The following is a 121,896-nucleotide window of genomic DNA, read 5'->3' as shown; positions in this document are numbered from 1 at the left end:
ATTCACCTAAATACACCCAAGGCTTCCTGTCCCTGAGTTTTTGCTTTTCCAATTTCCTCTACTTGGAGTGACCCTTAATTCAGTGCAGATACAGTTGTTTCCATATGGTCTTCTGATATACCTGCAATCAGAAATCACTCCCCTATACCTTCAGGCCCCTTGGTTTATACCTTTCCAATGGTATGCACTACTCTTTCCCCGTATCGTAGTTATTTCTGTAATAGTTAAACTGGCCTGTGAGCTTTTTGATAACAAACTCCTTTGAGTCTTATTAATTTTTGTGTTCCCTATATGCCTGATACTACCTTGTAAAGACTAAGCACTGAAGAGGTATATTTGGAATTAAATTGTAAGTATTCAGTCTGTTGAATGACTGAAATGATTTATTTACCTTCTCTTTCTTCCCATATACCCATCACATATCATTTGAGTTTCCTGGAAATTGAAACTGAGAATGTCAGTGGTGTCTAGGGTGGAAGTTAGAATTATAGTGAGGATTATTATCATTAGACAGATCCAAACATAGGAGAGTTGACCTGAAAAATGAATTTAATTTAACCACTACCAACAATTGTCTGTGTCTTCATTTCTTCTTGAATCCTGGAAACCACACACAACTTAAAGTTAGCTTGCCCCTTGTTTTAGATAGGGTAGGTCAGCTACAGGAACAACAATTATTTAATGTCTTAAATAATACAGAGTATTTCTCTCTCACAAAATATCCCAGGATGTGACTCTCCTCAAGTAATCATCCAAAGACCCAAGCTGGCGGCAGCTCTTCCATCCACTAACAGAAATTCTAATAGGACAGCCTTCCTTAAAATCAAGAGCTAAGGAAGAGGGATCATGAAATGATGCAGAAACATAATGAGGAAGAGAATAAAAGCATTGAAATGGTCACACTGGACATTCTCAATCGTCTACGGATAGGAGACAGAAGACAAGATGAGTCTCTAAGGAAGCAGTGAACCCACAATTGAAGATGAGACACTTTCCAAGGAAGGCAGGGGCCTGGAGTATCCTAGGCTAAGGCCAAACTGAGACTGGGATTCTGCAGCGGATTGGCATGTCCCAGCCAGGACAGTCAGTGTCAACTCTCAGAGCAGAGAGGCCAGAGCAGTAAAGAGGAAGAAGAAGTCAGAAACTGTGTGAGCAGTGACAGTGAGAAATGGAGAGGTAAGGTAAGGAGTGGGGAACTGGAGTGTGTGAGGATGGAGGTGACAGCGTTAAATGACCAGAGTCCAAGCAGACAGGTCATTTGCTGGGAGTGAAAGGGCAGGGGTAGAGCTAAGTCGAGAGAACAGAGCTCAGGTGGCAGCTTGAAGGGGCACATGGTTCCCTCACGATGAACTTCAGGATAATTCATGCATTTTTCGGAGCCTTTTTCTGGATCTCCTCCAACTTAATCACACAAAGAAGAGCTATTTCAAATGGAAGAACACCTCATTTCCACCGTATCATATTAACACCACAGAGACATTCTGATGTCAGAAAATAACTCTTTTTCTTCTTCACCCCAAGTCTTCATTTTATGTATTTGTGAGTGGCATAAATTCCAATAAGAAATGATTTTATGAAAAGGCAATTCTAAAATTATACTACAACCTGTTGTTCAGTGGAGAGCAGTTAACATAGTTTGCTCTCTTAAGAGTGCTTCAGAGAATAGGATGCTGCTTTATGCTGCAATTGAAATAGGCTAAACAACCATCGAGTTATGTGATATTTACATCCTTTTTTTTTTTTTTTTTTTTTTTAAGAAAAGCTCGTTCCCAATACAGGGCCTGTGAGCTGTTTCCTCTACCTGCAGCTCTGTCCCTGCAACAAGGAACAAAATGGACAAGAAGGAGCAAGGAGGGCCACAGAAACATCTCTCAATACACATTCTTTTTACAAAGTGACCTCAATATTCTTCCCATTAAGAGGTGGAATCTAGCCCTGGCCAGTTCGGCTCAGTGGTTGGCACATCGGCTCATGGACCAAAGGGTCCTGGATTGGATTTCCGGTCAAGGGCACGTCCCTGGGTTGCAGGTTTGATCCCCGGCCCTGGTTAGGGTCATGTAGGAGGCAACCAGTGTGTCTCTCTCACATCAGTGTTTCTCTCTTTCTTTCTCTCTCTCTCTCTCTCCCTTCCACTCTATCTAAAAAGCAATGGAAAAATATCCTCAGGTGAGGATTAAAAAAAAAGGAGGTGGAATCTATGTGTGCTCTACCTCTCTGGACCACACCAGCACCTTTCCCTTCGCCCTCTTCTTCCCCCCAGGTCTCCTCCTCCTCCTCCTCCTCCTCCTCCTCCTCCTCCTCCTCTTCCTTTTTAAATCCTCACCGGAGGATACTTTTCCATTTATCTTCAGATAGAGTAGGAAGGGGGAGAGAGAGAGATAGAGAAACATCGATGTGAGAGAGACACATTTATTGGTTGCCTCCTGCATGACCCCAACCAGGGCTGGGGACAGAACTGCAACCAAGGTGAGTGCCCTTGACCGGAATCGAACCCATGACTCTTTGGTCCATAGGCCGACACTCTAACTGCTGAGCCAAACCGGCTAGGGCAAAAGTGACTTTTTAAGTCACTTCATAAATATGCCTTATACTTCCACCTTGTTCTTTTGGGATGCTTGAATTTGCAACCCAGCCACCATGCTGTGAGAAAGCCTGGGTTACTACCTGAAAAGATAGCCTGTAGGTGTTTGGCCAACAGACCCAGCTGAGTTCTTAGACAATAGCCAGCATCAACAACCAAATGTGTGAAAAAGCCCTTTATGATTCCAGCCCCTCATTATTGAGTCATAGCCTTTGAGTCTTCCCAGCAGAGGTCACAGACATTGTGGAGCTGAGAAAAGCAATTTCCTTTAGGCCTTTTCTGACTCCTGACCCACAGAATCCATAAGCATAATGAAATGCTGATGGTTTTATGCCTCTAAGTTTGGAGTAGTTTAATAAAAAGTAGCAGTGTCTGGAACTGGGTTGTATACAGTTTTTTGCCATTATAAATAAACATTTACAGGCATGCATTTCTTTGGGGAAATTATAAGGGTCACAGGTTCTGAATATTAACTCTGGCAGCTAATGCCAAACTTTTTCAAAAGTGGGTGTACCAATTAAACTTTCTCCAGCAGTACAGACTTCTTATTGTTCCTCACCAAGATTTTTTTCCAGCCATTTAGGTGGATATGTAATAGCATCTCATTATTGTCTTAATATGTATTTCCTTGATTTCCCATAACGTTGAGCATTTAAAAATATGTGTACCCAGACCCTGGCCAATGTCCCATGCACTGGAAGGTCGCAGGTTCAATTTCCACTCAGGACACATACCTAGATTTCGGGGTTTTGGTTCAATCCTAGGTCGTGGAGCACCTACAAGAGGCAACTGATTGCCTCCAGATGGATGTAACTCTCTCATCGATGTTTCTCTCTCTCTCCCCCTTCCTCCCTCTCGAAAATCAATAAAAAATAAAATAAATTGTGTATCCGGCACTTGGCCATAAAGATATTCTTCTATATTATCTCCTAGAAGCTTTATTATTTTGCCTTTCCATTAATAGCGACAATTCCAGGAGGTACTGTGATGTCATTTTGTTTGTCTTTCCTCAAATCATACTTTGGGATTATAGTCATTTACATGTCATCCTAATCCAAATGGGGTGGGAGAGTGAGAGAGGATCTAATGTTGGAATAGCCTCCTGCTCCCAAGGCTTAGAAGTTCTTAATTGTAAAACAAGTGATAAAATAAAAAATTCGAAGGCCTTGGAAGAGTAAAACTCTTCTTCAAGCAGCCTAATCCAGGTAAATCATTTGGGACCCAACTTCTATAGCAGAAGTTACCCACTCACTCTGTTCCCCTCACCTTAGGCCGCTCCTCTTTTCTCATCGTGAAAGCCAAACAAGCATGAACTTTCCCACAACCATCCGGTCTCAGTGGCCAAGACAAGATTACAGTTAAAATGCACTAACATCCTTGTGTTTGACCCTAAATCTGAGAATCCAGAGTTCACAAGAGACATTTCTCTTAATCACCTTACCAGTTGGAAGGGAAAATGGTGCCTGGGAGCACTTGATGTCTTTCCCAAATCTGCATCTCCTTTGCTCCTGTTAACCAGGAGCTGGCTCCCCTGCCAATTATACTGCTCAGGCTCTACGAGAGAGATGCAATGAAGGGAGCCTGGGACGCCAATATTTATTTATTTATTTATTTTTATTTTTTTATCCTCACCCGAGGACATTTTTCCATTTTTTTGTTCAGATAGAGCGGGAGGGAGAGAGAGAAACATTGATGTGAAGGGCTGCCACCCACACGACCCCAACTAGGGCTGGGGACAAACTGCAACCGAGGCACCTGCCCTTAGGGGGAACCGAACCCAGGTCTCTCTGTACTGCCGGCGGATGCTCCAACCGCTGAGCCAAACCGGCCAGAGGGGGACACCGATATTTAAATACCAGGTCTGCGCCCCTACCCAACGCAGAGCACTGAGCAGACTGCAGGGGGAGCCCGCGTGCAGACCCCGCGGGCCGCCTTGCTCTGCCAAGCTCCCCGGGGTGGCTGAAGTCAAGCAACTCTAACCAGCTTTCTTTCCAAACATCGTTTGGGAGGAAACAATTGAATTGTACATTAAATTACGAGACATATAAAGAAAACTAAGAGAAAGAACTCAAAGTACCAGGAGACAGAAGAGAAACTGGTGGAGCAAGTGGAGCAAGTGGAGGCTACAGTGAATGGTCTAAATGCGTGGGAGAAGAGGATTGGGGAGAAAATAGAGGTATGCCCTAAACATTAGTGTTGTGCTGCCTTCCAGAAACCAAGGAGAAATGTGGAACGGTCCAGTGAAAGCTAAAATCATTGATTTCAGGTAGTGGAGTCTTTAGAGAGGAAGAGCAGTTTGATGTAGAACCAAGAAGTGAATCTGAGGACCAAAGAGGAATTAAGGGAGCTGAGGATTGGCGATGAAGGGGATGCCAGCTGGGCTGATAAGAAAACTGGGACAATGGACCCCTCAAAGTCCAGTTATTGTGTTTTGTGATGCCAAGCCAGAAACAGTGATGCAATTTCATTTATAACTACCTATTATTATATAGCTTGCTCTCTGGATAGTGTGGTGACTTCAGTTGGGCTGAGCAGGTGCTGCTTTGGGAGTTCTTGTGGGTACAGTAAAGATAAATAGCTCTGGATTCCTGAGACAGAGGTAAGTGAGTTCCTTATCCCTAGGAAGGGGCTTTTCTTCTCTTTGCCTTTGAGTCTTACGGAGCAGTGGAAAGTTACTAAAACTGGAGCACTTAGCTTTCCTATGTAAGACCTACTACAGACTTATTTTCAGTGATGGCTAGATTAATTTAATACAGTCCCCTCTCATTCTAACCTAGGCCAGGCCAAGACCCTACAATCTTTAGAAATCATACAAGCAAAGACCTTCGATCATCAGTGATTTATACTTCTCGTTCCCTTACCTTTAAAAATTGCATTTTGGGTGTATTTCAAAGGCAGCACAAAGATAGCCATTCAGCTGTCTCTTGGGTAAGGTAACTCTAGGTCTGAGAAGGAATTTCATGTAATAGGCTTAGTGAACCTGGAGACCAAGAGGGTCAACTGAAGGAGCAGAGAGACAGGAAAGACAGGAATGAAGAGTTAGGGCAGCAAGAGTGGGGCTGAAAATCTCCGTGACTAAAACTATTGAACTCTGTCAATAAATAATAACGTTACCTATTGGCACATAACAGTAGTAATAATAATATTAATAGCAATAATAATGTAATACTTATTTAGAATGTCCTTTATATATATTAACGTATATAATACAACAATCCTATCAGGTGGGTACTGTTATAGTCTCATTTTATTCATTGGGAAAATCGAAGCACAGCAAGTTTTAAAAGGTTAGCCTTAAAAAAAAAAAGTAAGCCAATTGCTCAGTGGTTGGAGCATTAACCTGCAGACTGAAGGGTTGCTGGTTCAATTCCCAGTCAAGGGCATGTACCTGGGTTGCAGGTTCAATCCCTGGCCTGATTGGTGTCATGTGAGAGGCAACAAATCGATGTATCTCTCTCACATCAGTGTTTCTCTCTCTCCCTCCCTCTCTTCCACTCTGTCTAAAAATCAATTAAAAAAATATCCTCGGGTGACGATTAATAACAACAATAAAAAGTAAGCCGTAAGAGGGCTGGGTTTGTCTTTATATTCACTGCTATTATCCCAATGTCTGGCACATAGTAGGTGTTCAGTAATGATGTGTTAAATTAATATTCAAATGACCCAGGATCATGTAGATGGCATAGCAGGGCTAGGATAAGAATTGAGGTTGAATGGCTCTAAAGGTTTCACTGTTAATTACTGAGTCATACTGTCATTGATGCTGTTACAGAAGATGAGCTTCTTGTGTCTCTACGCCTGAGTTACATCTGCTTGGTAAACCATGCCCTCACTCTCAAAGCTGGCTAGCTAATTCACTTTATGAGACCAACATTACCCTAATACCAAAAGAGATAAAGACATTACAAAAGAGAAAAACTGAACCAATGTGTCTCACAAACATAGATTAAAAAATCCTCAATAAAATATTAGCAAATTCAATCCACAATGTATTAAAAAAAATATACACCATGACCAAGTGGGTTTATTCCAGGTATGCAAAGTTGGCTCAACATTTAAAAACCAGTCAATGTAATTCACCATATCAACAAGCTAAAGAAGAAAAAAATCATATCAATGTCAATTGATGCAGAGAAAGCATTCAACAAAATCCAATCTCCATTCGTGATAAAAACAATAACAAAAACAACCTCTCAGCAAACTAGGAATAGAGGGGAACTTCCTTAATTTGATAAAGAACATCTACAAAATATACAGCTTAGTTTCCATGATTGCAACAAATAAAGGAATTGAAAATGGGGAAGGCTATACATATGTGGGGGTAGGAGCTATATGGAAAATCTCTGTATCTTCCTCTCAACTTTGCCATGAACCTAAAACTGCTCTATAAAAATAAAGTCTATTGGGTATGGTGATGTCTTTTTAGATACAGCACTTAATACATTATTCATAAAAGAAATTATTGATAAGCTAGACTTCATTACAGTTAAAAAGTTCTGGTCTTCAAAAAACAGCATCAAGAGAATTATAAAACAAGTCACAGATTGAAAGAAAATATCTGCAAAAGACTCATCTGATAAAGGACTGTTATCCAAAATATACAAAGAACTCTTAAAACTCAACAATAAGAAAAAAAACAACCCAATTTTAAAATGGATCAAAAACCTTAATAGAGCCCTGGCCAGTTTGGCTCAGTGGTAGAGCATTGGCCCGTGGACCAGTGAGTGGTGGGTTCGATTCCAGACAAGGGCACGCACCTTGGTTGTGATTCATCCCCGGCCCTGGTCGGGGTCATGCAGGAAGCAACCAGTCGATGTGTGCCTCTCACCTGGATGTTTCTCTCTCTCCTTTTCTCTCCTCTCTCTTTCCCACTCTATCTGAAGATAAATAGAAAAATATCCTCGGGTGAAGATTAAAAAAAAAAAACTTAATAGACCCCTCACCAAAGAAGATATACAAATGGCAAACAAGCATATGACATTATGCTCTACATATATGTCATCAGGGAAATGCAAATTAAAACAACAATGAACCACCACTGTACACTTAGAATTGCTGAAATCTAAAACACTAATGACAACACCAAATGCTGGCTAGGATGTGGAGCGATAGGAACGCTCGTACATTTATTTTGGGGATGCAAAATGGTATGACCACTTGAAAACAGTTTGACAGTTTCTTACAGTTAAACATACTCTAACTCTATGATCCAGCAATCCTGTTTCTTTCTTTCTTTCTTTTTTTTAAGTGGTTGGTTTTTTTAAAAAATATTTTTTCTTTATTGATTTTAGAGAGAGAGGAAGAGAGAAGGAGATAGAAACATCAATGAGAGAGAACATCGATTGGCCCCCTCTTGAGAGACCCACACTGGGGATCGGGCCCACAACCTGGGCATGTGCCCAGACCAGGAATCAAACCGGTGACCTTTTGGTGCATGAGTCAATGCTCAACCACGGAGCCACATTGGCTGGGCAATCCTGTTTCTTGTTACTTACCCAAAGAAGTTGAAAACTTATATCCACAAATAAACCTACACATGGATATTTATAGCAGCTTTAGAAAATAGCCAAAACTTGGAAGCAACCAAGATGTCCTTCAGTAAGTGAAAGGATAAACTGTGGGTCATCTGAACAATGGAATATTATTCAGCACTAAAAAGAAATGAGTTATCAAGCCATGAAAAGATTTGGAGGGAAATTAAATGTGTATTACTAAGTGAAAGAAGCCAGTCTGAAAGGCTATATACTGTATGATTTTATTATATTACATTCTGGAAAAGGCAAAATTATAGTGGGGGTAAAAAGATCAGTGGTTGCTAGGGGTCCGAGGGGAGGGAGAAAGGTTGAATAGGTGAAGCACTGGGGATTTCTTAAGGTGGTGAATCTCTTCTGTATAATACTGTATTTGTGGATACATAACATTGTACATTTATCAAAATCTATAGAACTTTACAGATTCACACAAAGTGAATTTTAATGTATGCAAATTTTAAAAATTATGTAGAGGTCAGGGGATCCTAAGATAAAATGCAGAATGTGACAAAACAATCTAACTCTATTAAAAATATATGAAAAAAAACTTCAATGAAGGGCATGGGAGAAAAGGTGCTGATTTAAGTAACTTTGGAAATGAGTGGAGTCTGTAAGACTAAAGGTAAAATAAATTGTTCACAAGTATTGTACAGAAATTACAGATAAGCAAGGGGGAAAACTAGAATGATCTGTGTAGTAATGAATTAGAACTGAAGACATCAGAATAAACTCATGTTTCCTTTAATACAGATAAAAATGATTACATATAGAACTATTTATAAAAATGTCTATGTGGGGGGGAGGGAAGGAGGGTGTCAATGGGGGAAAAATGAAAAACATCTGTAACAAATAAAAAATTTTTTTTAAATGTATACATGGGTTAGTACACATATATTTCTTTGTTCTGTCAGCTGAGAGAACCTAGAAGCACTGACACCCCTGTGACAAGCACACCTAGTGCCCAGATTTTTGTTTCTCATACCATTCTCCAATAAATGGTACCAGGGCTCCTTGTAGAAATGGCTAATTCTATGAAATATTAGCCATAGGGGCGGGAAATATACAGGTTAAGCCTGGAACATGTTGTAGGGCTGGAAAGTAAAGAAGTGCACACACACACACACACACACACACACACATCAAAAACAAACCCCACAATAATGGGGGTAAGCCAAAGGGACACAGGAGTCAACCGAAAGAGATCCCAATGGCCAAAGCTGGAACAATGTGAGCATAAAAAGGAATAAAGTAATATATTGGATTATAATCCAAATAATAAAATAAGTATCCATAAATCCATATTGATACAGATTATTGAGCAAGTAAATGGAAGAGAAGAGAGAAATCTGGGCAGAAGAAATCCAGGTGATTTCTGTAGATACTCTGCCCTTGAGCAGGTGAAGCATAGCACCCACTCCTTAAGTGTGAGTTGTGCATCAGGACTTCTTTCAGAAAAGTAGTGTATAGAAAGGAGTGTAACTTCAGTGGAGAGACCCAACAAGCACTACTTCAGAGGTGTTCAAGGTCACCACCAACAGATAAGTCATGTTGACAGTGTGCACACTTAATATGTTCTGATGAAATGGCACTTCACACCTTACCTGTATCCTTTTTTGGAGGGCGGGGTCTTCTTCCCTAAAACCTGTAAGCCCCATCTAATCATGAGACAATCCCAAATAAGGGGTGGTCTACAAAATACCTGACTCCTCAAAATGTTTAGTTATCAAAAGCAAGGAAAGTCTGAGAAACTGTCGCAGCCAAGAGGAGCCTAGGAAGACATGGTGACTGAATGTAACGTGGGGCCCTGAGTGGGATCCTGGACCAGAAAGAGGACATTAGGGGGAAACTGAGGAAATCTGAAAGGTGTGTACTTTAGTTAATGGTAACTTATCAGTATTGGTTTATTGACTACAACAAATGTACAGAACTAATGTAGTATGTTAATAATAAGAGAACCTGGGTGTAGGGTGTATAGGAACTCTCCACGCTACCTTTGAAATTTCTGTGAATCTCAGACTGTTCTAAAAAAAATAAAGGTTATTAAAATAAAGCATATTTTAAAAATAGACTGCTATCTGTTCCTCAGATCTTCCACCCCATGCAAATTGGGGTTGGGGGTGGGGAAACTTTGGGGAGCACAGAGCTGGCAGACCCCAGGGAAAAGACTGAAGTTCAGGTTTCCCTTACTGGTTGGGTATGAAAACACCAGCAAGGATGCATCACCTTCCTTACACTGGCAGGGCTGGTGCGCATGCGGACCCAAGGAGGCTCTCCCACAGATGGCATACAGAGAGCATCATCTCTCTGCGTGGTCACCTGTGATCTGAGGCACGCAGTGCTGGTCCTGGGGGCTCTAGGCTGGGCTCTTTCCAACCTGTCCTTCACATCACCATGGGCTTCTTCCTCTGGTCTCCTCGGCCCTTGGCTCTAACTGCTGAACTTCGCAGCTCTGTTGGGGGTTGTCCGTGGGAGTGCAGACTCACCACCCAACCTGCAAAGAGAAACATGAAGCAGGGTTGAACTCAGAAGTTAGGGGATCATGGGGAAAAAGAGAAGAAAGGGGGCCCTTTTCTGTGCTCCCAGTTCAAACTCTTCACTCCTTCCCTGGCACTTTCTGAGGGAGGGAGCTGGGTAGCTAGCGTTCTTGAAGATGAACAGAAAAGTGCAGTGGTTTGTAGGTGTTAAAGTGGGGTCTGGGTTGGGAGAGTGGGGTTACTGCGTAAAACTTTGGGGGTGAGAGGTTTGCAACTTCAGCGCCAAGTTTAGAAATATCCGGGGACATTGGAGATTCCCCATGTTTTTGTAGCAAGGGAACTACTATGACCTTAAAATGAGGGACACGTGCTGCGGGAGAGTGGTTTTGGAGACCCGGTGTGGTGCGCTCTGGAAAGGAGAGGGCTGGCATAAAATGGGGGCTCTCTGGAGAGAGGGAGGATGGGAGCCAGGGCGCACAGCCTGCTAAGAGGCACCACAGGGAGGGATAGAAAGGGCCTGAGACGCGTGTCACCTTCCCCAGTGAGTATCAAAAGTCCGAGGAAAGGTGTCAGACAAAGCCGCCGGGTGCCTGCGCCGGCTGCGCCCTGCCCTCTCCAGCTTTACGCATGGGCTTGTCTTGTCTTCCGGCCCCGTAAGGAGGGCCGGGGAACTCCAGCCGCCTCTCCTGGGCACAAATCTTTTCCCACAGCCACGGGACTGTATACTCGAGGCTCCCAAGGGCAGAAGAAGCCAGCAGTCAGGGCTCTACATCAGGGTGAAGGACAGGCTGGAATGGCCATGGCTGCCCCAGAGAGGGGCGCACAGCCTGGCTGGCGGGTGGCAAGACCTCTGAGTTAATGTATAATTGTGCGCAGATGGCGGGGGCTGGCAGCAGCCTGGGGCCTAGGCCCAGCTAATGAGGGACAATTAGCCCCAAACCTGGTGGGGGCAGTTGAAAGAATCAGGCAGTGAAGGCAGATATTTGCTCCTCAAACAGTCTGGCGCACGGGGCAGAGGGCTGAGTGGCTGAGCCTTTGGGCTGGCTAGGCCCCCCTGCCAGGGCCCTTCCTCTCTTTTCCCTCCCCCCATCACCTCTAGGTGGAAGGCCTCTGTTTGTTCAGACCCAAGAGTGTGTTGTAAAGGAGGGGGGAGAGGGTAGTTTATGGGGGAAATCGCTGCCACCACCATCTGCCAGGGCTTGTCCCTTCTCTTCGTGACACCCCTCTCTCCACCCTCATGCAGCTGTCTGTGGGACTAGCAGGTCAGGACAGGGAGCTTTGCACCTCCAGATGCAGGGGCAGATAGAGGGGGAGAGAGAAGGTAGGAAAGGAGGACTAAGGGCAGGCTACCATGTGTTTCCTTGGGACCCCTCTCACCAGCATGGCTGAGTGGAGTGACCAGCAGTCCCAGATGCCCAGGGATTGAATGGGCCCCACAGGCAGTAGGGCATGTGCTGTCCTGCCCATGGTGCTGAAACCACCACGACACTCTCCTCCATGCCCCTGGACCAGGCTGAGGAGGCTGGAGGAGGAGGGTTGTACATGTAGGGTAAGCTAGCAAATCCACTTCTGTGATACCTTTGGCCTTGCTTTGAGTTGCATGAGCTCTTTATATATTTTGGATATTATACTAACCCCTCATCATAGGCGTTGTTTGCCAATATCTTCTCCCATTCAGTTGGTTGCCTTTTTGTTTTGTGGCGGTTGGCCTTGCTTTGATCCCAGCCCTAGGATCAAGCCCATTGTATCACACCCACCCCTCACTTCTCCCCAGACCAAAGCATTTACCAGAGAAATCCATCCTCCCCGCTCTGGGTCTAATCTCATTGCCTCACACCCTGCCTCCTTTCAACCTGACTTCCGGGAGGGATTCACAGAATCCAAGGTATGGCCTGGACCCAAATGGCTTTCCATGTTGGCTCCTTCACAAGTGATCTGCCCAAGCTTTGTTGTGGTGGCAACACAGCTTCCATACACTGGGGCTACGTTGCACTCCTAGCCTCTCACTCCACAAGAACCACCAGCTGCTGCTGCCTCCATCCCAACAATGGTCCAGACAACCTGTGCTGTTCTCTTTGGGAATGGGAAGGTCATTAATGACTTCTAGTCTAAAAGCACCAAATCCCTAGTGGAATGGAGCCTGGTTACATCTAGAAATGGAAGAATGAAAACGAGGCTGCACACCTGCTTATAATCACCCCATCTGCACCCTAACTACCCTCATACTCCCCAATACTACCACTGCTGCCAGTGTTCTGATGCCCAGAATCCCCCTATTTCCAGGATCCCCCTCTTTCCAGGCAAGACCTTACCCATGGTGTCACCTCAGCCAAGGAGCCAATTGGAGAATTGGTGAGGACACTCTGGGGAGAGAACAGGTGCTTTGTGGCACGCACTCTTCTCCATGCACCCTATTCTCTCAAAGATTCAGGAGTCAACTCGGCCAGGGTTAAGTACCCATTTATATTGTATACTAATAACACAAGGACCCAGGAGTTGACCCAAAACCCCAGGCGTGTGCATTCTAGCTGGGAAGATGTGTGTGTGGTTCTGGAAGTAACATTCAAAGCCTTGGGGCACAGTTTGAAATTCCTCATCTTCCATATTCCTCTTTCTCTTCAGGAGTACTGACCCCTGAGTGGGTGCACTCAGAGTCTGGGGGCCTCCATGAGAGTGGCTGCTTCAGGTGGCAAGAGGACACAAAGTGGGCTCTGAGGACTTCCCACAAGGGGTCACTGGCTGTGGTTTGCCCTGCCTCAGGGCTGGTGTCAGTCAGCCCCATGCACACCTCCCTCCTCCTCTCTCCTCTGCTCAGGGCCCGTGACATCACTGGCTGCTCCCAGAAGGCTGCCCTCTGCTCCTGAGCACGGACTCTCTGTATGTCTGGACCCTTGGCAGGACTGACACAGAGTGGAGGCTGTTACCAGGACCAGACCACCACCACCCCTGGAGCCTGCAGGGGTCTCAGGAGCCTGCCCAGGAGACTGACGCCCTCCCACTGAAGCTCCTACCTCGTTGCCTCCACACAGGTAGCTCACCTGCAGGCATTGTCTGCTCTGCCTTTCATGCTGTCTCCATGTCTTTGTGTGGCCAAGTCAACTTCTCTCTTCCTGTGTCTTTACAGCATCCACCCTCCTGCCCTTTCAACCTCCTACCCTGCTTTCCCATCTTGTGAGCAACGGTTTTTTTTTTTTATCAGATGAATTAATATGAATGTTAGGATGTGTGGGGTGGCTACTGAAAATGGAGTTTCTGGGAGTTGGGGCATGATGATTTTAGGTTTGGAGATTATTTAGGTTTGGATATTGAACCCGAGTCCCCACAGCTCCTCTGAGCCCTTGTCACTTAGGGGGGACACAGTCCTATGAAGGATTCAGGGTTTGGCTGGTATTCTGAGCTCCTACCCCCCATCCCCATCCGGGCAGAGCCCTTCACATTCCCAGCTTAGCTCTCCTCTCTCCATTGCTTTGGTAGCAATTATACAAACACGAAGCAGGGATGCGGCAGAGAAAGGAGCTGGAAATTTCAGCGTCTGGTGAGGAACTGGCTTCTAAACATCTCTGGGTGGCTCCTGACTTGTGGGAACCTCAAGTTTTCTTTTTGGAAAAAATTTTGCCTTCCTTTCTGACTTTCTGAAAATATGACAGTTTGAAGGGGAATGTGTCTCTGCCCAGAGAAGAGTGAGCAAAAGCCAATTTAGCTCCTGGATTTTAAAAGTAGCTCTGATTCCATGCTCTGTGAGTTCACTGTTTCACCTGTGCTGGTCTCCTCTCTCAGCTGCACTGTAATCTCTTGGGGGGCAAAAACCTTGCCCCTTTTCTTTTTGCTCCCTTCATCCTGAACAACCAGCAACATGCTCACAATGAACACCTCATTCAGTAAATAATGGCAGACTAGTTAACTGAACGAGGATGGCATGGTTATTACAGGAATGTTCTAAGCCTAAACTATTCTCTGCAGTGACCTCCAGCCCTGCCAGGGTTCCAGGCATAAAACGAGGTGGCATCAACTCCTGTGACTTGCTGATGAAAGCAAGAGAGACATGGTGGCCCATGACCTGTGTTTCTTGCTTGCGCTCACAATGGCTCCTATGTTGGTCAACAAACAGTTCTCTCCTGCTTCTCCCTCCCTCCCTTCTACACGCCTTCGGTAAATGTTAGTTGAATGAATGAGTGTCTGATCTCGGAGGGTTGGTCTCTGAGAGTGAAGCTTCACTGTGAGATCTAGAACTCTGCAGAGTCAACAGGAACCAACAATCCCAGCAAGTTAGAAACTGCCAAGAGATGTGTCTTCCAGAACAAGCCAGAGCTTCAGGCTTATTTACCTCTATTTCCAATGTGTAAGCCCAGAACCTCAATGCCTGGGGGTGGAGCTGAGCCCCATGTTTCCCCAGATCTTCCTGGAGAGAATAAAAAGCAGAGCAGGAGCAAGACCCTTCCCTAAAGTGCTCTGAAGGAAACTTTCTGGCTGGTGGTTTAGGAAATCTCACCTCAGAAGCTGCCTGAAAGTGAAGACAGAACTTTGTATGTGGTCTCCAGCCTCAGATGGTTGGCAACTAGGCTCTTTAGTCACTGATGCCCTCTTCTGGCTGGGCAGAACATTCAGGTTTTTTTGTTTTTTTAAAAAAAAAGTTTTTATTGATTTTCAGATAGAGGGGAAGGGAGAGGGAGGGAGAGAAACATCGGCTGCCTCACACATGCCCCACCCCCCCAGGGGACCGAGCCCACAACCAAGGCATGTGCCCTGAGCAGGTATCGAACTGGTGACCTCTAGGTGCATGGGACGACGTTCAATCTACTGAGCCACACTTGCCAGGCCCCTGTTTGTTTTTTGACCCTATTGAGTCTGAGCTCAGGAGGCAGGAGCCCTGGCCCAAGTGCATCACCCAGGGATGAGAAGGCTGTTGAGGGTCAGAGACAACCATTGTCTATTTGGAAAAAGAAAAGTCTGAATATTCGGAGGCATCATCCCTTTCCACCTCCCTGACCTCTTGTAACGGACACGTGAGGAATGAGAACTCTCCCACCCTCCTAGACCCTTATCAGGGCATCCAGAAAGATTCCGTTCTCTGCTGGCCCTGTGAGGCTTTACTTCATCACGGGAAGGTTTAAGTAGAGAAAATTTAAATGTTCTTAGCTAACCTACTGGCAAATTTTAGAAACCTGACCCTCTATCACAATATACTATAGCCCAAGACCAGTCTAAGCAAGAGACTTCACCCAAATCACCTTTGCTTATTGCAGGCCCAGCCCCAAGACGGAGAAGGCGATCCCAGGAGGAACTCCCCTCTCCGGTCTTCCCAGTGCCTGCCTTCTGGGAGGAGGCCAGCCTGGAGCATGCCACAGGAGGGTAAATGCCTGGGAGAAGTGGGAAGAACAGGGTGGCATAAGAAGGGAGGGAATATCTCAGGGCTCTGCTTTCATCCACATGGTTTCATCCGCCCTTGACCAGTGTTCTGGGGAAGCTTTGTCCAGTCACTCCCTCCCAGTCGACCTTGTTGCCCTTAGATCATAAGGCTCAGTGCATATGGTCACAAAGCAAAGCCTCACCCATGAGCTAGCTCCCAAAGAAAGTGGCATGTTAGGCCCTGACTGGTTTGCCTCAGCGGTTAGAGTGTCGTCCTGCGGTCCAGGGAGACCCGGGTTCGGTTCCTGCTAAGGGCACGTACCTCGGTTGCAGTTTGTCCCTGGCCCCGGTTGGGGTCGGGGTCGGGGTCGTGTGGGTGGCAACCACTTGATGTGTCTCTCTCACGTCTATGGTTTTTTCTCTCTCCCTCCCTCCTACTCTATCTGAAGATAAATGCAAAAAATGTCCTCAGGTGAGGATAAAAATAAAATAAAATAAAAATAAAAAAAGGAAGTGGCATGTTAGGGGGACCTGAGGAGCAGAAGGGGAGCAGTCCCCTGCAGGGGAGGACTTCCTGGTAGGAAGCCAGGCTGAAGGGTCCTTCATGCCACATGTGGGCTGGTGTGTGGATGCCTCCTTCTCATGCCCAGGGATCAGCAGTGTGAATCAGCTCGGGGGGCTCTTTGTGAATGGTCGGCCTCTGCCCCTGGACACTCGACAGCAGATTGTGCAGCTGGCGGTCAGTGGGATGCGGCCCTGCGACATCTCACGGAGCCTTAAGGTAGTGTGCTGGGACTTTCGCCCAGGTACGAGGACAGGAAGCAGAGGGAAGGGGCCCCTCTTAAGGCAAATCTGGGGCTGTTACAGACTCTGCGGGCCTTTGGGACTTGGGTTACTTCCTAGAAGATCCTCTTGGGGCCCAGGATGGGGAATTTCAGGCTCTCAAAGATGAGGCTGGATTCTCAGCTCTGTGGCCTGGTCCAGTATCTCACTTTGCCTTGCAGCCTCCTCTGTCCCAGGTATACTCCCCCCTGCCCATTACGCCTTACCTGTTTCTGCTTCTTACCTGACCCAGGTATCTAATGGCTGTGTGAGCAAGATCCTAGGGCGTTACTACCGCACAGGTGTCTTGGAGCCCAAGGGAATTGGTGGAAGCAAGCCACGGCTGGCCACACCCCCTGTGGTGGCTCGAATTGCCCAGCTGAAGGGTGAGTGCCCAGCCCTTTTTGCCTGGGAGATCCAACGCCAGCTCTGTGCTGAAGGGCTTTGCACCCAGGACAAGACTCCCAGTGTAAGTGGCTTCCTCTCCCCGCACGGGGGCTGGCAAACAGGTTGTCTGGGGAGCAGATCTCTTCTTGTTCAGTAACGGGGCCATCCCAGGCTGGCAGGCAGGGATCCTGGGCTCTCGCCAAAGACAGGTGAGAAGGAGAAAGCATGGGGAAAGAGAAAAGCCTGCCTTTGGGAATTGTGTGGGCCGGGACAGAGGAGAGAAAGGATGCTGAGAACTATCCTTAGGATTCAGCCCTGGGACTGTGTTCCACCTTCCCACTCAACACCCTGACACCCCCAGGTCTCCTCTATCAACCGAGTCCTGCGGGCACTACAGGAGGGCCAGAGACTGCCATGGGCACAGCTCAGATCACCAGGTGGGTCTTTGGTTGCCCCTAGGGATGATAGAGCCAAACCTAAGCATTTTACAGTTATTTATAGTCTTATTCTCTCCTGGCAGAAGAATATTGAGGCTCAGAGAAGGGAAATGACTTCCCCAAGGTCACCAGCTAGTCGCTGGCAGGTCCTAGAACAGAACCCAGGTCCTCTAAGTCCTAGGTTCACAGGTTCTTCTGATGAAGAGGCAGGACTGGGCCTTCTAATCCTCCCTCTGCCTCATGCACAGCTTCTCAGAGCACCTTTTATGACCTGTGAAATCATGCAAATCTGGACCAACAATGTTGCTGTTTCCTTTCAAACCCTAAGCATGCACCTACCATGGCATTGAGCATGCCTCCTACCAAGTGCCTCTTCAGTGACCTCCAAGGGACTGTGAGTGCCTGACCAGGGCAGCTCTGCTCTTATACCCATACTGTCCCCTGTCCATAGCCCCAGGGCCTCAGGGACCCCATCTGACCAGAGGAATTACCATCACAAACCATCACAAGCCATCATCCCCCTTCTCAGCTGTTTTGGTTCCAGTTCCTCACACTCTCCATAGTGGCTCTGAGGCTCCTCGTGGTCCCCATCCAGGGACTGGCCACCGGAATCGGACTATCTTCTCCCCAGGCCAAGCTGAAGCGCTGGAGAAAGGTGCCGGTTTGGGGTAGACAGTGGGTCAGAGGCTGCTTGGTGTGACATGTGAAGACAGTGGCCCTGAAGCCTGTGGGCAAAGGTTGAGAGGTGGAGGGTGTGGTGGTCTTATTTTGGGGGCAAGGGTAGTTTAGAATTATAGCAGGTGGGGTGTGGGGCCTGAGGGGGAGGCCTATGCCTTGCTCCTCTCCCCATGCTCTTGCCATGAGCCTGGATCCCCGCAGAGTTCCAGCGTGGGCAGTATCCTGATTCAGTGGCCCGTGGGAAGCTGGCTGCTTCCACCTCTTTGCCTGAGGACACGGTGAGGGTGAGTGAGCTCTGCCACATTGTGTGCACAAACCACAAGGACAGTCTGTGCCGGAAAGACTTCGGGTTCTGGTGAGGTGGGACGGGGGCAAGAAGGTGGAAACAAATTTGTTTGGAGCAGAAATTAGAGACAAGCCCCTTCCTTTTTTCTTCTGCTGATTGCTCTCCTCCCCTTTCACTCCAAGCCTTTGAGCTGAGAAAGAAGGCAGAGAGCAAAGGCCAGAGCAGGAAGGGAAGATGTCAGGTCTCAGGAAGGGTCTGTGCTCCGAGTCCAGGCCAGGAATCAGTGGTGAGAGCAGGTAGAGGAGAAGCACAGTCAGCTACTTTGTTTCTGCCCTTCCTCAGGTCTGGTTTTCCAACCGAAGAGCCAAGTGGCGCCGACAAGAGAAGCTCAAGTGTGAGATGCAGCTTCCAGGTAATTTCTCTGAGTATTTTTCCATCCATCCAACCATCCATCCAACCATCCATCCTTCCATCCATCCATCCATCCATCCATCCATCCATCCATCCATGTATCCATCCAGTCATGTATCTATTTACCTTTCCATCCATCCATCCATCCATCCATCCATCCATCCATCCATCCATCCATCCATCCTGTCACATATCTATTCACCTTTCCATCCATCCATCCATCCATCCATCCATCCATCCATCCATCCATCCATCCATCCATCCATCCTGTCACATATCTATTCACCTTTCCATCCATCCATCCATCCATCCATCCATCCATCCATCCATCCATCCATCTATCCATCCAGTCATGTATCTATTTACCTTTCCATCCATCCATCCATCCATCCATCCATCCATCCATCCATCCATCCATCCATGAATCCATCCATCCATGCATCCATCCATGCATCCATCCTTCCATGCATCCATCTACCCACCCATCTAACATTTACTTGGCCTTCTCATGTGTCAGGTCCTTGTTAGATGCTGGACACACACAGTCCCTGCTCTTCAGGGCTGTACTGTCCTCAGTTTGCCATCCCTGGAATTCAATCTTTCTTCCCTGACCTCCAGGTTCTGCCATTTCAGAGTCGTAGCATCCATCTTCTCTCACCCCTGCCAGAAGTTGTTGCCTTTCCTAGAGCCTTCCTGCCTCTGCCACTACCCCTGTCCCTGAACCCTGGTTTCTCCCTCTGAGTGGATCCACTCTCACCTTGTAGGTGCTTCTCGGGGTCTGAGTGTACCAAGTGCTTCCCCAGCGATTGTCTCTGCACAGGTATCCAAGAAAGAGGGGAGTTTATGAACTTGGAAGACTAAAGGGCTCACAGCTTCTCCCATTCCCAGTGAAGGCTGAGCTACATTTCATGACTCTCCTGGGTCCCCACAGTGCACATTTCCAGAAAGTGCCATCCTCATAGTCTACTGTGTGCATGGCACCCTCTGGAGTTGTGTAGTGTATAGTCTGGGGGGCGGGCAGCCTGCGGGTCCCAGTCCTGCTAAACAGAAGGCATCGCTGGCAGCCGAGGATGTTCTCTTGCTTTTTTCTAGCAGTCCCCTGGCAGTGTAACCACAATGGCCCTGCCTGTCCCAGAATCCTTGGGTCCCTCCTACTATCAGCTGTGCCGGGGAACAGCATCAGACAGGTGTCTGGGTGACACCCCACCCCAAGCCTGTCTCAAGCCCTGCTGTGGTAAGACTACAGGCCAGGCCTCACTCCTTCAGGGTGTGGGGAGGGCTAGTTGACTCCACAGGAGGCCATGGTTCTCTGGTTAGGGTCATCAAAAGAAACTCAAATCAGCTTTCCTCCTTCCTTGCATGGCCCACAAAGCAGGGGAGTAGTATCCCCTGAGTGTATAGTACCACTGACAACCATAGCAAGAAAAGGGGGTGGGATTGGGATTTGAGTGTTTCTCTCCAGGGTACAGAGCCAATGTCTGTGTGTCTCCTCATCAGTGACTTTGAAGGGTGGGTGGCAGCAACAAGCCCAAGCTCACCCTCTCTTTGTCCTTGCAGGCTACCTGCCCCCTACAGCTGAGCCCCCTGGCTTCAGTACTGTCCTGCCACCCTTGCCTTTCCTTCCACTGTCCCTGCCGTCGTTCTTGGTGCCCCTCGGGCCTGGCTCTGGTTTGGCTCTCCACTACTGCGAGGCCTGCGACGAGGGAGGAGGGCCGGAGCGGGAAGGAGATGGGGTGCAGAGGGTCTGATGCCAGCCCGTCCAAGCACACCATTGCTCCTTCCTCCTGCCTGCGTCTCCTCCTCACCTGGGGACCTTGCCTGGTCCTGCCCTACTGCCCTTCTTCTGTGTCACCTGATTTGAGGGGCTGGAGAAATCTTGCCCACCCACTTCTCACAGTGGCCTTCAAAGGCCTGCCCTTGGCTGTAATAAAACAGTTTTTAAATGAACAGTAGTTCCTGTTGTCCTTCATGGTTTTCCCATGAGCACTCATACTCCCACCCTTAGATTTAACAACTATAAATAGTTTGCCCTACATCTATCTATCTATCTATCTATCTATCTATCTATCTATCTATCTATCATCATCTATTTGATCTATGAATGTATATATGGATGTATGTATCATCTATCTAGCTAATATATTTATGTGTTTATGTAACTATGTATGTGTATATATATGTATCTAGCTAGCTATCTACCTATATATATATGTAAGTATGTATTTATCTATCTATCTTGGTATTTGAGTGCACACACACACACACACACACAGACACACACACACACTCACAGATAGTATGTCATGGCACACACCTGTAAGTCCTCCAGCATGTATCTTCAAAAAATAAACTTTTCTTATATAGCCACACCATTACCACATCTGAAAAAATTTTGAAAAAATTCCTTAATCTAAAGAAAAGACATGAATTATTTAATTGCATGTGTGTGTGTGTGTGTGTGTGTGTGTGTGTGTTGCATAGCAGCAAACAACAGACATGCCATTTTCACATTCTGCTTGTCCCTTTATACATGCTCCTAAAGCATGTTTTTTTGCTGCTTCTTGGCAGTAAATTCCATATCTATTCAATTTTGTTCCCTGCAGAGAAATCTCTGGGCCCCGCCTGGGAAGCCTTGGGATGTAGGGAAAAAGAAGAATATAGAGGAAATTGTGTGAAGAAAGGGGTGTTTGGGATGGGGAATGGGCTCATCCCTCCAAATTCTTTCCCTTTTGAAGAGCAGGGATGGAATGATGATACAAAAGGGTGGGGGGAGTGGGAACATATTTGTTTACTCCAGGGACTTGTCCAGAAGTTGTCCTTCAAGAGGTCCCTTTATCATCAAACACTCTAGAATTATGCTGTTCAATGAATAGCCACCAACCACATGTGGCTATTAAAATTAAATGAATAATTCATTTCCTGTCTCACACTAGTTATATATCAAATGCCCAATAGTCACATGTGGCCCAAGGCTACTGTATTGGACAGTAGACATTTCCATCAGCTCAGGAAGTTCTATGGGGCAGCACAGCTCTAGAATAAAATTCTGAGGGTAACAGAGCATCCCTGTCCCTGCTCTGCCTTCAGTACCCTCAAGCTGGAGGCCTGCTGGACAGACTGCCCAGGGAAATGGGTGAGGGTTTGTGGGGTGACAATCTGCATAGCACCATTTGAGAATAAGCCATTCACTTCAGTGACAGGACTGACGTCAGCAATGGAAGAAGTTGTCAGCTGAGACCCCATGACTGAGCACATTCAAGTGGAGAATGGATGGCCATTTGTGGGGAATAGGGCATAGAAGAGAAAGTGTGTGCATGTATCCTCACACCCACACACATGCCCACTCACACGAGTGTGGATATGTATTTGTGGAATGCTGAGAGATTCTGCAGTCAATAACCTCCAAGGTCCTCTCTGAAGATGTGTTCTACTCCATATCAATGACCTGCTCTTAATGTTCTCTAGGAAAGGAGGTTCCTTGGCCTCTAGTGTTCTCAAGCGTCACTGATAGGATAAAATTTAAATTCTTTTGTATCTCTTGAGGGGAAACATACTTACAAAACTCTGAGGTCATTTTCCTCTATCCAAACACAACATCTCTCATGTTCCAGTTTCCGCTGTTCCTCTAAGTGGACTGAAAAACCAGGCACTTGTGGTATGGGGCAGTTTTCTCAAAGTGGGGATCAGGCATCACTGCTGGTATCTGAGAACATTTTAGGAGGTGTGTGGATGCTGCTTTAAATGATATTGAGTCAGAAATGAGAAAATGATTTCCTTTTCAACTCCATTTCAATTCTGATTGCATCAAAGAGAAAGTCTTCATTTTGATCCTAGTTTTAGTGCCTCAGTAACAGTTGTTAATCTTTTTTTTTTTTTTTTTTTTTTTTTTTTAACAGAGGGAAAGGGAACCTTCGTCTCTGTGTCTTGGGCAGGGAAGGGAAAATCTAACTGGATTGATAGCACCTCTTTTTTTCATGGTATTTATTTTTATGGTCACTTTTTATTTCTGGCAAGTGATTCTGGTCTTTCGTTTTATGATTGTGATTAAAATATTCCTTTCTAAATAAAAGTACTATGAGTCTATGTCAATAAAAATATTAATAGAGGAGATGGCAAATAGATAAACATCACAGCTATGAAGACAGTGCAAGAATGACAGTCACTTTGGAAGCTCTGTTTTGATGGAAAGAGTAGTGGACATTAGAGTCCACTCTAAGTGAAGAACTGAGCCAGAGGTCCCAGTCATGGAACCTTGGGACAATCACTCCAGCTCCTTGTAAAAGGTGGGCAGTGATGGGGAAAATATCTGTTGTGCCCAACTCAATGGACCAAAGGTAATGACAAGATGAGATGACTGGTAAACTTCAGGGGTAATGGGGATGGTGGTGAGGGGGTGGGCTATATAGGCATAAGGTATTATCATTACCCTGTGCCCATAAGATTAATAAGGCTTCATTCTTTCTAAACCAAAGAACATTTAGTCACATCTGGATTTTGAGCCCTTCAGGGCAAGGCTGACTCCTCACGGCATCACTGGGCAGAATCTGGTGGTTCTGGTGGGGATGTGGAGGATCAATGAAAGACCCACTGATCTTCTAGTTACCATTTGGTTTCCCCTCTTCTGGCTAGAACTTGGAGTGGTCCGGGGCTTCAGTCTCAACCTCCCCACCTCCTCCAGACTCCTACTCTATACTGAATAAGATGCACACCAGGGTCTTGAGGGTGGCCTTTTGTGATGTATTATTGCTTGAAACAGATGTTTTGTTAAACTGGGTAGGAAAAGTTGCGTAACAGATATTCTTCTCATGGATCTTGACTCTGGGGTTTCTGTTTTGTTTAGTGTAGTATTTTCTCCGGGAGGAACTGGATTTCGGTAAGTGGCATCCCATTGACCTGGGGAGGGAAGAGGACATGGAAACCTTTAGTCAGTCATTTGCTGATCTCTGGTTTTTAGGAAAAAACCTGTAAGATCCTGTGGAAAGAGAGAGAGAATAAAGTGATTTGTCCTGTTCTCTGAGGGATCATGTAGACATGTAAAGTTAATTTATATAAGGCAGTAGAAAAATTATTTCTTTAAGTAAAATTAATGGTGCAGAAATATTGTCAGAGTTCTTAGGGTGACTGCAGTCAATAGGTACAATTTACTAAGTGAAAGCGTACTAGATGCCAGGCTGTTTACTAAGCATTTTACAATCATCATCTCACGTAACACAACAATCGTATGAGATAAATACTATATTCCCATTTCACCATGAGAAACAGATGCAAAGAGGTTTGTTTGCCCAAGGCCAAACAGGTTTAATGGATAAAAATCTAATTACAATCCAGTTCTGAGTCCAGAAGTTAGCTCTTAACCGCTACAGTATGTCTACTAGAATGTCAGGCCTGGAAGGAGCCTGAGAAATTTAGTTCCATCCAAGCAACTTTATTTTTTATTTTTATTTTTTTAGATAGAGTGGGAGGGAGAGAGAGAAGAAGGAGAGAGAGAGAGAGAGAGAGAGAGAGAAACATCGACATGAAAGGAACACATTGAGTGGCTGCCTCCTGCCGACCCAACCAGGGCCGGGGACAAACTGCAACCGAGGTACATGCCCCTAGCGGGAACCGAACCCAGGTCTCTCTGGACCGCAGGCTGATGCTCTAACCGCTGAGCTAAACTGGCCAGGGCAATCCAAGCAACTTTAGAAAACAAGCCCGGTGGAATTTCATTTTATTTTTCCCAATTTGGCCATAGTAAAAGGTTTGTGTAGAAAACTGGTAGAAAATGGAGGAAACAAGTGAACACATATTGGGGGGATCTACGTCTTCACATCACCCTATGAAGTAGATATTATTCCCATTTTACAGACAAGGAAACCAAGGCCTAGAAATGTTAAAGCAATTTTCTCCAAAGACCAAGTCTTACTAACTCTTGGTTCCAGGTCTATATGACATCAAAACCAAAGCTCTTTCTACAGCGTCTTCATCACTTTCCAAGCCAGGCAAGAGAGGTGGATTGTGAAGGCATAGGTCTAAGAGCAGTGAGCTGTGAACAGGGAATGATGGCATGGAGGCAACATTTTAGAAAGGGGAACTTGGTGTGAAGAACAGATTAGGTGGGGATGGATCTGGCGGCAGTGAGTGCTTCTTGGGAAGACCTTGTAGTGCAGGCTTTTGGTAAAAAGCCTGAAACCACAGGTAGTAATAACAATTAAGAAGGAGCAAGCAAGCCCTGGCTGGTGTGGCTCAGTTAGTTAGAGTGTCATCCCGAATGCTGAAAGGTTGTGGGTTTGATTCCCAGTCAGGGCGCATGCCTAGATTGTGGGTTCGATCCTTGGTCAGGGCATGTACAGAAGGCAACCAATCAATGTTCTCTCTCACATCAATGTTTCTCTCTTTATCACCCTCCTTCCCTCTTTCTCTCTTCCCCCCTCTCTCAAATAAATAAGTATATCCTCGGGTGAGGATTTAAAAAAAGAAGAAGGAGCAAGCATTAGAGAGGCCTTGAGGCCTTGTTAAGGAAGTAGCTAAGAATTTTCAGGGGGGTTGGTGAAGGAGCAAAAGGGAAGAAAGAGATGGTGCTGAGGTCTTGAGCCTGAGCCTTCTGGGAGGATGGCAATGACCTAGATGGCCATGGGGTGGGCAGAAATAATTGTCTTAATAATTGTCTTTGGCCCAGCCAGTGTGGCTCACTGATTGAGCATCGACCCATGCACCAAGAAGTTGCCAGTTCGATTCCCGGTCAGGGCACATGCCCAGGTTGTGGGCCCGATCCCCAGTGATGGGCATGCAGGAGGCAGCCAATCGATATTCTCTCTCATCCATGTTTCTATCTCTCTCTCTCCCTCTCCCTTCCTCTTTGTCTAAAATCAATAAAGAAAAAAAAAATGTCTTTGGAGGGGAGGATGAGGAGGCTGATTTTGAAGGGATGGCAGGGTGAGGTCAAGTCAACTCTCAATCAGGAATCTAGAAAGAGATGAGGTTAGAGTTCAGGAAAAGGGTCAAGGCTGAAGATAAATATCTGGGAGCCATCAGCACCCCAAAGATCCCAAAAGAAAGTGCATAGGGCAGACAGCATATCTTCAGTCACTCTTTTTGAAAAATGAGCAAAACTCTGCATCTTCATAAAGACAGACAGATACACGAGTACACCTCATCTTGTCCCCTGCAAGCCTGCTTGCAAGTACTAGTATGTGGCATAATAGTGAGAACTTAGATCTGATTTCTTTGCCTCTCTCCAGCACGTCTAGCTATTAGAAGCCCTGAGAGGAAAGGCACAGATTTGGAATCTATGTTGAGTTGATCAAGTTGTGGGACAGAAGTCAGCCCATGGTCTTACCCTCATATGCCATCCCCTTTCCCTTCTCCTCTTGTCCTTCAGCTCCTGCTCCCTCACACCAAGTTCTTATCCACTGTGCCTTACCTAAAATTCCCAAATACATTCTTTGGTAATGTCCTCGCTGTCTGCCAACAGGGTGCCACTTCGATCGGATCGCATGTAGAAGCCATTGGGTGCCAGCACTGTGAGTAAGTTGCTCCCCTGAAGCTCGATACAGAAGTTGAGGGCAAACTTTCCCCAAGGGCGAAAGGTGCCAAAGGATGTTATTGACCAGAAGGATCCACACTGTGCTGGGGAGGGAAGAGCTCAGATTGTTGGGCCATTCGGGAGGGGAGCCCTCCAAAGCCTCTGCGGGGCTCCCAGGACAGATGCCACCCTCCCTGATTGTCCTACCCTGCCTGCGTTGGCAGGTCCTTCTGGAAATGCAGGAGGGCTGGTTTCTGTTCTGCCAACCCACTCTGGAGGCCTTAAAGTGTGAAAACCAGAAAAACTCCTTTTCTTTCTACAATGAATAGGCCCTGAGTTGCAGGCCCTGATATCTGAGTTGGGGCTAAGGCAGGGCTAGACTGTGAACTGAGGGTGAGGATGAGGAGCTACTCACCCTGAAAGTGGTAGATGCCCTGGCGGCAGGGCAGCAGGTGAATGCAGCTGGGCTGATCCATGTTACACTGCATGAGGTCGTGTTCTGGCGAGGTGCCCACGTACCCATACCGACCTCGCAATGCGAGGAAGGGGCGGTTGGCTAATCGAATCCCGAATTCCTCATTTGGGCCTGAAAGAAACAGGAAGGCGTGCTCTGGTGGGCTGCCTCTAGATTCCTTCTCAGATGGAAGCAGAAAGGGGGACACTGACTGCAGAAAGGTGTTGTCAGTATTTTAACTTTTAGTGAACACCTGCTGTGTGCCAGGTGCTTGTAAAATGTTTGTGAAAGCACTTAAAAAATTTAATATTCTTCTTTCCTTGGAGATGTGTGAATCTGTTTAACCCTCATGATAATTCTGTGAGGCACGCAGACTGGATATCACACATCCAGCAATATTGGAGACAAGGAAACTGAGGCTCAAAGAGGCAGTTTGCCCAAATGATGACAAAAATTCAGGGACTCAGCAAGTATACAGACCCAAATCTTCCGACCCCCATTCCAGTGCTCATTCTAACATGGCCCAGCTCCCCCGAAAGCATCTCTGACTTGGAATAAGCCGGCAGGAGGGCTGCTTAGCTCACCTGGAATGGAGGCATTGGCAATCAGCAGGCTGTTGGGTGCGATGCCCAAGAAGCGTCCATTGGGAGACTGCAGGATGATCCTGCCACAATTCCAGTGCATACGGAAGAAGGTGTCAGACTCTAGGTGGTACCCATTAGCGACCACTGTCCTATGGCGCCTCTGGAACAGAAAAGGAAAGCAAGGAATGAAAATAGCTTTCTTCTCATCACTTTAATTCCTAGGCCCTCTTTCCTACATCATATTCACTAGCCTTTTTTTTATTCTCCCAGGGTATGCTTCATGCTTCCAGATCTTTTTGGAAAGCATGTTGTGAGCTCAGCTCTCTCACTTCCCCAGTCTGTGCTGTATCCCAGAGCCCAGTATAAAAAAGGGACCTGGATATCTATGTGGAGAGGAATAAACTTTGGCCCAGACTCCAAAATTATTTAAAAATGGATCATAGACATAAAAGTGAAAACTAAACTATACAGCATCTAAAAGAGACAATCTTTGCAACTTTGGGGTAGGCAATGATTTCTTGGGACATTTAGAAAATGGAGAAATTGGCTTCATCAAATTTAAAACTTGCTATTCAAAAGACACTATTAAGTAAATGAAAAGGCAAGCCACGAATTGGGAGAAAACATTTACAATACATATATTTGGCAAAAGACTGACTTTAGAACATATAGAGATCTCTTATAATTTAACAATAAGACAAATAACCCAATAACAAATGGGCAAAACATTTGAACAGACACTTCACAGAGAAAATATACAAATGCTTAATAAGCAGATGCAAAGAAGCTCATACATTATCAATTATAAGGGAAATGCAAATTAAAGCCATAATAGTCCAGCCCGTGTGGCTCAGTAGCTGAGTGTTGACCCATGTATCAAGAGGTTGCTGGTTCAATTCCCAGTCAGGGCACATGCCCAGGTTGTGGGCCAAATCCCCGGTGGTGGTGGTGGGGCATGCAGGAGGCAGCCAGTCGATGTCCTCTCTCATGGATGTTTCTGTCTCTCCCTCTCCCTTCTCTCTCTCTAAAATCAATAAAGGAAAAAATAAAATAAAGCCATAATAAAATGTCATTACACACCATCAGGGTGGCTGAAATTAAAAAGATAATACTAAGTATTGATGAAGATATGGAGGAATTAGAATTCTTTTTTTTTTTTTTATCATCACCCGAGGACATTTTTCCATTTTTTGTTCAGGTAGAGTGGGAGGGAGAGAGAAGAACAGAGAGAGAGAGAGAAACATCGATGTGAAAGGGACACATCGAGTGGCTGCCTCCCGCACAACCGACCAGGGCCAGGGACAAACTGCAACCGAGGTACGCGCCCTTAGCGGGAACCGAACCCGGGTCTCTCAGGACTGCAGGCCAACGCTCTAACCGCTGAGCCAAACCGGCCAGGGCGCAATTAGAATTCTTATACATGGCTGGTGAGAATGTAAAATGGTGTAGTCACTTTAGAAATCTACTTGACATTTTCTTAAAAAGTTAAGCACATATTTATCAGTAGTTGCAATACTAGATATTTTCCCAAGATAATTGAAAACATAGGCCCATAAAAAGACTCATACATGAATGTTTATAGCAACTTTATTCACAATAGCCCAAGCTGGAACAACTCAAGTAATCAACAAGTGAATGGATAAACAGATTATGTTTGTGTTTTGAGTGGTATTTTGAAATGATACATGCAACATCGTAGATAAATTCAAATACATTGAGCTGAGTGAAAGAAGCATATATACTGTAATACCATATGACTCAATTGATATGAAATTCTGAAGTAGGGAAATCTAAATGTAATCCACAGTGACAGAATACATATCAGTGGTAGTGGGTAGTGGGTAGTGGTAGTGGAACTGACTGGAAAGTGGCAAGAGAGAAATTCTGTGGTGGTGAAAATAGTCTCTAATTTGCTAAGTGGTTGTGGCATGGTTGCATACATGTATACATTTGTCAAAATGTATTGAATTACACACTTAAAATGGGTGTATTTTATTGTATGTGTTATGCTTCAAAAAGTTGATTTTTTTTAAAAAGAGACCCTATTGGATGAAAATGAATATTTATTGACAAGGGCCTTCATGGTTCACTTGCCCTGAAGAAGGAGAAAGTGTGCCTAGAGAGAGAGAAACTCAGGGCTTAAAGGTGGTCTTGCTCAGAAAGCCAAGGACTTACCTGGGCTAGGTAGAAACCATTGGCTGAACGAAGCTGCAAAATTGGGCTGCCATTCTCACTCTCAAACTGGAACAATGACATTGGGGTTAAGTGCTCAGAGGCAGCATATATCTCAACATCTGCAGAGGAAGAACAGTCATTATAAGCCTGAGTCTGGTCTCATCCTCAGTCTCAGCCCCTCCTCCACACTTTATGACTGGATTCCCTATGCTTTCCTTCCTTGGCCTTCATCTTCTTCTGTTGGACCCTAGTAGCCTGGAGAAGACCCAGGCCACGTTCCCCTAAAGCCCATACCCCTGCTTTATCACCCTTTTCCTTTGCACAGAGATGCCCTTGGGACCAATAGATCTTCCTTATGAGCAGGTTTAAAAATCCTCGCTGATCCCAAACATATTTTCCTCTTTTCAGAAGCTAGCTCTCCCTCCCTCCATGGCTGCATTGGACCCAGCACTTGCCATAGATGACAGAGAGGAACTTCCGAGTCTTTGACCTGAGGCTGACCCAGGCGGGGCAACGCTGTAGGATGAACCACTCCTCGCCCCTATGGGGATTGGATCCCAGGGCCAGAAGCAGACGTGGACCCTGTGCATACAACATGCCCCCTTCTCCATCACTCAGTGCCACGAGCCCTCCAGGCCTCACTTGCATGTGAAAAGCTGTCTGTGATGAGGGTTGGGAGGCCAGCCGGTCTAGGTGGGACAAGAAGAAGTGTGTAGAGGTCTCTAGGTGGTAGCATCCATCTTGGAAATGCAATAGGAATCCACATTCCCCCAGGCAGGGAACTGGTGCATCCACCCAGACACGACCCACGGTGGAGTCAGCCCTGGCATAGCAGCGGTTGAGGGGGCTATAGAGGATCACGTGGACATGCAGGGCTGGCCGCGGGGTCCACATGTGGTAAGCTGAGAGGACTCGGGAGTTGCAGAACACATCCTGGCCATCAGACTCCAGATAACGACCACTGATTATGCACTGGAGGGTCCACTTGCCATTGCGGTGGAAACGGAGTAGGAAGCTTCCATGGTGGCTGGTCCTTGGCCGGTCGTAGTACAAATTGCCATCTGCCTCACACAGAAGGTAGAGGCCCTGCAAGCTCCTTAGTCGTACTACAGCCTGTGTCTCATGCTCATTGCTGACCAGGATCTCCCAGGTCTGGAGGCATTGGGAGGGAGAAGAGGGAAATCAGTACCATGAAGTAACTAGACCAAGGAGTCCTACAACCATCACCTTTGGCATCACTCAGCACCTTCATTGAGACCAACCAACTTCCCCTCCTTTCTGTTGGCTCCTCTACTCTCTCAATCCAACAGTAAGCAAAAGATCTCAGAAAACCTCTAGCACTGGAGCAATAGGGGTTCTCAGGATCCCAAGAGAAGTTCTCAATGCCACATCCTCCAGTTAACAGAAGGTAAACCTCCCTCTCTTCCTTGGCCACTTTATTCAATACCTAATTAAAAAATTTTTTTTCTTTATTAATTTTAGAGCAAGAGGAAGGGAAAGGGAGAGAGAGATAGAAACATTAATGAGAGAGAACATCGATTGGCCACCTCCTGCACGCCCCCCACTGGGGATCGGGCCCACAACCTGGGCATGCGCCCTGACCGGGAATCGAACTGGCAACCTCTTGGTGCATGGGTCAACGCTCAACCACTGAACCATACCGGCTGGGCTTCAATACCTAATTTTTAAAGAAATGTTTTGGGTTAAGTCTTACTTCTCTCTTCCTCACTGTTGCCCCTGGATAGCACACTCAGCCAACACTTTCATACCCAAAGGGCACCTCTCCAACATGACAGGAGAAAAGTAAGACCTCTTCTAGGCAGGTCGGGCTCAGGGATGAGGTTGGGAGCACAGGCAGTTGAGATGTGACTGTCTTAGCTGTCTGTGATCAACCCTGTTGTAAGTGAGAGGACCTCGCTACTGCCTCACTCTGTATGTAATACCATCCCAGAGGGGCCTACATCTCTCTCTAAAATGAGAACCAACTCTCCTAGGACTTCTAGAGTACCCAATTCCCAAAATACAGCCAGAACAGAAGCATAAGCTTTGCAGTATCCACCGATTTAACTTTTGGATGCTCACAATTCTGCCTTCTAGGCTGGGATCTCCACCCATCTCCTTTGTGATGACACAGCCACTCTGTGCTAGAATGGAGGGCAGGAGACAGCCAGAGCAAGACAAAGTAGCAGACCAAGGCTGAGGCTTCACCTCCTGGAATAGGTTAGAATTGGGGAGATGGAGCAGTGGAAGACCCATAGGCAAGAGCCTGAGGTAGAAGGGTCTTGACCTAGCAACGGTGGAGTCCAGGAAAGTGATTAGGTAGAGAGCACTCTTCCCCACTCCCCCCTCCTCGCCCCATGGGAGACCTTAGTCACTGGGAAAAATGGGTTCAGTACAGGTTTATTCTATTACCTGTCTCCGGCCCAAACCCTTTGCAGCAGCAGTGATCATATGATTATATGGCTCATATGTGAGGTAGGACCCTGCCCAGCTGATGAGCCCAACCCTTAGGTCCTCCGGCTTGGGTTGTCTTGGCGTCCACTCCACCTCATCCATGGGGCCGGCACCACAGGTGATGACTCTGTCCGGCCCAGCCTTCCTCCCAGTGGTGCGGTTCCATAGGCCATAGGGCCTGGAATCAGGCCCAAAGTACCCACTGGAAGACGTTCCCAGAGGAAAATTTCCAGGCAGAGGCTGACTAGGGCCCAGCACCTCTGTGACCCGGGAGCATTGTGACTGAGAGCTGCCCCTCAACCCACCACAGTGGGAAAGGACACAGGCTCTGCACCAATCCATGACATGGAGGACGTGGGTCTGGGCTTCTGGCATTAGCCTCCTCACCACTCAGGCACCAGTGTGGGCGGAGTTAAGTCCCTCCCCTTCTTTACTTCGTTTCTCTTTTTAATTGCAGGAGAAAACTCAACCCCTTTTCTCCCAGGGAGTGAGTTCTACCTGGCTCCCTTGGGGCTTAAGTGATTTTGGAATTCATAATACCCAAGAAAAATTTATTCACTTTTATGACTCTTGGGAGGATGAGGCCAAAATGCCTCAGAAGGCACTTTTCAGGGAAGATGAGGACACCCTAAACATATAACCAGCAAAGATTAAATGACTCATATTAATCGGGAAGGGCTGGCTCAGGACCGGGGTGAAGAAAATGGCCTCGGAGGGGAGTCCCGGGCATCCATCAGAATCCCCAGCAGCACTGCTGCTACGCAGACAGCCAGCGCTGGCCTCTGAGAACACCAGCCCAGACCCCAGTCTCTGTCAGCCACGAGCCTCCGGGACTCACTTCCTACAAAGCTCATGGAGAAAACCAGCCCACAACCTGGAGAAACTGACATGAAAGAAGAAAGAATGGCAAAAAAATAAATTTAAAAAAAATATAGTGGTGATGGTGAGTTTTGTTTAAGCTTTGCTGGGAGGTAAAGGGAAAGGGGCAGAGTGAACCATACTTGGAGAATAGTACACAGCCCTGGTGCCTATTCCCCATTGGTGGGGGGTGTCTCACCAGGTAGAATCTCAGTGGTGCACAGTGTGGAACTGTAATCCTCAAGGCCCTATCAATGTTTTATAAAATAAGGCTAATAGATCACAGAATTAGTTGGGTGATTTTAAAGATGCATATTCTTGGGCCTTGGACCAGTCCTGAAGTATCATTTTCTCCACTGTACCTCAGGACCCTTATTTTTAACTAAAGTTCCTTCCCTCTCAAATCTTAATGTTCATGGTAATCATTAAGAACCACAGCTAGCTAGGAGATGGATAGGATAGGAGAGTTATGTGGTTTACAGAAGCATGAAGGTAGATCCTGTTACTCTCAGCAAAGGCCCCTTGGAATTGGGGAAGAAATAGGATTTCCTCCACTGGACCTCCTACAATACTTCCATCCTCAAGAATACGGAGGGAGAAGCTGAGCTAGATGAAGACAGCAATGTCTGTGTGTGTGCTTGGGGAGAGGGGGTTGGCCCTGCAGCCTTAGCTGCTTTGAGCCTCCCCCATATTGTCTCTCTGCATCCATTAACCCAGCCCCCACTTCTAGGCTACAGACAACACCATGTACAAACCACAGCAAATTTATTACTCGATATCCAGTGCCTTATTATAGCACCACTCGGAGTCCTCACCTTCCCCCCCACCTGGCCCCAAGGGTATGCCCAAAATGGAAAAAACAAAATAAACCCAGGTCCCTGCTCCTCCTCTGGATGAAGGGGCCTCAGCCTGGAAGCCCTTTCCACAGGTCCCAGCAGGCAGGAGAGTGGACCCCTCCGTGCCCAGAGAGCAAGGCTCCAGACTCCAACAACAGAGAGAACATGCAGGCAGGAGAGGCAGGAGCAGAGGCCTGTTGTCTGTGGGAGGAGGGACAGAAGGGCAGGGCACTGCCTGAGGAGTCCAGGAGTCCTGTCATCCTGGGGATGCACGCGGGAGCTTCTGGGCAGCAAGAGCCGGCCCCTGGTCGGTTAGCGCTTCGACAGCTCATGGGACAGCCAGTCCAGCCCATCGTATAGGCCTGTACCTTGGGTGGCACAGGTGGCCTGGACGTACCACTGTGGGGAGGAGGAAAGAAAGAGATTAGTAGCAGGGAAGAAAAAGGGGATGCCTTTACTTCCTGCCCAGCCTGTGGTTCCCTTGGGAGAGGCAGGACCCTCACCGTGCAACTGCGTAAATGCTGCAGGCCCAGCTTGTCAGTCAGTTCACTCACGGGCATAGCGTTGGGCATGTCCTGTTTGTTGGCAAAGACCAGCAGCACCGCATCCCGCAGCTCGTCCTCCTGCAGCTGAGAGAGGCCAAGGGGGTGAAATTTGGGGTCCTTCGGGATCCCCAGGCTCCCTCTTCACTGCTGTGTAGAGAAGCTCCTCTTTCTACCTTCTAGAATATTTGTGGAAAAAAAACATAATATTGTGTAGTCTACTGCTGAACACAAGACACAGAGTTATATACCACTGGAGGTCATCTTGGTTTTAAGTCCAGAAAGGGCTTTTTTCCTAATTTGATTGTCCTAATCAAAATGACAAAATTTCCAAATGGAAAAACAAGAACGTAAAATGATGTTTCTCTACACCACATACTTCTCACTCAGATGTGAAGACATGAAAATACATGTCCTATACTTGTTACCAGACCCAAATTCAAAACAGGGTGAGAGTCTCCTTGTGTCTGTGTCCACAAAGAGAAACACACATTCAAGGCCAGTCATGCATTTCCTGACTTTCATACCAGGACAGATATCTTTGTCTCCAAACCAAGGGCTCAGTTTCCAGGACCCTGGGTGCTCACCATCTTCTGGAGTTCATCAGCAGATTCCTGGACCCGCTCTCGGTCATTACTGTCTACCACAAAGATGAGGCCCTGTGTGGGAAGGCAGAAAGGAAGGAGGAGCAATCATTCCTACCTAACACATACTCTAGTCTGGCTCTTGCTCTCTTTAATTATGTCTAAAAACTTCTACTAAGGTTCTGCAGATGTCCTAGCACCAAGTGGAGACACCCTACAAAGGATACAGCTTCTGCCCTCAGGCAAGCAGTCTAGCTAAAAAGACATGCATAGGAACAGGGAAAGACATGTGATGAGAGCTAAATCAGGCAGCCTGGACCCTGGACCCAGAACCCTGCTTCTCAGAACTAATGTGGCTGAGTCTCAGAAGACTAAGGCCAGTACTGAAGACTGAGGAGAGGCTAGCTTACAAAAGGGGGATTGAAGGGAGTAAGGCTTTTCCTGGCCCCAGGGCCCAGCCTAGGCCAACATCTCAGTCTTTCTAGCCCTAACACCACCTCCCCTGGGGTTGGGAAGACACTCCCACCCTCACCTGAGTGTTCTGAAAGTAGTGCCTCCACAGAGGCCTAATCTTGTCCTGGCCTCCCACGTCCCAGACTGTAAAACAGATGTTCTTGTATTCCACTGTTTCCACATTGAAGCCTGCAGATAATTGGAAAAAATATGAGAAAAAAGTCCTGAAAGAAAGGAACTTAGTAAAACTACATTAATTCAGCAGGGACACAAAACCAGAAGGCAATGATTAAGGCCCAAGGGAATAGAAGCCCTGAGGACCGGCAGTCCACAGACGGGGCGGGGCTAGGTCACATCCAGCTCTCCTGGGCACCATCCAGCATGTACAGATACTGTGACCCACTTCTCATGTAGCGGTATCTGGTGTCAGCTCCCAGCACCGGGATGCAGAATGGGGAGCAGATCCTGAGGAGGTCAGCCGCTGCGCTCCCACGCCTCCCAATCTTGCCACCAGACTCACCTATGGTGGGAATGGTGGTGACAATCTCTCCCAACTTCAGTTTGTACAGGATTGTGGTCTTGCCAGCTGCATCCAAGCCAACTGCAAAGGAGAGGGACATGGCGATAGAGATGGGAGCAAGGGAGCCCCCTAGAGACCGGGGAAGGGGAGAGGCCAGGACAGGTGATGGCGACAGGGGCCGAGAGCCCGAGCGCTCTCAGGTGCGCGCTGTTGTCTACCTTTCGGGCCTTGAGGGCAGTCTGGGTGGTGAGCGCCAACTCCTGAACCCGAAGCGGGAGAGGGCTGGGGGGTGTAAGGTCACAGGAGGAGGACCGCGCTCCTTTTAAAAGTCGTTTCCAAGGGCGTAAGCCTCCCTTCTTAACCACGCTGGGGCAGAGGGAGCTTCACCCCACCCAGGCCCGCAGCTCCCAGTCTCAGGCCCTGGGATCGGTGCTGCAGACCGCGACCCGCCCAACACCAGTGGCCACAGGGGGTTAGGAGGTGGGTGACTCAGAGTCTGAGATCAGGAGAGCTGGGCTGCAGGGGCGCAGGGGCGCGGGGGCGGCAGGGCTGCGCGGGGGCCGGCGCTCGGGTCCGGGCCGCGCGCTTGATATGCCTCACCCATGAGGATCCGCATCTGCTTCTTCCCGAAGATCCGCGAAAAGAGCGCGGAAACGGTGAGGCCCATGGCGGGGCCCGGGGGAGGGGGCACCGGCACGGACACGGGGCGCAGGCTGGAACCGGCCGGCCGCGGGGGGATGGGGCTCAGCAGCTGGAGGAGGAGGTGCCGCCACCGCCTCCGCGCGTCCCGGCCCGCCCTACGTCACTGCGGCCCCGCCCCCGGCCGGGCCCCGCCCCCGGCCCCGCCCCAAGGCTCCGGCTCTAGGAGAAACTGAGGCTGAGCGAGTCTCCGCAATCTGATTGGGTCCTTCGCCAGCTTTCAAGAGGGAAGGGTCAGGGTTTCCCCCTGTTTCTAGCGCGTCTGTCACATCTGGGGCCGCTGAACCGGCAGCCCGAGCGGAGCCGAGGGAAGCCGTCAATGCTCCAGAGCGGCCCCATTGCGTCCCGCCCACTCTGGGCTCCGGTTTAGCTCTTGGAAACTAGCAGCCTCGACTGTGTGATCTACCCTCTCAGGGGCGCGGAAGCTCGGCGCTGATATCCTAGTCCTCCCTCCCAGCGAGGGGCTTTGAGCGTAGTGGCTGGTTCAGGGACCACAGAATCGTGAGAGAAGTGTAACGGAGGTGGGGGGAAGAAGATGCCCGAGAGTTAACTAGCTTTCACGGTTCCCTAAAACGCCTGCTACGTAGATCCCGAAACAGCAGAACGGGTGGAAGAGTCCCAGCTTTGGGCGGCGCGGTCGTAGACCCTTCTGCATCGGCCTTCGCCTCGACCGGCCTAGAAGCAAAATGTCTTTCAGTCTGGATCCAGGCAGCCTTTCCAAAACTCCTTCCTCACTTTGTCACAGACCTAGGAGCCTGGATTGTTAATGCACACCTATCCAGGATGTTGGGAGGATCTTTCCTCTTTGAGGATCATTCCTCTTTAGACCCAAAAACTGCACCAGTAATTTCCCATTCATCTTGGCATCTGAGGGGATGTATCAAGATAGGAATTAATTTAAATACCGTATGTGGCAGAAACCGAGTCAATGCTAGTCTTATGCTTAAATGCTTGTTGGGTTGAACTGGACCTATAGGTTGCTCAGTGGCACAAGGGCAGGCATTTTGCCTATTCTGGATCCCAGTAGGCTTCTAGGAGCAAATGCTTATAGGCTGGAGGTGAGCTGGGAATTAGAGAACCTTCATTCACTTATTCAACAAATACTGAATGCCCACTATGTGCCTTTGTTCCAGGTCTCAGTTCATGTCTCCGTTTTGACTTTTTTGAGGCCTTGCCGTCAACAAACCTCACAACCTGTCATTTTATTTTTTTAACTTTTTTTTAACTCCTCACCCGAAGACATTTTTTGATATATTGTTCAACCTGTCATTTTCTTAACTGCAAGTGGAGACATCTGCCTTATCTCATGAGGTTATGATGAAGATTAAAATGATGAGACAGTGTATCTGAATGTTTCATATAATGCAGCTGATGTTACCTGGTGCTCTAAGAAACTGGGTCTGAACAGACCTCCAGGGCCTGCCCCAACCCCACCTGCAAAGCCTGTAAAGAAGGCAGACTTTGGGCACCAGGTACAAGGGCCTGACCTTGCCCCTCAGATATAGGCTTGCATTCCTAAGAAGGCTTTTACAAGGCCAAAGAGTACATTTAAAAGAGTCCCAGTATGATAACACAACTAATGGCAAACAAGTCAAGTCAGTTCTACATCTTTACCTTTTATTAACCTCTTTCTTTTCATCCCTGTTGTCACTGCCCTATTTCACTACCATCTCTTCCCATGATTGAGTTAGCCTCCTTACAGGTGTCCAGTCCCTTGGTATTCCCACCCAGCCGTACAAGTTTTGATGATGACACTCTTGTGATGAAAATTTAGTGTCTTCCTATCACCCAGGACAAAATCTAGATGCCTTTATCTGGGTCCCCATATACTATGCCAGCCCCATATGTTACCACCTCCTTCACATACCCTAAACTACTGCCTTGAGATGACTCTCAATGCTTTCCAGGTGAGCCAGCCTCCTTGATGCCGTAGGAATCCTTGCAATCTTTTCCCTCTGCCTGAAATGCTTGTTTCCCTGATCTCTAGTTAGATGGGCAATCACTACTCATCCTTTAAATTCCAAAGTATTTCCCTTTGAGAGTGTTCTCTGCCTCCCCTAGATAGGCCTCTCTCAAAACATTCATTTCACTTTAAATATACTTATAGGAGGACTTGTATTTGCAAGGAGCTCACGTGAGCTCCTTGAAGGCAGGACTTTGTCTCTTCATGGTGATTATCTGGCATAGCATTTGGTATGTTGAGAGAGGGATTGATCTGCATAGGATTCCTAAACTTACTGTGTAACATTGGGAATGTTACTTAACCTCTCTGTGCTTCATGTTTCATATTGTGACACAATACCCACTGAGCAGAATTACTGTAAAGACTACATAGGAAAACTCTTGTGAAGCTCCTGGAATATAGTTGGCACTTGGGACACACGTTTTGGCAATAGTGTGCCTTCTACAAACACTTGTTGAATCAACTCAGCAGATTCAGAAAGGGAGCTAATAATTATTATACTATACGCCTACTAGGTGCCAAACACTACCCTAGAAAGGGCTGCGGTTTTCGTGGTCTAAATGAGTCTTAATTGTTGTTCTTTAGGGACAAAGGTGAATCCTAAAATAGTGGGGACGCGTCGTTCAGCGGAATGTTTGGTAAGGACTCAGTGTGACGTCGTCCGGTCCCTTGCTGATCGTAGCCTGGGGGCAAGCTCAGGCGAACCTCACGAAACCAACATCACTACTGTGTCCACAACTTGTGCTTGCTCTGTTCTTTCCGAGAGTGGTCGACTTGGCAGCCCTGCTAAATTCTCCACACGTGGCCTCCCACTCAAGGGCTGACGTAGCCCCACCCTCTCCGTGCCCACAAGGGGCGGAGCCTGTCGTGTCGTGCTGTCGTCACTTCCAGTGGACCCGGAAGCGCCCTTCATGGGCTCTGGAGTTAGGAAGTCGCGATGGGGCTGCGCTGAGCTTAAACCCTTGGCGGAGCGTGGGCTGAGGGCCGGCCGTGGCTGCTGAGGCCCGGGCGAGCGTGGAGCGGCTTCTAGGACCGTGCGGGCGAGGCCTGGAAGTGTGCGCCTCTCGTGCTGGCGTCGCCCCGCTTCTAGGCTAGGACCCGCCCCCGCCCTCGGCGCCCGGGACCTGGGGCGCTCTGCCGCGCTGCCCCGCCACCCCGCCGGTCTCTGACAGCTGGGAGGAGCGGATGTGCGGCCTTGAGGACAACAACGTCCGCCAGCGTCTTCGCGACCCTCAACCAGGCTGCCTGACACTGACGTGGATGAGCCGGTTCTGAATCCTCATGGAGAAGTTTGGGATGAATTTCGGGGGCGGCCCGAGCAAGAAGGACCTGCTGGAGACCATTGAGAGCCAGAAGAAGCAGCTCATCCAATACCAGGCACGTCTCAAGGATGTGGTCCGCGCCTATAAAAGCCTTCTGAAAGAGAAAGAGGCCCTAGAGGCCAGCATCAAGGTGCTGTCGGTATCCCACGAGGCGGATGTGGGCCTCGCAGGTGTCCAGCCTCCAGGCCTCACCTGTCCTGACTCTGTGGATGACCGATGCTCCACTCACAGCGAGGATAGCACTGGGACCGCCACCAGCTTGGATACCACGGCCAGTCTCACTAGCACCAAGGGTGAGTTTGGGGCAGAAGATGACAGACTGGCCCGTGGACCACCACCTCTAAAGTCCGAAGAGGCTAGTGGGTCAGAGAGTGGTGTTAGCAGTAGCAGTGGGGATGGACAGTCTATGGGTGGGGAGGTGGACAAACGATTGCACCAGCTGAAGACTCAGTTGGCTACTTTGACCAGCTCTTTGGCCACAGTCACCCAGGAGAAGTCCCGCATGGAAGCTTCTTATCTGGCTGACAAGAAGAAGATGAAACAGGACTTAGAGGATGCCAGTAAAAAGGCAGAGGAGGAGAGGGACCGTCTGGAGGGAGAATTGAAGGAGCTGCAGGAGCAGATAGCAGAAACCAAAGCCCGACTTATCACGCAGCAGCATGATCGGGCCCAAGAGCAGAGTAACCATGCCTTGATGCTGCGTGAACTCCAGAAACTGCTGCAGGAGGAGAGAACCCAGCGCCAAGACTTGGAGCTTCGGTTAGAAGAGACCCGAGAAGCCCTGGCTGGGCGGGCATATGCTGCTGGTCAGGTGGAAGGGTTTGAACTGCAGACGAAACAGCTGACTCTTGAGGTGGAGGAGCTCAAAGGTGAGCTGCAGGCTCTTCGAGATGAGAAGAATCGGCCAGACCCCCGGCTGCAGGAACTTCGGGAAGAGGCTGCCAGCCTTAAGAGCCATTTCCAGGCTCAGTTGCAGCAGGAAATGAGGAAGGTAATTATCTTCATCTCATTCAAACAATAATTAGTCTGAAGTGGGAAATATTAAGCCCCCCCCCCCCCAGATCTAAGTGGCTGCTCTTTCAGTTTTTGATGCTATTCAAAAAGTTTTATTTTTGAGTCCTGGGAATTCCTGTTCTGTGTGGTGTTGTCATTATCCACCGAATGTGCTTCCAACAGGATGTGGAATTTGTGAGTATAGGCTGGGTTGGAGCCAGACAGCTCTGAGCTGCTGGGCATTGGCATCTTACCAGCTGTGCTCAGTGTCATAGCAACTGTGCAATGAAAGTTGGTGTGTTTGCCTGTAGGTATATGCCTATAAGTAGGTAGCAGTATATACCTACAGGTAGGGTGGCTGAAGGGGCAATGGGAATTTTCTTTGAAGAAATAACCTCTTGTAATTGCTTTCAATCAAAATTTGACTTTAAAAGCATGCTATTATAGTGCCTGTTCAGTGTGGAGAGAGATCCAACTCAGTTTTTAACTTCCCTGAAATATTGAAGAGGAAAGGAATGGCATCTGATTTCTTAATAGGATTTGTGGGAAGTGCATGATAAACAAGGATAACAACATATTTAATATGTAAATTCAGTGTATGATACGAGAAGTACTAAAGAAGAATAAGAGCAGATATACAAAGGTTCTTAACACTTGTTTGGTATGGCTTGTGACTGGGAGCAGAACTCAAGCAGGTTACAGGAACTTTTGTTAGTTCCCAAATTAATAGAAAAATCCCCAGTTCCCATTCCTGCCAGGCCACTTTCCATTCTCTTGCTCCCCTCTCTCTCTTTCTCAAAGTTTGCCATAGGGCTTTGTGGCTTTTCTAGATGCATTTCTATTTGTTCCCTTGTTTTACAGACAGCTCTTGCAGAGGATCAGCTGCGCCAGCAATCTCAGCTGGAAGAGCAGAGGGTGGCAGCCCTGGAGAACCAAATATCTGAAGTGTCGGAATTGCTGGGCACCTATGAGAAAGCCAAGCAGAAGGACCAGCTGGCCATCCAGAAGCTGAAAGAGCGCATTCTGCAGCTGGACCTGGAGAACAAGACGCTGGCTCTTGCGGTCTCCAGCCGGTCCCCCTTAGACAGCCATGCAGAAGAGTCCAGTCTGGATGTCAATGTCCTGAAGGACAAGATGGAGAAGCTGAAACGGTTACTGCAGGTGGCAGCCAGGAAAAGCCAGGTGGCTTTGGATGTAGAGAAGCTCTGTGACCTGGAAATAATGTCCAGCTCTGAGGCTGCTGATGGGGAGAAGGCTACTGCGCTCTACTACCAACAGGAGCTAAAACAGCTGAAGGAAGAGTTTGAGAGGTACAAGATGAGGGCCCAGGTTGTCCTCAAGAGCAAGAACAACAAAGATGGTAACCTGGCCAAAGAGCTGGAGGAAACCCAGGAACAGCTTGCAGAGCTGAAGGAGAAGTATATCTCCCTGCGGCTGTCCTGTGACGAGCTCGAGCGCCAGCACCAGCAGGAGGCTGAGGACTGGAAGCAGGAGCTGGCCCGGTTGCAGCATCACCACCGGCAGGAGCTGGAGCGGAGCCAGCTGGACTTCAGGGACCGCACTCTGAAACTGGAGGAGGAGCTGCACAAGCAGCGGGACCGTGCCCTGGCTGTGCTGGCTGAGAAGGACTTGGAGCTGGAGCAGCTGCGGTCTGTGACCTGGTCTTCTGTGCTGCCAGGACGCAGAAGCCCTGTGGGTGGTGGGGGTCCTGGGGACCCGACTGACATAGTTTCCCAAGATAATCTGACCCAAGCACTTCAACTTGCTGCGGCCAATGAACCCACTTTTTTCCTGTACGCTGAGCAGTTGGCCCGCAAAGAGGTAGACATCACATTGCTGAGGAAGCAGAAACACAGGTTGGAGGTGGAGGTGCATCAGCTGCAGGAGCGGCTGCTGGAGGAGGGGGAGCGGCACCGAGAGGAGGTTGGCGTCCTGCAGAGCCACATTGAGAAGAACACCAGGGACCAGAGTAGGGAGGGTGCCAATCTGGAGTACCTCAAAAACATCATCTACCGCTTCTTGACCTTGCCCGACAGCCTGGGCCGCCAGCAGACGCTCACAGCCATCCTGACTATCTTGCATTTCAGTCCAGAGGAGAAACAAGTGATAAAGCAGCTCCCACACAGTGGTAGCTGGTGGCCTTCTGGCAAGAGATGATGTCATTTTCCCTAACTCCTGAAATTTCCGTGCCTCTTTTGTGGGAGGAGACAGGCTCTGGTTTCTATGGCCTATTCTCTTACCTTACCATTTTTTTCTTCACTGTATTGAACTGGGAGGAGTTTTCAAAGTAGGGTTGGATTTTCTTCCAAAAGCCATTAATGCTGCTCTATCCTTGGGCCATAGAGATGTTGGAAGTGTTGGGACAGCATCTTCTGGCGGTGTGTGTGAGGGGGAAAAGGGGAGAGGTTAGTATTGAGGTGTAAAAGTTGGGAAAGTGGTGGGAAACTAATTAATAATAAGACTTTTTTGTTTTACTGTTATGCTCCTAGCACAGAGCTAGGAGTAAATGTGACTCCAGAGGGGGTAATTTCTAAACATGCACAAGGAACACCATCAAATTTGAGTCTAGCCCACTGCTGCCCAATTATCTGGGGATATAAATCCAGGCTGCAGAGGGACCAGGATGTTTGAAATAGTGACAGGATGTCCACTAGTCCAAAGGGCCAAGGAAGAGTGAGTTCAAACTGGATCTGGGAAGCTTGGTCTAGTTAGGGCTGGGGATGACTCAGTCAATCTGGATAAAAAACACCACTTTTGAGCACGCTAGAGAAAACCCTGAGCACCAATTTGATCTTAGGGATTTCCTGAATGACCTGCTTTTGGCCTGGATAGGGTTATAATAGACATTTCACTGTTGTTCCTGTCTTACCAGCCTGCCTGAGGTTGGCTTGAGATTGTGAGTGAATGACTGCTATCTTTTCTTCACTGTTGAACTTCCATTAAGAAAAAAAAAAAAAGCGTGGCTTCTTACAGAGAGGAGACTTATTGGGAAGCTCTGTTCCTGCCCAGATGCAAGGAATTAGCCCAGAGATTTATAGGAAGAGGGAGATTTGCTGTAGAGGATTTTAGACCCTCACAGGAAAGTGGTGGAAGTTCAGCCGGGGTACTTGCTGCTCTGTGGATAGCATTTGGGCTAAATCCCCAGGTCTCTACTAGCAAGGTGTGCGTGGGTTACTATCACCAGGGTATTTGCCCATTCCCTGAGGCAGGTAATAGAATTTCAGTCCACAGTCCTGATCTTCCCACATGTGTTACTATGACTTTTTCTCCTGTGGGGTTTCTTACATTTAGTGTTGCATAAGTAAATTCATTCTGCACTTATGGAAAGGAGGCTCATTTTTCAGGCAGTCTGGAAAGCAGGGACTCAGAACAGTCGTTGGGTTCAAACAGTATCAGTTCCCGTTTGTCCCTTGCCCTTGTCTGCTCTTGCTGGTTATAGAGATCTTTGGACCCTAAAGCCCAGTGCTTTGCCACTCACCGGACTAATCTGTATCTTTGTTATTTCATCATAGAGCTCTATTTTGTGAGGGTTTGAGGTGCAGAAGACTGATTAAATATTCTGATTGGGAGGCTGGGGGAACTGGGCTATCTACAAACTGCAAACTGTGTGGACGTCATGGAACAGAAGTGTTCAAATGTTAGTAACATAAACCATGGGATCATTAAACCTGAACAATGACCTGTGTGCTTCCTTAATAGTATATATTTATCTGGACATGGATAGAGTAAATGTAAATGGTAAATGAAAAGGATGGAAATATTTCATTATATTAATCCATAAGCTTGAATCTAAGGATGGATATCGCTGCTTTAACAATCTCAATTACAACACTAATTTTTTTTTAGCCTGGAATTATGTGTGTATGTGTTCGTGTGTAGGCAGCTACATTGGAAAAAGATATCTCCTGGGTCCCTGGCTGGTTTGGCTCAGCGGTTAGAGAATCGGCCTGCAGTCCAGAAAGACCTGGGTTCGGTTCCCGCTAAGGGCATGTACCTCGGTTGCATTTTGTCCTGGCCCTGGTTGGGTCGTGCGGGTGGCAGCCACTCGATGTGTCCCTTTCACATCGATGTTTCTCTCTCTCTCTGTCTTCCTCTCTCTCACTCCCACTGTATCTGAATAAAAAATGAAAAAATGTCCTCAGCTGAGGATTAAAAAAAATAAAAAAAATAAAAGATGTCTCGGGTGTAGTGAATGGGCTTGGAACTTCCATAGTTACTGCTTTAAACTTTAGAAGTAATATATGAATGCTTTATTATGCTATAAATCAAGATTCATGGTGCCCTGGAAAAGTTTCTCAGGATATCAAACTAAATCATCATCATCTCTTAATTTTCTTACCTGATCTCCTTAAATGTAGGCCATACTGTATTATTATTATTTCTTGGTGGTTTTGAACAGAATGTTTCTAATCACAGTTGCTTTCCTGGGACTAATGATTCCTGTGTTTTTGTCTTTTGTGAAGATACCAAATAGGCAAAGAAGTAAGTCAGTTTCTGATTAATAATTTTAAGTGTCCATATACATAAGGCTGTGAATGCCCCTAACTGAAATGAACAGACTTGGTCCCTTCCTACCCTTAAAGACACACACATTCCTTCTCTCCCCACCCCTTCCCCCCAAATAAGCTTTTCAGTTATTTGACTGGTTTGCCTGTGCTAGATACTCTTAGCAAGGGAGAAAGAATTGAGATTAGACACAGCCAGAGAAAAATAAATTTTCCTTGGGCTCTGGTCCCAGAATATCAGGCAGTGCAGTTATGTCAGTAGGGTGATGAGACTGAACCTTACTTGTTTAACTGTTACCACACAAATCAGAGGAGAAGCACTGAGAAGAAGAGATGGAGGAGAAAGTGGCAGGAAGGCACATTGACAACTGTAGGGGCTTTCTGCTTTTCCCCTCTCTCTCCTGTTAGGTACCTCTGATCTGGGGAATAAACATCCATACGTCATACTGTTGATGTTGTAAGACCCCATCTGTTACCCAGAACCCTAAGGCTCTTGTCCTTATCCTGAGAAGCTGCTAAAACAGGGTTGTTTCACTAACTCTTGTGGAATGTGACAGCACCATGTTGAGCTGTAATTTACACCCATTATATTGCTTACTCCTCACAGGTGCTACTATCCCCCATTTTATAGATGAGGAAGCAGAGACAGATGTTAAATTTGCTCATGATCATGTAACTAATAGATGTCTGAACCATGTCTGATTAACCCCGAAGCCTACTTAATCTGAGTGTGCTCCTGTCTCCTCCGGACTTGAGGGTCAGGGCCTGCCTCTACAGATTATTTCTAGGGATGGAGAGCCTGGGCTGACCTGGGCTGATTCAAGTGGAGAGTAAGTCTCCAGCTATAAATTGAAGTCAAGCAAAGCTTCTATACTATAGAGTTGAACAGGCAACATTGATTCTTCATAAGAGCCCCATCCCCCAAGTTCTACATGGCTGCTAATTTTAATTTGTTTTTTGTTGTTGTTGTTGTTGTTTAGAGAGATATAGAGAGAAACATTGATTTGTTGCTCCACCCATCCATGCATTCATTGGTTAATTTTTTCTTTTTAATTTTTTTTTTTCTCTATTGATTTTAGAGAGAGGAAAGGAGAGGAAGAGAGATAGAAATATTGATGAGAGAGAACATCCTGCATGCCCCCCACTGGGGATTGGGACCACAACCTGGGCATGTGTCCTGACTGGGAATCAAACTGGTGACCTCTTGGTACATGGGTCAATGCTCAAGCACTGAGCCTCATCGGCCGGGCCGATTCTTTTCTTTCTTCCTTTCTCCCTCCCTTCCTTTCTTTCCTCACCTGATGATACTTTTCCATTGATTTTCAGATAGAGTGGGAGTGAGTGAGAGAGAGAAACATCAATGTAAGAGACTCATCGATTGGTTGTCTCCCGCATGACCCCAACCAGGGCCGGGAATCGAATGGCAACCGAGGTATGTGCCCTTGACCAGAATCAAACCCATGACTCTGGTCCACTGCCCGTTGCTCTAACAGCTGAGCCAAATTGGCCAGGGATTTTTAGTTTTATTTTTTTAAATCCTTACCCAAAGATCATTGTTGATTCTTATATGTGCTCTGACCAGGGATTGACCCCACAGCCTTGGTGTATAGGGATGATGCCCTAACCAACTGAGCTAAATGACCAGGGCTAGATGACTGCTAATTTTAAAACTTGGATCATTCTAACTAAAGGAGGGCTGGGTAACAGCTATCACCATCGTGTGTTCCAACTATAGCCTCTAATAAAGCTGGGGAAACTGTTGGGAATTGAAAGTAGAACCCTAATGAATGGGTCACTTTACCCAAACTTCAACCACCTTTACTCCCTCCCCTTCATCCTCTTCCCCTGCTTCTCCCAAGCAGCCTGGTTATTGATGATTTTTGAAGTAAGGAACTGGATTCAGACATATTGTGTTGAAATCTCAGTCCAATTTCCTGCCAACTGTACAACCTTGATAAATTACTGAATCTCCCTGAGCTCAATTTTCTTATAATAGGAGTAATAATACCTGCAGAGTATCCCCCCAAAATGTATATACACTTTAACAGCTGGTAATTCACTTAATTCTCATTCCTTTTAAGGTTTAACTGATTTGAAATAATAGGCAAAGTCAGATTAAGCTTTGAACAAGGAAAATTTACCCACTAGACTTTTTATGGGGATACATAAAAGATAAAGCTTATGGTAAAGCAGTCGATGAATTGAGGGCAGCTATTGAAAGAATATGCACAAATATTGAAAGAAATGATTCTTGATGTTTGCAATCCCATTGCTTCAAGTTATCAGCAGTGCCTGGACCAGAACAGACATCAGTTTGAAAACAGTTGACAAAAAAAGTATTCTTTTTTATTTCTTTGTTAATTCTCACCCGAGGATATTTTTTTCATTGATTCTTAGAGAGAGTGGAAGGGAGGAAGGGAAGGGGAGACAGAGAGAGAGACAGAGAGACATCCATGTTGAAGAGACATTGATTGGTTGCCTGCCACAGCACCCCGACCACAGCTGGGGATGGGACCTACAACCCAGGTACCTACCCTTGACTGGATCCAACCAGCAACCATCCAGGGCACGGGCTGACGCTCTAACCACTTAGCCACACTGGCAAGGGCAAAGTATTCATTTCTGTAGGTTCTTTTAAATTTTGAAAATGAGCTGTATGTTAATAAACACTGACTTGATAATCATTCAAACTGTGTATACATTTTTTGGGACACCCTATATTTCTAGGTTATATCCACAGATGAAAGAAAAATTAAGTATAAAAGAACCAGCACAGTACCTGAAGCAAAGTAGGTGGTAAACTGTGTATCTTTTTTTCGGAGAATGTTAAGTGGCAGAACTGGAAGTTAAACTGAGCTCTTCTGGATTTAAATCCTGTGCTCCTTAACCACAAATGTTGCTGTAAACAAAAGGAAAAACAACAACTGTCTTTTATCAGGTGCCTGCTATGAGACAGGCGGCTTGCATTTTCCCCACATAATTGACTAATTCTCACAACAGTCTTATGAAGCATATCTGCTTTGCAGATGAGGAAATGAAGGCTTTGGCGAGATGAACTGCACGAGGCCCAGGGTCAGTAATGGCAGAACCAGAATTCAAACACATTTATCTGAACCATGGCCCATGTTCTTCTGCTGTCCGTGCTGTCTTCCAGCAGAGGGCAACGTGGAATACTGAAAGTGTGGCACTGAGAAATTTCGGGGGCTGTGTTTCTGGCCTGGTCTGGGGGAGAAAGGGGCCTTGTCCAGGTAGTCCTTTCTTCAGTGGCAACTGACTGCTTTCAATTTCCCAGAAGCCTCGTTCTCCCCAGCAGCAGAGCTCTTTCACATGGAAAATTAGGAAATGAACTCTGTTACAAGTCAGTTTTATGTGACTAGTGACAGCCCATTTTTCCTGGGACCCAGATCTCCTGGATAACCTAAATGTAACTGATTTTGACAAGCCCACAGTCCAGAGAGCTCAGGAAAGTGAAGGCCACTTGGAGGCCAATGACCCTTGTAAGGAGGCAAACCCTGTGCTTTGACTTTAGGAGACCACCTCTGGCTTAGTGTAAACTTGTCCATCCCTATGGGCTACCACTGAGGGACTGAATATTTTCTTTCATATCTGAAAGAATGAATCTGAAGACTGAGATGACTTTATGTAAATATGAGTTTGAATTTTTTTTTTTTTTGAGAGAGAGAGAAAGAGAAAGAGAAACGTCCATTTGTTGTTCCACTTATTTATGAATTCATTGGTTGATTCTTGTCCTGTGTACCCTGGCTGGGGGTAGAAACAACAACCTTGGTGTATCGGGATGATGCTCTAATCAACTGAGCTACCTGGCCAGGGCCTGAGTTTTTAAATGTGGATTGCTGCCCTGGCCATTTTGGCTCAGCAGTTAGAACATTGGCCCGTGGACCAGAGAGCCCAGGGTTTGGTTCCTGCTAAGGGCACGTACCTTGGTTGCAGTTTGTCCCTGGCCCTGGTTGGGGTCGTGTGGTTGGCAGCCACTCGATGTGTCTCTCTCACATCGATGTTTCTCTCTCTCTCTCTTCCTCCCTCTCTCCCTCCAGCTTTATCTGAAAATAAATAAGTTAAAAAATAAAGAAATGCGGATTGCACATAAACTATAAACTGAGGCTGTGCTGTCCACACAGTCAAAATACTTTGGGGTTAGTATTTAGAGTGGGGTTCACTGCCTTTCCCTTAGTTCAACAGCTCTTAGATCTCTGAAAATGAAGCCCCAGTCTAGGGAATTTCCAGGCCCCTGGGGGACATCCTGTGTACTCCACTGGGATATCTGCCCAGTGCGAAGCCTTCCTCAGCTGAGATGAGAGGAGTCTGGAGGCCAGGCTGGTCTGTACTGGTTTTGAATGCCTACTTTGTATCACCTGGTCAGTGTATATTTTCCAAACCTAGGGTCCTTAGGTACACTGTTTCTTCTACCTTCAAAGTCCTTCCTTCATCCCATCCTAGCCCTCTACAGTATGATCCTGTCCTTTTAGACTCAGCTGAAATGTCACTTCCTCTATGCTGAATTTTCCAATACCCAGGATACTCAGGTATTTCCTTCTCTGAGGTTTCAGCACTTTTTTCATACTGACCTTGAGCACAGTGATTTCTTGTGCTTTCATCTTTAAATTTACTCCTCTGTCTCCTTGACTACCTTATAAATCCCTCAGGGTCACACCCCATGGCTTCATTCACCTTTGTGCTATCAGGACTTTTCATAACCTGGCACATACTAAGTGCTCCATAAGTAGCTGAATGAAGGAACACAAGACTGAAAATACCAATTTTGTAAATTCTGTAATATAATCCACCATCTTCATTCCAATTTGTCAATTAACACTCCTTTATAGGATCCTCCCTCTCTAGTATAAGATCCTGTGTCAGATCACATATTACATTTAGTTGTCATGTCTTAAAAAATGTTTTGTTAAAAAAAAATGTTTTGTTGTTGTTTAAATTTATTTTAGAGGAAGGAAGAGAGAGAGAGAGAAAGAAATATCTATGTGAGAGAGAAACATGGATTGGCTACTTGCCATGTCCCGAAAGGGGATCAAACCTGCAACCTGGGCATGTGACCCAACCAGGAGTCAAACCCACCACCCTCTGGTGCACCGGACAATGCTCCAGCCAACTGAGCCACACCACTATCATGTCTTTAGTCTCCTTTAATCTGGATCAGTTCTTTACCTTCTCATTGTCTTTTATGACAGTGACATTTTAAGGGAATACAGCCCTGACCTCCTTTTTAAATAGAAGGTTTCTCATTTTGAGTTTGTCTGATGTTTCTTCATGATTAGATTCAGGTTATATGCTGCATGCCAGAAAATGATATAAATGTTGTGATCTTCTCAGGACATCACATCTGGAGGCAAATTATATCCATCTGCCTTTCATAGGTGATGATAATTTTGATACTTGGACAAGGTGTGTGATTTCTTCACTGTACAGTGTGGGATGAGCCAGAGGGATGTTTTCATGCCAGAGCTGCTTCTTTTTTAAATCCTCATCCAAGGACATGCTTAGATAGAGGAAGGGAGAGAGAGAGAAACAACAGTGTGAGAGAGAAACACCAATTGGTTGCCTTCCATACGTGCCCTGACTGGGGATCAAACCTACAACCCAGGTATGTGCTCTGATCAGGAATCAAACTGGAAACCTTTTGGTGCACAGGATGATGCTCAAGCAACTGAGCCATTCTGGCCTGGCGCATCAGAGATTCTTAGTGTCATCAAATGGTGAACATCTTGCTAGAGGGCTGCCTCCAAAGTTCACAGGAGGGTGGAGGCTGGGTTGGAGGGGAGAGCCATTGAGCATTAAACCCCTGAAGGAAGGAGCCTCTAGCATCTGAGGGTTTCCTTTGCCCTGGGAACCATGCGTGGTACAATGGCAGGTCTGCCTGCCCACCAGACTTCTGGTCATCATCTACAACCAATGGTGGAAACTTTCAATTAACTTAATGGCTTTGAACTCCTTTTGTAAGTGCTAGATATAGTGGCAGAATACTTGCAAACATACAGGAAACTTAGGAAAGTGGGCTTTTTATTTCTAGCACCCTGAGACCCAAGTTCTTTCAAAGAATAAGATAAACAAGACTGAGGACAAGTCCTGAAAGAGAGAAAAACAACATGCTGATTCTGTCATTACCTGTGTCTGGGACCTTCATTTTGACTCATTGTTTTTATCTGTCAAAAAAGGAAGTGAGCTCTGGCCAGTTTGGCTCAGAGGTAGAGCGTCGGCCAGTGGACCAAAGAGTCGTGGGTTTGATTCGGTCAAGGGCACGTACCTTGGTTGTAGTGCAGTCCCTGTTCCTGGTTGGGGTCGTGCGGGAGGCAACCAGTCAATGTGTCTCTCTCACGTTGATGGTTTTCTCTCTCTCTGTCCCACTGTATCTAAAGATAAATGGGGGGGAAAAAAAAAAAAGATAAATGGGGAAAAAAATATCCTTGGGTGAGGATAAAAAAAAAAAAAAGTGATGTGTTTACAATTAGCTTCTCAAAGTTATTGTGATGATCACATCAAACAATGTATGAAAGTTCTAGGAAGAGTGTGAGGTACTATAAGAAGTAATCACTGTCAATGTCTGATGTCATATATACCAGCTAACAAATACAGTACAATGATAAATTATATGTTGGTGAAGTGTCACTGAACCCTCACTGTGGTTCCTCCATCCCACTGTCTTCCTAAGAAGTAGATTTATACTTTCAAAAAGATGAAGTGGGGAAAGTAGTATTAGTATACATATCGATGTTCTATTGCTGCCATAATAAATTACTGCAAACTTAGTGACTTTAAGATAACGTAAATTTACCTTATAGCTCTGGAGGTCAGACGTCTCAAAGGCATCTCATGGCTTAAATCCAGGTCCCAGCAGGGCTGTGTTCTATTCTGGAGACTCAAGGGGAAAGTCTATTTCCTTGTCTGTTCCAGCTTCTAGAAGCTGCCTACTCCATTTCTCATAGTCACCTTCCTCCATATTCAAAGCCAGCAATGTTACATCTCTCTCACATGGTCACATCTTTTTCTGACTTTCTTTTGTCTCTCTTCCTCTCTAACGGACCCTTTCAATTACATTAGGTCCACCCAGATAATCCAGGATAATCTCTCTATTTTCAAATCAGCTAATTAGCAACTGTAATTCCCTTTTGCCATGCAACCTAGAAAGTTCTGGAGATTAGGATGTAAGCATTGGTAGAGGGTATTGTTCTGCCTACCACAGTATATATTCTGTAAATATTCTATATGGAAAGAACTCTGGTAAATGCAAACAGTGGAAAATCAAAATTCTTCCTCATTTCTTGGTAATAAAGGTTTATGGTACTACTGGATAATTCCTAGCAATATTCTTTTTCATGGGAAAGCAGCAACACCTAGTGTCTCTCCATATAAACTTCAACAGAAAACATAAAGTGTCCTGTAATTAAAAAGGTAGACTAGAAGATGCTGCTCAGTGACCAATGGTGTAGAAATGACATTCTCACTACGCCCAAAGGCAGAAGGATGGTGATTCTCTCTCTGCGTGTTCTTTAGACGTAGTGTGAGCCCCACATCCATTCACACATCCAGAAGTATTGAGAGTAATTCTGTCTGGGGCATGGCACATACCTGGCTCTGTGATAGATGCAGAAAAAAAAGAACATGATCCCCATTCTCAATTTGCTTCCAGTCTTATTGGGCAGATGAGAAACACTTGGCTATTAAAGCATATGTACCTATTTATAAAACACTAAAGACTTTTTTTTTTATCCTCACCCCAGGACATTTTTCCATTTTTTTGTTCAGATAGAGCGGGAGGGAGAGAGAGGAAGAGAGAGAGAGAGAAACATCGATGTGAAGGGACACATCGAGTGGCTGCCACCTGCACGACCAACCAGGGCCGGGGACAAACTGCAACTGAGGTACGTGCTCTTAGCGGGAACCGAACCCGGGTCTCTCTGTACCGCAGGCCGACATTCCAACCGCTGAGCCAAACCGGCCAGGGCAAACACTAAAGACTTAATGGCCAAGTGTATCAGTTATAATTATACTTAGTTGTACTTACATCAAAACCCAAAAGAACATCAGTTGAAGCAGCAGAGAAGTTTATTTCTTGCTCATGTGAAAAAATTGGTGCAGCCATAGTTTGGCAACTCCTCAAAAAGGTAAACATAGAGTTACCATATGACCCAGTAATCTCCTAGCTAGATGTACAAGAAAATTGAAAACATACTTTCATACAAAAATTTGTATACTAATATTCATAATTGCTTTTTTAATAAGAGCCAAATGTTCATCAACTGATAAATAGATAAATAAAAGGAAGTATATTTGTGCAGTGGAACATTATTCAACCATAAGAGTATTGATACATGCTACAACACAGAAAAACCCAGAAAACATCGTGCTAAGTGAAAAAAAAAAAAAAAACAGACACAAAAGGCAACATTTGTATGATTGCATTTATATGAAATGTTTAAAACAAGTAAATCTATATAGACAGAAAGCAGATGAATAGTTGCTAGGGGCTGGGGAGCAGAGAGATAAGAATGGGAGTGACTGCTAATGAGTACAAGATTTATTTTGGGAGTGATGAAAATGTTCTGAAATCAGTGGCGATGGTTTAACAGCTTTGTGAATATACCAAAAACCCTAAAAACCATTGCGTTTTACACTTTAAATGGGTGAATTATTTTGTATGTGAATAATATCTTAATAATGTTACTAAAAATACTAGGAGGATCAAGGAGGCAAAAATGGGTGATGAATAATCAGAGGACATGAAGAAGAGTTTGGAAAAGTACCTCCTATTAGTTTTTTTTTACCCCTCAACCCCTGCCAGTTTCACCTCTAGGCCTCAGAGTAATTACTCCTTTCTTTAAAAAATTTGTTTTCCTTTATTGATTTTAGAGAGAGGAAGGAAGAGGTAGAGAGAAATAGAAACATTGATTGGCCATCTCCTGCATGGTCCTGGGGATTTGGCCCACAACCTAGGCATGTGCCCTGACCAGGAATTGAACCTGGTGACCTCTCGGTGCATGAGTCGATGCTCAACCACTGAGCCACACCGGCTGGACTGATTACCCCTTTCTTTCCCAGATGTTAGGTCTCCTTCCTCTCCCACTTCCCTACTACAGTCAGCAGTGTTCACTACATGAGGCTGATCTGGTCCCAGACAAGGAGAGAGGTGGTGGTTGTCATCCCTATGGAGATAAAGTGGAGAATGTACTGATGCAAATAAAGAATGGAATAGAATTTACACTCCCTGACTCCTGAGGGAGTCCCCACTTGAGAGGCATCTCTGGTTCTGGGAAACTAATGTCCTTGTGAGTCCCTGGCTTCGATGGCACAGGAGAGTGAACCGGATACATCCCTGCAGCCCATCATGCAGTTTACCTGTCTGCTTGGAGAATGAAGAATCTTGGGGCAGAATGCCGAAAGGTACCTGTGCCCCCACTCTCCATGGGGGTGTGAACTGGCGGTGTCTGTCCCTGCTCTGGTGGTTGGCCTTACTCTGGGCCCTTGGGCTCTTCACCTTCCCTCCTATTCCATTGATAGAGGAGTTCTGCACCAACACGCATTCTGATGTCTCCTTCACAGCCACGTGGCTTTATTCTTGAGCTGTTTCCTGTTCCTCTTCTAGTGCTGTACGAACCAAGGCACTTTTTTCATTACAGGAGAAGATACCACTTCTCACACCACTGTAAGAGTGATTTCACTTGTTCTAATAGAACTTGGCCAACAGTGCAGATTGGACCAGGTTCCACGTCTTCCCCTCTGACTTTCCTCCCCACATTCGTGAATTCCTGGGTAGCGCAGACATGCGTGGAGGTTGAGTCTGAGATGGCAGAGCCATCGTTAAAGACAGTGTCCCAACTGTCTCAGCCAGAATCAGAAAGAAACATGATCACTAAATGTAATATAGTATCCAGGATGGAGTCCTGGAGCAGAAAAAGAACATTAGGTAAAAATGAAGAAAATATAAATAAAATATGGACTTTAGTAAATAATAGTGTATCAATATTGGTTCATTAATTGTGACAAATGTGCCATACTAATGTAAGATGCTCATCACAGGGAAAACTGGGTTTGGCATATACAGGAACTCTCTGTATTGTTTTTGAAATTTGTCTATAAATCTAAAATTATTCTAAAATTAAAATGTCATTAAATCCTTCCTCCCTCCCAAATATAGTGTCCTCACCCCAATCAGAGTATTCATCTCTGGTCCGGCTGTACCATTTTAAACGGAGTGTCATCGAATATGCCTCCTTTGAAGGGTAGTTCTTGACACCACCTGTATCCTCAGGGCAGCCTGGGAAAGTTCCATTTACCTGTCTGTAAAAGATAGACTTTTAAAGTCCTGGCGAGTGGCTAGGAAAATGAAGGTGGAGCAGAAGTGCACATTTTGGTCCTAAGGTGAGTGAGGCCTTCAAGGACAATGAGAGACAATGAGTGAGCCTGTGTAACGCCAGGCTATGTCCAGAAGGCTTTTAGGGAAGGACTGATCCGTGAAGGGAGTTGAGGTAATTTTGCTTCTAGGGCAGAGCCAAAGGTCAGGATCTTAAAGTGCAGCCAGCCTTTGTGCCAAACTTGAGAGTTTAGTCTGAGAATGAGCAGGGGCTGAGGGTGCATACAGCAGGCAACCTGGTCAGTCAGGCCTTGGAATCCTGGGCCTCTGACTGTGTGCGCAACGGGCTAGCACACTTCTCCTGACAGACTGCTAAAGGCAGACGGACAGCCTGGCCAGACAAGCTGCCTCTGGAACTACTGCCGCCAGGCCAGGCTGACCCCTGTGAAGTAGTCTTTTCTTGTCTCTGTCCTCCACCCTGCAGCTGGGTCTGCCCTTCCCCTCAGGAATGACACCCTCCGGGCCTAGCTCTTGGTATGCTCCAGCAGGCTGATGAATCTAGAGCCTCCTGTCTGACCCACATCCTGAGTCCTGAGCCTTGAGGCCCCCGTGCTTCCATTCCCACCCCCTCCCTGCTCACATTAACTGCCCTGGGTCAGAGTGCAAGCCAGCAAACACCTCCATAAAATCATAAGAAAGATCAAAGTCAACAATGGTCCAGGGCCTTTTTTATTTTTTAATGATCAATTATCTCTGAACTTTTTATTGGCCTCTTGCCCTCTCAAGGGGCGCTCTACTCTTCTGCCTTTAACACCTCAGAACTTTGGTGTCGTTGACCTCAGACACTACTTTGCTGTCCACCGTCTTGTGGGTGGTGGTAGTCTTTTGGGTGGATTGTATGGAGTGGCTGCTGTCCAGGGCACCACCAAGATTGAAGTCCTCCCCTTCTTCCAGAAGGCGGAGGTGGGCCTTGATGTTCAGCAGGGCCTCATACTCCTGGGTCTGGTGCTGCCCCTCTGCCCAGGTCTGGGCTGGCTCTGACCCCAGGTGCAGCAGGATCTCGTTGAGCTGTTCCATCTGCATGGCATAGCGCATCTCCACCTCCCTCAGGCTGTTCTCCAAGCTGGCCTTCGATTTCTCATTAGTCCAGATGGATCTCCAAGGACTGGACTATACTTCTCGTCTCAGCTCCACAAGTGTCATTTCAGCAGCTCTGATCTCAGTGGTCTGCGAGGGAACCACTGTGGTGCTCTCCTCAATCTGCTGGGACCACCCTGGCTGGTTTGGCTCAGCAGTTAGAACGTCGGCCTGCAGACCAGAGAGTCCCAGGTTCGGTTTCCGCTAAGGGCATATACCTCAGTTGCAGATTGTCCCCGGCCCCGGTTGGAGTCGTGTGGGTGGCAACCACTCGATGTGTCTCACATCGATGTCTCTCTCTCTCTTCCTCCCTAATCCCTCCTGCTCTATCTGAAGATAAAAGTGAAAAAAAAAAAATCTGCTGGAACCAGTACTTTTCTCACTCTTATCAGTTCTTCCAAGCCTGCTCATCGTACTGGATGTCCGCATGGTCTTGCTGAGGTCCTGAGATTTGCGGGCATCCAACTCTATGGCCAGCCCAGAGTTGGCAATCTGGTTTTATAGACCATTTACTTCCTCCTCATGGTTCTTCTTCATGAAGAGAAATTCCTCCTTGAGAGCCTCAATCTTTGTCTCCAGCTGCAGCCAAGTGATATTAGTGTCATCAATGACCTTTCGGAGCCCACTGATGTCACTCTCCACAGACTGGAGCATGGCTAGCTCCGTCTCATACTTGACTCTGAAGTCACAGCAGCAAGAAGGGCATTGTCAATCTGTAGGACAATACGGGCACTGTCCACAGAATTTGCAAAGATCTGAACCTTCAGGTCCTTGATTCTTGAAATAATGCCCCACTCTCTGACCTGAGGTCCCTTCCTCTTCGGGTGTTCCTGCATTTTGATCTCCACTCTCCATTTAATCGGCCTCCAGGCTTCTCACCCTCTCCAGGTAGGAGGCCAAGCGGTCATTTAGGCATTGCATAGTCTTCTTCTCACTATGGATGCACCCTATGCTCCCCAGATGCCAAGCTATCCCCGCAGCCTGGTCCCCAGACCCCCAGCCACCCTGCACACTGGTGGAGTGAGACAGAGATCCGGGAGCCCAAGTGCCCGGCACCTGCACAGACGCTGGCTGTGCTGCTGGCCGGCGGGGCCCAGTAGCTGGGCGATTGCACGGAGCCCAGGGTCCAGTAGTTTGTGGAGAAGCCGGAGCGGGTGCTGAACCTCATGTTGTTCAGGGAGGACGGCAAGAAGCAGGGGCCGTTCAAGCAGCCCAGGGGCCTTAAAAAAAAAACCCTACAAAAAACAAACTTAAAATGTTTATGGACCCAGAAGTGGGCTGGGGAATCCAGAAGTGGGATGAGAAGCCATACAATAACATTTATTTTCAAATGTGGTATAAAGTTTTCTAATTTTAGCATCATATTGCTAATGATATTAAAGTCCAGACACTAGAGGCTCAAGAATGTACCGGTACAGATTCCTGAATGGATAATACTGGCGATATCCCCCAGTATAGTAATCCCCGGTTTGTTTCTGAGACATTCAGTAATGATTAAAATGTCCCCTAAGCAGCCCCAGGCTCAGCTCTGGCACTCATGTCTCACTTAGGTGGGTTTTGACTCATCATTATTTAGTTACTCATTTTTTCTTAACAGAGAAATTTATGCAATTAGAAGGAGGAAGCTCACAACAGTCCTCGTATGACAGAAGAGACATAACAGAAAAGATCATTAACACTATCTTACTGTACAAGTCCCAGAAGTAATTAAGAATTTACATAAACAGCGCAGCTTAAATTACTTAGCTGACAATCCCTAATAGCAACACAGCAGTGTGGTGCACTTTATTCTTCATAAGAGTAAAAGTGATTAGCTTGCTATATAACCTAACCATCGTAAAAATGTAATTCCCACAACAACATTTGTTATTACTGCTTTGTGAATTGTGACACATCAAATGGTACTGCAGCAAAAAGCCAAAATAAGTGTTTCCTCTGCTAGAGGGCTGGTGCCCACACTGTCCTTCCTCTGGCAGCCGGCAGTGTGGATGGAGTTGGGCAGAAACTAATTTTCAGTAAGTTCTTATTTTTTCACGACCTGGATGAATTCTAGGGATGAATGCTGTAGAAGCTAATTCCTTCAGGAGAGGAGTGGTTCTAGAAAGATGATTGAGATTCACATGAGAGAGTGGAGAAATTTCAAAATTTCCATTTATCAAATTCAACTTAAACATTTATCAGCTACTTGAATGTATGCGGACATGGGCCAGTTGCTAGACAAAAGGGTAGTGAGACACTGCTTTGGCTGCAAGGAGCTTCTTTCTAACCCTGGATCGTTAGTCACTGATGTCCAGTTCTCCCAGGCACTTGGTCACCTGCTAGAAGTTAGGCAAGATCATGTCCCTTAGGTTGACCTCAATCAATCACATATAGAAACTCTGTGTGATTGATTCCTTGACTTCCCCAATCCCTCCCAACAAGTGACCAGTGAGTTTTCTTTTTAACTGCATCAAATCTAGCTTATCCTGCCTATTATAGAAAGTAAGTTAGACTTCCCATCCCTGGTGACGGACCACCAGTGAGATGGCAGATGCAAAGGCACAGTGGTTGGCATGTATTAGGCCTCAGTGAAGGGTATTTTCCTTCTCCCTTTTCCATTTAAAATCTCATGAAAAATGTGCATTCTTATTTATCAAAAGAAAGCTGAATCCATGTGTATTTTTACTGTAGCAACATCTAGAATTTTTTTTACACAGATCTCATCATTGAGAGTTGGGTAATGGCAGGGCTAATTTTATAGTTATCATATGTGATGGAGTCTGCTAATTGTTTCCAAATACTTATTCTCCTCTTCCCCCTTAGTAATGGCATCTCATTATTTAGGTAAGAAATATTATGCATCAAATAAAAGACATTTGCCAAATTCCCTTGCAGCTATGCAAAACCATGTGACTATTAGACAGTAAGATATTAAAAGAAAGTGTGTGGGATTTCTATAAAGGCTCTTTTCAAGAAATGGAGTACCCCTATTTTTTCCTTTGCTCCCTTCTGCTACCTGGGATATAGATGCAGTGGCTGAAGCTCTAGCAGCCCCTATTGGACCATGAGGAGAAGTGACCCATTCTAGGAATGGTGGAGAGTGAGCCTGCCTGAAGGCACTTGGGTCCTTGGTCACTTAGTGTAGTGCCATGTAAGTCATGATGGTCTATTTCTGGATTTCTTTTGGATGAAAGAAAATACATTTCTAATTTGTTTAAGCCACTGGCGTTCCAATTTTTAACTAATTAAATTAATTACTTTACTTTTTATTTTATTTATTTATTTTTTATTAATCCTCACCCAAGAATATTTTTCCATTGATTTTTTTTAGAGAGTGTAGAAGAGAGGGAGGGAGGGGGGGGAGAGAGAGAGAGAGAGAGAGAGAGAGACATCATTGTGAGAGAGAGACATCGATTAGTTGCTTCCTGCATGAGCTGTGACCAGGGCCAGAGATCAAACCCAAGACCCAGGTACATGCCCTTGACTGGGAATCAAACCTGAGACCCTTCTGTGTGTGGGCCAACATTCTAACCACTGAACCACACTAGCCAGATGAATTTTTTAAAAATTATTATTTGTTTTAATCCTTACCCGAGGACATTTCTGCTTTATGTTCAGATAGAGCGGAGGGAGAGAGGGAGGAAGAGAGAGAGAGAAACATTGATGTGAGAGAGGCACATCGAGTGGTTGCCACCCACATAACTCCAGCCGGGGCTGGGGACAAATCGCAACCGAGGCACGCACCCTTAGCGGGAACTGAACCTGGGACGCTCTGGTCTGCAGGTTGACGCTCTAACCGCTGAGCCAAACTGGCCAGGGCTGGATGAATTTATTTTTAATTGCGGAAAAAATTACATACATTTACCATTTTAGCCATTTTTAAGTGTATAGTTCAGTAGTGTTACCTATATTCACATAAACTACTATTGTTTTAAGTTTTTGTTTGGAATTCAAACCTAGTCCTAAGTAAAACACAGGAGCTCTTTTAACTGACCTCCAATGAACTAACGTTAAATTTACAACACTCCATTTCTTGGGTCGTTGCCCATCACCTGAATGCTCTGGCTACTAAACTATTCTCTAGGACAATGGTTCTCAAAATTGTGTGTGCATCAGAATCACGTGCAGATTTCTGGGCTGCACTCCCGGAATTTCTGTTTCAGCAGGTGTGGAGTAGAGCCTGACAATGTGCATGTCTAACCAGCTTCCCGGGGCCACTGATGCTGCGGGTGTGGGACGCTCACTTTGAGAACCGCCAATCTAAGTAAGGGCACGAGTCTTCTGTTTCTACCAGGGAGCTGAATGTTACCAGCAATCAATTGTTGTCCTCAAACCTGTTTGTGGAGTATGTGTTATGCTTGCGAATGTCTTTGTAATTGTAATGGCGTAAACTGTTTATGTGTCAGCCTGCTGATATGTAGTGTACTTGTGATTGTCATTTAATTAAGTGTTACCTAAAGCTATGAAAAAGTAGTTGAAAAAAGAATTGTTATGATGAAGCTGAGTGCTTTGGAGCTACTTACTGTAGATACTCACTAAAATAATGCCAGCAAATTAAGTTTTAGTGGGGCAACTGTTAAAGATCAGAAAAAAAAATCTATAAAAATTTAGAGGAATTATGAACTCCAGTTGCTTTAAAAGGGTTTCTAAATTATTGTTTTACTTTAAACAAATCAAGTCTATAAATTGTAAATGATGTGTTATGACTCTATAGTCAATAGAGACAAGATAGAAATTCAAGCAGTGAATCCAGTCTTTACAAACAAAACAAAACCTTTGGAAAATTGGCAAACGAATGCTTGCTTAAACATCCTAAATTAAAATAAAATGTTTCAATCAAAATAAAACATTTAAAGTATTTTCTCTGCTTCCTTGCCTTTTCAGTTAACTGATAGTCTTGGCCTGGGTTACCCAAAGTGCAGAGCCTGTGGAGCTGGTGTAAGTGTAGTACTTTCATCGGGAATGCAGTCTAAGCGGGATGAATAAAAGGGCAGCGAGGCCAGAAGGAGGGAGAGCTAACATGAAAATGCCCAATGGAACTGCCTGCTCTTGGAATCAAGTGGGACTGATTTTTTGATCTTACAGAACCATTTTCAGAGAGACATATCAATGACTGCTTTTCAGGACAGTGTGTCTGGGGTGAGGAGGGAGAAGAATTTACTTGTTATCTCCCATCTCTCACTGGTTAAGTTTGCTGCCAGGAGCTTGATTCCCCTACACTCCCAGTTAGGCGTGCTTGGGCGCTAGGGGGTACTTCTTGGGCATGTGACCCATGCAGGCATGCTGGGTGTGAGGTCAGAAGGTGGCCCAGCTCTTCAGATTTAATGTTCTGTAGTCACTGCCTTGCAATTCTTAATAATTTTATATCTGAATTTGTGTTTTGTCAGTGAAATCTGAGAGCAATGAAGCATGTAGTACTTGGAGGGCTTGGAACTTCTGCTGGCAAACGGTCTCTTCTTTTCCTTGCCTCCCCGGGGTGGGGGTGAGTGTCTAGCAGCTTGCTTCCCCATCCTACTGCTGCCCTTTGCCCCCTGTGGGGACCTAGATTTGGGCAAGGAGAGAACTGGATCAGGAACACGTGCTGTGTGTACTGAGGCATGGGACCTGGGACACCTGGGAGGGTCTGCTCGCACCCAGTGAGTATCTTTGTGCCCTAGGAAGCGCAGCATTAAATGGCAGGTAAAAGAAACAGACCATCAGGTAAAAAAAGAGACCTCGGGAGAAAGAAAAAAAGATTTTTTCCTGCTTTTTGAACAACCTCACATTTTCATTTGTACTGGGCCCTGCAAATTACACAGCTGGCCCTGATGGGCACTCAGTGGATATGTGTGTATCATGTCTTGGTGCCAGTAGGGACACTTTGGGGCAGAGGGTAGATGTGTGCAGCATGGGCATGGGGCAAGGTTCTACTAGGTTCTCTCAGCTTGAAGTGGGTCAGAGGCCACATGGAGGAGGTCGCTGTAGTTGTAGCTACGCCTGGTACCACTGGCCAGAGGCCCTGGGGACAGGTGAGACCAAGAAGATCTGGACTGGCACGTATGAAGTGTGGACACAGTTCTTCCCTTGCATCTCTCTAATCAGCTCTGCCTTCCCCCTATGTCTGCCTCCCACACCATAATATGTGGCCTTCATTTTTGTGATGAAAGCCTTCATCCTTGAGAGATCTGAATCCTCAGTTGTCTTGACTTGGTCAGGTACTGGTTGCTCAATTGTCTATATATTGTTAATGCTGAGCATGGAAGCACCAAGAGATACCCCAGTGAACGCCCTGAGTTTTAGACATAATTCTTCCTGACCCCACTGTGTAGCATCAATTCTAGCTTTTCATAGTAACTAGAAATAAACTTGTGTATTTGCCTGTTCATCTACTGGAATGAGGAGATTAAAGTGACCAAGTAGGGTTTGAAGTTTCAAGGTTATAAGAACTCTTGCTGTGCTCCTTGGTAGAGTATCCTCACCCAGGATCGGGACTCCTAACCAACTGAGCCTAAGGCTGAAGGAATTGGAAGCACACATTCTGTGAGTGAGACCCTAGGAGTGATGGTGAGAAGGGTTCATCCTTCTTCCACTCACTGCTTCTTGGTCTTGGGTATTCTAGCAACTGGAGACACAGAACCATGTACTTCCTATTGGTTCAATGCCTATACCACATATTGGAATAAAGTGCAATAATTCCGGCACCGTAAATGAGTCCTAAAAGGCCACTGCACTGTCTATGAGCCTGAATGTTTCAGGATGATGAGGCATATACGGTGTGGAGTCTGGCCATGTGTCCATTATTATATTTCCTCTGCTGTAAAATAGGTCCCTTGGACCAAGGCAATCTTTATATAATACAATGTCAATAGAATGGGCATTGTAAACCTTAGATGGTGGTGCTATCCGAGGCATTGTGTAGAGGAAAGGAAAACCTTATCCAAAGCAGATGTCAAACCTGGAAAGAACTGTTCTATTTAGGGTGGAAGGAGAGATATAAGCGTAATTCCTTGAATAGTGCCATGTCAATATCTCAGTATCAGTCTCTGCTGTTGGAAGGTTGGGCTTTCAGCAGTGGTAATAGCTACATAAATCTCAATGAGGGGTAATTTATGCTACTTAGGCCATCTACGGGTGGAGGCTATGGATATAGCCTGGATCTATTGCACAAGCACTGTGGTAGCCAAGAAAGAAAGGCTGGCTCATGTCCATATAACAAATCATCCTGTCCATCTTGTTGGAGAGAGCCTTAACTGGGAGGGGCATTGACATGAAACACAAAGATTTAAACACTTAGTGTCTACTTCCATAGATTCTCCACACATCTTTTCCCCAGACTTCCTTATTCCCAATATTCTAATCTTGTTCCTTTGAGATTTCTTGCCACTACCCAGAAATCTATGTATCTGTACTTCAGACCACTCCATATGAAGCAGATGACCAAGTATGCTATTCTAAACTCTGCCTATAGGGAGACTCTTCATCGTTGTCTTTCATGCTCACTCCTGAGTAATGTAGCTGCAGTCTTTTATTTTCTAATTTTGTTTTGTTTTTAAATTAATATATTGTTATTGACCCATTCGTGAATCAGGCCTGAGTTCTTTCTTCCTGTTAATTGGTATTAAGGGATCTTTTATGAGGCTATGGGAGTGAGATGAGGAAGAGGTATTAATGCAATAGAGGGAGGTGAATCTGGACTACTTAAGTGTTCATGTAATTTACTCATATCTCTGGACTTGCTCAAGCCCAATGCTGAAAATACTGTTTCCATCATATAGTGGATTGCTGCACTTGTCTGAACTCATGATTCAGTGAGTCTAATCTAATCACATCCAATTTGATGGGCAAGTCTCATAGTCATTTGCATAGTCAGCTGGTATCCCAAGATCAATCAATTTCAATACATCTCAGTGGTACACCGAGAGCTGTTTTCAAATGGAAAATAGTTCTTGGCCATAGAAGGTGTGACTTTGCTCCATAACCCTAGTGGTTTGTTCTAATCCTCCTATTGAGGCTTTCCCAGAGATTCCACACAGAATTCTTATTCATCAGATACTTCTAGCACCCTCAGACCTGCTGAGTGGTAAGGTGGCAGAGTAGCTCGCACCTCTGCTTGGACTTCTGCCTTTTGAATGCAATCCAGGGAGAAGGGTGAGGGAAGTGGGGAATGAGGCAGGAGAGCAGAGTGAAGAAATATGAACATGCATTATTCAACGGGACACCTCTTGAGTTTAAGAATGACTGATTTCTCAGTCTTGTGAGATCATGTTCTGACAGGTTTTGATTTTTTTTTTTTTCAGAGCTGTCTATATGGAGGTGGAAGGGAGAAGAATTTATCTATCAGCTTTCACCTTGTACCATTCAAAAACTCCCCCTACTTGGGCATTAATTTACTCACATTTTCCAGTTGCACAGATGTGGGAGCTGGGCAGGTCTGCCATAGTAAGAAGGTTCTCAGGAAAAACCTGGGGGTCAGATGTGACAGATGTGGGGTGTGGGCACAAAGGTAGGTGCTGTTGGATTGTGGCATCTGGGTCCAAGACAAATTACCCAAATCCCTAGATTCAGTTGAGACCAACAGCTCTGAAAGAGCAGATGAATTGGATTGGAGGGCTTCTGTTCCATTTATCTCCGGGATGAAGTGCCATGATCAGAATTATTAACTGTGACTGTCATTTACCCTGTTCCAATGACTCACAAATCTCATCTGCAGGCTTGACCTTTACCTGAAGCTCCACATTCATGTGTCCAACTGACTACTTGATCTTGCCACATGGACATTTAATAGGGCAATTCAAACTTAATGTTGCCATAACAGAATGCTTAATTCCTCCCACCCCACTACACTTGCTTCTCCCCCTGTTGAGTTGCTTAATTCCAACATCTAGAAGTTCCACTTGTTCCTCTCTTTCCCTTAAGTATCCTTCCCTTGACTCATCCCTATTTGCTCCAGTCACAAACCTTCCAAGACATACTGTGAATCTGCTCGCTTTGCTCCGTCTTCACTAGACTTCCCAGTTGAAGCCACCTTTACCTTTGTTTGTATTATTGTAATAACTTTCTAATAGTTCTCCCTTCTACACTTGCTCCACCTAGAATTCATTCTTCACACAGCAGAAGGAGTAATATATATTTTTTTCCTTTATTGATATTAGAGAGAGAGGAAGTGAGAGGGAGAGAGAGATTGAAACATGGATGAGAGAGAACATCGATTGGCCGCCTCCTGCATGCCACCCACTGGGATTGGGCTCACAACCTGGGCTTGTGTCCTGACCGGGAATTGAACCAGCGACCTCTTGGTGCATGGGTCGATGTTCAACTGCTGAGCCACACAGGCTGAACAGGAGTATTTTAAAAATGGACAATAGATCATATTACTACTATGCTTAAAACTCTCCAATAAGATCCCTTCTGTAATTTGCCTAAAATCCAACGATGTACGTGGGCTGGTTCCTGTTCACTTTTCTGTCTTTGTCTTACACCACTCACTTCCTCCACCACAGCGTTCTAACCACACTAGCTTTCTTTCCATCCCAAGTTTTGAGGACTTTGCCCCGGCTGTTCGCTCTGCCCAGACTGCTCTTCTCCGTGATCTCTTGCACAGCTAGTTCTCCATTCAGTGTAGACCACCCAATTTCCATCCCATCATCGCCCTGTTTCTGTTTTATTTTTGCTTGTTTATTATCTCTCCCTGGACCCATTAGAGTGTGCGCTCTATCAGAGCAGAGAACCTGTCATTCTTTTTCACTTTTATATTTTCTGCACCTAGAATGCTTGGTGCAAAGTAGGCACTCAATAAATATTTATTGACTGAATGCATGGATACTGATACTTGGAATGGGAGTATTTATAACTAAAACAAGACTTCCTCTTTGCAAATAAAAAGCACCTAAAAGGTAGATTTGTCTAATAATTTTTTATGGCATCCTGTTTTCTCATTTGACTGAAGAGAAAACACGAAGCTGTTTCTAGAGGTCTAACAGTTTGGGGCCAATGCCAGATGGGTGGCATGGGCTTGCCTATGGAGGATTCAGATTTGGGATCCATTGGTGCAGCTACCTGCCAGAAACTTCATGGCTAGTTTCAAACTGGCCATGCTGAGGTTAATTTATATTTGTAGCAGAGAGATGACCAGGGCCTCTAGGAGGCTAAGAGAAAACCTTCCAAGCCCCATCCTGTGCCAGCGGAGCTATTCTGCTTCATAGAAAGCACATATCATAAGACACTTGCTTGGAACAGTTATATTACTGTTGTCTGAATTCTTCAGAAAGACACTCTCATCACTCTTTGTTACTTTTGGGATGGCCCTTGGCAATCCTCTAGTTTAACCTTCTTATTTGATAGATGAGAAAAGTATGGTCTGGAGAGGGAAAGTGACTAGCCCAAGGTCACTCTGTTGGTTAGAGTCAGAACCAGAACCAGAATTCAGATCTCCTGACAAAGAGTTGAGACTTTTACAGTATATCATGGCACTTTTCCCCTTATTTCCCTGCCCCCCTAAAAAACAAACAAACAAATAAGAAAACTTCAAAGTATTTGTCTTAAACAATTTCCTCAGTGAGTTCTGGTGGGATCACTAGGGGCCTCTGGATCCTAACAGTGATGGTAACAATGAAGGAGCTGATCATCCTCTCTTGCTTTGCTTGTAATACTCTTAAAAAAAAATTTATCTTGCCCTGGCCTGGCCGGTTTGGCTTAGCGGTTAGAGCACCAGCCCTCGGACCAATGAGTTGCCGGTTCGATTTCGGTCAAGGGCACGTACCTCGGTTGTGCTGGTTTGTCCCTGGCCCTGGTCCTGTCGTGTGGAAGGCAACCAGTCTATGTTTCTCTCTCTCTCTCCCCTTCCCTCCCCCTTCCTCCCACTCTATCTGATGATAAACAGAAAAATGTCTTTGGTGAGGATTAAAAAAATAATACATTTATCTTTATTGTTGAAAGTATTGCAGATATCCCTCCTTTTTCCCCCATTGACTCCCTATTCTGCCCCCCCCCACCTTCACTACACTGTTTGTAATATTCTTGACTCATCATCAAACAAATATTTACCATCAAAGGGAAGTAATTTTATTTTTTAAAAGATATGTATTTTTATTCTTGACAGTATTATAGATGTCCCCCATAGTAATTGTATTTTTCTTTAGGGCTCCAGTGAGACCTATATAATAAGTCCCAGGAAACATTCTCTTCTCAGTTAAGAGTCCATTGAAATTCCATTAGAAATAAATGACTGTGGTTATGTTTTCTCACAGTAACATAGTTTGTCCCACGGTGAATCAATAGATGTAGTTGTCTTTCCCCTTTCCTTGACAGGTTTAAATTTGCAAAATTACAGAAAGTTTAATCAGATTAAAAAAAAAAGAACCATTTTTCTTTATACTGTGCTACTGTAGTTAAAAGTTAGGACCATCAGGGAAAGACTCCAAATAACATGTTTAGAAGAGTTGGGGGGAAATGGAATGTTTTCTTCACTGAAAACAATTCAATTTTATATCCCATCTCCTGTAAATTTACTACTTTCCTTGTCTTTCTGACAACAGGGGTAGGAGTTGGGGCAACATTTCTAATTTGCAGAGTTTTCTACCTATATGTGTTTTCTCTAGATGATCATGAGGATTTGGTTGTTGGGGGTGGTGAACACCTATGAACAATTTGAATAACTTATTAGCCCCGCGCATTTCTAGCTAAGCATGTGGCTAAGAAGTTCAGGACCAGTGTTTTGTGGTAAGTGTGCCCTTTCTAAACATAATACGCAATGTGATTAGAGCAGCATGATGTTCTTTTGTTTCCCGGGTGGGTTTGGGGAACAGCAGACATCCCAGGACTTCGAGTTCATTCTCTCCCTGGAGCTAAAGATTGAAACAACCCGCGAAAATCCTCCCTGGTGCCTCCCTCCTGCAAATGACTTTTATATTTGTTGCAGCTGCTTGTGTTTTCAGTGTCCCCCGCCCTGCTTGGTCCCTGAAGAGACGCATCTTGCCGCACACGTCCTATAGCCCTACCTTTGTGCAGCCGTTTGCTGAGGAGTAAAATGTTCTCAGCGCACAAAAGCAGCTGCTGAAGGGAACAGCTTTGGGCAGAGGGAGGGAGCTGGCGGCTGCACCGTCTCCAGTGGAAACAGACGCTGCTAACCCTGCCTGGGAAACCCATGGAGCGTCCCTAAGAGACCCAAACTCCAGCCTGGTTCACCCCAGCTTTCTCCCCCACCTCCAGACCCCCAGGTGAGACAAACAAACCAACAAACCCCAGGACCGACAGCCCAGTCAGCCTGCCTGTAGAGGGTGGGCAGCCTGCTTATCATCCGGAGTTGGACCTGAATCTTAGCAGGTTTTATTCTGTGCCAAGAAATGCTGTCACCACCGTTTGTTTTCCAGCAGTTTCTTTTCTTGTGGCAAACTTAAAACATTTCTCTGGGGATGGGGTGAAAAAAGTCGGATATAAATGTTTACAAGTGCAAACTCCTTTGGCTTAATTCAGTGTTTGAGATTTCAGAAATGCCTACTGCTAACCAGGTTACCCACGCCAGGCTTCAAACTGCCTCCTAAGAATGGTGGCCCAGAGCCAAGGCTAGGAATGTGATGCTGCCATTTGCGGGGGTCTGTTTCAGCATTTATATTTAAATATATTTCCCTCTAAGAATTTTTAATTGGAGATTTCGCCTTGAGGTGCTCAAACAAATCAGAGAAGGCGCCAAACCTAGTTATTTCGCTTCGTAACCAAGCTTTATTTCAGGGCTTTCTTCCCCCTGCGGTTCTTGCCCCGAAGCGATCTGTAAAGGGAACCCACTCTGATACAGTTTGAAAAGTGCATTTTGTACTTGGCTCTTTCTTTGATCGAATTAATCTGGGCTTTTTTGTAGTTCTAAATGAGGCCTATGGGCTGACAATGTAGCTGTTTAAAGGGGATTTTAGAGGATAATAGCCAATGCAAATAGTGCCATGAGAATGGCAACTTGCTTTTGCACTTTCAATCACATAATAACAGCAAAGAAAGCTTTTAAAATGAATTGAAATTTTGTGGCATGCCATCTGGGATTATTTGGGGAAACAGTTCTGAAAACTGCAGTTGGGCAAAAGAATGGTGGTTGAGTCTGCTCTTAAGCTGACATGTTTCAGATGGCAACCTTATGCTGACTGGTGTGGAGTTGGCTAGCATTTTTTTAAATTTTATTATTTTCTTTCTCTCGGATTATCTGCAAAAATTCTCTTTGATTGCTGGTATTTGGGTTTGAAAAACTTTTCTATTGTTGAAGAATTCAATTCAACCCCTTGCAGCTGCTGATCCCCTCATTGTTCCACTCGTTATGTGTACGCGTCTCAGATGAATGTAGCCAAGCCTTTTAGTGCCTTAATAGGTGTCTACATAAAGGTCATTTATTCGGCCGTACTTGTTTTAACAAAAGTTTATACACAAACAACAACCACAGCTAAAACATTCACATTAATCAATTTCCTCCTGATGCAGAATGCAAAAACTGCCTCAGGCCACGGCCTGCGCACGAAAAATGTTTTCTGTGTATGATGTTGTAAAGAAGAAAATAGATTAAGCCATTTCATCAAGGGCAAAGCATAATTGTTTCAACAGTTTCTAGCTGAGATCTGCCATTCTGCTGTTTCTGTGTCTATGCAGCTGTGTTACGTTGAGGACAGAGAGATACTTAGGATGGAGTGAGTTGAGGCTTTATAAACTCTTCCCTTGATGTCCACCGTGGTTTGGGAGCTGTTCTCTGTGAACTTCTGGTGTCAGCTCTTGCCTCTTTAGGAAAGGAGTAGGTGATGCCAGACGAAATTGCATAAAGGGTACAATCAGGTGTCTAGAACTTGCAAAAAATAAATAATTGTTTTGCGGGTGATACATTTCCTTGTTATACAAAAGAAAAGGCACAGCCACCCCTTTCCACCTGCAAACCCCATAGAAGGCTTTTTTTTTTAGAATGAAGTAAATGTTGACAATAATAGTCACAGGTGCAAACCCTGATGAGGATGCCGACAAGCTAACTAAACTCCTGGGATTTGGGGGGAGGCCAGCAAGGGTTTCTAAGGGATCTTTGTGCTGTCTTTTGGTGCTGTGAGGGGCTTGCCCAACACAGTGGACGTCATATGGGAATAACATAACTCTGGCCACGGTGGGGAGGGAGTGGGGATGCCCACCCACCCTGTCTTCCTGAGCAGATCCCAAAGAGCTTGCCTCCGCGACCCAGTAATTCAGAGACAAGGCCACATTCTTTGATCTATTTCAGGATGATAGTACCTGTTCCGGGTCTTGTCTTTACCCAGATTGTTCAGGAAGTAAAAATAAACACTATGGTATCTCTAGGTTATTCTTCTGGGCTGTATTGGTTTGCCTGCTCAGTAATCTTTCAAGCTCAAGGTTTACATTTGAGAAGTTAAGGTTTTAAGTCCTTAGCTGCTGTGGGGGTCTTGTGAAGGGTGGGAAGCTCTGTGATTTGGCCTCTGGGTATGGCTCCACCCCTTTCCCCAACCTCATCTGAGGGTCTCCTCCCTTCCTACCCTCTCCCTGGAAGAGGCCCCTCCCAGTGGAACCAGCTGATTCGGTCCCACAACTTCACAGCTGTTTGAGTTGAACAGGTGCTTCTCAAACGTTAATGAGCTTGTGAAAGACCTAGGATCTTGTTAAAATGCACATTCTGATTCTGTTGTTCCGGGATGGGGCCTGAAAAATCTGCGTTTCTAACAAGCTGCCTTATGATGCTGATGCTGTCAGGGGCTCTAGACTCCAACGTGCCTGGAGATGAGGTATAGCTCTCACTGTTCCAGACCCAAATATTTATCAAGTGATGGGAATAAAAAGCCCATTGGTGCAATTAGAGATTTCTTGACTTTTCAACTCCAGTAGCTTTTTTGGAGATTGGCAAGGGCTTGAGTTTTAGGGAGGCTTATCTTGCACCTGACTTGATTCTTTAGTTCCTAGCAGGAGAAACAAAGGAAATGATACTTGACCATTTCAACATTTGTCACTCATTTTTTAAAGTACCGAATATATATCAGATGTCTACTATATGCAGGCATGTGCTAGGTGCTGTGGGTACAGTGGTGGCAAGCAGATCTCACTCTCTGTTCTCAAGCAGTTTACCTTCTAGGAGGTCTCAACCCTGGGTGCACATTGGAATCACCTGAGGAGCTTTTATAACTAATGGATACCTGGGCCCCACTCCCCCTCTCCCAGAGGATCACATTTAATTGGCCTGGGATGGTGCCCGGTCATCAGCATTTTTGAAGCACTCCTCAAGGGACTCTCCTGTGCAGCCAAGATTGAGGACCCCTGGCCCAAAGGGTTGAACTAGATGTGGAAGGATGTGGGTGAGAACTGTGAGAATTGCTGCCTTGGGTACAGGCTCCAAAGCTTGAAGAGGACAGTGGGATGACCATGTAAGTGAAACTCTCTCCTTGGTAAAAGAAGAGCAATTAGCATGTGTGCCCCCTCGGAACTTTGGAGGATCACAGCTACTCGTGTGTCTGTGACATCATGTCCTGATTCTGTGTTGTAGGATGTCTCCCTGACCCCAGACCCTCTACTGTGTAGTTGAGGCTGCCTTGGAGCAGAAAAAGGGCATGACTCCTTTTTGTGGGTACACAATGCATTGTGAAGATCATGTATCATAGAAATGTACACTTGAAACCTATATAATCTTATTAACTAATGTCACCTCAATAAATTAATAAAAAGAAAAAAAAATTTTCAAAACTCAACAGTAAAAACCAAACAATGTAGTTAGAAAATGGGCAAAAGACATGAACAGACAGTTCACTGAAGAGAATATACAGTTGGTAAATATAAGCACATGAAAAGATGTACACCATCAATAGTTATTAGAAGTGCCCTGGCCGGTTTGGTTCAGCGGTTAGAGCATCGGCCTGAGGACCACAGAGTCGCGGGTTTGATTCTGGTCAAGGGCACATACATTGGTTGTGGTTTGTCTCTGGCCCTGGTTGGGGTTATGCAGGAGGCAGTCAATGTGTTCCTCTCACATTAATGTTTCTCTCTCTCTCACCCCTTCCTTCCCACTCTATCTGAAGATAAATAGTAAAATGTCCTTGGCTTAAAAAAAAAGTTATTAGAAGTATGCAAATTAAAGTCACAATGAGATGTTACTACATGTCTATCAGAATGGCTACAATGAAAAATGATGACAGAATTAACTGCTGGTAAAGATGTGGATAAAATGGACCATTCATGCATTGCTGGTGGGAATGTAAAATGGTACAGTCACCATGGAAAACAGTTTGGAAGTTTTTTTTTAATAAAACTAAACACATAACTACCACATACCCAAGCAGTTGTGCTCTTGAACATCTATTCCAGAGAAATGAAAACTTATATTCACATAAAAATCTGTACACAAATGTTCATAACATTATTTGTAATAGCTAAAAACTGGAAACAACCTAGGTAGTCTTTTAAAAAAAATTTTATTAATTTTTTTTTCTTTATTGATTTTTTTACAGAGAGGAAGGGAGAGGGAGAGAGAGATAGAAACATAGATGAGAGAGAACATTGATTGGCCACCTCCTGCATGCCCCTCACTGAGGATTTGGCCCACAACCTGGGCATGTGCCTTGACTGGGAATCGAATTGGCGACCTCTTAGTGCATGGGTCGGCACTCAACCACTGAGCACACTGGCCAGGTCTAGATAGTCTTTAGCAAGTAAATGAACAACCAATGACTATTTATTTCAGAAGATACAAATGTTCAAGACATTGTTGTGGGGGAAAAGAAAACAGAAGTTCTCAGAGGTGAAAATGTTGGAAACTACCATTGTTGTGCTTACTACGTCTGGATGTTTGATTTTGGGTGCTGTATTCAGAGAGTAGTTAGCCTATGTGGTATGGTGGAGCATGCTGGGTAAATAATACATTCTCACAGAAAAAGAGGACACAATGAAGTCCTCATTGCCCAGAGTCCAAGCAACTGGGAAATCAAAAAAGTAGAAAGACACACAAGTAGTAAGTAAGCATACTCATATCAAGGATATTTAGTAAAAAAAAAAAAGACTACTTCAAAGATATAGTTTATGTAAGTTCAACTCATTATTCTTCTATATCTGCACCTCTACAGTATAGTGATAATGAATGCTCATAATAGTGATTCTGAAATATTACTAGATCTTGAAGTGCTTTCTGAATTATAAAATATGTTCTGTAAATGCTATTATCAGTGGACTCAGCTATAGCACAATTTTCTGCAAAGTGGCAATACGTGGGTGATCTCCTTAGGGCATCTCTTAATTGATTAATGTTTGCTGATCCAGAGCATGCTCTTCCCATCCTCTGGATGTTCAGAAGTTGAAGGTACCTGAACAAAAGAGAACTCATGAGCTCCTCCCTACTTGTTAATAGAAGGGCTCATTTGTTGGTCCAGATCATTAGGTTGAATTTTTGAGTCCTAGCATTCCCAAGTGCCAAGGCAAGGGGCTCATTTTGTGTTGGTCCTGCTAAAATAGCACCTACTGGAGCCCCCACCTCTAGTATTATAGAAATAATGACAGTTGACTCCTATGTAGTACTTCCCATGCACTAGATTCTGTTCTGTTGTACACGTTAACTTTCTTAATTCTCCTTACAACCCATGAGATACATACTATACCTGTTCCCATTTTACTGTTGAGATAAGTGAGGCACAGAGAAGTTCAACTGCCCAGCATCATACAACTTAGCAGAAATAAAGATCAAACCACGCTCATCTGACTCTAGAGTTCATTTCCTTTCAAAAGAGTATGAAAATACATACGCTTTATTATAAGTCATCTACTTGAATATCTTAATTTCAATAGGCCCCAAATCGTCTAGAATTTGTTCTGGCTTCCTTTTCTGAATCAATTTATCTATCAAGTGCCCATGTTACAGGGCCTGTGGACTCACTTGCAATATTCCAGTTCGACAAAGTGGTAAATCATGGTAGGGTGCATGAATTGTGGAGTCTCACAGATGGCAAAACAAGATCAAGACAGAGCAATGTTCTTGTCAATGTCATCGTGCATGTCAACTGTTTTGACGACGCTTGCATAATATACCAGTTACTGGCACTATAGAATAATTTGTTGAATGGTAGTATTTTCATTTATTTAAAGTTATAATTCAACCTAATGTGTCACTTGTTTGTCTTCATAGGTTGTTATTTCCCACGGGTGCCTTTGAAGATGAAGGGCAAGCTTGCTGTAGAAGCCCTAATAAGTTTTAGAGAAATTATCTGAAGTTTTTATCTGTTCTCCTTCTCCCCAGGTTGGCAAATTTACTGCAGATGGGTTGAGCTATGAACACCAGAATGCTTTTTTATTTTATGGTATGTTCATGGACTTGGAGGGATTTGAATGGCTCTAGATTTAATCACAGGCTGCTGTTTCTTAATGTAGCATGTATTCATTTAAAAATGAAATGAGACCACCTTATCTTGCAACTAGGTCTCAGGAATTTTTCTTGCAGAAATTTGTTGTTGTTATCATGACTGACATTCTCCTTTAGTATTATGTCTGTTTCTCAATTTTCTGGGAAAAAAAATCAGTGGCTGCACTGGAAATATGTTATATGATTTTCCCCTTCACTCTCCACTTAGACTAGCTGGGCTAGCTCAGTGGGTGAACAAATGGTAGGTAATTAACTTTTAAATAAATGACTGCTTGAATCAAGGGGAAGACACCTTGAGAGCCAGAAGCCAGGCTAGCAAAACAGTTGGTGGAGATGTCCCTGTAATTTTGTCATTTTGCAAATGATGCCAGTAATGTTTGCTTGGCAATCTAAGAAATAGCATCTCAAGCACACAGCATCAAAATTAGTAGGCAAAAACCCCCAAACCATCATCCAGTGTCTTCTCTCTGACTCAGAACATAAGGGGTCAGAAAGAACAGCATGTGGCTTACCATAGACTCACATTTGCTCATCTATCCATTATGTGACCCACGTGAGCAATCTTAAGTATGATTAGAAAGTCTTGGCACGGAATCCAGCCAGCTTATGAAAAAAAAAATACTTGCGTATTCAGGAACAACCTAACTACCACACCAAATCTTACTGGACACTATTTTATTTGAGAAATCAGCTGTCAGAAGACAGAAGAAGCATTTGCGTACACACTGTTGTAATGGAAGTGCTTGTGTAGAATGACAAGAGGACTTCAATTTTTCTTATTTTAACCTATATGTTGTCAACTTAAGCTATACATCTGTGTTTCTTACTATTTTTCTTCTATATACTACTTAATTGCAATTCTAATAGATTTCTCAGAGAATTTTAGAACTGGAAGGGGTCTTTGAGCTAATAATAGCTGCAATTACAGTATGCTTACTCCCTCCCTGTCAAGGACCAGAATCAGTGCTATGTACTTTGTCTCATTCTTTGTAATCTGTGAGTTGGGTGTAATTACCCCCACTTTACAGTGAGGATAAGCGAGGCCTGATAAGGTTAGGAAACATGACCAAAGTGTCCTATCTGGTAGAGGTGGGATTCAATAGTAACAGCATCAACTCCTATGTGTACTCTTTCATTCTAGGTTCTAACTCCTTTGGGTCAATACCTTAAAAAAGAAAAGTGAGGTCAGGAGAAGGTAATTTACCTAAAGTAACATCAACAGATGGCTGCCATGGATAATTACGTGAAGAAAAAAGGGAAGGCCAGGTGAGCACCTGGCGTTCTGGAATGGCATGCAGTCCACTCCAGGTCTTAGACACTCCCAGTTGGATCTCAGGAAACTCCTTCTCTGAGTAGAATACTTTCTTTCTTCTTCTTTTTTTTTTTTAAATATATTTTTTCTTCATTGATTTTAGAGAGAGAGGAAGGGAGAAGGAGAGAGAGAGAAACATTGATGAGAGAAAACACTGATTGGCCACCTCCTGCATGCCTACTGCTGAGGAAGAGAAAAAAGATAAGTGGGGTTGGGAGGGAAGGATGAGGGAAACGAAGGGAGAGGAATAGTCAGGAAAGCCACAGCCAGATGGCTAGTGTGGCCCAGCAGTTCACATGAGCGGTGAGGAACAGGGACTGGGGAATTGTGGCAAAGCAGAGAAGGCCCACCCAGACAATGACACTCAGTTACAGACATGTAAGACTTCCTGGGCTGTTAAACATACAAAGATAGAAGAGAAGAGGAAAGAAAGAGACCAAACATAGGAATTATTCAGAGTGATGAAGCAAAAACTAGGTTTCATGAAGTATTTTGGGAGACTGGGATTAAGCCGTTTTAAAGGGGGGAGGGGCTTTATTAAATCAAAAGCTTAACAAAAAATATCCTATTTTGCTACAATCACCCTGGGTAGAATGACATTAAGAGTCAGATTCAACTTCAAAACTACATTGTTTATTCTGGAAGTCTCTCTCCTACCTCACAGTTGGACCACAGTACAGAAAATAGAATTTCTTCTAGTGAGTTCATGGGCATCATTGTTGTATATTATTCTGCTTATTTAATATATTTCATGCAGCCTTAACACACCAGGAAGTTATCAAGATCAAATATAAATGACTCCCCCACCTTTTTTGTTTGTTTGTTTGCTTTCAAGCAACTCACAGCTATAATGCAGGTCAATAGGCAAAAGATTGTAGGTCTTCAACACAGCACTAATCATGCACTGTTACTGTTGGAAACTAATTCAGATTGTAAACTTACTAGAATTCAGTTGTACTGAACCAACATGAGCTATAGGCTCTGATGCTTGATCAAGGGGTTTGAAATGATTAAAACAAAATGTTGATAAATAGCCAACAATGTGAGACTCTATCAGTGTGCGGCAAGTTTTTAATTTAAGCACGTTACATTCTTTTGTATCAAGTCCTTCAATAACATTAATTCTCAAGAACATTAAATTCTGTCTAGTGTACCGAAGCTGGTAATTGTAATGCATAAAAAGAGCTGAATAACCAGGGTAGTGCCAATTACTATGTCACTCATGAGTAATCAATTATTTTTGTGCAGCACAATATATTTGATGCCTGCCCATAAAGTGATAATGTACAGCACATAAATGAAAAATAATTTCCCAAAGTATGGTGAGGCATGCCTGAAAGCTTTAACAAGTTTAGTTGAGAGCTAGGTTATGTCTCTTTGAGTAGTGCTAAAGTGAATTGTTTGAAGAGATTTTGGTCCTAGGCTGGCCTGTGTGTCAGCATCCCGGGAATACTGGAGACACAGCTTCCGTGTGCTTAAGAGGACCCATGACAATTGGCAGGTCAAATGTCAGAGAGTGGTGTGTAGACTGTGTGACAAGTCAGCATAGAGAATGGGTAGACTGCGGTGATGATTGTGGTGCCTGTATTAGGAATAGGCATTGACCTCCAGGATTTTCCGTAACTTCCCAGTCAGTACCTACCCTATGAAATCACCCCTGGTACTTCTTCCTCAGTTATATCTGGCACACTCACCAAACCCCTTGTCTTTTTTTTTTTAACCTTTGTTGTTGAGAGTATTACAGATGTCCCTCTTTTTATTCCCCCATTGCTCCCTTCCACCTGGTTCCCTCCCTGCCCAAGACCTTCACCACCTGCCCTGTGACCATGGGCAATGCATATATTCATATAAGTTCTTTGGTTTCTCTCCACCCCTCCAACACCCTTCCCTCTGAGATTCATCAGTATGTTCCATGCTTCCATGTCTCTCGATCTATTTTATTCATGAGTTTATTTTGTTAGATTCCACATATAAGTGAGATCATGTGACATTTGTCTTTCTCTGACTGGCTTATTTCCCTTAGCATAATACTCTCCAGGTCTCTCCATGCTGTCTAAAATGGTAAGAGATCTTTCTTTCTTATAGCTGCATAGTATTCCATTGTATAAATGTACCACAGCTTTAAAAAAATTATCTTTATTGTTGAAAGTATTACAGATGTCCACCCTTTGTTCCCCCATTGACCCCCTCCCCCCAGCTCCCTTCACCCAGGCTTCACAACACTATTGTCTGTGTCCATGAGTTAGGCATATATGTTCTTCAGTTAATCTCTTCCCAACCTTGCCCCCCCACCTCTGAGATTCATTAGTCTGTTCCATGCTTCCATGTCTATTTTGTTTGTCAATTTATTTTGTTCATTAGATTCCATATATAAGTGAGATAATTTGATACTTGTCTTTCTCTGACTGGCTTATTTTGCTTAGCATAATACTCTTCAGGTCCCTCAATGCTGTCTCAAAGGGTAAAAGATCCTGCTTTTTTTTTTTTTTTTTAATATGTTTTTATTGTTTTTCAGAGAGAGAGAAAAAGGGAGAGAGAAATAGAAACATTGGTTGGCTGCCTCCTGCATGCCCCTTACTGGGTATCAAGCCTGAAACCTGGGCATGTGCCCTGGCCAGGAATCGAAACTGGGACCTCTCAGTCCATGGGATGACTCTCAGTCCATGGGATGATACTCAGTCCACTGAGCCACACTGGCCAGACAGATACTTCTTTTTTTTTTTTTTACAGCCACATAATATTTCATTGTGTAAATGTACTACAGCTTTTTTATCTACTCATCTACTGATGGGCACTTGGGCTGTTTCCAGATCTTAGCTATTGTAAATAGCATGCTATGAACATAGGGGTACATATATTTTTTTTCTGATTGGTGTTTTAGGTTTCTTAGGATATATTTCTGCAAATGGAATCACTGGGTCAAATGGCAGTTCCATTTTCTACATTTTGAGGAAACTCCACACTGTTTTCTGTAGCGGCTGCACCAGTCTGCATTCCCACCAGCATTACACCAGCATTTTCTTGACATCCCCGCCAGCACTTGTTGTTTGATGATTTGTTAATGGTAGCCATTCTGGCAGGTGTGAGGTGATATTTCATTGTCATTTCAATTTGGTCTCTCTGATGATTAGTGACATTGATTTGTCTCTTGGACTTTTGTATGTTCTCTTTGGAGAAGTATCTATTCATGTCCTATGCCCATTTTTTAATTGGAATGTTTGTCTTTTGTTGAGCTGTATGGGTACTTTATATATATGGGAAATTAATCCCTTATCATATGTATTATTGGTAAATATGTTCTCCCATACAGTGGGTTCCCTTTTCATTTTAATGCTGATTTCTTTTGCTGTGCAAAAGTTTCTTAGTTTGATGTAGTCCTATTTGTTTATTTTTTCCTTTGTTTCTCTTGCCCTAGGCAATGTATCAGTGAAAATTCTGATACATGAGATGTCTGATATTTTTCTGCCCACATTTGTTTCTAGGATTTTTATGGTTTTACGACTTACACTTAAATCTTCTATCCATTTTGAGTTTGTTTTTGTGCATGGTATAAGTTGGTGGTCTAGTTTCATTTTTTTTGCAGGTACTTGTCCAATTTTTCCAGCACCATTTATTGAAGAGACTCTTTATTCCATTGTATGCTCTTGCCTACTTTGACAAATATTAATTAAGCATAATGGCTTGAGTTAATTTCTGGGTTCTGTTCTGTTCCATTGATATATATGCTGGTTCTTGTGCCAGTACCGGGCTGTTTTGATTGTAGTGGCTCTGTAGTATAACTTGACATTTGGTATTGTGATCCCTCCAACTTTGTTCTTTTTTCTCAAGATTGCTGAGGCTATTTGGGATCTTTTTTTAGTTCCATAGAAATTTTTGTAGTATTTGTTCTCAATCTGTGAAATATTCCATTGGTATTTTAGTAGAGATTGCATGGAATCTATAGATTGCTTTGGGTAGTATGGACATGTTAATGATGTTAGTTCTTTCAAACCATGAACACAATACTTCAACTTGTTTGTATCTTCCTCTATGTCTTTTTTCAACGTCCTGTAGTTTTCTGAGTACAGGTCTTTTTCCTCTTTGGTTAAGTTTATTCCTAGGTATTGTTTTTGTTGTTGTTGTTGTTGATGATGCAATGGTAAAAGGATTAGTTTTTTAGTTTCTCTTTTAGAAAGATCATTATTGGTGTATAAAAATGCCATAGATTTTTGGATGTTAATTTAGTATCCTGCTACTTTGCCAAATTCATTTATCAACTCTAGTAGTTTTTTGGTGGATCTTCTGTGTACAATATCATGTCATCTGCAAATAATTAGTTTTATTTCTTCCTTTCCAATTTTGATGCCTTTTTATTTTTTCTTCTTGTCTGATTGCTGTAGCTAGGACTTCCAGTACTATGTTGAATAATAGTGGTGAAAGTGGTCATTCTAATCTTGTTTCTGTTCTTAAGGGAAACGCTTTTAGTTTTTGCCCATTGAGTATGATGTTGACTTTAGGTTTGCCATATATGGCCTTCACTATTTTGAGGAATGGGATTCCTCTATTCCCACTTTGCTGAGCGTTTTTATCAAAAATGGGTGCTGGATTTTGTCAAATGCTTTTCTGCATCTATTGATATGGTAATGTGGTTTTTATCCTTAATTTTGTTGATGAAATATATCATATTTATTGATTTGTGAATATTGTACCAACCTTACATCCCCAGAATAAACCCCACTTGGTCATGGTGTATGATCTTTTTAATACCTGGTTTGCTAATATTTTGAGTATTTTAGCATCTGTGTTGTTCAGGGATATTGGCATATAACTTTCTTTCTTTATAGTGTATCTGGTTTTGGAATTAGGATAATGCTGGTTTCGTACAATGAGCTTGGAAGTCTTCCTTCCTCTTGAATTTTTTGGAAGAGTTTGAGGAGGGTAGGTGTTAGTTCTTTGAATGTTTCATACAATTCCCCTGTGAAATAATCTGGTTCAGGACTTTGTTTGCTGGGAGTTTTTGGATTACTGCTTCAATTTCATTAGTTGTTATTGGTCTGTTCAGGTTTTCTGATTCTTTCTGTTTGAATTTTGGAAGATTGCATGTTTATAGGAATTTGTCCTTTTCTTCCAGGTAGTCCAATTTGTTAGCATATAGTTGTTCATAGTATTTACTTACAATCCTTTGTATTTCAGTGGTGTCAATTGTTACTCCTCATATTTCATTTTTTATTTTGTTTATTTGGGTTATGACTCTTTGCTTCTTGATGAGTCTGGCTAAAGGTTGATCAATCTTGTTTATGTTCAAAGAACTGGCTCTTGGTTTCATTGATCTTTTATAGTTTCTTTTTTTAGTCTCTCTCATTTATTTACACTCTGGTTTTTATTATTTCCTTCCTTCTTCTTACTCTGTGATTTTCTTGTTCTCTTTCTAATTCTTTTAGTTATAGGATTAGATAGTTTATTAGAGATTTCTCTTATTTCTTGAGGTAGGCCAGTAATGCTATGAACTTCCCTCTCAGGATTGCTTTAACTGTGTCCCATAAATTTTGAGTTATTGTGTGTTCACTTTTGTTTGTTCCCAGAAAGTTTTTTTATTCCTTGATTTTATTGGTGACACATTCATTGTTTAATAACATGCTATTTACCATGTTTTTGAGTGTTTTTATTGTAGTTGATTTCTGGTTTCATGCCATTGTGATCTGAGAAGATGCTTGATGATTTCAATCTTCTTAAACTTGTAGAGACTTATTTTGTGTCCTAACATGTGGTCTATCTTTGAGAATGCCCTGTGTGCACTTGAGAACAATGTATATTCTGCAGCTTTGGGGTATAATGTTCTGTAAATGTCAATTAAATCCATCTGATCGAATGTGTCATTTAAGGTTGTTGTTTCCTTGTTGATTTTTCATCTGGAAGTGATGTCAGTAGGGTGTTAAAGTCCTCTACTATAACTGTATTACTGTCAATTTCTCCCTAAAGTCCTCCAAGAGCTTTTTTTTTTTTTAATAGTTAGGTGCTCCTATATTAGGTGCATATATGTTTGTGAGGATTATATCCTTTTGTTGTATTGATTCTTTTAGTATTATTTAGTGGGCTTCTTTGTCTCTTGTTATGGCCTTTACTTTGAAGTCTATTTTGTCAGATATAAGTATTGCTACCTCGTCCTCCTTTTTTCATTTCCATTTGCTTGGAACATTTTTTTCATCTCTTCACTTTCATTATGTGTGAGTCTTTGTTTTTAGGTGGGTCTCCTATAGACAGTATATATATGGGTCATGTTTTCTTATCCATTTATCTACCCTATGTCTTTTGATTGAAGCATTTAGTTCATTTACATTTAAGTTTATTATTGATAGGTACTTATTTATTCCTATTTTTATTCTTTATGTCTATGTTTCTCTCTCTCTCTCTCTCTCTCTCTCTCTCTCTCTCTCTATATATATATATATATATATATATATCTTCTTCTTACAGCATTTCCTTTTACATTTATTGCATTGCAGGTTTGGTGGCAATAAACTCCTTTAGCCTTTTCATGTCTGGGAATTCACCTTTAATTTTGAATCATAGCCTTACTGGATACAATATCCTTGGTTTTAGACCCTTGCTTTTCTTTTCTCTCTTTTTTTAAAAAAATTAATTAATTTATTTTTGTTAGAGATGTTTCTCCTTTTCCCCCCACTGATTCCTCCCTCCCCCGCCCTCCCCACCCTGTCCCCAGCTTTGTTGTCCATGTCCATTGTTCATGCACACATGCATAAAAGTTCTGTGGTTTGTCTCTCCCCCGCCACTCCCTCTTCTGGGGATTGTCCGTCTGTACCCCACTTCCATGTCTCTGGGACTACCCCATTCCTCAGACAGTTATGTTCATTATATTCCACAAATAAGTGAGATCATATGATACTTGTCTTTCTCTGTTTGGCTTGTTTCACTTAGGATGATACTTTCCAGGTCCCTCCATGTCGTCTCAAAGGATAAGAGATCTTTCTTTCTTACAGCTGCATAGTACTCCATTGTGTATATGTACCACAGCTTTTTTATCCATTCGTCTACTGATGGACATTTGGGTTGTTCCCAGATCTTAGCTATTGTAAATGGTGCTGCTATGAACATGGAGGTACATACATTCTTTCTGATTGGTGTTTCAGGCTTCTCAGGGTATATTCCCAGAAGTGGGATCACTGGTAGACCCTTGCTTTTCATTACTTTAAATACTTTATAGCCTGGCTGGTATGGCTTAGTGGATTGAGTGTTGTCCCATGGTCTGAGAAGTCCTGGTTCGATTTCTGGTCAGGACCCATGCCCGGGTTATGGGCTCAATCCTCAGTAGAGGGCATGCAGGAGGCAACCAATAGATATTTCTCTCTCTCATTGATGTTTCTATCTCTCTTTCCCTTCCTTTCTCTCTAACACATCAATAAAAACATTTAAAAATAAATAAATAAATACTTCATGCCATTCCCTTCTGACCTGTAGTGTTTCTGTTGAAAAATCAGTGTATGGGAGCTCTTTTATAGGTAAGCTTCTGTATCTCTCTTGCTGCCCTTAAGATTCTCTTTGTTTTTAATGTTTGACACTTTAATTGTGATGTGTCTTGGAGTGGGTCTCTTTGGGTTCATCTTGATTGGTACCCTCTGTACTTCCTGAACTTGTGTGGCTTTTTCCTTCACCAGCTTAGGGAAGTTTTCTGTCATTATTTTTTCAAATAGGTTCTCTAACTCTTTGTCACTTTCTTCTCCTTGTGGTAGCCCTGTTATGTGGATGTTGTTCCATTTCATACTGTCTCAAAGTACTCTTAAACTGTCCTCATGTTTAAAAATTTTTTTTTTCCTTTATTGATTTGAGAGAGAGAGGAAGGGAGAGGGAGAGAGAGTTAGAAACATCAATGAGAGAGAACATCGACCGGCCGCCTCCTGCATAACCCCCACTGGGGATCGAGCCCACATACTGGGTATGTGTCCTGACTGGGAATCAAACCAGTGACCTCTTGGTGCATGGGTTGACCCTCAACCACTGAGACACACCGGCTGGACTGTCCTCATGCTTTTTAAGTATTTTCTCTTTTTGCTGCTCTTATTGAGTGTTCTTTTCTATCCTGTCTTCTAATTCCCTTATTTGATCCTCTGCTTCATCGAACCTGCTTTTAATTCATTCCAGAGTATCTTGATGTTACTAAATGAAGATATAGTATTCTTCATTTCTTCCTGGTTCTTATTCATAACTTCTATATCTTTTTTTATGCTCTTGTCACTTCCACTAAGTTCCTTATAGTTCCCATTAAGTTTCTTTTAGTTCCTATTACATTTTCTATAGTTGTTACTAATTTCCTTGAGCATCTTTATAACCATTACTCTGAAATCTGTATCTGATAACTTGCTTACCTCAATCTCATTTAGGTTTTTTTTCTGGCAATTCCTCTTTTTTTTTTTTTAATTTGGCAGTTGTTTCTTTGTCTCCACATTTTAGTTGTCTCTTTGTGTTTGTATCTATATATTAGATTTACTTGCTGTGACTCCCAGTCTTTGTGGGGTAGGCTTTTGTAGTAAATGTCCTATTAGACCCAGTGGTGCATTTTCCTGAATGTTCTAGGCGTGACCCTTTTGTGGGTTATTTGGGCTCTCCTATTGTACTTGGGCCTTGATTATTGTTGTCCTGTTCATGGGTGGGCTCTCCTCTCAGGCTGGCTAACTGTAAGGCTCATGTTGTGTGAGCTGTTGTACAGATGCTGACAGGGCAAAACAAAACAGAACCAAATAAATAGTAACACACAAAAGATCACAACAACAACAGCAAAAACAACCATGAAAAGAAAGGAGAATTAGGAAAGTGAAAACAGAACATGAATAATAAACAAAAAAGAAAGAAAAAGATAATGTTGCTAATAGTATAATAAAAAATAAAGAGATACTGGAAGAGAAAAGGGGCAGGAAAAAGATTTTGAAACAAAAGAAGGGAGAGCAAAAAATAAGCGTAGAGAGTAGGAAAATGAAAATGGTAAGAAAAAAAAGACAAGAAGACAAAGAGAAAAAATTATGCAAAGGTAAACAAAAGAGAGAAAGGTAAAGCAAAAGAAAGAATGGGAAAAAAGGGGGAAAGAAAAGAAAGTAAGAAAAGGAAGGAGGCCAATAAGAGATATAAAAGAAACAAGAGAAAAAGAAAAGAGCAAACATTTTAACAACAACAACAATAATATATTATCAAAGCAATAAAGCAAAACAATAGCAAAAACAAAAAAAAAAAAAAAAAAAAAAAAAAAAAAACCCACAAAAAAAACAAGAAAGAAAATATTGAAAAAAGAACCAAAACAACAACAAAAAATTTTGTTAAAGCTAGCCAAGTAAAGCCTAGGCAACTTATGTTGACTGAGGCTTGCTGTTTTATATGTCAATTTCAGGCCTCCTGGGAGGTACTTTTGTGTCAGCCAACAGGAGCTGTCCAAGTTTGGCTCTGGGCAGCCTGTTGTAGCTGTGGTCACTCCGAGGCTCTCCTAGGACTGCCTCCACCTTTCAGCTACTCAGCTTCCCCCCTGAGGTTACCTGGTCTTCCTCCAGTGTCTTCTGAAGAGAGTCTTTAGAGTGGGGCCAGGCTAGCATAGCTAGGGCTAGTGGGCCCCCTACTTAGAGATTTTGCCATCAGGCATTCAATGAGGGGAAATGAATCTCTGCTTCAAAGCTCAGCAACTCAGTCTCTACCATATCCTCCAACACTAGTTTCCTGGAAGGTGGCCTGGTGCAGGTTCAGACTGCTGCCCTTTCTGCAGGAGAAGTTTCAGCTGCCCTGGGCTCAGTGGGATTGATCAAGAGTCTCAGGTGAGCATGTAGCCTGCCCAGGCCATAGGAGGTAGGCTAAGCATTTTCTCCTGGTCCAGACAATAGCCTCTGAGGGCTTTTCTCTTGGAATGTCCTCCACTGAGCTGTGCTCCCTACCCTTACCGACCTGTACCCAGGGGCTTCAGAGAGTGGATTCATGCTCTTTCTTGTTGGTGGTGGTATTCCCAAAATGCAGGAGGGGTAAATGTGCTCCACTCCTCCTTCCCAGGACTGGCTGGCTGAACTCACTGGGCACCTGGATCAGCCTCCCCACAATAGTCACAAAACACAGCACTCGCTTGTCTGTCTAAGCAGGTGTTACAAACTCAGCTGAGAATCCCAGTTTCACTGGAGCTCCCAACTCTCCTTAGTGGGAGCCAAAAATCTCCAATCTGCCCTGCCACCAGCTCCACAGGATGGAGCAATCCGAGTGCTCCACAGGTCGGGGGAGGTGTCTCAATCCTTCTCTGGAGGTGGGAGAGCCCTCTGCCTCTTCCCACCCCACACTGCCCTGCTATCTGGGGCTTTGTACAATGCCTTTCAGAAAAGCAGAGGGTCCCTTTAAGTCACCACTGGGTGGAGGTCTCAGGCCCCTTTCTATTCTGGAGCCACACACCATGGCACAGTCTCTAGCAGTCAGAGCTGGGTGAACCTCTCCGGCTGGGGCTGCTGCGTTAGGCGTGCGCTCTCACTGGGAAGGCACGGACCCAGCCTGGACCCAGCCTCCCAGGCAGACCGAGTTCCCCTGGATTCCTCTGTTGCGTGGGCTCTCCTTCCAGTCTCTGCTGTTCAGGTTTGGGATCCCTATGTGGGGACGTGAGCCCACACTCCCAAGGGGAGGGAGCTCTGTGGCCAATATCACTCAGGCCTCTCAACCCAGCACCAGCTCCAGGGGGGGCTCCCCCTGTCTGTGACTCCCCCTCTCTTATCAGTCTCTATGTTGTTTCTTCAGTGTTCCTTAGAAAAAATATGTCCCAAACCCCTTGTCTTTTGGAAGCCCGTAGCAGTGACCCTTTCGATGTCTCAAGTAGAGCCCCCTTTCTCAGCCATAGACTCTTTCAAGAAAGAAAGCTCACAAAGAAGATGATAAACTTCAGAAACAGCAAGAAGACTATTTTATAGGGTTGTTAGAATTAAATGAGATGGTTATAGAGTATTTACTATGTGCCAAGCACAGGTTTAATAGATATGAAATTATTATTATTACTATTTATTATAAATAATAATTGTACATTGAACCTAATTGCTTATTTCATTCTTTAACAAACTATTTGCCCTTTATAAAAAACTACATAGTCCCAGAGGAGGTACTACAGTCTTTTCTTTGTAAATGCTGTACTTCACTTGAGAGATATGTGTAATTTCCATTAAAATCCTAAAATTGAAGTATATGAGGAAAAAAAAAGGTTGGACCCGGAGGCATCTCCAAAGATACTAGGTAGAATATTATGCAAAGCAAGTTATTGGATTCAGTGGGTGGCATTTATTGAGCATTCTCCGAGGAGCTCTATATATTAGAGCAAACCTCAATTCTTCCCTCCGGAGGTGTAATAAGCACAGGAGATGAGAAAGAATACATGCCTGACACAAAGGATTTATCACAAATGCAAGCAGAGGTCTTGGACAAGGTGCATAAAAGAGGGGAATAACGAAATGTTAGAATAATCAGTCCTAGATGAAGTCAGAGAAAAATTCACAGAAGCTGAGCTGTAAAGCAACTTGGAAGAGAGGACGGCCTTGTTAGGAAGGAAAAGGAGGGGTGGACTGGGAGGGTATCATCAGCATGAGGGCCGGAAGGAGGGCTCAGGTCAGCTCTTGGTGAATGTGTTTGAGTGTGTGTACATGAGCATGCGCGCACGTTTGTGTGTGTGTGTGTGTGTGTATGCACACATTAGAATAAGAAATAGGGAGAGGGGCATTAGATAATAAAAACCAAGATAGGAGAGTATGAGCTGGGGAGAAATTGGGAAGAAAGGAACCTAGTCATTTTTATTGCATACTAGGCACTGTATGTGCTATGGGATGGGGATACACTGTGAACAAGAAGAGCCAGCCTCTGCTTTCATGGTGCTTACAATCTAGAGGAGGATTCAGATGAGACTAAAGATATGGAGATGAGCTGTGAGTCACCTACAATAATCTAGAAGAGAACTGATGCTGGCCTGAACTAGGTAGTGTCAGAGAGAGCTTTAGCTGCTGTTCCACAGCCCAATATGAATATTCCTAGTAGACAGCCTTCCAAGTGCTCATTCAGAAACCGAGGTTCCTTCTTTCTCATGGCTCCATTATCTCTGAGATGTAAGGGTCCCACTCCATTCAGCTGATGGATAAGGAAATAGTCTTGGGAATGTACATCTGCTTCATAAATGCTAAGCTGCACAAGTAACATCAACTTATATTCCACAGGCAAGAACTAATCAATCATATGCCCTTTGCCTTACCCCAGATGCTTGGGGCTTAGAAGACATAGTTTCTTTTTTTTATTAAAAGATTTTTTTTTTTTTCATCATCCTCACCCGAGGACATTTTTCCTTTTTTTTTGTTCAGGTAGAGTGGGAGGGAGAGAGAGGAACAGAGAGAGAGAGAGAAACATCGACGTAAAAGGGACACCTTGAGTGGTTGCCACCCGCACAACCAACCAGGGCCGGGGACAAACTGCAACCGAGGCACGTGCCCTCAGCGGCAACCGAACCCGGGTCTCTCGGGACCGCAGGCCGATGCTCTAACCGCTGAGCCAAACCGGCCAGGGCTTATTAAAAGATTTTAATGTTGATATTATTGTAGGTATCCCTCTTTTCCTGCCCTGTGCCCACCTCCTCTCCCTCCTTTGACCTTTACCAAACTGTTGTCTGTGTCCATGGGGTATGCATATATATTCTTTAGCTAATCCCTTCACCTTCTTGATCCAGTCATTCCCAGCTTCCTCCCCTCGGGCACTGGCCGGTCTGCCCCATGTAGCCATGCTTCCAGGTCCATTTTGTTGATCAGTTCATTTTGCTCATTAGATTCCACATATTAGTGAGATCATATGGTATTTGTTTTTCTGACTGGCTTATTTCACTTAGCATAATACTCTCAAATCCCTCCATGCTGTCACAAAGAGTAAGAGATCCTTCTTTTTTACAGCCATGTAGAACTCCACTGTGTAAATGTACCACAACTTTTTTATCCACTTGTCTTCTGATGGGCACTTGGGCTGTTTCCAGATCTTAGCTATTGTAAATAATGCTGCTATAAGCATAGGGATGCATATATTCTTTCTGATTGGTGTTTCATGATTCTTAGGATATATTCCCAGAAGGGGAATCACTGTGTCAAAAGGCCCTTCCATTTTTAAGTTTTTGAGGAAACTCAATACTGTTTTCCACAGTGGCTGCACCAGTCTGCATTCCTACCAACAGTGCAAAAGGGTTCCCTTTTCTCTACATCCTCACAATCACTTGTTATTTGTTGATTTATTGATAGTAGACATTCTGACAGGTGTCAGGTGATATACCTCATTGTAATTTTTATTTGCATCTCTCTGATGATTAGTGACATTGAGCATTTTTTTCATATGTCTCTTGGTATGTCCTCAGGTTTCTTTCAAACAACAAGAACAAGAACAACAACAACAACAGCACCAAACCAAACCAAGAAAGAAAAGAAAAATAAAAATCATAGCAGTTATTATTATGTTAAGATCCTATGGCTAGATGTTGCTAAGATCATTTTAAAATATACAACATTTTGCTGTTGAAACTCAATTGCATGACACCATATGAACTTCTTGTTTTGGCACTTGCTCAACTTGGAAGCTATAATGTCTTCAACAGGATAAAATCATTGCTTGGATTATTGGCAAACTCCCCAAGGTAGTGAACTGATTTATATTGCTTTGATGTTGAATCTTTTTTTCATATATTTTTGTTTTGTTTGCTAAGCAAAAGATTAATTGGCTAGGAAAAATTTAAAAAACATTAAAAAAGTAAGTATTAAAAATTAAAGGAAACAGTTTCTATCTGGACAGCTGTTTTCCTGTGACACTTCAGATTTTGGGTGGTCAGATAGTGGTTCCTGCTACAGTTGGGTTAGTGAGACATGAGTGATATAAAGAATAACCTAGGAGCCAGAACCAATAGGCAAGTTAATCAAATTTCTGAGATTGGGTATGATATCTGAAGGTCAGGCAGGAGTTGTGGATGACTCCCAGGTTTTTGGCTTGGACCATGAAGTCAATGGACTATTAAAGAGATAAGGAACAGAGGAGAGGGAGGCAGCTTGTAGAGGGGAAAGGAATACATAAAAATTTTGGGTGTGTAGAGTTTTAGGTAACTGGGGATATACAAGTGAAGATGACCAAATATGGATTATGTGGGTTATGTGAGTTTAAGTTTAGGGGAGAGGTTTACACTGGAGAAAGGGAAATGGAGTTCATCAGTACCTAGATGGTCATTGATTGGGTCATGGAAAAGGATGAACCTACTGTTGTCTTTGTCCAGGGGAGAGGCACTGGGATTGGGGATCAGGACTCTTGCTGCAGGAATGAATAGGGAATGTTGGGGAGAAGAAAGAGGAACCAGCCACAGTACCACATCCAGTTGCAATGAAGGGGCTGGGAGGACAATGCTACATTTGATGGAGATGGAGGTGTTGGAAAGCGGTGACGATTCCGAAGGGAGGACAGTAGCTCAATTTTTATAACATTAAAGCTATAGCTATTGATAAGGTATAAAATTATAGTATTAAAAAGGGGCTTTGGAGGTAATCCCTCTTATTCGAAGTCATGGAAACCTCCGGATATGCAGGCAAGGAAAGGTCAGGGAGCTCTTGTTTATGGCTATTAAACCGTGTCCTGAGATACAGTCCCCTGGATACTGGGTGTTAGAAGAAGGCCCCCGAGGACTGCACAGGGAGGATCCTTACAGGGCAGAGGAAGAGAAAGGAGTGTAGAATCCCAGGGAAGAGAACACAGTGGAGGTCAAGAAAGGAGGGTTAAAAAGGAGAGTCTAGGAGGAGAGACTAGTTAGCAGGGTGAATGGCAGGAAGCATTTTCACGGGGGACATGAGATGTGTCAATAAATGTTTGTAATCTTCCTCATAATTAACATTCCAAAATTGTATCAGTAAAATGACAATTCTTATTTATGTAGCCTGTGCTTGGATTCATGAGGCTGTTGTGTACAGGGGTGTCTGATTTTTGTTTTGGAAAAGAAATAAAATGGCATAAAGTCTTGTTTCATAAGAGAGTTAAAGGCTAACATGAGAAACCACCATGAACTTAACTTTGCAATCTGTTAGGAATGAAGGATGTAACCTACCTTAAGTGGCTGGGGGCCAGTGAAGGGATTTGGTTTAGAAGGAGCCGCTCTGCAGCTAAGGAGAAAGGAGGGACACGACGAAGATTCAGTTCACTGTTAGCCAACAGATGTCAGTGTTGTGATGTGCTACGTGGCAGAGTTTGGGGTTCTCCTCTCAAGTCACACTCAAGGCTCTGATTTAATGTATGAGTATTATCAGCTACCTCTCCTGCTTAAAAAATGCCAGCAAAAGTACATTATAAGGAAAGCTTTTCTTTATACAGAGAACTGGTTCTCACACCTGACAGTTTCATCTGATTGTGAGAATGGATAAGACTTGATGCCATTTCAATGCATCTCTGTAGCAAACTGCAAAATGATAGCACTTGAGTGAAGCTATAGCTGATAATGAATGTCTTGGCATAGACAGGAGAAATAGTCAATAGTGAGAAATATATTGGCTAAGTGTAAGCACAGGTCTTTTTCTTTGACACAGTCACTGGCTCTGGAGAGTGTCATATTTATTCTGTCACCAGGCTTCATTATATTCTATGAAAAATTATGCAACAGCTATATAGTATGCTCAGTCCTTCTTTCTTCAGAGAGAAGACTCCCAGTGTTACAGAGGTGGGGGTCCAGTTGCTTTGTGGGGTTCGAGCAACTTAGAGAGAGTAAGAATGGGGTAAACAGTTGATTCCTTCTTGTTCTTTGGAGAGCCTGACTCTGTGACCAAAAGCACATGTTGCTAGAGGCTGAACAGAGCTATAGATCTCACCAGGCTGCTGCTGTTTAAATATAATGTGGTAGTTTGGATATTAAACTTTTAATTGAATGGGGATAAGCTTGCAGACTGAATTATTTTTGGCTTAGTCTAATTTCTTTTTTCTCTGTGGATGCCACAAAGTTAATGACAGTGTAAGCTGTTCCTGAGTTGTATCCTTTTATAATAAATTGGTGACTTAGTGAGTAAATGAGTTTCCTGAGTTCTGTGAACTGCTCTCACAAATTAATTAAACCCAAGGAGGGGGTCATGGGAACCTCAGGTTTATAGCCAGTTGGTCAGAGGTACAGTAACCCTGGACTTTCAACTGGAGTCTGAAGTTGGGGGAAAGGTGGGAATATCTTGTGACACTGAACCCTCAATCTGTGGAATCTGATGCTATCTCCATGTAGATAGTGTCAGAATTGAGTTGACTTATAGCACATATAGCTAGTGGCCTGAGAATTGCTTGTTGGTGTGGGGAACACCTCTCCAACACACACACACACACACACACACACACACACACTGAGAATTGCTTGTTGGTGTGGGGAACACCTCTCCAACACACACACACACACACACACACACACACACACACACACACACGAGAGAGAGAGAGAGAGAGAGAGAGAGAGAGAGAGAGAGAGAGGGGGGGGGGGGGAGGAGGAGAGGGGGAGAGGGGGAGAGGAGAGATTGTAAACTCAATTGTGCATAGTCAGCATCAGGAATTTTTCTGGGATAACACTAGAAAGTCCAGTGACTCGTCAGAAGTGGTGGAAGAAGTGCCCAAATTCTGATTATGACTCAGAAAGCCCAAAGTAGGAGACACAAAGTGAGTGACAGCGGTGAGTGGCAAAGCTGTCAGTGTTGCTCAATTCCTGTTTGAGCACTAGCCAGCAACTGGAAGGGGTTGTTCTGGGAAGCAGGTAGGGAGTAATCAAGGTCTGCATGTCATGAAGCTAACCCTTTGCCCTTATGTTTGTGTGTGTCATGGCCATGTTCTGCTCACAGTTAACAGTCATTATGGCTGCTCGAGCACCACAGTCCTGAATCCAACCCACAAATTTTCTGTTGATTTAAACAATAACCAGAATCATGATTTAAAAATGTTGGGGGCAGGGGTGATTCCAGCCCAAGAGAAAAGCATGAGCAAAGGGGGCTCCTGAGGTGCATGACTTGCGTGGGAGAAGCAGGTTGTCTAGCTTGGCAAGGTATATGAAAGGGCAAAGCAGAAGACAGGGCTCAAAGGGCACTTTGGGTTCAGATCTCAGAGAGCCTTGAAATTTGTACAAAGAAATCTAGGGCTGGCCCAGCGGTGTGGCTCTGTGGATTGAGCCTCATCCCATGCACTGAGAGGTCCAGGTTTGATTCTGGGTCAGGGCACATGCTGGGGTTGCAGCCTCGATCCCCAATATGGGGCATGCAGGAAGCAGCTGATTGATGTTTCTTTCTTACATCTATGTTTCTACCTTTCTCTCCCTTCCTCTCTCTCTTTCTCTAAAAAACAGAAAGAAATCTAGGATTGGCTAGAGGTGGCGTGAAGTCAGGAATCTTTCCAGCAGGACAATGATGTGAACAGATCTGTATTTCAGAAAGATGATCTGGGAAGCAGAGTTCTGATTATAGGAGAGGCTTGAGGCAGGGGCTCTAGTTTAAAAGGAGTTCAGCCCTGGCTGGTTTGGCTTAGTGGTTAGAGTGTTGGCCTGTGGACCGAAGAGTCCTGGGTTTGGTTCCTGCTAAGAACATGTACCTCGGTTGCGGTTTGTCCCTGGCCCCGGTTGGGGTAGTGTGGGTGGCAGCCACTCCATGTGTCTGTCTCATATTGATGTTTCTCTCTCTCTTCCTTCCTCTCTGCCTCCCACTCTAACTAAGGATAAAGGCAAAAATGTTCTCAGGTGAGGATAAAAATAAATGAATGAATGAATAACTAACTAACTAAATAAATAAAAAAGAAGATGTTCATGTGAGCAGTGATGTAGGGCCTGAACTTGGGCAGTGATAGTTGGCTATAGAACAGTGGGGCATGGAAGATACTTTAGGATAAAATTAGGGTTGGACTGAGAATGTTAGAGACCTCAGGCCCCGACAAGCAAATGGTACCTTCCCTAGCCCTCATATGTTTAAAATAAAAACAGCACTAGATTATAAAATAAATGTTAATAAAATCCAATACATTTCTAAATTTTCTATGTGAATTATTTTGATAATTTTATAGAAACACCAAATATCTACTTTCAAATTTTATTTTCATGCTTTTGGAGCCCTTGATTCACTGATGTCCTGAGAAGTTGCTTAATATTTGTGTAGGGTTATGTAGCCATGGATGAAAACTGGTTTGAAATTGGAAATAAGGAAGAGAGCGGATTTCTGGCTTGGTGAGTAGGGAGGAAAGAGAAGCCAGTAAGAAAGAATACAGGGTGCTTCCGGGTGTAAGGTGCTGACAGGGTCCTGTTCAACAAAGAAAGCATTAACACCGCCCCAAACCCTGGTCAACACGAGATAGTCAGGCTGCTGACCTAGCCTATTAGAATATTTACACTCATAATATTATAAAAAATGTATCTCTTTTTATTTCTACCTTCAGAGTAGTATTCTTTTAGTATCCAGAATATATAAAGAACTTTTACAACTCAACCAAAAACAGATAAGCCGATTAAAAAATGGGCAAAGGCCCTGGCCGGTTTGGCTCAGCAGCTGGAGTGTTGGCCTGTGGTCCAGAGAGGCCCGGGTTCGGTTCCCGCTAAGGGCATGTACCTCGGTTGCAGTTTGTCCCCGGCCCTGGTTGGGTTGTGCAGGTGGCGGCCACTTGATGTGTCCCTTTCACATCGATGTTTCTCTCTCTCTCTCTCTCTCTCCCCTCCCACTCTATCTTAACAAAAAATAGAAAAATGTTCTCGGGTGAGGATAAAAAAAAAAATGAGCAAAGGACTTGAACAGAAATTTCTCCAAGGGTGATGTACAAATGACCGACAAGCATATGAAAAGATGCTCTACATCACTAATGATAAGAGAAATACAAATCAAGGCCACAATGAGATATCATCTCATATCCATTAGAATGACAACCATAAAAACAAACAGAAAATAATGAGTTGGTGTCAGTATGAGAAATTAGAAACTTTGTGCACTGTTGATGTGATTGTTAAATGATGCAACCACTGTGGAAAATATGGAATTTCCTCAAAACATTAAACATGGAACTACCATATGATTTAGCAATCTCACTTTTGGGTGTATATCCAAAGCATTTAAAGCAGGGTCTCGAATAGCTATTTGCTTGCCCACATTCATAGTAGTAATATTCACAATAGCCAAGAGGTAGAAGCAATCTAAATGTCCATCAATGGATGAATGGTTAGAGAAAATGTGATATATATATATATATATATATATATATATATATATATATATGAAAATTATTCAGCCTTAGAAAGGAACATATAGACGAACCTTGTGGACATACGCTAAGTGAAATAAACCAGCCACAAAAAGGCAAATACGATGTGATTCCACTTATATGAGGAAGCTAAAGTAGTCAGACTTAAAAACAGAGAAGAGGAGAGATCCTAAATGGCGGTGGAGTGAAGGGAAGCCACACAGACTGTCTCCCAGAACCAAACTGGAATTACAACTATAACACAGACAAATCGATGGGAAAAAGCAACAGAAAAGCAGCTTGCGAGGACCATATAACCAGGGACACTGACTCGATCCTGGTGGGATTGCGAAGGTGTGCAACGGGGCTGGGAGCCCACGGTCAGCAGCTCAGCAACAGCCTTAGCTGGGAGCTGTACCTTCCCAAGCGGCTCCACAGTGCAGAGCCGGAACAGAGGCTAAAAAAGCCACAGCCACTCACCTTGGGCTCCGGCAGAGGGAGGGCGGACTGGACTAGAACTGTGTGGGGACACTCGGGATTTGGAGGGCACTCAGAGCTTTGGCTGAGTGCAGCCACACAGGACGGTGGCCACATTGCTCCTTCCCAGGGCTCTGAGAGAAGCAGCAGCCCCTTCCTCAGAGATCCACCCCCACCCTGTGGGCCATTGAAATGCTAATTGAGGCTCATTAACAACCAGCATCTGCCCCACCCTCGGGAAGTCCCCTTACGCTGAGCACCTGAGGGAGTTTTTCAATCAACTGACAACCCAAAACTCTTCAAGTAACCTCGACTGCTAGCCTCCAGGCAAAAAGCTAGAGGATAACAGTACCTTTCCTGGGCTGGCAACTTTAACCAGGAAAGTAAGACTAGACAGTGGTGTTTAATGTGGGTCCTCCCTCGCTCATCTAAACCCAGGAGAGGGAGCCACAAACAGCAGAACACCAACACCCACAGGGAAAACTTGACAGGCTCCAAAGCCCACTGTGATAGCCAAAATGGTGAAACACAGAAGCAGAAGCCAAATGAAAGAACAAGAGACCTCCACCGAAGATGAGATCAATGTGGAGCAGTCAGGAAAGTTAACAGAGCTAGGATTTAGAGCCATGATCTTGAGGAAGCTCAACAGCATGAGTAAGGACATAGAGATGCTGAAAATAAACCACCTGGAAATTAAAAACCACCAAGAAGAGATAAAAAATGACATATCAGAAATGAAAAACACATTGGAAGCTCTAAAAAAGCAGAGTAGAGGAAGCTGAGGACTGGATCAGTGAATTAGAAGACAGGGTAGGACTTCCGGTCAAGATGGTGGGTACGTAAACATGGTATCGCGTCCTCCCACAACCACATCAAAGTTACAACTAAACTACAGAACAACCATCATTCAAAACCACCTGAAATCAAGCTGAATGGAAGTCCTACAACTACGGAATTAAAACAATAGCCACATCCAGACTGGTAGGAGGGGCGGAGGCACGAGGGACGGTGGCAAAACGAGCTGGTCCCACACCCACGTGTGGCAGATAAAAATCAGGAGGATTCCTTGGCTGGGAAGGTCCTCCCTGAGGACTGAGGGGTCCCCGTTCCACACCAGGTGCCCTGCTCAGGGTTCCAGTGCCAGGAAGAGAAGTCCCCAGAACTTCTGGCTGGAAAAACCAGCAGGAACTGAGGCTCAGGGAGGCTGACATGGCTTGAGCCCCAGACAGCTCCTTAAAGGGCCCGCACACGAACTTATCAGACTCTCTCCCTCTAGGCTTAGAGGGGAGGCAGCTCGAGGGGCACCAGAGACATATAGGGAAGAACTGAGCTGTTTGGCACTGGAGCGAAGGCTGGAGAGTGGGCTTTCTCCAGGACAAACGTGCTGTCAAAAGCCTTTGTTCCTTTGGTGAGCCCTTCCCTGGGGCAGCAGACAGCTGCCATATCTGGGACTCCAGCAACCTGGCTCACACTGGTAGCCCCGCCCTGGTGACTCCCTGAGGCCCCGCCTCTCCCCACCCAACTTTCAGGCCCACCCAAGTTGCTTAACCATAGGATTGGCCTGTCTTGGATCCTGCTTCAGGTTTTTCCTAAATTCTTTCAAACGAGCAGCATCTGGTCTCAGCTAGCCCCATACCACTCGTTAAGTAATACACAGAAACAAACACAGGGAGGCAGCCAAAATGAGGAGACAAAGAAACAGGTCCCAAATGAAAGAACAGAACAAAACCCCAAGAAAAGAACTAAGCGAAATGGAGATAAGCAACCTAACAGATGCTGAGTTAGTTCAAAATACTGCTTATAAGGATACTCAATGAACTCAGTGAGAACCTCAGTGAACTTAGTGAGGGCCTCAAGAGCATAAAAAAGGACCAGTCAGAAATGATGGAAGCACAGTCAGAATTGAAGGAGGCATTAACTGAAATAAAGAATAATTTACACAGATTCAATAGTAGAGTACGTAAATCCAAGAAGCAAACCATCGATTTGGAATATACGGAAGCAAAAAATGCCCAATCAAAACAGCAAAAAGAAAAAAGAATCCAAAAAAATGAGGATAGTGTAAGGAGCCTCTGGGACAACTTCAAGCGTGCCAACATTCGCATCTTGGGGGTGCCAGAAGGAGAAGAGCGAGAACAAGAAATCGAAAACCTGTTTGAAACAATAATGGCAGAAAACTTTCCTAACTTGGTGAAGGAAACAGACATACAAGTCCAGGAAGCACAGAGAGTCCCAAACAAGATGAACCCCAAGAGGCCACACCAAGACACATCATCATCAAAATGCAAAAGGTTCAAGACAGAGAGAATCTTAAAACCAGCAAGAGAAAGGCAGCTGGTTACCTACAAGGGAGTTCCCATAAGGCTGTCAGCTGATTTCTCAAAAGAAACTTTGCAGGCCAGAAGGGAGTGGCAAGAAATATTCAGAGTGATGAAAAGCAAGAACCTACAACCAATTACTCTATCCTGCAAAGCTGTCATTTAGAATCGATGGCCATATAAAGCGTTTTCCCGACAAGAAAAAGTTAAAGGAGTTCATCACCACCAAACCGTTATTATATGAAATGATGAAGGGTCTTTTTGAAGAAAAAGATAGAATATATGAACAAACAAAATGGCAATGAATACATATCTATCAACAATGGAATCTACAAACAAAATGAACAGATAGAACAGAAACATTCTCATAGATACAGAGAACATTTGGTTGGTTGCCAGATGGGAGGGGGGTTGGGGAAATGGGTGAAAAAGGTGAAGGGATTAAGAAGTACAAATTCCTTGCTAGACTGACAAACCTCAAAGGGAAAGGGGTTTGGGGGGTGGGAAGAAATAAACCCAAATAACTTATATGCATTAAAAAAAAAACACAAAAAAAAACAGGGTAGAAAAAAATCAACCAATCAGAAAACCAAAAGGAAAAACGATTAAACAACAGGAAGACAGCTTAAGAGAACTGTGGAACAACTGGAAATGTAATGATATTTACATCATAGGAGTCCCCAAAGAAGAAGAAAATGAGCAAGGATTAAAGAATATATTCATAGAAATAGTGACAGAAAACTTTCCTAATTTGGTGAAGGAAGAAGGCATTCAAGTTCAAGAAGCACAGAGAGCCCCAAGTAAGAAGATCCCAAACAGGCCCACACCAAGACACATAGTAATTAAAATGCAAAAATTAAAGACAAAGAGAGAATCCTAAAAGCAGCAAGAGATAAGCAACAGGTTACCTACAAAGGAAACCCCATGAGGCTCTCAGCTGACTTCTCAACAGAAGCACTACAGGCCAGAAGGGAATGGCATGAAGTAATCAAGGCCATGAAAAACAAGGATCTGAATCCAAGACTACTCTACCCAGCAAGGCTATCATTCAAAATAGAAGGTCAAATAAAAAGCTTCCCAGACAAAAAAAAAAAAAAAAGGCTAAGGGAATACATTAGCACCAAACCAGCACTGCAAGAAATGTTAAAAGGACTACTGTAATTAGTTGAAGAAATAGGAGGAAAAATATAAACACAGTAAACAAAAATGTCAATAAATAAGTATATTATCAATAATCACCTTAAATGTAAATGGTCTGAATGCTCCAATAAAAAGACACAGGGTAGCTGATTGGATAAGAAAGCATGACTCATCTATATGTTGTTTACAAGAGACCCACATCACAACAAAAGACTCACATAGGTGAAAGTGAAGGGATGGAAATAAATTTTCCAAGCAAATGGAAAGCAAAAAAAATCTAGGTTAGCAATGATCATATCTGATCAAATAGATTTCAAAATGAAGGCCATAATTAGAGACAAAGAAGGTCAGTACATAATATTGAAAGGATCTATCCAACAGGAAGATGTAACCTTGATAAACATATATGCACCCAATGTAGGAGCACCAAAATATATGAAAAATCTTCTGGAGAACTTCCAAGGAGAAATAATAATAATAATAATAATAATAAAATAGAGAGGAATGGTAGATGCAAGGACTGGGGGGAAGGGAAGCAATTGTTTTTTAAAAATGGATACAGAGTTTTAGTTTTTGCAAGATGAAAAGTTCCCAATATCTGTTGCACAGCAATGGGAGTATGGTTAACACTACTGAATTATATACTTAAAATGATTAAAATGGTAAGTTTTATGTTACATACTTTTAATCACAATGTTTTTTTTTTTTTAATTTTTAAATTTATTTTTTTGTTACAGATTTTTCTCTTTTTTTACCCCTTTGGCACCCCCCTCACCACCCCAGCCCCGCCCCGTCCCCGGCTTAGTTGTCCATGTCCATTGGTCATGCATTCATGCATATAAGTTCTGTGGTTTATCTCTTCCCACCCCCCTCCCCCTCTTCTGAGGGATGTCAGTCTGTGCCCTACTTCCATGTTTCTGGGTCTACCGTATTCCTCAGACTGTTATGTTCATTATATTTCATAAATAAGTGAGATCATGTGGTATTTGTCTTTTTCTGCTTGGCTTATTTCACTTAGAATAATACTTTCCAGGTCCCTCCATGTCGTCTCAAAGGATAAGAGATCTTTCTTTCTTACCGCTGCATAGTACACTATTGTGTATATGTACCACAGCTTTTTTATCCATTCGTCTACTGATGGACACTTGGGCTGTTTCCAGATCTTAGCTATTGTAAATAGTGCTGCTATGAACATGGGGGTACATATATTCTTCCAGATTGGTGTTTCAGGCTTCTTAGGGTGTATTCTTAGAAGCGGGATCACTGGGTCAAATGGAAGTTCAATTTTTAATTTTTTGAGGTAGCACCATATTGTTTTCCATAGTGGCTGTACCAGTCTGCATTCCCACCAGCAGTGTATTAGAGTCCCCTTTTCTCCACACCCTCGCCAACACTTGTTGTTTGATGATTTGTTGATGGCGGCCATTCTGATAGGTGTGAGGTGACACCTCATTGTTGTTTTAATTTGCATCTCTCTGATGATTAGTGATGTTGAGCATTTCTTCATATGTCTCTTGGCCATTTGTATGTCCTGTTTGGAGAGGCGTCTATTCAGCTCCTCTGCCCATTTTTTAATTGTAACCACAATGCTTTAAAAGTTATAACCTTTTTTGTTATTACTATCAAAAAACCAAAATTCTGTGATATTACCTAATAATACAACATATACTATTAAAAAATTTCAACCAAGTAAATTTGAGGATCTAATTGGCTTTGTTAAGTGATTCATGAATTGGACAGCATCCCATCTGGCAACTAGAAGGGTGCTCCAGAGGGTTGTACACACTAGAAGGTTTTTATGGGAAGAAGGGTGGGGCCATGGAGCTGTCAGCAAAAGAAAATATATAATTGTTTTTAGGCCAGGGTATTTTTTATGGGGGAGCCTCTTCTTCCTTTGGGAGATAGAGAAAGCCCACTGGACAGATTGCCTTATGGGTGCTTGACCAAAAATTTCAGATTGGTTGATTGTGCTTACATTTCTGGCGAAGGACTAAACTGCATTTAAGTCAGGTATTAAGTCTAAGTTTGGTATCATGGGTTGTAACCCAAGTGACGTCATTTTGGGTCTGTGGTTTTCTCTTTAATAAAACCTCAACCATCTCTGCTACGTTCAAAAAATTAAGTTACAAATAAAATGTGGAACATAGTCTGTTAATACTTGGAGATACCCTGAATTCAGTATAACAAAGAGATTAGTTTGTATTGTATGAGTGTGGGGACATAGGAATCAAGAGGTGAGGGGAGAGAGCAAAGTGGGCTTTCAGTATAGAGCATAAAGAGATTTCCAGGAATTAGTCATTTGGCTGGCAACACAGGGTCACATTCCAGGATGGATGCTTCCCCATCACGGGATGTTCTGCACTCTGTGGTTTCTCCACTTAGGTTTGTGGATCCTGTCTGTGAGCAATCGCAGTGTATGCCCTGATGGTGATAAAATAACACAAATAATGGGATGTAACAATGCTAAGTAATACTTATTGAGCGGCTACTCTGTGTAAGATGGCATCAAGTCTTTATATGTGCACATTAACTCATTTAATTATCACTGTTATGGTAGGGAGTAGACAGACATGAGTAGAAGAAGGACGATAGGCCAGGTACAGAATGTCACCAGGGTGGAAAGCCCAGGGTGCCAACAATGGGCAAAACTGGGAATATAAGGACCTTGTCCTGGGGTAATCTCACCTCCCCTAGTATATCTCTAGTCATGTGATTTAGACCTTCTGACCTTTCATATCGCTGGTATGTGGGTCGAACCCTCCCCTGATCTTTCCTCTCCTGGCATGTTGCTGGTCATACAGGTTAGACTCCCTTAGACAATGAGGTTCTTAACCACATCAAATACATCTAGGCCTCAGTTTCTGCTCCAGGCTCAGAAAAGCAGCAAAACCAGACAAGCAACACTACAGCTGACCTCAGAACCAGCTGCGTTGACTAATGACCTCCTGCCCTGGTGCTGACCAATCAGTGGAGCAGCAGAGTCCATGACCCTGAAAGGACACACCTGAAAAGCTGATGAATAGTCTATTGAGATCCTCCCCTGGGACCTCCTCTAAAATATCCACCTTTAAAAACCCCCAGAGGACCACCTGAGCCTTTCTCCCATCCCCTCTTCTTCTTCCCAGGCCTTCTTCCTCTCTCCTAAGCTCCATTGGCCCCTCTTCTGCCTCTGTAACTTGTTTCCTGAGCCCCTTTCTTCTATCTCTGTGGCTTTCTAAATAAACTTTCTTTTATAGTTTGAGTCATGGCTCTGAATTCTTTCTTAGGCAGAACCCAAGTACCGAGGTTCCTGAACCAAAGTCCAGTCTGACTCCACAGGTATCAAACCTGGTGCTGTTTTGGCCACTGCCAACACTATGACCCTTTTAGGCATTAGCTATCAACCCATTTCCTAATGAGGAATCTGAATCATAGAGAACTTAAGAAAACATAAATCATAAATAGTGAAACTTGGATTTGACCCAGTTAATCTTATTTTAGAGCCTGTGGCCTTAACTACCATCCTACTAGAGGTAGTAGATACAAGGGTTAGTAAGGTAGGGTATTCAGAAATGTATATATGGCAGAATAAAAGCAAATATTTAGAATGTTGATTCATATCTGACTTAAGAGTAGTTTTTCTCTCTGACTAAAAAAAATATACTAATATATAGCTAGATATTTGTAATAGATACAAAAGTAATTTTATTAAGATGCTAATAGTATTTGGTTGTATGAGGGACACAAAATGCCTATTAAGAGGAAGATATTATTTTAGTATGCTGATAGTAATACGTACATTGTGAAATTAAAATTTTATGGAGATAATTGTAGATTTACATGCAGTTGCAAGAAACAATACAGAAAAATCTCATATACCATTTACTCACTTTTCCCCAATGGTAGTATCTTGCAAAACTACTGTACAATACGACAACCAAGATATTGTAATTGACACCATCTACCTTTTTAATTCAGATTTTTCCCATTTTATTTGTACATGTTTGTGTATGTGTGTGTTTGGTTCTACAGTTTTATTATATGTGTAGGTTTGTGTATCTACCAGTGCAGTGAAGACTCTGAACAGTTTCATCACATGGACCCTTCCTGTTGCCCTTTTAATACAGTTTGTAACCTTTTGGGATTGACTTTTTCATGCAACATAATTCTCTCTTTTTTAAAAAACTTATTTTTATTGTTGAATATATTACAGATGTCCTCCTTCTTATTCCCCCATTGACTCCCTCCTCCCAAATTCTGCCCCCCTCCTGCCTTCCCCACACTACTGTTGGTGTCCATTGGTTATGCATATATGCATAGAAGTTCTTTGGTTTATCTCTTCCTGTCCTCCCTCCCCCCTTCCCTTTGAGGTTCATCAGTCTAACAACAAATTTGTACTTCTTAATTTCTTCATCTTTTACACCCATCCCCCCAACCCCTCCCATTTGGCAAGCAACAAAAAGTTCTCTGTATCTATGAGTCTGTTTCTGTTCTGCTTGCTTATTTTGTTTATAGATTCAATTGTTGATAGATATGTATTTATTGCCATTTTATTGTTCATATTTTGTTCTTCTCCTTCAAGAAGACCCTTCAACATTTCATATAATACTGGTTTGGTGATGATGAACTCCTTTGGCTTTTTCTTGTCTGGGAAACTCTTTATATGTCCATTGATTCTAAATGATAGCTTTGCAGGATAGAGTAATCTTGGTTTAGGTCCTTGCTTTTCATCACTTTGAATATTTCTTGCTACTCCTTTCTGTCCTCCAAAGTTTCTTTTGAGAAATCGGCTGACAGTCTTATGGGAGCTTCATTGTAGGTAACGAACTGCTTTTCTCTTGTTGCTTTTAAGATTCTCTCTTTGTCTTTAACCTTTGGCATTTTGATGATGATGTATCTTGGTGTGGGCCTCTTTGGGTTCATCTTGTTTGGGACTCTGTGCTACTGGACTTGTATGTCTGTTTCCTTCACCAAATGAAGGAAGTTTTCTGTCATTATTTTTTCAAATAGGTTTAGAATTTCTTGCTCTCTCTCTTCTCCTTCTGGCACCCCCATGATGTGAATGTTGGTACGCTTTAAGTTGTCTCAGAGGCTCCTTACACTGTCCCCATTTTTTTGGATTCTTTTTTTTTTTGCTGTTCTCATTGGGTGTGTTTTGCTTTCTTATATTTCAAATTGATAGTTTGCTTCTTGGCTTTATGAACTCTACTATTGAATCTGTGTAAATTATTCTTTAATTAGCGCATCCTTTATTTCTGACTGGTCCATTTTTATGTTGTTGATGTTCTCGCTAAGCTTTTTGGAGTTCTCCTTAAGTTCTTTGAAGGTCTCACTAAGTTCCTTGAGCATCCCTGTAACCAGTGTTTTGAACTCTGCATCTGATTGATTGCTTATTTCCATTTTGTTTAATTCTTCTCCTGGAATTTTGTTCTGTTCTCTCACTTGGGACATGTTTCTTTGTCTCCTCATTTTGGCTGCTTCTCTGTGTTTGTTTCTATGTATTAGGTACAGTTGCTATGTCTCCTAGGCTTCATAGGGTGTCCTGTTGTTGTAGGTGTCCTGCAGGGTCCAGTGGCACAACCTCCTTGATCACCCCAGCTGGGACCTTGAGGTGCACCCCCATTGTGGACTATACACATTTCTGTTGTAATTGAGTCTTGATTGCTGTTGGCACATCAATGGGAGGGATTTACTCAGGCTGATCAGCAGCAAGGACTGGCTGTGCCCACTGACCACTGGCCTCTGACTTCCTTGGAGGATCAGTGGTGTAGGGGCCCAACACACAGAGCAAGACTTACTTCAGCAGGGCTCTGGTACCTACTGAGTCCATTCATTGAGTATGTTACTTGTGGAGGTAGTTGGGTGGTGGTGCTTCGATGTGGTCTGAAGCTGTCCACTGGATGTGCTGGTTCTGGGGCAAGGTCAGCTTCTGCCTATGTTCTACCTGCGGCCACCCAGCATAAGCTACAAAGTGATCTGCAGATGGCTGCTTCTTGTGCTGGGCCAGGCAGTGCCCAGGCAAAGCCAAGTTGTGAACCAAGGCTGGCTGCTTCTAGTGCCAGGTCTGGGGCCACTTAACAAGAGGTATGTGGCTTGCTGAGACCAGATGCTGCTTGTTTGAGAGATTTTAGGAAGATCTGAAGTAGGATTCAAGACAGGCCAATCCTATGGTATAGCCATTGGAAACCGCTTGGGTGGGCCTGAAGGTTAGATGTGTCAGGGCCTCAGGGAATCACCAGGGCAGGACAAACAGTGTGAGCCAGGTTGCTGGAGTCCCAGATATGGCTGCTCTCTGCTGCCCCACTGAAGGGCTCATCAAAGGAACAATGGCCTCCCACAGCAAGTCTGTCCAGGAGAAAGCTGCCCCTCCAGATCTCACACCAATGCCGAACAATTCAGTTTTCCCCCATTTGTCTCTAGTGCCTTTCAAGCTGCCTCCCAAATGCTGGAGCCCAGAAGGAGCGAGTCTGAGTAAGTCTGTGTGTGGGCCCTTTAAGAAAGCTTCCTGGGGCTCCTGCAGCCTCAGCTTCCCTCAGCCTCAGTTCCCGCTGGTTTTCCAGCCAGAAATTATGGGGACTTCTATTCCTGGCGTTGGAACCCTGAGCTGGGGGCCTGGTGTGGGATGGGGACCCCTCAGTCCTCAGGGAGGACCTTCAAAGCCAGGTGTCTCTTCTGATTTTTATCCGCCACACGTGGGTGTGGGCCCAGCCGTCCACCTCCGCACCCCCCTACCAGGCTTGATGTGGCTGCTTTAATTCTGTAGTTGTAGGACTTCCGTTAAGTTTGATTTCAGGCGGTTCTGAAGGATGGTTGTTCTGTAGTTTAGTTGTAAATGTGATGTGGTTGTGGGAGGAGGGGAGTATCATGTTCACCTATGCTGCCATCTTGACCAGAAGTTTCACTACAACATAATTCTCTTGAGATTCGTCCGAGCCGTTTTGTATATCAAGAGTTCTTTGCTCTGTATTGCTGAGTAGTGCTTGTGGTATGGATGTACCACTCACTGTTTGTTAAACCCACCTGTTGAAGGACATCTGAACTATTTTCAGTTTTTAACTATTACAAATCAGGCTGTTATGACCATTTGTGTAAAGGTTTTTGTGTGAACAATTTTTTTTCATTTTTTTGGAATAAATAACCCAAGAGGCAATTATGATGCTGTATGGTAGTTGAATGTTTAACTTATTTTTATAATTTTTTAATCTTGCCCTGGCCGGTTTGACTCAGCGGTTAGAGCGTCGGCCTGCGGTCCAGAGAGACCCGGGTTCGGTTCCCGCTAAGGGCATGTACTTCGGTTGCAGTTTGTCCCCGGCCCTGGTTGGTCGTGCGGGTGGCAGCCACTCGATGTGTCCCTTCACGTCGATGTTTCTCTCTCTCTCTCCCTCCTATTCTATCTGTACAAAAAATGGAAAAATATCCTCGGGTGAGGATTAATCTTTACCTGAAGATATGCTTTTATGGACTTTTAGAGAGAGAGGAAGAGAGGGTGCGAGAGAGAAACAAACATTGATGCAAGAGAAACCCTGATTGGTTGTCTCCCACATGGGCCCCAGCTGGGGGTCAAACCTGAAACCTAGGTATGTGCCCTGCCTGACTGGGAATCAAACCCAAAACTTTTTGGTGTATGTTTAATTTTATAAGCAGCTGCAAATTTAGTGGCTTAAAACAACACACATTTCTTCTCTTATTTTTCTGCAGGTCAGAAGTTTGAAATGAGTCTTACAGGGTCAGCAAGGCTGATTTCTTTTGGCTGCTCCGGAAGAGGTTTATTCCTTGCTGCCCCCAGCTCAAGAGGCTGATAGGGGCCCTTGCTCCATGTGTAAAACCAGCTTTGTAGCATCTTCTCTTCTCTCTGACAGCCTGCCCCCCTCTTCTAAACTCCCTTGTGATTACATTGTACCCACTAGTAACCTAGGATAATCTCCTGATCTTAAGATTTTAATGGCATCTGCAAGGTCTCTTTTGTCATACAAGGTGACATTTTCAAAGGCTCTGAAGATTAGGACACAGACTTTTTTGGGGGGCCATCATTCAGCCTGCCACACTGCTGAAATATTTTCCAGAATGACTGTACCACGTTACATTCCCACCTGCAATGTATAATGATCCTTTATTTTCTGCATTCTCACCAGCATTTGATGTTCCCACTATTTTTCATTTTAGCCATTCTGATAGGTGTGTAGTGGCATCTCATTGTGGTTGGTTTTAATTTATATTTCCCTGATGACTAATAATGTTGAACATGCTTTCGTGTGCTCATTTGCCACCTGTACATCCTTTTTGTTGAAATTTCTCTTCATATCTTTTGGCCATTTTCTAATGGGCTGTTAGTTTTTTACTGTTAAATTCAGAGAATTTTTATATTTTTTAGATATATCTTTTGTCAGATATGTGGTTTGCAAATATTTTTTCTCAGTCTGTAGCTTGCTTTTCATCCTCTTTATGTGGTCTTTGGCAAAGCAAAAGTTTTCAGTTTGATGAAGTCCAATTTATCAAGTTTTCCTTCTATGGATTATGTCTGTTATGTCAAGTCTAAGTACTTTTCTGCTCTCCCTAGACAAAGTATTTCTCTTATTTTCCTGTTTTGTAAAAGAATTGTGGTTTTATGTTTTACATTTAACTCCACAATCCATTTTGAGTTAATTTGTGCAGAAAGAATAAATGCTTTCAATGGAAATAAATTGGGTGCTGTGAGCTAATTTCAGAGTCTTTTGGCTCCTGAAGTTTGTATTCATGGTGTCACTAGTTTAATAAGACTGTCAGTTGGTACCAAAATAGACATCTCCTTTGCAAATAAATGGTTAATATTTCTGATTCCTCCTGGCCTTTTTTCCCCATGTGTACATCAAAAAAGGAATACCAGACTTTGTAGTTCTTTTCCAAAGAAAGATAATGATAAAAATTCTATGATATCTCGCTCAATTTATTTTGCTATGGACTTTAGTATTTTGTTTGTTTGTTTTGGTACTCCTCACTCGAGGATATTTCTTCCATTGATTTTTAGAGAGAGTGGAAGGGAGGCTTGGAGGGAGAGAGAGAAACATAAATGAGAGAGGGACACATCGATTGGTTGCCTCTCGCATGTGCCTTGACCAGGGCTGGGGATCGAACCTGCAACCCAGGGCTGTGCCCTTGACCAGGAATTGAACCCTTGACCCTTTGGTGTGTGGGCCAGTGCTCTAAACACCGAACACACTGCCAGGGATGGGCTTGAGTGATCTTAACTGATGCCTTATTAAAAAAGGCTCTGTGAACTGGTTTAATTGTCTCAGTATTGGTTGTTTCATGACCTATTCTTCTAGTTCTAGAAGTGGGAAGTTCCAGGCTATATTGTTAGACTATGCCTAGAAGGTACAACTGAGGCAAGTAGTAGAGCGAATTTTGGAGAAGAATTAGGAATAAATTATTAAAAGCTTAAAACCAGAATCTTGAAGGATGGGACAAAAACAGAAGAGTTATCAGTATCATTGCTGAATGGCAATAAGAAAACGGGGGAGGGTCTTTCACTGCATCCTTGGTTATATACTAAAGAAGGAAATATAAACTGGCAGCACCCTCTGCAATAGTGAGTGTTCACTGTCATCAGTTCAGATAAATCCTTGTTCTAGCAATTTTTATATTACAAATTTCATGATGGATTTTGTACGCTGCCTATGGAAGGAACACATTCAATAGAATATAATGCGTGTACTCTGAGTTTCAAAAAATCGGTATGGAAAGTGAAGTGGCTGTTGTAATAAATATAGCAACTGGATTGGTAAAGATAATTATGGAGTCATTCTATCCTTGGCCCTTGAAGATAGATTCCACTGAAATCGATGAAATTACATGCATGGATCAAGGATAGATGTTGATTAATTTTCACATGTCAAATTAAATCAGTTCACATACTAGTTGCTACATGTTCTGGAAGAGTTATTTTAAAATATAGAATCTGATCTTTATATGATTGCAAAAATTATTAGTTTTAAAGAAAATATTTTATACATGTTATTTTGTTGTCAAAAATGCAATTAAATAATATGAATATTATTATGACATGCAAATCTTGAAAATGATGAATTTGTAATACCAAGGACCTTCATCATGTATCTGGTTTCTAAAATTATATCTTGATTGTAGATCATCAAATGAAGGGAATAAGCCTCCAAAAATCGAGACAGCAGCCCTGGCCAGTTTGGCTCAGCGGTTAGAGCGTCGGCCTGCGGTCTGGAGAGACCCGGGTTCGGTTCCCGCTAAGGGCACGTACTTCGGTTGCAGTTTGTCCCCGGCCCTGGTTGGTCGTGCGGGTGGCAGCCACTCGATGTGTCCCTTCACGTCGATGTTTCTCTCTCTCTCTCCTTCCTCTCTCTCCCTCTCACTCTATCTGTACAAAAAATGGAAAATTATCCTCGGGTGAGGATAAAAAAAAAAAAAAAAAAAAAAAAAAAAAAAAAAAATCGAGACAGCACTATTATGATTTGTTTTTGTTTTTTTCTTCTTTCAAAGCAGAGGGAAGTGAATATAGGCAGAAACACTTGGTCTTCTTGGGCTAACAGTATAGTCTCCTCTTGGACACTTACATAAGCCTACTTGGGCTCAATTTATATGCTTCTTGTCTCTCATTCTCAGCAGCAGAGAGTGTGGAAATGTCATATGACATGCTGACTTCCCCTTCACATGACAGTTTCCTAATATTATCTGACCAGATTGCACCTTCTCAAATATTCTATTTAAGACTTGAAGCTAGAGCTAAAGAGGCCCACTGTAAAATATCGAGTTCCTGTATTTGTCTTTTTGGATCACCTGATCATATTTTCTGACCTTGCCTCATTCTCTTCTCCTTATAGACAATTCTGTGTTAGGTATACCCTTATTTTATTTTTGTATAACTTAGGAATACATTGGTGTGAGTGCAGAAGCTATCTAACTCTCTTGTGTGAATTTCCTCAGCACTCTGTCTGATTCTGTCTTAGAGAATTTCTAACGTTGTCTTGATATAGTAATTACCTGTGCACCCGTCATATCTCACAAGAGACTGGCAGCTTCTGGAGGGCTCAGGTGGTGTCACAGATTCCTTTGTGGTTTCCCATGGCATCTGTTGGGGCCTGGAGCAGAATGGGCACAGTATGAGAGTGGACAGGTTGTATTATGTTTTCCATATGCTCTAAAGTCTGAGTGAGCCGTATCGATACTTAGTGAACTATGTATGTTGCAACAATTAGTGACAACATTTTGTTGGTCTGGATTATAGCTTTTAGGTCAGTGGGTCTGCTGTTCTTATGACCAAATTTTCTACATTTTTGTCTTTACAATGAGAAGTAGCTATCTCCTCTCTTTGCTTCTTGTTTTTATCTCCTAGGACATGAAACGTGTTTATACATGCACTTCTTGCCAATCACTACTTTATGACTTATCACCAGGGACCTTAAATTCAGAAGAAAATGTAAAATTCATGCCCTGAATTTGTTTTTTTGAGGGAGCCATTGGGGTATTTTCCTCAAAAAAGAAAATTACAGTCTTAATCCTTTTACTATTAGATGATTCTTAGAATTAACACATTATATTGTGAGCATGAAGAAACACTGTGCTATTATTACAGAGCAGGTACCTTACATAAAAACGGGCCTCTAGTTTTCCTGCAGAAGTATTGTATGCATCCCAAATACAATTATTATTATTTTAGGCTTTTAATTATTATTAAAAGTGGGTCTGTAAAGCCAGGAAGATATATGTTTTCCAAGAAAACAGGAAACAAATTGTGTTTTACTAGACATACCTTGTAGAAAGCTATTAATTTCTTTCCAAGAATAAAATAGGATCGCAAGTAGGTATTTAAAAAATGCATTAAAATGGCAATGTGCACATAATTTAAATGAGCCAAGAGCTGCTAATTATTCTGGCATGTGTTCAGTTACTTTTGTACTATTTCTCCTCTAGTGTAAACAAGAGAAATCCTCTTAATTGTCACGAATAACTTTTAGTAGAGGTTGCTTTTTTCTATATTTTGCTGTTCTTTCTGTGCAGTTTGTATATTTAAGCTAGTCACAAAGTGTGATTATTCAGAATATTTTTTAAAAACAAATGCCTATTACTTATATTTTTTCAGCCCTTAAAATAAAATTAAAGAGCTAATTAAGCTATTCATTTACTAGAGCGGAAAATAATTATGCAATGTGTATCTGGAGGAATAAATGGCTTCATGTGCATCTAAATGAGGTAAACGTGGGCTGAGACATACTCATGTAACAGGGTACAGGGAGCACAATGCATAGTGAAGAAAGCAGGTCTTTCACTGTGGTGTACTTGATCGTTATTCTCTAGAAATGACATTGATTTGTGGGTGTGACTATACTGTTCTTCACAGCTCAGGGCCTTCAGTGTATTCCTAAATACTGCAGCCTTATTTTGAAGGCATTTAATCATACATTTACACAATTTAAATGAGTTAATTAAGTTCATGCTTCAGGTTCCTCCAATATGAAAGACTAAATACTCAAGCTAGTTCCTGGATAAATCATACTTATTGATGAGTGACAGGGTGTTGGACTGAAATTCATCCCCACGTTTTGACTGAAACACCAATATGATAGATACCAAGGAGAGAGAGAGAAAATTCTAAGAACAATGTCCATGAGGTTGCAGATCAATGATATGATCTACAGGGGATCATTGTACATATGGGAGAGGAAAGGATTAGTGAGAAGGATATTTTTGGAGAAAACTGTGATTCATCCCTCTGTTTCCCCCACACGCTGGGGTAGATTCTTCCTTCTTCATCTCTGGCCAGTGAGGAGGAGGACATCCATGGCACCACCTGGAGAGCTTTAATGTGCGTGGGCTGGATGGAGTCAGATTCTGATGTTGGGAATCTAGAGGGCAAGAGAAGAGCTAACTAACTACTCTTGTGGCAGACATTGGGGACAACTGACACTGAGTTTTCCTTTCTTTTTTTTGGCAAAGGCTGTCTCAATGTTTCAAAAAGACTAGAGGTGGACACTTGGGAGAAAGAGCCAGTGTGGTTTCTCTTAGAGCCTGCCATCTGCAAGGTGTGAGAAGATGATCTCAGAAGACACAGGCTGGTGTACCGCTGGTGTACAAAGACAGGAATTATGAAAGACCACTCAGGTTAGAAATGCACCAACCTGGGGCTAGAAGTTGTGAGAGAAGGATGCCCACTGATAGTAAGCTCTGAAGAGCTCATTAGCTTTCAGACTATGAGGCTGTCAGTTCAAGTGGGACCTTTGTCCCACTCCTCTTTCTCATCCTCCTGCTTTAACCCCGAGGACATCAGAACATTAACTCTGGAGAATGAAGAGGAAAGAGAGAAGAAGCTCCAGGCAGTGAGCTAGAGAAGAAGCCAATCAGCCCGTTTCTCTCATTGTGGCTTTTAGCCTGAAGCAGAAGCGAGCTGGAAGAGGGTGAGATTTACTAAATCAAGCCCAGAGTTATAATTATTATACAGAATTGTACATTCTAGTTTCTGAATCAAGACTGTTTATTACCCAGGTGTAAGGAAACATTATCCCTGCTAAATGAAGCCTAATGGAATAGTGGGAAGCAAGAAGTTGTGTTTTGATTACATTATGACATATATATGTGCTTGAGTAACATCACAATTTCAAATGCAGTGCTAGGTTTGTAGGAAATGAGGGAAATGTCCAACAGTGTAAAAAAAAAAAAAATAGTTTGTTGAAATTTGAACAGCAAGCAAATGATATCAGGAGATTAGCTTTGTGCCCAATGCCGGTGAGTGATTGGGGCCTGAGACTCCTATGTTAATTCCAACCCTGGAAGGGGATTAAGGCAGGTCTAGGTGTAGTGCTCCCTGGCCAGCAGAAGCAAGGGAAAACCTCTGGAGAAAGGCAACCTCATTTGGACCCCAGGATTTCTACATGTTAAGCTCTACCAAATATAAACTCACAAAAATCACCAAAATGACAGAAGAAAAAGCCTATTTCACCATAAGGAGAGTCAGCAGAAACAATAAAGGATATAGAGCCCTAATGAATTCAGATTTTGGAATTCTCAGGTGTAGAATATCAAATGATTATATATGAAATGTTTAAAGAAATAACCTGATATTTCACAGATATGAGAAAGCAATAGGAAATGATAGGGGGAAGGGCATGTAATAGGAATAGAACCATAGCTGTTTAATGGTTATTCACCTTACTAAATATAGATAAAAAGTTTTCTTACAGACCCTGGGAAACTGGAGGATGTGCTGCAAGAAGACAAACAGGGCTGTAAAAAAGAAAACATGCCTCAGAGCTCAGATTGGTCCATTACTTATAAAAGAAAACATTTTGAGAACAAAGAAGAAGACACACTTTGGCTTGGTTGCTGTGGCTGGACCTTGACCCTCTCCAGAGTTTGCTTCAGGAATGCTGACCATTCTCTGGTCCCAGGAGAGGGCGGAGCTGTTTTTAACATCATAGAAAATTAACTACCTCGTTATAGGACTTCAAGATCCTGGAAAGAGACACGTGGACCAGGGACCCTGCAGCCCTTCTGCTCCCCTTCCCCCCTTGCACATAGCCCTTCTTCCTTATCGCTATATAATCAGTCTGCTAAAGGAGATGTTAGAGCAGAATTTCCAGGATGACCTGATGCTCTTTCCATACTGTCAGAATTATTGGAAAGAACGCTCACGTATTATTCAACCCTGTCTCTGCTTAATTTGCCTCAAGTAGTGACAGGTGATCTCAGACCTGTAGTGTTGGGCTTCAGAAGTACCCAAAATAAGTGGGAAGATTTGAAAAGGAAACAAATAGACATTTTAAAATAAAAAAAGATTGTTGAAACTTAAAAAAAAAATCAATGAGCTGGTTAAATAACAAATTAAATAACTGAAGAAATTATTGCTTGATAGACTAAAAGAAATTACCCAAAATGTAGCACACAAAGACAAGGAAATGGAAAATATGAAAGAGAGTTTATTACTAACAGACCTACAATAAAGGAGCTCTAAATGTTTTGATCTCAAAACTCCTTAACATTCTTAAACATTATTAAGGACCCAGTAGACTTTAGTATATGTGAGTTATATCTATCGATATATATCATATTGGAAATTAAAACAGAAATTTAAACATTTTTATTAATTTTTTAAAAATAATGAACCCATTTGATGTTACCACAAATAAGACATTTTAGAAAAAAAGCTTATTTTTTTAAAAACAAAAATATTACTGAGAAATTGTTTCACAGTTTTGAAAATCTCTTTATTGACTGGGTGAAGAGAAGACAGCTAGATTGTCACATCAGCTTCTGCATACTTTGCTATATGTTGTTTTGGCTGAAATGTATGAAGAAATCTGGCCTCACACACATGTAGCTGGAAAAGGGAGAAGTACTTTATTAGCCTTTTTCAGATAATGGTGGATATTATTCTTTACTCCCCAACTCAACCACTGGTTGTTTCCTAATGATTAATTGCAATGTGGAATTTGAAAGCCTTATCAATAAACTTTATACTCTATTACATTAAAATTAATTTGCCCATCTTAAACCTTAAATGGATTTTTTTTTTTTTAACCTATGTATGATTTTGTAACATCATGGACTGGTGATTTGGAAAATGTTGGTTCATTGAATAATGCAAAATTACACTCATTAACATCACCACTAATATCGTTAGAAAAGTCCATAAACTGAGAAGCTGTCAAGCTCTTGGTGGAAAATATAAGTTTTCTAAAATTCTAAGTTTTGCTTGAAACTTGAATTTTATTATTGGCAAGACATTCTATCAGTTGTTTCCCTTGAAGTAACAGGCTCACTTCATTCAGTTTTGAGAAAATGTCTGCCCCTTAGCCACATCTGAATAGCCATAGTTTACCTGTCAGTCATTCTTTAAAGTGAAGATAGTGTTCCATGAAAAACTGGTTACGTCAGCTTGAAACTCAATCACACCAGTGTTTTTCCTTGAGACAACCTGCACACTTTGGTATTCAGCAGAAGTGCTTTTTGTGCTTCCCATTTGGTCAGAGAATATTAAAAAGACATTGCTTAAGGGTCAAGATTTAATAAAATTAATATATATTTTTTCTGTTTCACCAAGCACACTTTTAATGAAACTGGCATTTTAGAAAATTGACCATGAGTGGCTGACAGTGAAAAACGCAGTATTTCTGGCATAGGTTGGTACCATTGCCTTGATTCGTGTAACGCACCAGCACCCGTACCCATGGTTGCTTCTGCACCATCAGTGTGTGTCAACTCAGTGAAAAAACCAGTAACACCTAAGTATTATTATAAAAGTAGTTTTGACCCTGTGGACCCCTAACAGGGTCTCCGGGATCCTATAGGTCCATAGATCACGCTTTGAGACTACTGTTCTAAGGAAATGGGAAAAATGTCTCCAGAAATAAATTCTAAAATAGAAGAAGGTCTGGTTAGCAATGAAACTGGAAATCCAACAGATCTTATCAATATATAATAATAATGTTTTATTTGTGGGGATTAAAATATTAGAGTTAAATTAATAGGCAACAGTACAGATAAATTGGAAGGGGTGAAATACCATGTAAATTAGGAAGGGTGTTCAGAAAGGAGGGTTATGGTTTTGAATAACTTTAGAATTTAACTTAAATATAAAGGAAACATTTTAAGGCTGGAGAATATCTGATTAAACATTATAGATTGAACAGATGCATTTATTTTCACTCTATTTCCTAACCATAAGCATGACAACAAATGGATGTTTTTAAAAGCTATAAACCTATAGGAACAAATGAGTAGACGATAGCAGCAAATTTAGGAAGGTGGAAAGCAAGTATGAGTGGTATCTGTCTTAGACAACCTGGGACAGCTGAGTTCCAAGCTTCAGCAGGAGTCAACAGCAACAATAAAAAATGATTTTGCCCTGGCCAGTTTGGCTCAGCAGTTAGAGAGTTGGCCCACAGACCCAAAGATCACGGGGTTGATTCCCTGTCAAGGGCACATACTTGGGTTTCAGGTTTGATCCCCCACCTGGTTGAAGTTGTGAGGGAGGCAACCACTCTATGTGTCTCTCTCTCTCTCTCTCTCTCTCTCTCTCTCTCTCTCTCCCCCCCCTCCCTCCTTCCCTCCCTCCCTCTCCCTCTCCTCCTCCCAGTCCCTCTCCTTCTCCCCCCCCTCTTCCTCCCTCCCTCCCTCCCTTCCATTCTATCTAAAGGTCAATAGAAGAATATCCTCAGGTGAGGATTAACAATAAAGAAAACAAAAGATTTTGATTTTTAAGGACTTCAGATTTTAGAATTACCAGATGAAGAATATAAATTAATTATGTATGAAAATGCTTAAAGAAATAACATGTGTGTGTACTCACATAAAAAGTAAAGCAGCAATACCCTGGCTGGTATTAAAAAAAAAACAATGGGAGACCGAAAAATGGCGGCGGAGTGAACGGAGCTACACAGACCGTCTCCCAGAACCAAACTGGAATTACAACTATAACACAGACAAATCGACGGGAAAAACCAACAGAAAAGCAGCCTGGAGGACCATACAACGAGGGACACTGACTCCATCCCGGTAGGCTTGCGAAGGCGCGAGACGGGGCTGGGAGCCCAAGGTCGGCAGCTCGGCAGCGGCCTTAGCTATAAGCGGCGCCCGCGGGTCACACTCCCAGGCGGCCCCACAGCGCAGCCGGGACTGAGGCTAAAACAGCCACAGCCACTCACCTTGGGCTCCGGCAGAGGGAGGGCAGACTGGACTGGAACTGTGTCGGGACACTCGGGGTTTGGAGGGCTCTCGGAGCTTTGGCTGAGTGCAGCCACTCAGGACGGTGGCCACATTGCTTCTTCCCAGGGCTCTGAGAGAGGCAGCAGCCCCTCCCTCGGAGATCCAACCCCACCCTGTGGGCCATTGAAGTGTTAATTGAGGCTCACTAAGGACCAGCATCTGCCCCACCCTCGTGAAAGCCCCTTGGCTGAGCACCAGAGGGAGTTTTTCAATCAACTGACAACCCAAAACTCATCAATTAACCTAGACTGCTAGCTTCCAGGCAAAAAGCTAGAGGATAACAGTACGTTTCCTGGGCTGGCAGCTTTAACCAGGAAAGTAAGACTTGACAGTGGTGTTCAACGCGGGTCCTCCCTCGCTCATCTAAACACAGGAGAGGGAGCCACAAACAGCAGAACACCAACACCCACAGGGAGAACTTCACAGGCTCCAAAGCCCAGAGTGATAGCTAAAATGGTGAAACACAGAAACAGAAGCCAAATGAAAGAGCAAACCACCTCCACCGAAGATGAGATCAATGTGGAGCAATTAGGCATGTTAACAGAGCTAGAATTCAGAGCCATGATCTTGAGGAAGCTGAACAGCATGAGTAAGGACATAGAGACACTGAAAATAAGCCAAATGGAAATTAAAAACCAACAAGAAGAGATAAAAAATGACATATCCGAAATGAAAAACACATTGGAAGGTTTAAAAAGCAGAGTAGGGGAAGCTGAGGACCGGATCAGCGAATTAGAAGACAGGGTAGAAAAAATCAACCAATCAGAAAAACAAAAGGAAAAAACTATTAAAAAACAGGAAGACAGCTTAAGAGAACTATGGGACAACTGGAAACGTAATAATATTCGCATCATAGGAGTCCCCGAAGAAGAAGAAAAGGAGCAAGGGATAGAGAATATATTCAAAAAAATAGTGAGAGAAAACTTCCCTAATTTGGTGAAGGAAGAAGGCATTCAAGTTCAAGAAGCACAGAGAGTCCCAAGTAAGAAGAACCCAAACAGGCCCACACCAAGACACATAGTAATTAAAATGCCACAAATTAAAGACAAAGAGAGAATCCTAAAAGCAGCAAGAGATAAGCAACAGGTTACCTACAAAGGGAACCCCATAAGGCTCTCAGCTGACTTCTCACAAGAAACACTACAGGCCAGAAGGGAATGGCACGAAGTAATCAAAGTCATGAAAAACAAGAATCTGAATCCAAGACTACTCTACCCAGCAAGGCTATCATTCAAAATAGAAGATCAAATAAAGAGCTTCCCAGACAAAAAAAAGATAAGGGAATACATTAGCACCAAACCAGCACTGCAAGAAATGTTAAAAGGACTGCTGTAATTAGCAGTAGAAATGGGAACAAAAATAGAACCACACTAAACAAAAATGGCAATAAATAAGTACATATCAATAATCACCTTAAACGTAAATGGACTGAATGCTCCCATAAAGAGACACAGAGTAGCTGATTGGATAAGAAAGCATGACTCATCTATATGTTGTTTACAAGAGACCCATCTCTCAACAAAAGACTCACATAGGTTGAAAGTGAAGGGATGGAAAAAAATTTTCCAAGCAAATGGAAAGCAAAAAAAAGCTGGGGTAGCAATTCTCATATCTGATAAAATAGATTTCAAACTGAAGACCATAACTAGAGACAAAGACGGCCACTACATAATATTGAAAGGATCTATCCAACAGGAAGATATAACCTTGATAAACATATATGCACCCAATATAGGAGCACCAAAATATATTAAAAATCTTCTGGAGGACTTCCAAGGAGAAATCGACAACAATACAATCATAGCTGGGGACTTCAACACCCCGTTGACAGCACTGGATAGATCCTCTAGGCAAAAAATTAGCAAGGAAACAGAGACTCTAAATGAAGCACTAGACCAAATGGATTTAATAGATATCTACAGAGAATTACACCCCAAAACTACAGAATACACATTCTTCTCAAGTGCACATGGGACATTCTCAAAGATAGACCACATGATAGGACACAAACTAAATCTCTACAAGTTCAAGAAGATTGAAATCATATCAAGCATCTTCTCAGATCACAATGGCATGAAACTAGAAATCAACTGCAACAAGAACATGCAAAGACATTTCAACACATGGAGGCTAAATAGCATGTTATTAAACAATGAATGGGTCACCGAGGAGATCAAGGAAGAAATCAAAAACTTCCTGGAAACCAATGAAAATGAACACACAACAACACAAAATCTATGGGATGCAGCGAAAGCAGTTCTGAGAGGGAAGTTCATAGCACTACAGGCCTACCTCAAAAAACAAGAAAAATTTCTAATTGACTGTCTAACCTCACAACTTAAAGAATTAGAAAGCAAACAAAAAGAAAACCCCAGAGCAAGTAGAAGGAAGGAAATAGTAAAGATCAGAGCAGAAATAAATGACATAGAGACCAAAAAAACAATTCAAAGGATCAATGAAACAAAGAGCTGGTTTTTCGAAAAGATAAACAAGATTGATGGACCCTTAGCTAGACTCACCAAGAAACAAAGAGAGAGAACCCAAATACACAAAATCAGAAATGAAAGAGGAGAAGTAACAACCAACACCACGGAAATACAAAAGATCGTTAACAACTACTATGAACAACTATATGGCAACAAATTCGACAATCTCAGCGAAATGGACAAATTTCTAGAAACACACAGTCTCCCAAAACTATTCCCGGAAAAGATAGAAAACTTGAACAGACCAATAACAACTAAGGAAATTGAAGAGGTAATCAAGACTCTCCCAGCAAACAAAAGCCCAGGCCCAGATGGTTTCACGGGGGAGTTTTACCGAACATTCAAAAAAGAACTAACACCCATTCTCCTCAAACTATTTCAAAAATTCAAGAAGAAGGAAGACTTCCAAACACGTTCTATGAGGCCAGCATAATTCTAATTCCAAAACCAGAAAAAGACACTACGAAGAAAGAAAACTACAGGCCAATATCCCTGATGAACATAGATGCCAAAATCCTGAACAAAATACTAGCAAATCGGATCCAGAAATACATCAAAAAAATTATTCACCATGACCAAGTGGGATTCATTCCAGGGATGCAAGGCTGGTACAATATTCGCAAATCAATAAACGTGATACACCACATAAACAAAATGAAGAATAAAAACCACATGATCATATCAATAGATGCTGAAAAAGCATTCGACAAAATCCAGCATCCATTTCTGATAAAAACGCTCAGCAATGTAGGAATAGAGGGATCATATCTCGACATAATAAAGGCCATATATGAAAGACCTACAGCCAACATCATACTCAATGGACAGAAACTAAAAACATTTCCATTAAGAACAGGAACAAGACAGGGATGTCCACTTTCGCCACTCTTGTTTAACATTGTACTGGAAGTCTTAGCCACAGCAATCAGACATGAAGAAAAAATAAAAGGGATCCAAATTGGAAAGGAGGAAGTGAAACTGTCATTATTTGCAGATGACATGATATTGTACATAGAAAACCCTAAAGACTCCATCAAAAATCTATTAGACTTAATAAATGAATTTGGCAAAGTAGCAGGATACAAAATTAACGTCAAGAAATCGACGGCATTCTTGTACATCAATGATGAACTCACAGAAAGAGAAACTGAAAAAACAATCCCATTTACCATCGCTCCAAAAAAATTACGATACCTAGGAATAAACTTAACCAAAGAAGTAAAGGACCTATTTGCAGAAAACTACAGGTCATTGAAAAAAGAAATAGAGGAAGATATAAAAAAGTGGAAGCACATACCCTGTTCATGGATTGGAAGAATTAACATAATTAAAATGTCCATACTACCCAAAGCAATCTATAGATTCAATGCAATCCCCATCAAAATACCAACGACATATTTCATAGAACTAGAACAAATACTTCAAAAGTTCATATGGAACCAAAAAAGACCCCGAATAGCCACAGCAATCTTGAAAAAGAAGAACAAAGTTGGAGGGATCACATTACCAGATATCAGGTTATACTACAAAGCGACTGTAACCAAAACAGCCTGGTACTGGCACAAGAACAGGCATATAGACCAGTGGAACAGAACTGAAAACCCAGAAATGGACCCAAGGCAATACGCTCAATTAATATTTGACAAAGGTGGCAAGAGCATACAGTGGAGTAAAGACAGCCTCTTTAATAAATGGTGTTGGGAAAATTGGACAGCTACATGCAAAAAAATGAAACTCGACCATCAACTTACACCATACACAAAAATAAACTCAAAATGGATAAAAGACTTAAATGTGACCCGTGAATCCATAAAAATTCTAGAAGAAAATGTAGGCAACAAAATTTCGGACATCATACGGAGAATTTTCACTGATACATCACCTAAGGCAACAGAAATAAAGGAGAAAATGAACACATGGGACTACATCAAACTAAAAAGCTTCTGCACAGCAAAAGAAACGATCATCAAAATGGAAAGGCAACCCACTGTATGGGAGAACATCATTGCCAATGATGTATCAGATAAGGGGTTAATTTCCAATATATACAGAGAGCTCACACAACTCCACAAAAGGAAGACAAAGAACCCAATTAAAAA

The 121,896-nt window shown here is 43.6% G+C and overlaps 4 protein-coding genes and 1 pseudogene across 4 annotated transcripts; 2 read left to right on the top strand and 3 right to left on the bottom strand.

The window, feature by feature from the left end:
* The first annotated feature begins 16,468 nt into the window (after positions 1-16,468).
* PAX4 (paired box 4) lies at positions 16,469-20,701 on the top strand. The gene is made up of 9 exons (XM_036246330.1): positions 16,469-16,713; positions 17,008-17,223; positions 17,503-17,578; positions 18,108-18,233; positions 18,458-18,540; positions 18,885-18,954; positions 19,718-19,773; positions 20,046-20,187; positions 20,511-20,701. Exons 1-9 carry the CDS (start codon positions 16,537-16,539, stop codon positions 20,699-20,701), a joined length of 1,137 nt encoding a protein of 378 aa, XP_036102223.1. The 5' UTR covers positions 16,469-16,536.
* Positions 20,702-23,673: 2,972 nt separating this feature from the next.
* FSCN3 (fascin actin-bundling protein 3) lies at positions 23,674-32,437 on the bottom strand. The gene is made up of 7 exons (XM_036247322.1): positions 32,083-32,437; positions 30,126-30,822; positions 29,671-29,789; positions 27,496-27,655; positions 26,873-27,043; positions 26,356-26,561; positions 23,674-23,846 (listed from the first exon to the last, which is right to left on the bottom strand). Exons 1-6 carry the CDS (start codon positions 32,224-32,226, stop codon positions 26,356-26,358), a joined length of 1,497 nt encoding a protein of 498 aa, XP_036103215.1. The 5' UTR covers positions 32,227-32,437; the 3' UTR covers positions 23,674-23,846.
* A 1,293-nt stretch (positions 32,438-33,730) lies between these two features.
* On the bottom strand, positions 33,731-36,674 carry ARF5 (ADP ribosylation factor 5). Its single transcript, XM_036246862.1, has 6 exons — positions 36,518-36,674; positions 35,918-35,998; positions 35,477-35,586; positions 34,948-35,019; positions 34,322-34,447; positions 33,731-34,217 (listed from the first exon to the last, which is right to left on the bottom strand). Exons 1-6 carry the CDS (start codon positions 36,582-36,584, stop codon positions 34,131-34,133), a joined length of 543 nt encoding a protein of 180 aa, XP_036102755.1. The 5' UTR covers positions 36,585-36,674; the 3' UTR covers positions 33,731-34,130.
* A 2,827-nt stretch (positions 36,675-39,501) lies between these two features.
* On the top strand, positions 39,502-44,846 carry GCC1 (GRIP and coiled-coil domain containing 1). Its single transcript, XM_036247456.1, has 2 exons — positions 39,502-40,892; positions 41,756-44,846. Exons 1-2 carry the CDS (start codon positions 39,861-39,863, stop codon positions 43,049-43,051), a joined length of 2,328 nt encoding a protein of 775 aa, XP_036103349.1. The 5' UTR covers positions 39,502-39,860; the 3' UTR covers positions 43,052-44,846.
* An 11,681-nt stretch (positions 44,847-56,527) lies between these two features.
* LOC118619690 lies at positions 56,528-58,025 on the bottom strand (annotated as a pseudogene).
* Positions 58,026-121,896: the final 63,871 nt, after the last annotated feature.

Source organism: Molossus molossus, unplaced genomic scaffold, assembly GCF_014108415.1.
Source record: "Molossus molossus isolate mMolMol1 unplaced genomic scaffold, mMolMol1.p scaffold_m16_p_7, whole genome shotgun sequence".
In the NCBI taxonomy this organism is placed as follows: Eukaryota; Metazoa; Chordata; class Mammalia; order Chiroptera; family Molossidae; genus Molossus; species Molossus molossus.
This window is presented reverse-complemented; position numbering and strand designations above follow the sequence as displayed.

Excerpts from the sequence above, each read along its gene's own strand:
- ARF5 (XM_036246862.1), bottom strand. The coding sequence starts at position 36,584 with ATGGGCCTCACCGTTTCCGCGCTCTTTTCGCGGATCTTCGGGAAGAAG. Across the intron at positions 35,020-35,476 it reads ACTACTTTCAGAACACTCAG|GGCCTCATCTTTGTGGTAGA; the intron begins GTGAGGGTGGGA and ends CTTCCCACACAG. Across the intron at positions 34,448-34,947 it reads CTGATGAACTCCAGAAGATG|CTGCAGGAGGACGAGCTGCG; the intron begins GTGAGCACCCAG and ends GGCCTCTCTCAG.
- GCC1 (XM_036247456.1), top strand. The coding sequence starts at position 39,861 with ATGGAGAAGTTTGGGATGAATTTCGGGGGCGGCCCGAGCAAGAAGGAC. Across the intron at positions 40,893-41,755 it reads TGCAGCAGGAAATGAGGAAG|ACAGCTCTTGCAGAGGATCA; the intron begins GTAATTATCTTC and ends CTTGTTTTACAG.
- PAX4 (XM_036246330.1), top strand. The coding sequence starts at position 16,537 with ATGCCACATGTGGGCTGGTGTGTGGATGCCTCCTTCTCATGCCCAGGG. Across the intron at positions 18,234-18,457 it reads AGCTGAAGCGCTGGAGAAAG|AGTTCCAGCGTGGGCAGTAT; the intron begins GTGCCGGTTTGG and ends GGATCCCCGCAG. Across the intron at positions 18,541-18,884 it reads TGCCTGAGGACACGGTGAGG|GTCTGGTTTTCCAACCGAAG; the intron begins GTGAGTGAGCTC and ends GCCCTTCCTCAG.
- FSCN3 (XM_036247322.1), bottom strand. The coding sequence starts at position 32,226 with ATGGATGAGGTGGAGTGGACGCCAAGACAACCCAAGCCGGAGGACCTA. Across the intron at positions 30,823-32,082 it reads AGGGTTTGGGCCGGAGACAG|ACCTGGGAGATCCTGGTCAG; the intron begins GTAATAGAATAA and ends CAATGCCTCCAG. Across the intron at positions 27,656-29,670 it reads ATGGTTTCTACCTAGCCCAG|AGGCGCCATAGGACAGTGGT; the intron begins GTAAGTCCTTGG and ends TTTCTGTTCCAG.